Source organism: Amphiura filiformis, chromosome 16 (genome assembly GCF_039555335.1).
Source record: "Amphiura filiformis chromosome 16, Afil_fr2py, whole genome shotgun sequence".
NCBI lineage: Eukaryota > Metazoa > Echinodermata > Ophiuroidea > Amphilepidida > Amphiuridae > Amphiura > Amphiura filiformis.
Genome location: NC_092643.1, coordinates 50,657,762 through 50,801,940, shown reverse-complemented (window position 1 = coordinate 50,801,940; position 144,179 = coordinate 50,657,762). Strand labels below are relative to the sequence as shown.

Below are 144,179 nucleotides of genomic sequence, written 5' to 3'. Positions count from 1 at the left end.
GTTAATATTTGTTTTATATCACTCGTACATAAATTCTATTACTAAAATACTATTTAAGGTCGGAAATACATTTTTTCATCAACATAACACCATGTTTTGCCGTGATATACTTCACATTTTGGGGTCCACCCCATAACTAAATCGGCGAGTCTACGAGTCAGCGCACGGCTTGGCGCATGCGCACTACGGCGCAGCACGATGATGGTAAAAACTATCACACGGAGAGGCTGATGGTAAAAATGATAAATGGCAATCAACCAATGAACTGTCTAGAATTTATGTATGAGTGATATAATGACACTATGACAGATGTTAAACCCAGGGTGTTTTACATTGTGACGGATGTTGATCGCAAATTTATCAAAAAATGGGCATCAGGAAAACGTTGAGTAGGTAAATTATATTGGGCATAGATTACAAACTTGCCATTAATGTTTAGCAATTCATGTGTCTATTAAAAGTAGACCCTTGAAAGATATTTAAAACATTAAAATGTAGTAATATCGTACATCTCACGTATGTAATAGATTGCCAAAGTTATCCGTCACTATGTCTTGTGCAATTATTTTGAAATCTCAACATCCGTCACTATGGATTTTAACATAAAGTGCAGATCCGTCAGGCAAAAAAAAAAAAGTTGTTTGCTTGCCCTCGTCCGACCGACTGTCTCGGCAGTCCCGACCGTAGAACTTTTTTTTTTTGAAAAAAGGTTTTTTTTGCGATTTTCCCAAAATGGCATGTATTTTTCGCCTGAAAACCGATAATTTAAAAAAGCGTTGTAAAATACAATATCCTGCATGTTTACGTGTCCGGCTGTACCTGACTGTCGGGTTCCGCAATTTCAGTATACCACCTCAGCGTCTAAGCTCTAATACAATTTGCTATCCACCTGCACATTTCGGACGGCGCATCTAGGGATGAGTTTATTTACAGGCAAAATATAACCGTGCATATCGTGCAAGAATGGATACAATATAGCAGATGTTAAAATATGGTAAAAGTAGATAAAATTTGAAAACAGTTGTACCAGATATTCATTTCTTGTTTATAAATATTTAGATTCATGATATTTGTTCGTATCGACTAGGAAGTAACATTGCACTATTTTTTTCAACATGTTTGTTGAGGCTACTTTTATTGAGAGCACAAATCGCTCGGTATAAATATGATTTCACTTTAAACATGGCGGACACAACACGAGTAGCGCTAGCTGTACAGGTGAACCAAGGGACCGAACACGCTGATTAATATGATAGTTTTGAAAAGCAGAAAACACTACATGTAGGAGAATTGTACACTTCATTAAACGTAGGCCTACATGTAGAAGAGCTACAATTGTTTAAGGTGCAAGTGGCGAGCACAGATGCTGGACCATGGCGTGATGATGTTGCTGCTACGGAAATGCTTGAACCATTAATTGCATTCGCCGATTCGGTATTCGCCATGTCTGTTTCTGGGAAACGGGAAAAAAAAAAAAAAAAACTTTTCCCGACCGACCGACCCAATTTTTAAAATCCATTCGAGGGCAAGCAAACAATTTTTTTTTTGGCCTCATTATGTAATGCACCCGACTTTTTTTTTTGGCCTCATTATGTAATGCACCCGACGGTATGTACTGAAAAAAGTGGTAATTTTTGTGTGTGTAATTTTTCGTGCTTTGCTGATTTTGAAGTTCTTTGTTTATTAAATTTATTATTTGTACATAGTCCTATTCAAAAAAGAATATATTTGGCATGTTTATATTTTCTCGGGCGCTGTATTGGGCACGATTCAAATAAAAGTTCAGAGAAAATTTACACTCTTGCAGTACATTGTAGTTCTCCCTCTAACAAACAATCCCACTATTTTTATTCAATGAAAATATGGCTATAAAACAGAAATGTCCATGCCATATTATTATGTGAATAAGCTTCAACTGGACATCGAAATCATGAAATTGTATGAGTAACCTATTAAAAACCTCTGCTGCAGTCCAGTTTATTTCCAAATTATTGTATTGTTATTTATTGATGTGCATCAAGTGCACTTACATGTTAAATTTCCTTAGCGACTATATTGCCTATTATTACTACAGATAATTGCCATGCTGTTCACAGCGGCGGCCATTTTGAGGACTGATATTGAAGTTGATATTTTGCTCAGAATGTTATGGACTGGGCGTACTGTTAGTTGATATTTAGCATTAATTCATCGCAAGCAAGTTCTGTAACACAAATTGAACTCATCTGATACTGATCCTTTTGAAACATTTTTTCATTATTTTTACTATTATAGAGGATGGTAAAATCTTCAAAATGTACTTGCCCAGTCCGGATGATCCAGTCTTGATTGAAGAATTCAACTTGGAACTTGATAAATCAGTAAATGTAAGTAAAACCTTGTAATTCTGAAAAAGACAATTGGGGATTATGTGTACAAGATATTGACGTCGCCTGTCAATCAAACTCAGATGGGTTTTTTTTACGATTTGTCATGATTATTGAAATCTGTGAACACAGTGGAAAAACAGTGTGCCCTATGGTTAGTTTTTAACCTTCAAACATACAAACCATCTCAAAAGTTAGGTCGTAGTAATAGGAAACCTCTATAGCTGAAGGCACCATGTCAACAATGCCTAGAAAAGTTGCTTTTGTCTTCTGAAAGTACCGTCATTGTCCGCCATTTCCTGCGATTCCTTTTCTCCGATGAAGACACCAGATGATTCAACCTCCATTTTACGAGCTACTGACCAATCACAGGCCACAGAGAATTTGATTGACAAGATGGTCAGATGCGAACTAGTTTCCTTATATTTCTTATTTTTATTATAGGGACCTAGGTGACTATTTTGTCATGCCCGTTTCCTTTTATTTCTTATTCCTTATATTTCCTTATGTTTCCTTATATTTATTATTTTTATTGTAGGGACTCACTGTGACTATTTTGTAATGCCTGTTTAATGTTTAGTTAAAGCTACATTAAAGATGTGTGGTCCAATTGTAGCACATGGTGTTTTGTACCACACATTGAGGCCCATCACCCAAGCATGCTGAATCCAGGTTTTGAGTTAAAGGATAACTCCGGCAATCACAACATTATGCCTTATATGATAGAAAATTAATTATCAAGCATGAATCATGTGTACGAGTGGATATTCATGTCGATGAATCATGTGGTTTTATTTCAAACAAACCCATATTGACCATAAAAATGAATTATACAACCATCTCTCAACACGCGATATTCAAAATTCCCTGGCACCGAAATTGTCCAGTGCAATGATGTCCCAGTAATACAATGGAAGGCTGACAACAATTGAGCACAAGTAACCATGACGTCATTGCACTAGACAATTTCGGCGCTGGAGTTTTGAATATCGCGTATTTAGAGGCAGCTGTTTTTATAGTCAATATGGGTTTGTTTTAAATAAAACCATGTGATTCGTTCTTGATATTTATTTTTCTATCATATAAGGCATAATGTTGTCATTGCCTGAGACATCCTTTAAATTACTCCAGTGATTCTGACTCTAGAAGCAAAAATGAACATCCCAATGGCCTATAGAACAGTGTTTGACTTCTGGGATGGTGCACTACCAAACTGCCTTATTTTTGTTCATACTATCACTGATGCGAGTATAGTCCCACCTTCGAGTAAAGTCCCACCCCCAAATTTTCAAAAAATTTCAGAAATTGTAAAAAAAAAGGACACTCCAAAAACCGAAAAAATGAATTATTTAAAAAAAATGAAATTGAGGTGAGTATAGTCCTACCCCTCAATTTTGAAAAATGTTTACCTACAAATGGGGTGGACTATACTATAGTCAGTACGGTACCTAAACAAAACATATTTCAGGCTTAAAATTTCACTGTGATTATGAAAACAATAATTGTGAGCTTTCATCTGATACCGAAATCTGCATTTTGATGAAGGAAAGTGGGTGGGGTGAGTCATGTCCATCAGGTCACAAACCTTTTATTAACCATGTAATCGTTATTTTGTGTGCCTTGCGCAGGAGGAAGTGGTCACAATGAAACTAAAGGACAAGAAACTATACATCGGTACATCAGAACGTGTAGTAGCCATAGATGTACAGTACTGTAATACTAGTACCAAGTGCTACACGTGTGTGCAAGCACAAGATCCATATTGCAGTTATGATGGTTCTTGTTCCTCAGAAACTAGGTAAGTCAATCGTTTGTTTTTTTAACTTCTTAAATTAAGGATGCTAGTTCTAAAAGCAGGGTTTCCACGGTCCTTGTAAGGCCTTGAATTTGAAAACACCTTTTCAAGGTCTTGAAAGTCCTGGAAATTTGCACATGGTCCTTGAAAGTCCTTGAAAATTGGAATTTGATCTAAAGTATAATTTTGACATAATTTGGGGAGTGGAGAGGAGCTGTCACTTTCGTTAATATGTACCGCATGGAGAGCTGCATCATGGTTTTTGTGTTATGGTAAGTCCTTGAAAATCATGCTTTTGGACCTTGAAAGTCCTTGAAAAGTCCTTGAATTTTAAAGGCTTCAAGGTGCGGGAACCCTGTAAAAGGGGTGTATGTCTCATTGAGTGCATTTTGAGATGAATGGCAAAGAAGGTTGTTATGTCCATGTAGTTTCAATGCAAGAAAGTGGTTATATTCATGCAGTGTCAATTCTCTATCATATGTCACTATGAAACTTGCACAGAGGGTGTAGATAACCTCCGTGTAACAGAAACTGACATTAGCTCCATTTTCATATTTTGTGATTTAACCCCTTTGCGAACTATCATCCTTAATTTTGAATGGAAAATATTATAAATATAACTCTTGGTACAGAAAGAGGTAATTAAAACAATACAGTCCAACTTCATCTTATCCGGATTCATTTTTTACGGATCTCACTGTTATCTGGCTGGGTGTCCTTCACAGGAAAACATCATATTATTGTCAATTCTGCATTTTAATGGGATATTGAAATATTGTATTGTTTGTAATAAACGCCTCGGGGCGTTGCATTTTTTCAAAAGGGGATATTTATTGGAAGTTAATGGTCAATGAAAAAAACTTAAAAATCAGGTTCAATTTCCCGATGGTGCTCCTGTAGAAAGGAGGGATTTACGACTATAATACCTACTACCATGGTGCTGCCCACAGAAATCGGTAGAAAATGACATTTTCGTGGTAAATACAACAAAATTACACCCGTAATCTGGTGACATTCTACCATAATTGGGCAAAGAAATGGATGGAAGTTTGAGTCATAATAGGTTTTGTCTATGCAATTTAGCGATCGCCACTGACATGACTGATGCAAGTTTTAAGCTCACATATTATGGCATGGAAATGGTTTCACTTTTGTCTATTTTTCACAGAAAAATTGGAGGGGGTGCGTTTATTAGAGGGCGAGCGTTTATTACAAACAATACGGTATGCCAAATTTAGTGCTGGGCAGGAAGGCTTCACTCAGCAATTATATGAATGAGACTTGTGCCACTATGACACAAATCGCACATGTAATCACAATATTTTGTATTCTCACATACTAGACTCATATTTTATTATGGTATATGAAATTGACTTACTTTTTAGTGTAGCTATATGTTTGTGCACAGTATTGTACATTTTATTAAAATTGTCAAATTTTTCATAAAAGTAAATCACTTTCTCTTTTGATGCAGTGGTATGCAATGCCTACGTGAAACAAGAGACAAGAAACCATTTGAATGCCCAAATAATTGCAAGGATTGGCCACGTAAGTTTTGTCTTTATCATACCATTATGTAATGAAATGAATATGAAATCTGTTCATCTGGACTTTCTATTTTTTGATAGCGACAGTATCGTGTCTCATCCAAGACGCATCATCAGGCTGACTGATCAAGTGGTGAACTATTGACCTGTGACACACTTGATGGTATGATGTCACAGGAGAGTCGCCGGGGTAGTTTCCTGATTGCTGCATCGTAGGTCCTTGACAGGTTGTGGTGAAGTCCCCTACATTGTTGAGCCGAAGGTTCCTCCCGCCAGACATGTATCCTTGCATCCTCTTTCAAACCACTTATGTTCTCTGTCGAGCACTAGCATATTCTTATCCTCAAATGAATGATTGGCAAATTTGAGGTGTGTGTAAACTGCAGAATCGATAGTTCTCTACCTGATCAGTCAACCTGATGATGCGTCTTGGATGAGACGCGATACTATCGCTATCAAAAACAGTAAGTCAAGATGAACAGATTTAATATTCATTTTATTATGTTTGTCTACCTGGATAAATATAAGAGTATTCACAAATATACCATCATGTAGTTTCCTGTGGTTTTCATTGGATAAGCACTCCAATTTACTGAAATGATATATCTCGTATCATACCTGCTGAGCGCATCACATGCAAGTATCGACGCACTGTATCATGTAAGTAAGGACATACGCATGCACGACTCTGCATGACAACTGGCACAGCAACAATTGTTTCATAACAATCATGGCGCTTTAATAATAGGCTCCATGAGAACTACAGGCCAATTGGTCAAAAAGTAGTTTTCATTATCAATTGAATACCTGAGTGGAAGAAGGGCCCAACTCCATCAAAACTGTTTTTGAGATATTAAGAAAAAACTTAATATTTGGAAAAGTTTTATAGACAGAATGTTTTCGTCTTCAGGGACCTTTAATACATGAACATACAATATTACATACATTCGAAATTGTATATGATGTTTCCATGACAACGGTACAGGTCTTAATACGAGCTGGAGTTGGGCCCTTCTTCCACTAATATACTGGAAGTGCCAGTTCTGTGTTATAAATAGCTACAGAAAGAAGGTAATCACCATTATGCACAAGTAGAACTCATATAATATGTTAGCAAGAAAGTTTATTATAGTGATTGAAGCAGATTTCATGGATGAACAAAATTCCTGTTTAACCCTATATTTGTGGAAGAAAGGCCCAACTCCATGGAGTTGGGCCTTTCTTCCATGAAAACCATGATTAAGTGTACGTGGAAGACTATTTAGAGAGTGGATTTTGGCTCATCTTTCACACACAAGGAAGAACAGTCTGCTGGCAATAAAATGCTGGGTCTAACTCATTTTTGTAAAAAATTGGAGTTGGGCCCTTCTTCCACTCAGGTATTCAATTGGACCAATCAGCAACATTGTTAGAATAATTTCACCACACACAAAAATTGGGGTGAATTATTTGCAAAACTCCATTCTGATTGGTGATTTAAATGAAGATATCATGCAATTGACCAATCAGAGGCAATGTTAGATCGGCAGGTAGTGCTCAGGGTGTTAAAAGGTTTCAGCAAATCAATCCATAAGCTTAAAAAGTTCCCCTTTTCAGAGGCTGTATTGTGTAGTGATGTAGCTTGCGATACCATCGTGGCATCTTCATTCAGGGTAGTGTTTTAACTCCTCCAGGCACATGACCACCCAGTGGATGGTCAAGTGCGGGCAAATCGTCATAGATGGCGGGCTGGTCGTATTCGGCATCCCTGTTGAGGCATTGCAAGCTATGTCACTGCAATTTTTGCAGACTCTAAAAAGGTAATTTATGTTAATGAATCCAATATGAGTCTACATGCATGTTTGTGGAGTTGAAATTTCATATCTAATCACTCAAGTTTTAAGGAAATGCAATTTTTTTTCTCTTGTTTTAGAACCAATGATTGCATATGCCTCCGAAAATGTAACCTATGTTGCTAAGAAGGAGCTACCAGTCATTTTATATTTCACCATAACCGGACCTAAATATTCGGATCTATCATACAACTTTGAATGCACCTGTGTTGATCCTGATGATGCTGACTGCACAGATCTCTTCAACCAAAATGCAAGGTATCAGAGACTGGATAAAGTGGAGTGGGTTTCTGTTATGTTTACTGCCGAAAATTGGAACAGCTGCAATAAGGCAAGAATAACGTATACTGCAACTGCCAATGGGGTAAATCAAACGAAGACCAGTTTTGTTGGAAAGGATTCCAGCGGTAAGTTGTTTGTTATTATATTGATATATGATGTTTGTGATGTAGGCAAAGGAATAAGGTGGCCTTAAGGTGGTTATCAAGTCTCAAAATTATGTGAAGTAAAAGTGCCACAACATTTTTAGTTTTTAGTTTATAACGTTAATGTTTTTTTTATTCCATTTATGTGTCTAAATTTGATTTCAAAGCTAAATTTGGCCAACCACATTTTTCGACACAAGTTCGACTGATATTTTCATCGGAATAAAAAAACAACTGTTCTTGCGGTTTATTCAAAATCTTGGATTTTGATCAAACTACAGCAACTAAAGTCTTTTTTTGCAGGGTGTGTTTACTAAACTATGCTACAATCGTGTAAAAAAAAGAAATTTTGAAAAATATTGAGGGCGTCCTCATCAGCAAATGTTACAATATGGCTTTAATTGTCCATGGAAAATATACAAAAGTATACCTTTTTGGAAAGGCAAAGAATCTACATATTAACACAAATTTGGTATACAAACAACCATTTTGGAAAAAATCACAAAATGCATGTTTTCCTTACAAATAATTGTTCTTTGAAATTTAGCTTTTATGATTTATCATTATCATGAGACTCCATTCTAGGGATGTTTTTCATTTTCTTTTTATATCAGCCTTATTTTTTTTTTTTAAATTTTGACCATATAAGGCAACAAAATTAATTTTTTTAAATTCACATGCATAAATCTGCACAAAAAAAATAGGAAACCATCCATACAGAGAAAAAACGGGTGTCAACTTTTCGGAATAGCCTGACGTGAGATATTGATCGAACAGGTGCTTAGTGGGACAGTGGGGGAACATTTTTTTCTCACACTATATTTTGACAATGCATGAGATTTTACTACCTTGGCGTGAGAGCATGAGAAAGTGCCGAAATGTGTGAGACTCACACCAAATACGTGAGAGTTGCCAGCCCTGAAAAAAAGACTTGTTGAAGACCTGTTACAGGCCTTGCCGTTTGAGGCGAGCGATCACCACTGCTTGCCCAAACTCGATTTCTAGTGAACGATTTTCCACTGGCGTCATAGACACTAAATATCACTCGCTGCAAATCGCCCAAAATCAGCCATTTCAGCATTTAATCGATTCTGTGCCCCCTCCAAGCATAGAAAGTCAAAAATTTCAGTGCACTTCACACACATTTCAACATAAATACTTAAATACCATTTAAAGACCAAAGCTCTACTTGATTATACCCAAATAAGTGAAATTTTGAAAATTTGACCACTCGCCTAGAATCATGCTAGCGAGTGATTAACAACTCGCCTTAAAAATCTAGATGGCAAGGCCTGTGTTAGTGTGCAGTGGCGTAGCATGGGTCATCCGATTGGGAGGCACCGACCATGATTGGGAGGGCACCGGGTCTGATTGGGGGGGGGGCACTAGCCATTTTTTGGCAATTTTACTATGGGATTTTCTAAATTTTGCAATCGATTGGGGGGCACATGCCCCTATGACGCTATGCCACTGTTAGTTTTACATGTGTTTGATATTTCTCTTACCATTACAGAACTTATAGCTGACAGCGACTATGAAGATGAGATAACCAACTATGATGAGATGATGGCTGCATATAAATACGAGGTCAAAATGTGGGAGGAAGATGCAGTAAGTGAACCATCCACCTGTTACCCCTTAGGGAACAAACCAAAAGTTGGATGATGTCATCTAAACAAAAATCATTAAGAAGCACAGGGGGTTCACTCGCATAAATAAATGTTGGTATTTATACAGCACCTTTCACATGTTTTTACATGTATCAAAGCGATTCGCATTTATTCCGCTGTCGTTAGAATATGTCAGCTGTCATACAATGCCCAAGGCATGCTCATACCTTTGGGCGGCGCTCAATGGACAATATTCATAACAGCTCCCCATTTCACCCCTGGGTAGAGAGAGGCAAGTAGGGTCAAGTGTCTTGCCCAAGAACACAGCATGATGGCACTGCAGGGGTGAACCGATGGCCTCCAGCTGGAGTAACCAATGTTGCGGTCAGTACCGATGACCTTCAGCTGGAGTAACCAACGTTGCGGTCAGTACCGATGACCTTCAGCTCGAGTAACCAACGTTGCGGTCAGTACCGATGACCTTCAGCTGGATTGTGATATTACTCACCTTGATTCCCGGTAACTTCAGGTTGGTGTATGACGTTACCTTGTGATGTCATTTGGCAAGGTAAAGTTCTGATTGTTCTGTCCCACGCGTGTGAGAGATTTTTTTGAGCCGTCCACCACAAGTGAGGGGCGGTTGTTCTGCCCGAACCCAGGTTGCTTCTTGTACTCCACATTTGTATCACCGTACTTCACGGTCGAGGACTTTAACATAAGGTCCACATCACAACCCAGCTGTATGTGAACAAGGTGGTTGACAAGATTGAATTCATTCTCATGTTTACGATTCCCAGATGATTGAGAGTATTCACAAGCACATAAAAAGTTCTATATTCGCTGTTGAAGTGACTTGGCCCAAGCTTGTGCTATTTTTTACAGGCAAAGCTGACATTTTGCTGATTTATGGGGGACCCCTCCCAGGCTAAAGGCCTGTATATTTTATTTCCCACAAGTAACATTTGTTTACAATTATTCATTTTTGTTTTCCCTCTACAGATCAAACAATGCTATCCAGATGATGTCGCTACATGCTCACCTTCGCCTTAGATGACGATATGCCAATGTAGGTATACATGTGATGCATGGGAGGATTGTATAAGAGGCTTGTTGCCATGCATTCTATTGTACTTTTGTTACTCATTTAAAAATAATTATTAAATGTGAGTTATCTTTATTTGTTATGATGTTCCTGTAAACATCTTACCCAAGAACCCACGAAAACGGAGATAAAGTTGAAAACGATTTGCAATATTCCTTATTTAAATATGATATCAAATTCAAAATATCGTCAATGTAGAGCTATCCAGGAGCATAAAACATAATAATGTCCCAAGGTCACTTTTCCCCCTGCACACTATATACTGGTCATCTAACATCATTTCTGATTGGTTAATAACTTGAAATGCTCATTTCAATTGCCAATTATGACTAGGCTTTAAACTATTTATGGCCAAACTTGCATTTGCAGATGATCTTCTTAATACTCTCCTTGATTGGTTCAAAATTGGACACAGTATTCATTTTAGCCAATCGGCAGGTAGTTCTCATGAGGTTAAGTCTGATCATTTTGCCTGTAATGCTGTAGGAGTAAGCAGGATAACTCTAAGAGCAGGAGCACTGCCTTACGACCTAGGTGTAGCTCTCTTCAGTTGCAGCAGCAGGATTTCAAGGGGCAATGGGGAGGAGGGCAAAGTGAAATCAAGGGGGCAAATAACACTGTACGCATACACGGCTTGCGGGAGGTCATAAAAAGGACTAAATTCAGTCACCATAGGCAGAGTGGCAAGCGTTGGTGACATGCGCTGGTATTAAATAGCGATTTTCTTTGTTTTGACTAATTTGTTCGGGTCAAAAAAATTTTATGAAAATGTTACAACATGGCTTTATTGTGTGTGCTCCTGGAGGGCTTATTGACGATATCTCAAATTTGTTACCAATTGTGATTGACAAATAATGAAGCCATAATTCGTTGTTGGGCATGAAAAATCTCCTTTGTGTTTGTGGCCCCTGAACATGTTTAAAACAAAACTGCCAACCAGGTTTTGCTTTAAACATGTTCAGGGGCCAATGACACATTGCAAGAAGGTTGTACATGTGATCAGGCCTAGGGGGGAAATGGGCTGTTCCATTTGAAAACCACACCCCACTGTGGAAGATTTTGAATTCCAACCCAATTCAGTAGTGTAACCCATTCCAGATTCGACCATTTTTATCCAGAAAAAGTGGAAAAAGTGTGTAAGATTTTGGAATTCTAAACAAAATTGTGTAATTTTAGGAAAAATTGTGCAAAATTTCAGCCAAATTTGATAAATGTCAACAATTTTCTAAAATAAAACGTGCATATATTTCCAGCTGGATTAAACATACGGTACAACTGGAATTGAGATGACAGTGAAATCTTCCACAGGGGGTGTGTGGATTTTAAATGGAATAGTCCAATGTCTGGTGAAATAAGCCAAATTTCCCACAAAAATATGAAAACATTTCCCTCAATTTAATTTAGGAAAATAAAATTTCCTTTAAAATGCCAAAATGTCGCATGACGGATACAAAGTTATGAGTTGTTATAATGGGTTATTCAGTTGAAATCCATATTTCTATGGAAGACATGACATTAATCTCCTGAACAGGGAGTGGATTTCAAATTGGGTTGCCTGAATGAGTGACTCCATTTGAAATCTACACTCCCTGTGTGGGAGATGAAGGGCATGTCTTCCATATGGGGTGGATGGAATTTCAAGTGGTAGTAGCCCTATGCCAAGAAGTAAAAATAAAGATATATTTGTGTGTTTGCTTGTAAACAACCATATTTGCATATAAATGAGACCAGTTGCAACAAAATGAGAGGTTTATCATGATACGTAAGGAGATAATGAACATGGACAAACAAATTTGGAATATATGGAAAAATAAAATTTGAATAACACACTGTAATTGTTTTTTATGTTAATTATGTGTTAAATTATAAATTTAAGAATAACTCCAACATGTTTTGAAAAATTATAATAAAGATACTTAACAAGTGAAAGAGGAACAAAACTTGACTCTCATGTTGTGGTAACTGGTTTCATTTATGTGATGAACAGTTAATTGCAAAAAAGATGTAAGTGCATAGTAATACTAAAGCACTTGCAACCTTCTACTTTGCATTTAACCCCCTGAGCGCTACCTGCCAATCTAACATTGCCTCTGATTGGTCAATTACATTGTATTTTCACTTTAATCACCAATCAGAATGGAGCTTTGCAAATAATTCACCCCAATTTTTTTGTGTGGTGAAATTATTCTAACAATGTTGCTGATTGGGCCAATTGATAATGAAAACTTCTTTTTGGTCAATCGGCAGGTAGTTCTCATGGGGTTAAGTGTAGATTATGGTTATCACTCACCAGGGACCAGAGAATTGAAAGTTTTTTAATCCAGATTGTGAATGTAATTCACATATTGACTCTTTGCACGGTCATCTCAAAACAAGATTCGACTTACGTGTTGCCTTGCAGGCGCGTCGCAAGCGGGGCGCTCCACCTTTTTGCAATTTGTGCAATTCTTGCACTTTTTTGCACCATTTTGAACTATTTTGCAGCTTTGTGTAACTTTGGGTGCCCCATTTTTAGTCACCTTGCTACGCGCCTGTTAGTGTTACATTGCATACGCATGTTTTAATTACGGCATACACCACGTGAAAATGAGTTGCGTAAATATGTGGATGAAAAGTGAACAAGAATGCACTTTTGCGCATGCGTTTGATAGAACCTTGTTTTTTGGTAGCGGATCCATGCAAAGGGTTATACTCAGTAAGTGTAATATGTTGTGTTTTTTACTGGAAAAACTGTGATATGATCTGATCCAATCAAACCAAAGGTGGGAATTGTGAAATTGAGTCATTACCTTATCAGCATCCGCTTGCCTATAGTCTGTCCCGTCTCAAGTTGAGAGTAACGCCATGTTGGATTTCGCAGATCCGAATCAGTGCATTTATGCTGCTGTGTCGCCAGTGTATGGCCAAATCACCCTTCTACGTGTGTGTATACATCCTGTGGGATTAGGTTAGTGCATGTGATTCAAATTTGCCACTGTGAAATCCAACATGGCATTATTCTCAACTTGAGACAAGACCCACTATAGTAACCAAGTGTGCTATTGCTGGTACAACCGTAGCACACTTGATTACAAAGAGCCTTTTTTATGCAAAATTTCTTGTGTATTTTATTGCCTTTTTCGCTCCTTTATTGGTCTGTATTTATAAACAATTTCTGCCTGATTATTTGACTACCTGCCCCCACCCCCAATCCCCACCCACCAGTGTTGTAGGTCTCGAGACCAGGTCTCGGTCTCGAGACCATCTCGAGACCTGGTTTTACAGGTCTCGGTCTCGGATGTCAAGGTCTCGGTCTCGGACCTCAAAAGTCTCGGTCTCGGACCTCAAAAGTCTCGGTCTCTGACATTTTTTAGTTCGAGACCTGTCGAGACCTGAAAAAAAAGATTTGACTTTCTGATGTTGATCATTACTTTTTCCTTACCCTAAATTTCAATGAATGTTGAAGAAATTGTTAAGAATAAGATACAGAAATCATTTTTATGATACTGACATGTATGAGGTTAGGGATTTAACAATATGTGGAGTTATAAATGACTCAAAAGTGAGCATGTTCGGATGTGCTTTAAATTTTATTTCATAATCAAAAATGCTAATGCTTCCGCCGCCACTCTGATTAAGCTGGGGTGGGGTACTCAGTACAAATGGCCATATGGGGTACGTGCTGCAAACATGGGTAGCAATTTCAGCCTTTCGGTATATCAATGACCTCCTTTTTTCCAGACCAAATTTGGTATTTGGATGGGTCCTTTTTTTTCAAAATTTTAGCGGAAAATAGCTCAATTTTGCCTCCACTATTTATAATAGCCAACATTTTTGAAATTTTCACAAAATTTGGAGGAAAAGTTGCAAAAATTAAGACACATTTTGTTAAATTTGGGTCCATTTTCTTGAAAAATTGGTACATCGATGGGTCTCCTTTCAAATTCCCAGAGCTCTGCACACCCCTACCCAAACCAAACTTGAGTATCCCCCGGGATTAAACCAAGGTCTCGGTCTCGGTCTTGGTCTCGGAACTTAGAGGTCTCGGTCTCGGAAGGGGTGGTCTTGGTCTCGGAAGGCTTGGTCTCGGTCTCGGTCTCGATCTCGGACGGGCAGGTCTTGGTCTCGGTCTCGGACATAGAGGTCTTGACTACAACACTGCCACCCACCTCACCCTCTTCTGGCCTGATTGGATCAGATTGTGTGACATAATGTTAGTCTTTACAAAAGACATTGTTTAGTGTATTATAATAGTGCTGCCATAGCTGTGTTTATTTTCTGTTCCGGTCTTGTACTTATTATGTAAGTGTACTATGTATTTGGTAGTATGTATGTATTATTGATTTTATTTATATTTTTAATATAGTTCTATGTCTGAAATGATTTAGGTCAATTATATAGATTGCAGATATAATCATAGCATGCATTTCAGTGTTTTTAGCAGTATCACAATATTAAGAAACAGGTAAAACTATTAAGGAGTTTGGCACTACTGTCGAATTACTGGCCTCTAAGAACTATTTTGATTGGTTACAAAGAGGGCTATATTATGTATTGAGCCAATCAAAGATATGGTAAGAAAAGTCAGTAGGGCTGAAGGGGATTAAGCTTAAAATTGTTTGGAGATCTAAAAGCTCTATTTTGATTGGTTGTTCAGGTGATTATATCATGTAATTAACCAATCAGGGGTTCTATAAGAAAGGCAGTAGTGCACACTGGGTTAAAGAAAAAAATGTGGGAAGGTACAAGATGCTGCTTAATTCAAGAAATACATTGTATGAGGCCACCCTCTTTAATTAAAGTAAATTAAAGTGGTAGTGGTCGGTCCAATTTTCACTAAAATTTTGTACCATACATATATGTAGGGAAGCCCATCACCAAACTTTTTTTTAAAAACTTGTGAGTTATGGTACATCGCTCCAGTGGTTTGGATAATTGAAGCAAAAATGTGTGGTACACCCTGTTTCCACTATTATATTCATACCATCAAAACAACAAAACAATCCTGGTGTTAAGGGTACTACACCCCTGCCCAATTTTGTGCCTATTTTTGCATTTTTCTCAAAAATTATAGCGCACTGGTGACAAGTAAGATATATTATAGGGGCAAGGACTACAACTACTGCACTGGAAATTTTTATTTCAACACAGACAACAGTTGTGGAGTTACAGTCAAAAATGAGGAAAACCCAATATTTGATCAATAAATCAATAACTACTTGCCTTGAGTTGCTGAATTTTCAGTGCAGTATAGTTGTTGTCCTTGCCCCTATAATATACATATCTTACTTGTCACCAATGCGCTATAATTTTTGAGAAAAATACAAAAATAGGCAAAAAATTGGCCATGGGTGTAGTACCCCCTTAATAAGAAAAGGCCTAAACTCTTAATTTTGATGGGTATATGGAGTCAGGTGTTCAGATGAGGCTGTCAATCAGATCACCCTCCTCTAATTATATTACTGAATTGGTAGATTTGGGCTGGCTGGGCATTGTAAAAGGGAAAGAAACTATTGCTGTACATACATGTGTAATTTTGAGTTTCTTGCTTTCTTATGTTAAGAACCAATGTTCTGTCTATTTCTGTCCAAAAGTTTGTGTAGAAAAGTTGTAGGTATGATTTAATGGTGCTAAATTGGGACAAATTGAGTGGAGGCTGTTTTATGAAGTGAAAGGAAACTTTATGCTGATCTGACTTTGATCATATGTTTGGTGTATTTATTTGATCACCATGGTGACAAAGGCATGGGTGAAAAAGGCACATGCAGCATCCCAAGGACTCTATGCTGATCAGGCTTTGATCATATGTTGGTGTATTTATTTGGTTACCATGGTGACATTGGGTCTGTGTAAAAAGACACCTGATCTAGTGTCCCAAGGTGTTTTACCATTATCAAAATAAGATTATTCAAAAACAATAACTACATGTACCATAATATTATATGAGAGAATTACTTGTATTGTTATACTGTATAAGTTGAGAGAAAGTTATAAATTAGCTTGATGGAGCATGCTTAGATTTTGTGTGTGTTACCTCTGAAAAGGCGCAACAATTATGGAATAGATGCAAGAGGACACAGCCACTAGACTGAAACAGAAGTAATGACATTGAGGGCTCAGCGCAACATAGCCTCATCTCCATTTTTGGTGAAAATGAGATTTTTGTACCAAACTATTCAGAAAGAAATTCTCTTTCAATAGCACAAGGCCACATCTCCATAACATACCTGTTTAAAAGTTATAAGCCAGTATAACTAGGCCTCATTGTGTAAATCTTCAAGGGTTCATACCACTAAATCTGCCTGTGAAGCAGTTTCTGGCGAAAGTTTATCACACCTATAATAGACAGTGTCAAATTTGCATAAAAAACTGCAATATCAGTACAATATTAGCAATTTTAGTGTTAAAAATTGTGGTTTACTAGAACTTGTGAATGTGATCTCGACAAATTTGTGGAAAGAAAATGCAAAAATTTTGAGTGATGTTTGCGATTATGTGGGCATGAACAAACAAGGTCAAAACGTGGTTAGCAGTTGGATGTAATCATGCGAAATTTCAGCCTTTTTATATAGCGCTAATTTTCTCCAAAAGTCGATGTAAAATGTGGAGTCATTTTCGATGTTATGCAGAATTCTGTTCTGATTAAGATAATATCAAATGTATATTTTAAAGTTCAAGGTAACTCGACTTATGGCCAGAAATGTGACCTCCGTTTTGTACTTTTAACTATGGAAAGCTGTTTTGTGGTATGAACCCTCAACCATCTTTTTCTCAATTTATATGGATATGAAGCAGTGCTGTACTGAGCCCTCTGCATGATCTTTGCTACATTTTATATACAGGATTTGAAAGGTAAACTTGAATAATATGAGATGAATGTGGCGATATTTGTATGTTTCTCATTTTGTAAATAATCTATATACTCTTTTTATGTCTTATTTTGTGCTCGCTAGACCTGATCTGATATATGGTCAATTCCAAGCAATCTCGCCCAAATTGTCAAAATTTAAAAATCAAGTCAAGTATGTGATTTTGGTCTCATATTGTAGCTAAAAGCTATATTTTCTGAAAACGTATTTTTTTAAGAGGAAATGGTGTCCATTGTTAGAAAAACATCCTAATTTGCATAAATTTGCATATTCTTGACTGGTAAAAGCAGCAAAACTAAAAACACAGCAACTGCTCTGTACTGTAAAATTTTGGAAACAAATTATGCATGTGAATATAAAGTTTATAAGTAGCTCAAAATATAAACACCAGAAATTTTCAAATTTTATAACTTGTAGCTTCGTCAGCATTGTTTGAGTACCAATTTTACGATTAAAAGCATCATTCCGCAACGCAAAAGTATCATTTATTACCACTGCAATTTTAAAATAAGGTTGATTTTCATTGAAACTAGAATGCAAAGCAAATTTATTCATCCCTATCCAATGACCCAAAAATAATTTTCAAAAGTCTAATTTCTTGGCGGTAACAACCAATTAAAGTTGCATCATTCCAAGCGTTGGAATGATGCATAATTCATAATGTGCCCGTTTGAAAAAAATATTCACAATTTTGGGTTAGAACTTTCTAAAATGCATTGCACAGAATTATATTCACAGTAATTGATGTTTCAGCATTGCCTGAACCATTGTAAGTGACATAACGCCACAAAACCCCTTGCATCATTCCGCATCGCCATAAGGATTCATGGATTGCAAGGATTTTTTCTTTAAATTTACGATAATATAAAAACAGTGATGATTATTTCTTGATAGATGGTGATAGTTGTTATGTTACATCCTATGGCTAACACCCAGTGCTAAATTTCACTTCCAAGAATTTTAGACTAGCAACATGTTGACATAATTTTAGTTTCAAAATGTGACCATGCAACACAAGTTATCTGATTTAAAAAAATCGGTGATAAATATTTTTGGATAAATATTGATATTTGTCAGCTAACATAAGTAGCCAAGTATATAAAACACAATTTACTCAAATTTATTGATCTATTTATGTTTATTTTCAAACATGGACTGCTTTTCATTTTCTATGGGATTTTACACACAGCATCATTCCATCGCTCCTTGCATCATTCGGCAACGTGACCTAGTGTCGGAAAATTTGGCATAAAGAGACGATGCCCAATTTTTTTTAAATCGATACTGACAATTGTCAGTTTACATCCTAAGGTTTAGATTAAGTGGCAAATTTAATATCTCAGATTACTAAACTCACAGAGTTTGTCAAAAATGTTTTAGTGCAAAAAATACTGGTCCCGTGCGCATCATTCCGCAACGCGAACTTGCATATGCAAATTAGGAAATTAGGGTGGTTTGGAAAAGTTTCTCCTACCTTAATCATTCACTAACCAAAAATACTTTAACATTATGCTATTCACTTTGTGCTGTTAATACATATTTGGCTGCTGCATCAAAAAGAAATTCGTACAAAGGCAGTTTGCATCATTCCGCAACGCTTGGAATTGCCCATATGTATCTTCAAGGTTGGGACATGGTTTTACAATGATTTATTTTTAACTAAATGACTTGCTGATGATGCTAGTCGGCCATAAAAAACAAAGAAAACAAAAATTATTTTGTGCCAGGTTAATATGACTGAAGTTATCAGATTAGGTCGTGTGCTGCTTGTAAAGAGAGGGAAATCCTCAAATTTATATCATGCTGTATAAAGTGCTACAACTTGAAGTTGGGCTATTCCAGTTGAAATCCATATACCCCCTATGGAAGACATGACATTAATCTCCCACACCGGGAGTGTGAATTTCAAATGGGGTTACCTCAATGGGTGACTTCATTTGAAATCTACACCCCTTGTGTGGGGGATTAAGGTCATACCTTCCATAGGGGGTGTATGGATTTCAACTGGAATAGCCCGTTGTTACCATCTTATGCAATTTGTAAATATTCCAATAATTCATTACAATTTTGTATGTACCTTAAGATCATGAATAGCTTCAGGGGTGGGAAAAGAAATCTGTATGGTTGGGAAATATATTTTATGTAAGTTGGAACAAGAAGATTCAAAATTTATGTCAAATCAAGACCATTTTAGATTTGTTTTCCTCTCCAAACGGAAAAAAGTTCTCAACATCCGGAATTTTCCTGTCTCAGACCCACAAAGCTGGTTACGTGCTTGAACACCTTAACTATGCTCTGCACCGCAGTGTATTATTTTGTCAGATCAAACATGATATGAATTTTGAGATTTTGGTATATCAGGTAAAAATATAACTTATTCACCCAGGTTTGATTATTCTTACCAATAAGGATGTAGCAATGTAGGACTATATCTTGTTTCACCTCGTGTTTGGCCGTGACGTTTATGCTCATGTCAGTTGAATCGCACACGCTATAAACCTAATTCAGCAGAGGATATACACATTACTTGTACTATAAGGTAATTCTTTGGCAGGTTTGCTGTGCAACCGGGTAAAGACTCTGTTACTACTGAACTTGAGGTGAAATGAAATATAGGTCTGTTGTAGGTACTGTGATATAATGGGGGCATGTGTGGTCAAGCATAGGAACTCATAACATCATGGGTTTGGGCCACAGTGCAATGTTTCTTAACTTGGTGTGCCCCTCTCTACCCAGGTGTATTATGGGTATCAGCTTAAGTTGGGAAGTTGACAGACTGTTAGTGTGGAGTAGCAACTAACAACCCACCCACACAGCAATATTATGCTATTTTTTAGCTCATTGCGTAAGCGCAATGAACTCTAGGCATGATCCATTTTTCTGTATGTTTTTTTCTTTCTCTTGCTACATCTTTTGAGCAATGGATCTGGTAATTTGAGGCGGCGATCTTTGCATGATCGTTCATGATTGTTACTTATTTAGCTAAGAAAATTCGGACAGAAAGTATCATTTTTGGAGCATTTTCTTACGAAAATTTTTACCAAATTTCATGGAATAGTCTCCTATGCAGACTGTTTGTGGTGCTTTTCATATTACAAACACTGTACAAACTCCTTGATCGTATGCGAATTTGTAAAAGAGATGTTGAACTTTACTGTTTCAGTGCGGCTACAATGTTTGCTTTTCAGTGTTGCTTTGGCTTCAATAGATAAAGCACCAATTGGGCTCGTGCTGTCTATAGGCCCTTACTTCTGTGCACGAGCCATGAGCAACTAGTGTCTCAAATTCTCCCAATTTGTGCATATTCAGAACTACTGAGTAAATAAAATGAGAGCTATACACTTAATTAGGCCAGGCAAACATATGTTGCAAAACTTGTAATGATATCGAGAAGGCCATTATCTGCAATAGCTACCCTATAGACATTTGACAATTTCTGCATTCTACATTGTACATAATCTTAAAATAAAGCACCTGGCAGCTATTGCATTTAACCCTAGATCTGTATGTGTTTTTACAATTTTGGGTATAAGAGATTAAGTACACAGAGGTTTAAGGCAAGAAAACCCATAGGGATAGCAAGCATGCAGAGAAAATATCTTACCCTTCCCAGAATCCTTTGCAACATAATACATCCCCTCATTCCAATAAATGCTCCCACTACTTTGTACAGGTTTCATTTTTTTCATTTTTCATATTTTCATTTTGAGAATAGACTGGCTGAACAAGGGTCGCTAGTCAAGAATTAAACATATTTTGCAAGATCTGCATGTGCTCTGTTTACTGAGCTATATTTTATAGACCGTGGCACAACATAGCAAATCAGTACAGAATATTGAAATGGAAGAAATGCATTATGGGAAGTGTAAGATAATATAGCATAATATATCCACCACAAAATTCAATTAACACATTGAATGCTACAACATGTAATGGCTTAATTGGTCTTGCACAGATCATGTACACTGTAAATATAAACCAGAAATGCGAGGAAATTTAATCAATTGACTATTAGCATAGAAGAAATTAATGTCCAGACTCTGTGTCTTTTTAACATATTAACACCTACTTGTTAGGTCAAGTTGTTGTATCAATATCAATAAAATGACTGAGCAACACAGATAATGGAATTATGTGTGGAGCAAATACCCTAATTCCAAACAGTAGATGATCATACAATCTGATTTTTAAAAAAAATACACTCATGTTTAAAGGGCTGTAACTACAGATCTGTAAATGAAAATAGCATTAATAAAAATTCCTTTAAAAGGAATAGGGCGGGCAAATGAAAAAAAATTTTGTCAAGAGAAATGAAAAGAATGAGTATTAAAAACAGGGAAAATATGACACAACATCAATTTCCAATGGGGAAATAACACAAAATGTATAAACAAAGTAAAAGATGGAGAAAAGAGTTTTTAACTTTTATGACGTTTATGTTATTCCCCATTGGAGGTTGTGTCATATTTTCCTGATTTTTATAATCTTATCAATTGCTTATCCTTTGGTTCCCTGCTGGTCAGTTGGAACAGATTTTCCCTGTTTTCATATCAACCCTTCACATCATAACAGAAGACGTTTTATGTTAACATTTTATATAAGACATTGTTATAAAATTTGTGTAGATAATAGTTAAAACATTTTCGTAATCATACCCCGGGGGCACTCAACTTTGGAAGTGAACTTTGGAAGTGACGGTATGTGCCTGTCAATAGGCCCCCTCTTTTGAAGTTGACTATACCCGATGATGATCCCCCTTTTTTTTAGTGGCGGCTACCCAATGACCCCCTTTTTTTGGTTGCGGCTACCCAATGACCCCCCTTTTTTCTAGAATAGCATCATCAAAATGCAACAAAAAAATGCCGAAACTGTCAAATGTTGCTCCATTTTTTCAAAATTATGCCAAAATTTTCAAAATGTTGCTCCATTTTTAAGCAATGAACTATAGGCATGGTCCAGATTTCTGTATGTTTTTTTACTTTCTCTTGCTACATCGTTTGAGCAATGGATCTGGTAATTTGAGGGAGCGATCTTTGCATGATCGTTCAAGATCATATTGCTGATCATATTACAAACACTGTAGAAACTCCTTGATCTGGCGATGCTGTTTCATTTTGTAAAAGAGATGTTGAATTTTGTTCCTTCAATGTTTGCTTTTCAGGGTTGCTTTACCTTACATTGGCAAGTCCATAGATATTGCACCAAGGCCAACTAATAACTCAATGGTGCTACTATGTGCTAATAATGTGTATATTTCCAATTGGGAGGTTTTGGGGGGACCAGTAAACAACTATAAAGGCTTAGCAGTCATAAAATCTGAGTAAATAAACTGAGAGCTAATTAAATACACTTAATTAAGTCAGGCAAACATGTTGGGAAAGTTGTAATGATATCGAGAAGGTCGTATCTGCAATAGCTACCCTATAGACGTTTGACCATTTCTGCATTCTATATTGTACATAATCTTAAAAATAAAGCACTTGACAGCTATTGCATAAACCCTACCTATTTGTTTTTACAATTTTGTATATAAGAGATAAAGTACACATTAGGGGTTTAGGGCAAGAAAACCCTATCTGCAATAGCTGCAAGGTGTAAAATGTGTACAATATAGAATGCAGAAATTACCCAAATGTCCATGGAGCAGCTATCACTGCAAACCCAGAACGTCTAAATTCAGCAAAACTTCTAGTATTGGAGATTAGATATGAATAGAGTATTAGCCTTTGTTAAACTGATACTGGACAAAGTTACTTATGGAAACAATTATAGACACATTCATGGTCTGCTAGCTCCCTCCCAATTTACCAGCCCAAATGGTTTGTTTTACACTTTTTCTGAAGATCACTAACTATTATTCAATGTTGATTGTTGTACAACTATATGTAAAATTACTGTTAAAATTACTATTAATAACATCACCATTGAAATCCATGGAAATTGCTCCTTTGCAATGATTTATAAGAGCTCATAATGATACCCATGTTTGCTTCTTATTCCAGAACCACCCATGTGTAAAATGCACCCTATGCTGTTTGGGCTTATAGTGTCTAATTTTGAGTCTATTTATCAGACTACATTTGAAGTCTGATCTTCTGGATTGTATACTCCCCAAATAGTGGTCTAAATTTGTGCCTATATTTAGTAATTAATCCCTCATTGTTACTGCCAAACCAATTTTAGAGGATCTGCTGAAATATAGGCACTTTGGGTTTGCAGTGTATGGTCGTAAACCCTCAATATAATTGTTTCTTGTTTTCCTTCTCACCCAGTTGTTTGTCTCCAAGATAAGTACTTAGAGGTCCAATTAACATTATTGTTATCTTATTGACTATGCAGCTCAAAAATTTGGCCCTGCTTTATATTAAGGTCAGACAGGTGTAATCGGTTTTTGTGTGAAGATCATAGAAATTCAAAACTTGGTACAAAGTAACTGATATAAACAAAAAAATACTCAAATGTTAAGCATATTAATTAGCTAATTTGCATATTTAATTAGGAAAATGAGCTACAGCACCATTGGTGCTCTTGTTTGTCTTAGCGGTTCGGTGACGTCAGTGCGTTGAGGCAGCCGTTTCGTGTGCGTGAGCAAATGTTCGTGAGTTGAAGCTGCAGTCAATGATATGCCCACTGACATTGCCAACTTGCCACTGTGAAAAATAGTATACACAGATGAGTCTAACGCAGTTGTTGCCGAAAGAAATTTACTGAGAAGTGTTACCCCTAAATTAACATGCTTTTTTTTTGGGGGGGGGGGCATTTTACAGAATCTTAAAGATCTCATCTGTCATTTTGACCACTTTGGATCTTATAGTAACCATGGGTATAAACAAGTTGTAAAAATATATACATTTGTAGCAACATTAAGATGTACATGTTTATCAATGTAACTATATATCTATTCAGAATCAGATTTTATGGTGTAAGTTATTTCAAGAATCCTTGTGATTTCATCAAAAGGTCCCTATTGGTCTATTCCTGTTGAAATCCATACACCCCCTATGGGAGACATGACCATTATCTTCAACACAAGTAGTGTGAATTTCATATGGAGTTACCTGAATCTGTCCGTCTGACTCCAGGAGGAGTGTTGGCCAGTACAAGATCAAGAAGAATGGGCGACTCCATTTGAAATCTACACCTGTGTGGGAGATTCATATCATGTCTTCCATAGGGGGTGTATGGTTTTCAACTAGTATTGCCCATTGTTAGGTTTGAATAAATGTGCCAAATGAAACAAGAAATATAACTATATGAAAAACAAATTTGGAATTAATATTGAAAACCTTCGATTTCTAGACACTGGGCTTGTATACTATTTCATTAACCCTAGTATGGCAAAACATGGAAAGCTATGGAACTGGGCATCTTACTGGTTTTAAGTCATGGGGGAAATGTTCCTAACCTTGGGAGCACAATTATTTTGACAGAATGTATCACAAATTTTGGTAAATTTGTCAAATATATTTGTAATGTGCTAATATTTACAGGTCCACAATTATTAAATGTGACACCATAAAGAGGAATGAGTCTAAATTTATTGGGTTATTCCATTTGCCACGAGTGTGATTCTTCAGGATTTTTCCTGATTTCAGGATTTTTTTAGGCCAAAATTTACGCAATTTTATTATTCTATTTTCAGCCTGTTTAGGAGTATTTTAGCCCAATTTCACACTGTTTTTCAGGATTTTCTACTATCAGGATATTTCACAAGCTTCATATCACAACCCCTGATTTGAAATCTGCCATAGATTCATATGAAAAATTCTTCCACAGAGGGAGTATATTATTTTTTCAAATGGAATTTCCTAGAGTTAATTATTTTGAAACCCATACTCCCCTCTTCCAAAAGAGATTAATTCAAATGGAAGTTACCCAATTGTCTATTCTATTTGAAATCCATACTTCCTCTGTGGAAGACTTAAGCTATATCAGGGGGAGTGTGCATATCAAATAGAATAGATTAATGTTGACATTAGACTTGTTCCTCTTGATCGTGTCGCAGATTTCAACTTTATGATGTGGAGAACAGATTCAAAAGTTTTACCTTACCAAAATTGTATGGTTTTCACTACAAACTCGCTAAAAATAAAGTCAGTCATATCTAGGTTATTTTTATATTATTTATAATAATATATTCCATGTTTAATTACATAACATATTATTTATATGTACACAGTTGAATGCTCATAATACAACTTAGATAAAGAATATAATTGTGCAACTTCAATAAAGTTTTGTAAGGCACAGGTAAAAAGCAAAACTTGTTTTGTTCTTAATTTGTGTGTACTATCCTCATAATGCTAAATGCCTATGAAATTCAACTTTTCCTCAACTTGAGCTCGGTAGAGATGTAGGCCCTAAGTGTTATTTCGTTGGTTGCAGTATACTCTGTATTGAATCTGGCATGTGTTACATTATTCAAATAATGTTGCACAGGGTACATGCATACGTACACACTACTGTTACTAAAATTTCAACTTGCATGTGCAAGACACCCTCTTAAGTTTAAACAGTTCTTTCAGACTCCTCTTTTTAATTTTTTTTGTTTGATTCTTTGTTATATAAAACACAAGTATTGTGTTCCAATATCTGTGACAAAAGCTTCAGCCCTTATTATTCTAATTCTAACATTACCTATTGTTGATCTGAAATCTATTAACACTTCTAAGAGTTTGCGCTTACAAAAATTGAAATACAGTCGGAACTCTTGCCCCCACCCCCAGTAAGAACCGGAAATTACAAAGATTTCCACTTTGTGCTGCAATTTTGTGCAAAATTAGTTGAAATTCACACCTTACGGGCTTACCCTATGCCCCCCCAATTCCTGGTACCGCCACTGTCTTTCCGATAGAGTAACCTGATGCAAATTATGTCAACAAATATGATGTGCTCACTGCAACTGCTGTATATGATATGAGGAAATTATAAGTAAAAATAAAGGCATTTACAACATTCTTGCATTCTGCCGAAGAAGTTGTTCTTATAGGTCAAAATGCAAAGAGTCGGGTGGACCAAAGTCGAAACAGGCAGTAGCAGCACCAGGAATTGTTTTTTTTTTGGGGGGGGGGTAAATTGGGGGAAGTGAGTTTTTTTGGGGGAAAATTTTTCCTAAAATTTAATGGTCCAAAATTTTTGGTCCAAAATAGTGGATTTTCTGTGATTTTTTGTCCTTACCAGAAGCAAAGAAAAAACTTTGGGGAGGTATATTTTCCCTTGTCCCAGCCGCTGGATACAGGCATTAAGACGTTCTTTCGTTCTCTTGACCAAATGGCTCTTGGAAATTTTAGCACTGCCAATGCTATGCGATAGAACTTAATAAATACAATGGACTATTCCAGTTGAAATCAAGCCACGACCTCAGTCACCCATTCAGATAACCCCATTTGAAATTCACACTCCCTGTGTAGAAGATTTAGGTCATGCCTTCCATAGGGGTGTATATTATGGATCTCAACTGAAAAAGCCCAATTGGCATCCTTGTGAAGAAAACAATGTACTGACTAGTGACTTACATAAGTTCACTAATTATATAATGTTTGCGGAGTGCGGACGGAATTCAGGAACTTCTTATGTACACATAAAATAAAGTTATATATAGCTTTGGTAAATGTACAATTTTTGTTCTAATTTTGACAAAATACTGAAAATATCTTGCACCTTGATTAGAAAATTAATTTACGTTTGAGCAAACGTTTGGTTGCTTATGTTGTTCCATGCTCAGACAAGAAAGTTATAAATTACATCAAACACCATCAGGGGTCGAAATACAAAATAAAACTTACATGCACAACTCTGATTTTTTCCAAAAAATTGGCTGATTTTCACAAAATTTTACATGCACAGGCAAAATTCTACATTCAGAGGCAAAGTTACATGCATCTGTGCATGTATGCATGTGGTATTTCGAACACTGAACACCATATTTCACTCACAAAATATAGAAGATTGATTTTACAAACTCAGTTAAATTTGTGCTATCCCAAGGGTCATACATTCTTCAAGTATAAAGTGTTCAGAAATATTTTTGGAAGGCACTTTATGAATCTCTGTTCTTGTTATTAAAAAGTTTACTAATTTGAAGTCCATTCCCATAGGGAGTACTGTATTGTAGAATTATTCCATAAAAATATCTTTCAGATGCGTCATTCTCGTTTGAAGTAAAAAGCTTTGCCCTGAGCTTGTAATTCTTGTTCATAAATAGCATATTCTTTATCCATCTGCTGACGAAGAGCTGCCCTCCGCACCTGTGTGTTAAACAAAATTATAAGAAGAAAGATTAAAATATGTGTTAACCTAACACCAGTAAATACCGCAAGGATAACCACTGCGCATGCATGAATCCCACATGATGCCATGACGCAATCACTCCAAGTACTACGTAATTGCTAGCCGGGCCAGTAAAACCGGGAGCGAAACCCCTGTGGCTACCGGTTGATGATTGTGTGCTCTTCTCTCCTGTTTTGTTTCTTTAACTTGCGATAGCAAAAAGCAGTGTTCAGTGTAGGGTTAATAGGCATGAATTTGATTTTGAAATATTTTAATGTCATACGATCAGAGCTGGAGCTGTCTAATATGTTCACTCCATTTGAAATTCATACTCCCCCTGTAGAAGATATATCCAAAATCTTCCACAGCGGGAGGGTGGATTTCAAATGGAATAGCCCAATGTATACCAAGAAACTGGCCTCTAGGAATTTATATTTGAAGAGGGTTACATGTATTTGATCAATTTTCTTTAGAAAAATCACCCCAGTCCATTGTGTATATTGCTCATTTATATATACAGATGCAATGGGGGTGAATCGCCCCATATTCTCCAAAGTTCTGCCAATAAAGTTATTTTATTTCTCCACAACCGTGCTTAATCATACCTCTAAAAGAGTTTTGCCAGCCAACTTTGTTTCCCCAGTAATGATTTCATTCCTCTCCTTGACTCTTTTCTTCTCACTGGCCTCCTCTAGATTTTCTGACCATGCTGAGTATTGGTTGATTGTTAACTCACTGAAAAAGTAAAAATCACAATTTTAGGAACTTAATCAGCAGATTGTAGCATTATATCTGACAGGCATATCAACTTCAAGTCCAAGGAAATAACAATCTGCCTAGTGCCTATCTTGGATTTCCAGTTCAAAGTAAGGGACCCACACCAGAAGTATCTATTCAAGATCTCAGATTCTTGAGATGTCAGCTCTGACCTTTATACATGTGCTTTCTTCAGAACAACACCAGATTTTAATCAACTTTACAAGGATGCTCAAGCTCACACCTCGCATTTATAGTTTTGGTTGGTAAAATATACATTTCTTTGTGAGTGGGTCGCATCATATTATTGATGACAAAGATAATGTCTGTCTGGCTTAGATCATCTGTACACACATGTTGCAACAGATTGAGAAAATATTTGAGTTTGTTTTCATTAAAATGAAAAGAAATTATGCATTTTTTTGAAATCATCAGGTCCATGAGGGATTCATCCTCTACCCCTCACATCCGTCTTTTTCGCATTCGACCTGTGCTAGAAATCTTTCAGGTTTATAAATAGCGCCATGTGCGGTATACTTTGGTCACTTCTAGAGGGTTTCAATTCATACTTATAATTAAAAGCTTATGACGACTGGGAGGAGATGAGATTTCAACCTGGGCTAAACCCTTCTGTTACCGTTGGGGAGTGCAATACGTGATTGATTAAAAATCAATAACTCGCAGCTTGCCGATTGATTGTAGATCACTATAAATCGGAGGAGCCTTTTGTAAGCTATTTGACCCCGATCTTATTGTTAGAATACAATAGCTACCTTCTAATTACGTTTCCATATCAGGCCAAAAGGATGTATGCTTTGTGTCAGATGTATGTACTGTACTTCTTTTGTCGTGGTACGAAATTCGAGACCTAAAGTCCCTAAGCTTTATTATAAAAAGTACAGATAAAACACATTCTTCTTTTGGATTTTTGAGACAAGAACTATTTTGTGTGCAAAATAACACGGATAGATTTTCTTTTGAGACTTGAAATTCCTTGTAAATCGTCAGTTTTACCGAGGTTTCTTGTAAGTTTTTGTTTCCATGAAAGTGGTCAAGAAAAAGTTCAAAAATATCACATTTTTGGCCGGCAAATTTAAATTTTATTCAGGCTATCTTGCAGCTTCGACTTTAAAGTAAAGATATATATGGGACATTTCATATTTCCTTGAGGTGTTCTCTGAATGTTTATGTCAGAAAGATCATGGTTCAATACAAAATATTCACCAAAAATAGTAACTTGCCAACTTGATATAATTTATTTTAAAGACGGTCCCTGCATGCATGCATACATGGCAGGTATGGTACAATATAGGGACGCACCATTTGATATCAAGGTGGGGGGGGCTGAGTCGTGACAATTTTTAGTAGGCCTACCTCGGTGAAGCAATTTTTAACGTCTCGATGAAGCAAACAGTTTACATTTTGTAGCACCTAAATTTCGCGTAGCACGAAAAACGTTCTTCTTATGTTAAAATGAATTCATATCAGGAGCGTAGTCAGCTTTGTGGATAAGAAGAGAAAAAGAATTGTTTTAGAAAAAAAATACAAAAATAATCATCAATTTGAACCGGTATTATTAATGCGATATGTACATACACTAGCTGGGTTTTTTTTAGCGAGACTGTAGGGCCTACATATAAACTGTTAAGTTTTCGAGCCTCCAAAAACCGGGCCAAAATGTCTTTATTGAGACAATGCCAGCCAAGTATATCTAAAAATTTGGTATTTTACATTCATTTTGGTGCATGATCGGGGTAATTTTGGTGGGAAACAGGCTCCTTGCCCTTTCTTTTCCTATGCCTTCCCGATTTCTTTTTCATTTTTTGTTATGCGGGCACTCTTTTCAGGGAGCACTCTGCCCCCGCTGGTTAGTACCGGTACACGCTTCTGGTTCAAATGGTGAGTTTTAGCATGTTTTTTTCATGAATGTTTTCAAAGGAGATCCATGTCTTGTGATTATTTTCTTCAAAATATAGGTTCATGTGAGGATATCTCACCAAAACCATACTCTGATCCATCCACTGACCCCACATATGGCTCCCATCATCACGTGGCATGAACTCTGGGGAAAATCTTTGAAGTGGAGTGAATCAAGTGTATTCACTCACAGAATAACCTTTCACAAACAAATGCGAACAAAATACTTGCCAGTTTGAAGCTAAAATAAAATTAATATACTTGATGAAAACTGGAGCACCCTTGCCACCAAATTTTTTTTTTCAGGTCCGAGGTGGTGCAATGTTGTTGTTGTTTTTTTTTTGGGGGGGGGGGCTCTGAGGTGAAGCAAATTTTTTTTATCAGATGGCGTGACAACTTCTTTTCCAAAATACTACCAAGCCCCCCCCACCTTGATATCTAATGGTGCGTCCCTTATATAGGTTTATACATATACAATACAGTGTTGTATTTTGTTTATTCGACATCAAGTGATTACATAACTTGGGTCACGGCCGGTCGTTGCATCAATCAAAGAAGTTTAGTCAGACTGATTCGGGGACACTCCCCACTTTGGAGGTGACGCGCACTAGTATGTAGGGCTGTTAAGACCCCCTTTTCAGCGTCGCTGTCACCCACAGACCCTATATTTTTTACGAGCACATGCTCTGTCACCCGAAGACACCCTATTGTTCCATTCGATCTGTCACCAAAAGACCTGGGCTAAAGAGTGCGGCACCAAGATGAGGTGCAGGGGAGGGGTGATGTGATTCAATACTTATCCCAGGGTGTTGAATTATAGGGGAAGCTTTTTGGCGGGACAAGGGGGAGCCAATATTGGCACAGGTATTTGCACCGTTTCGATATTGCGAATGTGATGTAGAAACATGTCAGGATAGGCCTAAATTCAAATGGTAGGCCTATAAAAGGGAATATTTTTGGCATGTCAAAATATTTTGATGTATAGGCCTAGCCATGATAATCTTTACCTAGTATTAAAACCAAAAAGAAACTGTCTTTGGGTCACTATGTTTGAAAAAAATCGTTTTGATTAACAAAAGTTGTAGCCGAAATACTAAAAAATGCCATTTTGCGAATTTAATAAAAGTAAATGAGATATGTCATTTTTCTCTTGAAAACATTAGTCAAGTTACATAAAGTAGTGCAAAATATGGGTTCGAATTTGATTGCAAAGATGGTTTCTAGAAAAGGGGTAAATTAATTTTGTTGCAAAAGCCCTTACATCCACAAAAGGCACGATATAAACGAAATAATAAAATAAATAGGAAGGCTTGAAAATTGTACCAAACCTATTCTTTTAGTTTCTATTTATCAACACTTTATTCAAAACCAAAATGAATCAAATCGAACTAGTAATAATTGAACAATTTTTGAAAAAGCTGTTTTTCTCAAAAAGTCAAAAAGTAGATGTATAAAGGGCTTTTGCAACAAAACTCTTTATATATTAATATCATCTGTATTATTAATATTAGAAAGATTGACTATTATTTTTGTTGATATATTATAAGTACTGAATTTACTAGTATTACTATCACCAAATCAATAGTAGGCCTATATTGTTATAATTCAATGTTAATTAAAATGTCAGCAGTAGCCTAGGCACATCAACAATATTTGGTGGGTATGTTCCCCGGAATGTTTAGGTGGTGGTTCTTTGGGAGATGCGGGCGTAACAGTAAAAGGGGGTCTTTTGGAGCTGCGAACAAGGAAAATATGGGGACGTCAAAATCAAGGGTCTTTCTTGGCTTGTTGCTTGAAAATCCCAGAAATATGAGGAATGAACAATTTGGGGGTCTTTTAGAGCTAAATATTTATTTATCAAAATCAAGGGTCTTTCGGAGTTCTATTTTGGTCAAATATAGGGGTCTTTCGAGCTGCGAAATCCAAAAGGGGGTCTTTCCGGGGAGCATACCCGTATGGTCATTTGTGTTAAGTGCCCTTCCCCGTGAGTATAATGCATTTGCCACTTCGAAATTTTTTACTGATAAGCATAGGAACCGCATAGTCAGAGGCAAGGTTCATTATTGATTGGAGATTCAGTAGGCTATAAGAGACAAGTGCGGTAATAGCATTTCAAGTGTATCTGGCGCTTAATTTAAGTAATCAATAAGAGCTAATGAACAAAATCATTTCTGACAGAACTGCTAAGCGCAGTTGTGTAAGCGCTTCGACTGTGAAACCGGAGGTTGTGGGTTCGAACCCGTCAGAATTTTAATTCAGATAATTTTCTTTTCTTTCGTGAAGAAGAAATAATAATTGAATCCGTCTTATAAAATTTAACATAGTATAGTAGAATCATGTAGGCCTATGTGTTATCAGATAAGATCTTCTGTAGATTACCATATCAAAAGAATTTGAAGTTTTGTCAAGCAAGTTTCTAAGTGTGCCCCTAATCGTGGTTTGTATAGAATTGAGGTGATAGCTTTGTTTGATAATAACCAATGACAGAGCCGCTACAATTCTAAATTAAAAACAGGTCACCGCTTGAGGCGCTGCATTTAAGACGCAGCCTAAAAAGTTTATTACGGGACAAAATAGACGTGCCCTACGACTAAGACAAACTGTTGACATTATCAGCAAGGCATTTAACATTTTGTGAGTTACAATATTAATATTTCTCAAATTTTTCCTTCTCAATTATCAGAAAATTCTTTTTTATTAAAATAATGAAATTTATTTATTTTTTATTTTATTATTATTATTTTACCTCTTGACTACGCCTTCTCTTTCTGCCATTAGTTCATCATACTGAAAAGGAAAAAAAAACATTGTTTGAGGGAGAATTATATTACTCGTATCTTCATACATACCCGTTATTCAACGGCGTGCAAAATTGGTTGAGACAATGCATAAACAGGCATAAACAATGTTACTTACTGCCTGGCTGCTCTAGCCCGACACTTTTGGTATCGTATAAAAAAGGCAGGAAAATCACATTTTAAAAACTTCGTATCTTATTTGTTATTATTTGTGATGTGATAAAGCAAAATCAGTCTAAAGTCGGATCAAATCAAATTGCGATTTTCCTGCATTTTTCTATACCAAAAGTGTTGCACTAGTAGGAATTGTTAACCTGATTTTACTGAAAATCTATCATCTATTGTTTGAAAAATTTTAGTGTCTGACCGATCAGGTCCTTATCTGAATCAGCCGATTGGCCGATCAATTCCCTCTTTGATCTGCCGATTCGTTCACCGATCACCAATTCCCCAATTGTAAACAATGGCTGCCATCGCTGTGAGTAAGTTTCACCCGTATGTTGAAAGGGTACTTGTACGCAAAGTATTACCATAATTATAAAAAACACACTCCCGTATTCATTTACAATACTTAATTTGACCATGATTATTCCAAGTTCAATTTACCTTTTCCCCCTGATGTCCGAGTCCGTCAAATCATTCAATCGCCCCATTTTAATATTGTGTTTACGTTCAAGTTATATTATGAGTTTTGCACACAGCCTGTAGCTCTCTCCAATCTGACACCCACATGTTTAACCAGGAAGTAAGAACTACAATTGTACATGTTCATCTGTTGGCCATACGGCGTACGTACATGTAGATGTGGGGAATTTCCTGATTATCTCAGCTGCATACCTGAATCATGGTACTTATGATTATAGGTTTATCGCCTACAAAGCTTGTTCTTTTGCTAAATTTCGCTTGATTTAACTAGTCTAATTCGAAGAAATATACCAATAAATGAATACTTGTTAAGCTTCAACAATTGCTTTCATGATATTGGGTGATCGGTGCATTACATCGGCGGATGAAGGAAAAATCTGCCAATGCAGATCACTACCGATAAGCTAATAATCGGTCCGATTCGGAAGCTAGCGATCTGATCGGTCAGTCTCTAAAAATTGTTCAACATTTAGTCATCACAAAAACAAAGGAATCACATAAAAATTAATGATACACTTTCCCCATTTCTGTAAAGAAGAATAATTCTGACTTCTGACCAATTTTCTTTGATCACGTCATCACATTTGATGAAATACAATCACCAAATGCATGAGGCTCATTAATAGAATTGAGAGCACGATTGTTGTTATGCGGATATGCCCTTGGCTCTGTCTCGGGGAAATAAACAATCGACCATGCCTCAATTCTAAAATGAACCCCAAATTTATTGTTTCATAAAATCTGTTACCAGCTATGGCATGGTACAATTAAAGTTTATTCTAAAAAGGTCATTAGGATTGTAGAATTAGGGGTGTGATTTTCGGGTAATTTTGTGCCCGGGTACCGGCACATTTTTCGGGCGGGTAACCGGGTACCCGAAATTGCAACAAAAAAAAAAATTAAAAAAAAAAAATTCAATGCATTTTTATATCATTAATAGAGTATGACATGAAAACTAATTAAAAACACAAAACAATGTGCAAAATTCAATTTTTTTTTTTTTTTTTTTTAGGTCAAATCATGATCCTAGCATTTAGGTCTAGGTCCAGAGACATTACAAAACCGAAAAAAAAAACTTTGAAAAAAAAATTAAATTTTTTTTTTTTTAATTTTAGTACCCGGGCAGGAATTTCCTGCCCAGGTAATAGGATTATCGGGTGGGACTCAAATTCCCGGGACTCACTCACACCCTTATGTAGAATTGAATGATAAAACATTTCATCTGATTCTTGTCAAACTATAGTTTGTCTCATCTCATGTTGAGAGTAATGCCATGTTGGATTTCACAGTGGTAGATTTGAATCAGTGCATTTACGTGGTTGCGTCGCTGCGTACGGACAAATCACTCTTCTACGAATCTACGTATGTGTATAGTGTATACCACTTGCGGGATTAGGTTAGCATGGTTAGCACCCTACATGGATCGAATCCATGGGTTCCTACAGTCACCCATGGAAAACAGGGTACTGAAAAGTAGTACACCATGTCCATATGGGCCAAGGGATGGTTTGTTTACATGGCAATCATTCCTTCAGAATAGGCAATAGAGCCTAATACAGATTCCAAACATATAAAACTTACCTCATATCAGTTTTAGTTGCCCCTAATAACTCCAAATTGACATGACAATTAATTCTATTTGCTCAATTTCATACCAAAATCAAGGAAAACATGGTTTTGTTATTGCAAAATAACAAGAAAATCAGAAAAGGTTATATCTGGTCATTTGCAGTAGGCCACTTCAGGTAATCAATATTGGTACTTGAATTGCATGACTCGGTGACTTTTTCTGCTCATTGTAAGAGTGATAGTGTTGTAAACTTGATTGCATAACATTAAGATTGCCAACTGACATCCTTTGTATTTGAGTTGTCTGTTGATGGTATTAGAACTGTCATGGATGTAAACATTACACAAAATGTCAACAAAACATGCTACTGCAGAACTCTATGCCTGCATGTGTGTGTCTGAGGGCCGATCTGAGGGATGATGACACACATTCGATGGGTGTATTAGCACCCTTAGCACGCACGATTTGAATCTGATACTGTGAAATCCAACATGGCATTACTCTCAACTTAAGACAAAACAGACTATATATTTAGGTCAGTAAATAATGTTTGATTTTGACAAGATGAAATGTTTAAAAGGGCATTTCGTGATCTACAGCCTCATCCACCAAAATTACAAAAAAAAAGTTGAGATTTTTATATCACTGGAATACTCTGGCTACATAATGTTTATGTACAAAATATTTCTTGCAGATTAATTCGTTTAGCAAAGATATCATGAAATTTGAATTTCGTTCTGGTGCACCAGAACGAAATTACAACGTATTATCTATGGAGCAGTGTAATACACATAATCATGCATAACTTGCAGACACAAAATCGGAATAAACTGATATTTTGGGAATATGCTTTTTTTGTGGATATGTATTGAAAAATGTCATAAAAAGAGGATCCTAGGATCACGAAATACTCCTTTAAGTAAAACTTGAATATGCTGCCAAGGACTGCAGAGAGCTGGCCTCATTATTCCCCAAATCTTATTATTACAAGCTCAGTCCATCAGAAAACATGAAAATGAAATTAAGTTATTTTTCAATAGATTCGGTGCACATTAATACATCTAAAAGTAAAAACCAATCACGAGTGTGTTGCATGGTTGGCATGGTTGGATGCACTTCCGTGTTATGCACCCACAGTCGCACACGCTGGCGTGCATCATGCAGTGAACGCAAAAATCGTCACGCTATGTCAGGGGCGCCTCAGGCTATGCTTGTACATGATGTATGTTCATTCAATTGAAATTTTCACTATACTAGACGTATTAAACTAGTTAAAATAGAATTTTGAAAAGTAAAAAGACGTAAACAGAAGTTCTGTAGACAAGGGCAGGCATAATGAATTGTGTTATATCACCCCACCTAGTACAGGGATCTATATGGTGATTTTTTTTATTTTGGGTGGATCACCGTATCTAGGCATTTTACATTGAAAATACACGTAACCCATGCACCACGCAATTGAATAGCAGCCCGATACTGCACAGGTTCGCTAGATCGCTGGTTACCAGTTGCTCTTGTCTATATGTAATCGGCAGTCGCGGAACCTAAAAAACATGGCGCACATATCAGGATCGGGAATTGACGCAAATTTTACGGTAAGGGAGTGATCGTTATTTACCACGGGGGGGTAATGGGCGTTTTGAGAGGGGAATCCGAAAAATTTTTTGGGTCTTGAGGGGGGAACGCGAAATTTTTCGTTGAACCAAGAGGGGGGGAATGTTAAGTTTTAAATGGAGAAATTCGGGAAAACATGGGGGGAATCCGAAAATTTTGAGCGGACGCGAGGGGGGAACACAAAATTTTTTGTCGATATTTTTTCCAAAACGCCCATTACCCCCCCATGCCGTAAATAACGATCAGTCCCTAAACTAAAGCAGTCATACCTAGGATCAAATTCAAATTGAGAAAATATTCTAGGTATGACTTGTTGTACTATCACCCCCATGCCCCGCCCCCACCCCTAATAATATGTTAACAGTATGCACAATAAAAACGTGTAATATCGGACTTGAACAAACAAACAACTTGGACAAAACATTAAATACAAGGCCAAGGGTCCAGGCTGTTGAATTATGCACCCAACCCGAGTAAACTTCAGTAAGCTTACCACAAATTACCGCACATCATTCAAAACAATGTTTTTCGATATCTCACCTTTATTCTTTCTTTCTGTCGGTTCAACGCTCGCCTCAGACTTTTATTCTCTGTGTTGGCTTCAAAACGGTAAGACGTAGCTTCACTCATGGTGGATAAAAATAGGTATTATTTTATGAAGAAAAAGCCAAGTTTTCACTCAGCAGCAGCGTCGCTTGCATAGCAACAAAGTATAGGCTACATCTACATCACGAAAGTGTACGCAATGATACAGAATAAATCACGTACTTAGGCTATAAGTTACGGGCGCACACCACCAAATCACACCTGTGAGTTCCAGTAAAAACAAAATCTTTTTAGGGCCTTTCTGTGGACTTGTAATCAAATAGAGAGGTATACATAGCTTCAAAAAAGTTTGAGACTTATACATGAACTTGGATCCAAAAACAGGGTAAAATGGGGGGGCAAAGATTTTTTTGCCAGCTGAAGGAGGGGGGGAGGGGAACCATTTTGGCCCAAGCTATAAATATGGCACACATTTATGGGCAGTGATGGTGCCACGGGGGGCATGAGAGGGCAAATTTCCCCCAGTCAGAACTCTTTCCTCCGTTGCCCCCCAGTAAAAAATTACGAAAATTTCACCTTTTTGCGGTAATTTTTTGCAAAATTTGTTGATTTTGCCCCCTCTGAAATTCACTTTGCTCCCTCAATGTCCACCGGAAATGCCTCCTGGCGCCACCAGTTTATGGGGCACATTTTGAAAACAGTACAGAAATGTTCAAAATTTGAACATTTCTGTAGGCCCTACTATGCAAAATTTTCTGCTCAAAACCAATATTATCTAGTCCATTAAAGTTTGCAAATTGGGAACCCAAAAATTTGGCATGTGTAAAGTGAGGGGCACTGATTTTTTGACCGACCGAGAGAGGGGAGGCAAGTAATTGTTGGCAGGCCGAGAGGGGGGAGCAATTTTGCACATCATATGCAGTGGCGTAACTTTAGTTCAGGGTGCCCCTAACCAATGGTGGGCATGGTGCAAAGCCCCCCCACCCGGACAAAAAATCAAAGAGAAAAGTGCTCTTCCGACAAAAATTGAAAGAGAAAATCGGGAAGGCAAAGGAAAAGAAAAGGGACAAGAAGCCCGTTTTCCGCGCGAAATGTCAGGCTTAAATAACACTAATTTCGGTCTTTCAAATGACAACTTAAGGTGGCACGTGAAAATGAAGATTAATTCTCTCCATGGTGGGTAAAGGTGTCCACTTCTTTTTATAACAAAGTATTATCGTGTCAAAATGCATGTGTATTCAGGCCTGGCCAGGGTACCCCTTAGCCCGGGTGCCCGGGGGCGCGTCCCCCCAGAGCCCATAGGAGTTACGCCACTGATCATATGCACAGAGAATGGGTCGGAAATGGTGAAGGCCCTGTTAAGTTTTTGAGCCCGGGGTTTGAGCACCCGTATCTCAAAATTTAATCTGTACATTTTTATATTAAATTTTCATCGATTTGAAATTGATTAGTGGTATTTTACTATTTTATTGCGGAAAAGTCTAAAAAAGAATAGGAATCTATCCTCATGGCTCAAAATTCTTTTTGCACCAAAATTGGGCGATCAACAGTGGCGCAACCAGGGGCAAAGGAGGGTGGCTAATCTTGTCCCCTGAAGGATGCTGGCCGCCCTGATATTTAACATTTTAGGCCACTTTTTTGTACTTTTTAGCCCATTTTTGTCATTTTGAGGTTTTTTTGCAACATTTTAGACAAAGGTAAGAGCCATTATGTACCCAGCTGTTTTTGTAAAAAGTGACATGAGCTGAGATATTTGGATTAAAAAAAACAGTGCTTATGATTTGTTAACCTATTTTCTACAAAAAATGTAAATACTAAAATAGTTATCATAACTTTGAAAGTGAATAAACTATATGGTATATCTTGATGCAATTGTTTGTAAAAATTACCACGATTTACCATGATGTAATATTAACTTTTTTGGTCAAAGTTGAAAGTACAGCCATTTTAATATTGATATTTTTGGTAAAAAAAGGGTGAAAATCACAAAACTGTGTTTTCAACCCAAATATCTCTGCTCCTGTCAAAAATGAAAAGATCAGCGAGTAGATACATTTTAACATTGCTGTCACCTTTGTCTAAAAAATATTGCACAATTGCCTTAAAATGTTGCATGATATCTTAACTAAAACAGATACACAGATGTGACATCTCTATGTCAGGAAGGAGTTGCAATGCCCCCTTTAATCAGGGTTAAAAAATAAATGAGGCCTCTGATTGGAGACTGGCCCAATTGAACGGGGGAGGGGGGGCACTGACCCGATTTATGTATACTGATTTACATGATCTGTAACATTGCAACTGCTGATATCAGATTTACAGAAAACAAAATAGACTCAAACACAGGAAAATTAGTCAAGAAACAATTTTGTTTAATTTATACAATATTCACATTTAACAAAATCCAGCATTCACATTATTACTGTGAAATCAAATTTCAGCCTTTATTGTAGTTGACCTACTAATATACCGGTAATATCATTTCATTCAAATAATTTATTATAATTATACAAAAAATCAACTTCTTTAAAAAAAGTTCAATTTGGGCTTTAATTCTGCATGCATTCTTTCAGGTCCCTTTCAACTTGGATACAGGGAGAAATACTCTTGTGGAGGGGGGGGGGCTGACGATGTTTGGTTGTGACTCATTAACTTGAGTAAGTTGATAACTTCAGTAACAAACTTTGAGTTGTAAAAAGGGATCATAGTGAGAATTGATTAATTTTAATTGATTTTCCCATACAGTCCAACCTCTTTTATCCAGCCACGATGGGACCAACTGTCCAGATAAGTGAAAAATGCGGATAAGTGAATTACATACTGTCCCAAGTACTGACGACAAAAGATTGTTTTAAAATGGGTAATAACACTAAAAGATGGCTTTAGAGTGCTTTATGCAACATAGATATGTCATTCTAAGCATTCAGAGCATGGAATTAAGGTGTTAAATCATCAAAAAGATGTTTTCCTGTGAAAATTTCACAGCCAGATAACAAAGAGATCCATATAAAAGAGGTCCGGATAAGAGAGGTTGTACTGTACTTTCATGTTGTATGTTTCATACATCTAAGCACTCAGAATATCTCAGTGTGTAATATGCTACGGTGAAACCGCCATATTGGACTGTCATGCATTGCATGGGGACTAAGATAGAGTACTTCTGGTATTTATCGGCAAAAGCGTGAAATCGAATGGTAATTTTTGTGTCTGTAATTCTGGGCATTACAAAGGTTTGCATGCCAAGCATGGAATGCGATATAATGCATTATACACAGAACACTAACATGCACTACCAGGTTCAGAGCAAAATAATCCGGAGGTACTATTCTGCCCTTCGGGAAAGAAATGCAAAGAAGTCCTGATTCTTATTGGTCTAATCTCTTTGGTATACAATTAAAAATGGTGTAAAAATATGCGGATTCTGGGTTTCTCAACCTGAAGTCAGTTTGACCGAAAATTCCCTGTTGTTGAATATCCTGGAACAACCTGTAGTGTCAGCCTTACGTCGCATGGAAACGTGTATTGCTGATCGCGTATGTGTGGAGTGCTAATGGGAATGTTTCAATCTCTTCCAAAAATCAATGTGAATGGAATTCAGAATGCTGATTTCTTGCTCAATTTGTTGGCCTCATTTAAAAATAAACTTTGTTGGTCCCTGATATCAATTCATAATAAAGTCTTTTTGCTGACAGTTTGATTTTAGGATCCCTTGACATTGCGTATCATAGACTCCATCATGTCCCACTGCTCTTTGGTTACCTGTGAGGGAAAAAAACAATCAACAACAAAGTTCATTAAAATTTGTACCTAACAACATGTTTTTATCTGTTTCTATCTATTGAAGTCTGTGTGTTCACATTCACTTGAAAGTTTAACAATCAGGGGTGTAGGGGTGGGGGGTGTGTGCCGGGGTGTGTGCGTATCAAACGCAGCCATTTTTATGAAATTTTACTAATTACCTAACAAAATGTTTTTATCTGTTGCTATCTATCAAAGTCTGTGTGTTCACATTTGAGGATTACATTCGCTTGACAGTTTAACAATCAGGAGTGTGTGTGGGGGGGTGTGTGTAATCAGCACCCTCAAACGCTGCCATTTTTATAAAATTTTACTAATTACCTAACAACATGTTTTTATCTGTTGCTATCTATCAAAGTCTGTGTGTTTACATTTGAGGATCACATTCGCTTGAAAGTTGAACAATCAGGGGTGTGTGTGAGGGGAGTGTATGCAATCAGCACCCTCAAATGCACCCCAAGTCTTGCGGGAAAAGCAGTGGACCAAATCATCTGCGATAAAGCCATCCGCCAAGATGGCGAAAGCCCAGATTCGTGAGTAGTATTTCCTTGGATTTGGCTAACACAAGTATTAGTTTATGTGCTATTAACATGTACGACTGCAAAAATGATCTTACCTTTGATAGCATATTGAATTCACCAGACCTGTAGACAAATTCTCCACCATCTAAATCTATAACCGCTCCTGTCATCCAACTGGCGTAATCACTGACAAGGTACGTTGCTAGATTTGCCAACTCACTAGGATCTCCAAACCGCCCGGTTGGAAGCATTTTGAGCAGCTGCTTTTCAAATTGGCCAGTTGGGTCTAGTCTACTGAAAGCACCCTGTAAAAGTAAAAGGAAGAAATTAATCATCATGAGTTCTGTTGCTTTGCCTCTTTTTGTGTACTGTCCATTGCAGCAGTGTAGCCAATGACGGAAGGGGTGGGGGAACTGTCCAATGTGCCCTTGTGGAACATCTTGCCATCCTGTGTGGGATGCTGGCTGATAAGATATTTTATCCCCGAAAATCATCTTGCTCCCCCTGGTAGTGGCAGTGCCAGAATTTTTTTCGGGGAGGGGGAAGTGAATTTCAGAGGCGGGAAAAATAAACCAATTTTGAGCAAAATTGCTGCAAAAAGTGGAAACTTTCATAATTTTGGGTTTTAACTGGGGGTATGGGGGGGGGGGGCAACACCACTGCACTGGTTCAAATTTCAATCAACTCTTAGCTCACAATAAGCCCAGCCACTCAAACAGCTTGGTCAAACTGGTCAATCTTAATCAGAGTAAAGCATCCACCATCCAGACATGCAGATCAGGGGTGTAGCAAGAGCCTTTTAACATCTTTCTTTCTTTCTTTCTCTTTTCCCCCTTATTTCATTTTCGCTTTTTCCTCTGGGCCACAGGACTTCGCCCACCCTGTCCACCAGCTTGCTACACCTCTGATCCAGATTCAAATATTCTCCAGTACTAGAGCAGTGCATACAATGTTAGTGGATAAACTTTAGTTGAGGTGGTGCACTATCATGACTATGAAAGCTTCTTTGAGTAGATTGATTTTGGTATTGCATTCCAGTCTCTGGTCGTAAGAGACACGATATGAATGAGTTCTCATCAGACTTTGCTACCTTACTAACTAAACTAGTTTGTTTAAAAGTTTACACTTTCTCACTAACAGCATTATATATCATCTTTTTTTTTAAATTTACAACCAATCTGCCATGAAATTTATTATGAAACCTGTAGAATGGTTGAGTTCTGACAGCAGTTTTCACTAGCTTGTCAACAAAACTTGTTATAGCTTCATTTCCCCACTGGCAGCATTATAAATCACAGGTCTCATTTTCCAAATTTACTGCTATGAACGAAGTGGGGTGTGTTGGAGAAACGTCTTGTAAAATTTGTGGAATGATGGAGCTACTCACCTTTGTTGGAACTGGACCTGGTGCAATCACATTATATCTTATACCATATGGTCCCCATTCAGCAGCTAATGATCTGAAACCAAGAAATCACAGGTTTCTAAATTAAAAGCCCCATTCAGTTTCACCACAATTCCTTAATAGTTTACATGTAGGTATACACAGGCAAAGTTTGAAGAGCTTTATTGGCCACCATCTTGTTTTATCCACTTCCCTTTTGGGGATTTGACAATTGGCACTGTTATGTAATTTGGACTGTTTGGTTCTATCAATACAACCCCTCCCCACTTTTTTTCTTGGTACCAATACTGTAGGGTTAACACCGGGGAAGGGGGTACAAACAAATAAATACATAAAATTAAAAACCAGACATTTCAAAAAGAAAACTGTTCTTTTTCAAGAGTAGGTGTAGAGATCAGGCTAATTATAAATGAATGGACAGGCAACATTATAATGAAAGAAATCTGAATAACACAAAAAACTAGATCACATCAGCAGCGTGAAAAATACCAGCAAAAAAAAAAAAAAAGAATGGAAGGCCAACTGGGAAAAAAACTTCTCCAAAAAGAGGCAAATATATATAACTTACTTTGCCAAGGCTTCTACTCCTGATTTAGCTGCTGCACTTGGGCTTACAAATCCTGAACCACTCTTAGCATAGATTGTTGTTATAGCTAGGAAACTGGCTCCTGTAATACATGAATAGACACATAATAATAATTAATGGTCATCAAAAATAGATTCTAACAATTTTTTTAAGCTAACAGGTGGATAAGCTTTAGATTTACTAGGAGGAGATTTGGATTTTAAAGAATTAAAGAAATAAGATTCAAATGGAGATTAGGTGAAAATGATTCCCTCAAAATTAAAGGGTTAACAACACAATGATTTATTCATAAAGTGTTACACAAGCTCAACATTTTATGGCATACAAGTAACATAATCCATGATAATAAGTGTGCAACTCGCCAAAGTCCTGACCATCTAAAAGAACATTGTGGTATGTAAGGACAGGGTTACCTGCCTAAATCCTAGTATAAACATTTAGTAATCATTGGTATTTAGTTCCTGCACAAACCTGCCATGCCAGTTGACCAGGCCAATAATTTTGGACCTTTAACAACACATCTGGATTTGTTCATAAAGTGTTACACAAGCTTAACATTTAATGACAAAATACAACCCATGATAATAAAATTGTCAAACTCACAAAGGTCCTGACCAGTCTAAAAGAACATTGTAATATTATATAAGGACAAGGTTACCTACCCAAATACCAGCACAAACATTAGTAATTACTGGTATAAATCTGTCCAGTTGGCCTGGCTAATGATGTTAGACCTTAAATTTAAGATCCCGGCTTAAGATGCAGCGGTGTAAATAGCAGTTGAACTGAAGATATTTCTAATGCAACATGTCTGCAAGTCACTACTTTGGCCATGTCTGAATCATCTGTAGCATTTGCAATATGATTTGCCTCCGAAACCACAATGACTGTAAGCTGTAATCTATACTGAAACTTTCTACTCTCATTATTTCAATAATATCTACCTTGATTAGCTTCAATAAGCCTTTTCCCTATATCAAGTGTGACCAAGGCTGTGCCATTAAGGACAATGTCAACAACTGTTTTCCAAGCATTTGGTGAAAGCCTCTCTGTGGGGGAGATAAAATTGCCAGCAGCGTTGTTGATGACGACATGTGGTAACCCTCCTGCTTGTTCGATGGCTTGGTCCACAGCTGATTTGATGGAATCGGGATTACGGACATCTGCAGAAATGGGGAACACCTTATTGCCAGTTTGGCCACTGATTTCTTCAGCCGTTTTATCAAGTACATCTTGCTTTCTGTAGATAAAGAAAATGAGACGCAAATTGAGATATTCACATCTAAATTGGAATAAGTGTAGAATATTTCTCTAGCAAAATAAAAACTAAATAAAGACATTTAAATATTTGGTATTTGAATGTGCACTTTGCCCAAATATGATTATTTCTTTTGCTGCCACTAATCATTTCCCTGCAACAAGATGTGCACCCGATGCACAACTCCTCTCAGCACTTACATGTAGATTTTAATTATCCCTTAACAGCTCCCCAATACACCAGGGTGGGGTAGACAAGTGAGGCAAACCTTGTCATGTAAAGAACATCTTGAAGTTGCAGATGATTAGAACCCATGATCACAGATGACTCATGATTATATGAGTAAAAGCCTTTGTTATGCCACTTTGCCTACCTGCTTGAGATGACAACTTGTGCCCCTAGTGATGACAGCATTGTAGCCATGCCCTTCCCTAGACCTGTGCCACCTCCAGTAATGAATGCTATCTTCCCGTCAAATGACCCTGGTGGTAACATTGGAGTTAATACTGGGGCTAGGCTAGGGTGTGATTTAGGCTTGGTTTCATCTGGATGTTGTAAGGCTCGACTTGCATGCAGAAGTCGACGACATTGCTCCTAAAGTTGAAGACATAAATAAGACACTTATAAATATATTATAAAGCATAAATTACTTATTGTGCCCAAGAGGCCTGCAATTTTTCAAAAAGAGGCTTTTAGAAGCAAATAAGTTTAAAACTTGGGGCGAAAATCACAAAGACTTGTACCAGTATGAGAACCAGTACCAGTATGAGAAAAATGAAAATATATGAATGAACCCCTAAATCAGAATGGCGAATTTTGGAAGCTTGCACAGGTTTACCAATTTGTGACTACAGATATTCCAGAGCAAAAGACAAACAAATTTGATTTTTTTGCACTAAAAAATATGACACATTTTGGGTATGTCCTGCGAGGTCATGTCACACTTCCGGTGTTACATGTCCAGAAGTTAACCAGAATGTCAATATATTTTCGGAAGAGACGGATAAATTGCATGACAGCCTGCCAATTTAAGCTTCCTATAATATCTATGCACATAACATACTAAGTCACAAACTTCAATATGCACTTCAAATAAAGCAGACCAGCTGTTAATTATTAGGTTTTCAGTTTTGGCTTTCTTTACTCAAGGGCTTTAATTTGATATATAAAATGATGCAGTTTGGTGGCAAATTTGAATTCACCTTTCATACATGTAAATTTATTGTTTGTCAATATCAAAATTTTGCAGCATTTGAAATGAAAACATTTGGCACTCCCTATAACTTGAGAACAAGTCCTCAAATGTTCGAAATTTGTAGTTACTACAATTGGGGAGAACTAGCTGTACACTCAACATGATCAACACATGCACAGTACACTCACCACTGCTCACACTGTCACTGTGTGAGTCACACTATAACTGGGCCGATACATGGCTTATGTCCTTCAATGTTGGGAAATGTGCCATCATGTCAGTGACCCTGAAGAAAAAACCCAGCCTCTTCCGATATTCCATCAATGGAGATGAGCTGCCCTGTGTTATCGCCAGCCCAGTGCAACTATAGATGTCTACTAACTATTCATTCTTTCCAAAGACAATTCGTGTGTGGAACAATCTCCCCGAATCAGCTGTGTGTGCGCCCTCCATCTGTGGCTGTGCTTTCAACTTCAAGCCCATGAGTTCAATCAGTGCTATGTCGCCACCGCGCCGGCCAGCCTGAACTTCTGAAGACACTTTAAACCAGCCAGCCCACTTTTTACTCGCACCTTCTGATGTACAGCACCAAATTTATGTTTTTAGCACCGCACTGACTGTGAGGTCTAAACAACCCACTTCCAGTTTAGCTCAACGAACTGTTATAGGAAGCCACCCACTGAAGACTGAAGATAACTCATATCATAGAAGCTTACTTAGTTGATTTGACTAAATTGTATTAAATTATAATAAATATGGTGACTTTACAAGCTATATATAAATGATTTTGACTTACCGGGCGTGTTCTTTGAGTTACTATAAGACGACCAAAATGAGTAACTTTAGAATACATCATTATAGTAAGGAGAATTTTGCAGAAACTAACTAAAATGCAAAATTATATAACTTTTATTTTTGCTCCACGGAAAATTTGGGTGACGTGCTATGAATATCCGCAATCTATCAGTGTTTTTATTTTTATTTATCTAATTAAGTATACCAGATAATTATAATTTACGATTAAATTAATAAACCATCAACATAAATCGTCATTGAGGTTTTAATCCGGGGAAATTCGTATGTAATTTTACTCCGTAAAAAAACCAATTTAATTGAAAATACAAAATTGATCTAGTATACAAATAGAAACACCAGTTAAATGGCAACTTCCATTGGGATCACAAATGATTGATTTTCACTTGTTTGTTTCATGATTTGTGAAGTTTACACAACAAAATATTGAGGTTGTCTTCAGTTTTACCGTCCAGTAGATCATAATTCAAAATGTTGAGATCGTTTGGGAAAAGATTTGTAAGTTATTCTCATTAAATTTAAAAAATAAAGTTTAAGCTTTCACTCTCACTCTGGCATCTGCTGAGTCTGCATGCCAGTTTCATTCAAATCAACATGTTAATTTTGTTATGATGTTCAACATCATTTGATTTATTCTCATATCATATAAAATTCATATACTACTTACTACTAGCATGACGTTAAAGTATAATCATGATAATGATCTATTTAATCTATTCTATTTAGTTACCCTCACGATCCATTAAAGGAGTATTTCGTGATTCCTAGCATCCTCTTTTTATGTCATTTTTCAGTAGATATCCACGAAAAAAGCTTGTTCCCAAAATTTCAGTTGATTCCGATTTAGCGTTTGCGAGTTATGCATGATTATGTGCAGGGCTGTCAACTCCCCGGTCAACTCTCACGCATTGGGCGTGAATCTCACGCACGCACGCATTGGGTCACTTTCTCACGGTCTCACGCCAAGGTAGTATAATCTCATGCCTAGGTAATAAATCTCACGCAAAAAGCTGGAAAATGAGTAAAATGTCACACATCGTCATGAATAATTTGTTGCTCCTACCCCCCCCCCCCCCCCCACTTTAAAATTTCACGATATCTTTGCTAAACGAATTAATCTGCAAGAAATTTTTTGTACATAAACATTATGTAGCCAGAGGTTTCCAGTGATATAAAAATCTCAACTTTTTTTTGAGAAAAGTGGGGGGGATGAGGCTGTGGATCACGAAATGCCCTTTTAATCAAAATAATGGGTGGCAAAATGGGCTAAGACCAGTGCCGTACTATTACACTGACTTTCCTATTCGGCGAGGATGACAATTTTGACCTCCTCATCTGTTTACAAACAGAGAGGTAGACAAAAGGCCTGTCAAAACTGTTCCGCTTGACCAAACACTCAAGTATCTTCAGGATGGTCCCCCGGATGGTCCACAATAGAGTGATTCATACAGCATGAATAGGGGACTAAAAATTGTGAAGTAGGACCATGTGCTTCTCTTGTCCAATTTGCCGTAAAGATTTCGAATGGAAACAGTTCAGACCCAGAACACGATCATGTCAGAAATTAATATTTTGTTCTGGGACTGATTATTCGGATTATTATTTCTAGTGGTGGCAGCGGTCTCTAACGAGGCTGTTTTACCACCATTGTAAGGGTGGGTTGAATGCTGTTTCTATAGACCTCTCTGTATTCAGGAAATAAAAGTAATTATGCATATTTGAACGTTACCCTCCTTTTGACTTTCCAAAAAATGCTTAATATTGCACCCTTACTCATACATTTATAGGCCTACTTTTCTGATGGTACAATCATCAAAATTAATATCAATATACCTATTTTATTTCAGCTACCTGTGATGCTACGACCACGTTGGTTGTCGGCTGGTAATGAAGGAGAGAAGAAAATAGCCAGTATCCTGAGAGAAAAATTCCCTAAAGCAACCACAGTACATGTTGAAGATGTTTCAGGTTGGTACCCATAACTGCATAAGGCCATATTATAGTTTATATGGATCATGTAATCGAATCCATGGGTTCCTACAGTCATTGATCTGAGGACCGATGACACACATTTGATGGGTGTAATTATAGTTTTCATCCAAGCTTTCCAGGAGCATTACAAATATTGTTTTTCCCCTTTTAAAAATATTTTGGAGAAGAATGTCAAATTTAAAGCGGGTTTATTTTGCATTTTCTGATTTCCAGAAATGAGCTTGCATGATGAAAAAAACTTGTATGTGGTTCATTGATGTGGCTCATGAACACATAAAATAGTATCAACAACAAATGTCTTCATCAACCAAGAAGCGTGCTTTGGAGAATCTATTCTTAAAGAGATTTTAAAAGACTACTAAATTTAACATAAAGGGCCTAATTATTTGGGGTAATTTTTGACATTTTACATCTTTAGTAAAATAAGGGAGGAAAGTAAGTTTTTGTGAAACTGAATGGTATGAAAGTCGCATAGATGGTTTATTTTAGAGCTGATTATGTGAAAGATAACAGTCATATGTGCAAGTTTTTTGGGTTTTTTTAAGATAAATTTTATGGTCTGTGGTTATCAGTCTTAGTTTGTTCAATTTTCTCTTTTTTTAGGTGGATGTGGTGCTATGTATCAAATTCACATAGAAGCAGAGGATTTTGCAGGAAAAAGAATGGTAGCGCAACATAGGATGGTCAATGAGGTTAGTAATGAGGGTGCTTATTACTAATATTCACTTTGTTATGATTGTCAATTGTGAACATTTTTAATTGAGAAAAAAATATGAAGAAAATTTGACGAAAGGTGTGCCATTGGATGCTTGGAAATATTGTATGGAAAGAGGACCCTTTAGTAGCACAATTGGGGCACAATATTTTTAGTGAACGGAAGTCATTAGGGAAAGCTTCGGGGATATTGCCCGCTTGTCTTGAGTGAAATTCCAGTGCAGTAACTGGATTCCTTGCCCTATAATATACATAACTTTTGTTACCAGTGTGTTATTATTTTTGAGAAAAATGCAAAAATAGTCACAAATTTATCAAGGGGTGTAGTACCACCTTAAGTAAATCATTCTGCCAAGAAATCGCATAGCATATGGTGATTACCATAACTGTTGAATAGTATTGTTATGTTTTGTTTGATTCTTATTTTTGTTCCAGGCTCTGGCAGATGAGGTGAAGAAGATGCATGGTTTACGTATTTCAACAGCAGTCCCAGAAACAAACACACAAGGAAACTCTGATGGCAGATGACAAACAATAGATGTGTTATTCTAAATGAACTTGAATTGAATGACTTGTTTTAGAGTCAAGTCAGAATTATGATGCAATGGAATGAACAGTATTGGGCCATTCCATTTAAAATCCACACTACCCCTGTCCTGTGGAAGATTTTGGAAATATCTTTCACAGAGGGAGTATGAATTTCAAACGGAATGAACACATCAGGCAGCTCCATTTGAATTTCATACACCCTCTGAGAAAGATTCAACCTGAATCTTCCACTGAAGGAGGGTGTGTTTCAAATGGGGCTGCTAATGTGTTCATTCCATTTTCTGTGGAAGATATTTCCTAAATCTTCAACAGCGGTAGTGTGGACTTTATCATCAATAAGTGACCATAGAAGCACCTCAAATTTGGACATATGTGACCATCCACAACAAAGGGCTGTAATGTCACTATAGACCACAATAGCCTCATCCCAATTGCATAGTTCAATACCCTCAATTAAACAGTAATAATGCAAAATTTGACCTCAAGTTGCAGAGTATGAGTTTTTGTACCCAAATTTTCAATGGTCAGTCAAAGAATGTACAAATGTATTGGGGTTAAAGAACTGTGCCCTGATAGATGGGCATGTTGTGGATCCTACATGTAGTGTGTCCTTTGAACCTCTCAGAAAACAAAAGAAAACAAAGGATTCCCCAACTCTTTTCCTGATTTTTACTACCTTGCAAACAAGTAACAGGGACATGTTATATATCAATGTAAATCTTATTTTGAGGAAAAGTTGACTGTCCTGGCTGTCCAATATCTTTAAAAGTGAAAATGCCAACCTTACAACCCATTTGTGGTGGATGGTCACATATTTTAAAAAGCATTTGCAGGGAGTGAGTTTTAAAGCCTGTGACTGTGAGTGCAATCGTACAGCATTGCACACATTAAATCGTCTGTCCAAGTGCGATTTATAGCACACCTCAATTCCTAAACTTCTTACAGGGTGCAATTTAATAGCACACCTGACATCCCGCCAGAAGTGCGATTTGTAGCACGCCTGTTATTTTCAAAACTCAATCCCTGCATTCGTACATGAATATAAATGAATTTGAATAGTATATTCTTGCCTTTCAAGCAAGAAAATACCACAGTGCAGTAGTCAACAGAATAGATTTGGCTTGGCTCAAATCTTTTGTGTTGCATAACATTAGGTTTTGTAACATATTTTGAAGTGATATTGTTTTAAGTTCTGAAGTCTATTATTTTAAGTTCTAAGGGCTGTGCAATAATTATGAGTCCTGGGGAAGGGTAAAATGGGGGGTGGGGGCAAGAATTTTTTGGCAAGCCAAGATAGGCATGTTCATTGCACTTTGTCTTATCGCTATATCGCCAGCAACATTTATTGCACTAAACAGCTTCAAAACCCTTTATTTTTTTATGAATTGTTCTTTGTGTCAAGTTTTACCAAATGTATGTGTATTGGTATCCAGTTCAAAAGCCTCATTGCATTTACTCACATAATCTGTGGTTTAAAAAGCTGTAATGGCTGCTGATCTGCGATGTTGACAGGCAAATTTGGCTGGCCATTCACTTTTAAATGTGGCAAATTTCATATTTTTGAATACACATTTTTATCAAAATATTGCTAACTGTCATACCATTGTCATGATTGCGATAATGAAAACTTATCGCGATAAACAATATTAACATTACCATGAACATGCCTAAGCCAAGAGGGGGAAAGCAATTTTTGGCAGGTCAAATGGGGGGGCCCAAGTGATTTTTGGCACACCATTTGGGAATTTTACCCCCTTCGGTGGGGGGGGGGGAAGTGGCTCATAATTATTGCGCAATCTCTAATTTCGTCACCCTCATAACCAAAGGGCATACGTCCTTATTACATGTTTCTCATTTGGTAATTAATCAAATTTCCAGCCGCATTCTTCATGAACTTGTGGAATATATCTCTTTTGATGTATTTTTTACGAAGAATGCAGCTGTAAATTTGATTAATTATGGGTTTATTACTCATCAGAAAATCAAAATTCCAAATGAGAAACATGTAAAAATGACTTAGGCCCTTTGGTTATGAGGGTGACGATTTGCTAGATAGGTTCCATTGTAGAGATCGAAAGACCTTGACCGTACCAGTATATTTTTCCGGGGTGGGGGGCAATAGAAATGGGGAGGGGATGAAAAAAGTGAACTCTTGGAGGGACAAAGATCTGCAAATTAACCTCAATATTGGCAAAACAATGTGATTTTTAATGATATTCTGTTTTGACCCACCAGGTGGGAGGGGCAAGTCAAATTTTTATGGAAAGCGGCTTAGATTTGAAGACCTTTCAAGGAAAATTGTCTCCTTGACACTGCCACTACTTGTTTTTGAAGATTTTAATATACATGTAATTTTAGTACATGCTTAGATATTTGAAATTATTTTCTCAAGAGTATTTAACAAGCAAGCCTTTATGACAATGCTCATATTTGTGTGTGAGGGGGTTGAGTGTGGTGTTAATGTACATGTATCAAGAGTGAAAATAAGAGAGCTTGAACCAGGGGCCACTTCGGTATAAAAAGTGGCCCCTGGTTCAGCAAGATTTGTAGAAACCAAGGGCCACTTCCATTTACCAAGGGGCCAATAAAAATAAAGATATGCTGAATGGGTTAAATAAGCACTAGTTGCTTTGAATTTGATACTTTTTGGTTCACTATCCAGGGGACCAGTTCTGTGAGAAAAGTGTCCCCTGGTCAACTACAATTAACTTAATTTCACCTTGACATGTATACAAGGCAGATCCAGGGTGATGGGCATGTAAAATCCTTATAATCATGTATATAATTAGCATATTTTGGGATTGTTGATGTAGCCATTTTCCAATCCTGGATCAGCCTGTTTTGTATTAGAAGAGAAGATTGGGAAACCGTGTTGGAATCACAACAGTTTGTGTGTTTTCATAAACTGTCAAGCAAATAAAGTGATTTTATAAAGAGTATAATTTTTTCCTGGCTCATTTTGCCTCATTATTTTAAAAGTTGGATGATCTAATTTCACATAATATTTCCACCTAGGTGATCCCCACTGCAGTGGCCAAAGGGGCAGCTGTCCCTTATGATGATGCTTAAATGTCATGTAAAACAAGCACAAACTGATTTGCCACAGAAAAAAAAACAAATTTTACAAAACATACTAACAATGGATGTCATAAAGCTGCAACTTCTGCAGAAAATACATTATGAGAAAAACCAATTTACACAGTAGAACCTCTTTAGCACAAAGTTGTCAGAGCCTATGATTTTAATTCGAAAAAAATAATATGAGCTTTCTCAGATGCCAGAACCTCATGTTAATAGTGTACAGTGGCGCAGCGTTCGAAATAGGGCCGGTCAGCCGGCCATTGGCCTGTAACTTTTTGGCCTGGCCGGTAACTTTCCTGACTGGCATCTAGTTAACAACCCGGCTGGCCGGTAACTTTTTAAGGTCAAGGCCGGCTGACCTGTAACTTTTTGAGGCATATTTCGAACACTGCAGTGGCGGTTATGAGGCCATCAACTGGGTCCCCAGCAGAGTGCCTGACATAGTGAAACATCCCATTGAAAAGCTGCTGTTTCCTACGCGATCACGCTTGATGCCAATGCATTAGCGCCAAATTCAGCTTGAAATGGGGGGGGGGGGGCAATTGGCCTGAATTGTCAAAAAGTGGCAGAAAAGAACAAAAAATTGCCATTTTGCTGAAAGGTGGGGGGGCACAGTGTCATTGCCCCGATATCTTCATGGCAGAAATCGCCATGGTAGGTTGAATCCACTGCCACGCATGGCCATTTTGTTCTGACCTGTTTAATAGTTTTGCGACGCATAATGGGCCGAAGGACATCTGACTAAGGCTACTGACAATTGCCCAGTGACTGACCTCGCTGTGTGTGAGTCGAGCATGGTACGCCATAGGTCATATGCTTTTAGACTACCCACGATTGGCCTATACACTGCGTTATATAATTCGGCACATATAAAATCAGAATTATTGTCAGTTTTTGAGTTCAAGACGCAAGCTTCTTTCTCAAGACGCAAGCTAATGGCTATCATATCTGTTCAACACATATATTCAAGTGCAAGGAACCACATCTGGTTTCTTTTCTACCCCGGTATCCAAAGATTTTTGTCTGAATATCAAAATCGTGCACATTCATGTGTATCGATCCCGGGTATTGATTTTATTTAGTATCTCTGGTGTACCAAGTAATTATTAGCCAGGCGATATCAGTGTGGGGGGGACACATCCCCCTGTTCCCCCTGGGTTGACACCCATGCTCCCATGCAATCAAGTGATTCACACTATGCTTTTGTATGTCACACTTGAGTGTTTATTATGAATTCCTTTTTATCATTTAAAGTTTGGCTCCCAAAAATGATTTTATGACCCCCCAACATTTTCACTTTTTTGGCCCATCTATGATGCATTTTGGTGTTCAGCAACTGACCCAAAAAAGGAAAAGTACATTGCAATTTTAGTTGATTGATTTCTGCCTGGTAGAGCAAGCCGGCCCATACCCAATATATATACCCCATACCCCAATGCCCAAAAAGTCCCCTTTTTCATGCCTTTTTGGTCAAAAAAGTCCAAATTTTTGGGAAAAAGTCCACTTTTTTTTAATCCGCCCCCAGTCCAAAAAGGTCCAAAGTTTGAGAAAAAAAATGTCCACTTTTTCAAAATCCTGGTTGGTTACAGGCCTGGTAGCTAGAACTTTTTCAGAGGGGCAGGCGTGTCAAGGTGACTTTTTGGGAAAAGACAAAATTGTCCAAAATGGACATAAAAAGGGCCTTTAAAGGGCATTTTGTGATTCACAGAATCAATCCCCACTTTCCTCAAAAAAATGTGAGATTTTAGTTTTATACCACTCGAAACCTCTGGCTATATCGTCGTCCGGTCGCAACACATAGTGGGCACGTGCAGGACAAACGCATAAAATAAATTTCCGAGAAAAGCGTGTTTGAAGGATATGCTACTAATAACATAGTCAGTACTCCTCCAATATTATCTCTCAGTGGACCGATTACATTTGAAATTGAAGTTAAAGGATTAAACTATTATAAACTGTAACTTAAATAGTTAAAACGGAATAACTTTTACATGATATATCTAGCTCTAAACTTATACGCCACTATGTGAAACGGAAGATTTGGTGGTTTCGGCGGATTTTTTGAAGCGTAAGTCGTACGTCACGCCACTATGTGAAACGGAAGATTTGGAGGTTTCAGCAGGTTTTTGAAGCGTAAGTCATACGTGCGCCACTATGTGAAACGGAAGATTTGGGGTTTTGGCTGGTTTCTGAAGCGTACGCCACATTATTGACGGATGATGTGCCTAAATGTTATCAAATCCGATTTTCGCCGTTTCACATAATGGCGTATGATGATCGTACGTCAGTTTGTGAAACGGAAGATATTGGATTCATACGGGATTGTTAACATAAGTCAATTAATTAATTAACGTAATTTATTAATTAAGTATAGTTGAGCTTTCAAACTTGGTATACTTGAAGAACTTGATATATAAAACCGTTGGGCCAAATTTCATAAAATTGACCAAAATCACCGTACGCCACTATGTGTTGCGACCGACGATATGTTTGGATTTTTATACTTTTTATGACACCCCCCCCCCCTGTAAAATTAGCATTGTTAGTAGTTTTTGGTCTTTTCCAACAGACAGTGCTGGAGGAAAGGAGAAGGCCTTTTTTTTTTCTTTCTTTTTTTAAAATTTTAATGTGAGATTCTGATGGATAAACCCTGTTTATAAAAGTTCTTTGGATAAACCCCCTAGAGTACCACAAAAAGTCTTGGAAGTGATCCCTGTTCTCTAATAAACAATATTTATATGTATAAAGTTTTCTTAAAGTATTCCAAAGTTTAAAAAAAGTTTTTAAAATCTGACAAATCCCAGAAATTGAGGAGGAAGAGGACGAGAACCAAAACATTAATTTTATAAATCATGCATTAAACTTGAGGCGCAAAATGATTAAATCTGAAATTTTGGGAATACGCTTTTTTCGTGGATATCTGCTGAAAAAATGTCATAAAAGGAGGATGCTAGGATCACAAAATACTGCCTGCATCTCACAGAGGGCAAGATGTTTCTTGTTTCTCTGGGAGTTGCCCCCCCAGTTCACTAGTGGCTATATGCCACTGGTGTGGGGCAGCAGGGAATTTGCATTTGGGCCCCCGCCCCTCCATATGGCTATCACATTTAAATGGTACTCTACCAAAAGGAGAAAGCACAGATATTGGAACTGTATTCCAAGGCACCAACACACCCAATTCCAAACCATCGGCGCCAACGATTTTACCAATCACAAAAGCGACGCTATCGATTGCGGAAGCACAATGGAAGTGTACAATGGATGATCTGTGTAAGAGATTGCAGCCGATCGGTGACATTTCTTCCAGAGTCCGCAAGTGGCGCGAATTTTTGGTGGAGAGTTTTCGTTATTGGAAGCAATTTTGAAGCAAGAGACTTAGCAATTTTGATTTGATTATTGTCCTTTATAAATACGAATCGACCAAAATGGCGTCTATGAAACGAAAAGGATCTGGTAAGTTGTAAAATTGATATTTAATTTGTTTTGTTGATAATGGAACCTGTTGAATTCAACAGCCATGCATGACAGCTATGTCATGTCAGCTCAGGCTGCAAATTAGTTTACGAAAGTAAGCTTATTCAATATTCTTATTAACATGCAGGCCTGGAAATAAGTAGATTGGGACCAGGAGCCAAACATGATTTAGAAAAGCGGCTCCTGGTCACTGTTATTTTCTACTAGTCTAGTGAACCAGGAGCCATTTTTAAAGACTTTAATTAACATGTTAAAAAGGAGTATTTCGTGATCCTAGCATCCTCTTTTTATGACATTTTCAGTACATATCCACGAAAAAAGCCTATTCCCAAAATTTCAGTTGATTCCGATTTTGCGTTTGCGAGTTATGCATGATTATGTGTATTACACTGCTCCATAGACAATGCGTTGTAATTTCGTTCTGGTGCACCAGAGCGAAATTCTAATTCACGATATCTTTGCAAAAGCGAGTTAATCTGCAAGAAATATTTTGTACATAAACATTATGTAGCCAGAGGTATCCAGTGATATAAAAATTTCTTTTTTTGAGAAAAGTGGGGGGATGAGGCTGTAGATCACGAAATGCCCCTTTAAAGAGCCAGTTAGCCCTATAACTCTGGCCATAGTATCCGTTTTTACTTCCACTAGGGCCAGAGGCACTTACATTGAAAAATTTGTTGGAGATGCTTGGACGATCCAGTACAAAAAATCAATGCTTGATCGAACCAATACAAATGTGTGTCAGGTCACTAATTAACATGATAAAACCCACTTGAGAACACACAATCACCAGTCATTTCTAAAGACGCATTTATACTCAATCGCTTTTGCAGAAATCTGAATCATACGCATGATCAGTGTACTAAATCGCCGTCGTATTTGCCTGCTGAGCATGCGCATGAATCGCTGTTTTTCAAAAGCGACACGTAGGTCTATATTGACACCCTCTGTCGGTCAAGGATTCAGTCTGATGATGAGTAACCCATGGGTATAAACACAGCTTTACACAATGACTAATTTACATAGGCACAAAAGACCGTGTTCATGTACCGTTACTCAGCCAAACATGGCAGAGTAGGTCCCGGATGACGGTACATGTTCCTATCTCCTCAACGTTATACCTTTCCAACAAGGAAAGAGATACGAAAAGCGAACGTCTAGAGCCAGTCATTTTTCTGAAAAGTGGAAGTCATGCATCATGCATGCAACCAATGATTAGGTATCCCAGGCAAACCTTAGTTAACACATTTGCTAGTCAGCGAAATTCGCCTAGACCGGGGCCCAAACACAATGCATATTTACATCGAAATTTGAATTTTTTTAGAGAACAGGTCGGTGAAGGAAACCTACATAAACATGATAAATATGTTTTCTATACTTCACTTGACCCAAATATATGATTTTTTATGGTGATGACTGATGAGCCAGTCGCACATGGAATTTTAGAGGATTTTGATAGCAGTTCCATTAAAAAAAAGCTGCTATCGCCATGAGACTAAGATCTAGAAACACCCTAAATGCCGTTTTGGGGAATTTTGCTAGCAGAATCTTTTTGATGAAAGTCAAGATGTAACTTTGTTACGGAAAGTGCTATGACAAAAATGTTTTCAGTTTTGGCTTTCTTTACTCAAGGGCTTTAATTTGATATGTAAAATGATGCAGTTTGATGGCAAATTTGAATTCACCTAGCATAGGCCTACCTACAATGATGCAGTGCATGATTGAAACTGAAAGTCATGAAAATGAAAGTATCAAAATGCTCAGCCTCAGCCTGAAAGAACAACCTTTGATTTGGGCCTGGCCTCCGTGGTTTAATAAATAAAGACTTAACGTTGCATCTGAATCTGAAAAAAGCAAAGGTTTTTAAGACAAGCATGACAATGCATGACAAGTGCCTCAGGGCACAGTACTGGGGGCGTTAATGTTTTTACTCTTCATAAATGACATTGGTAACAACATAAGTTCTACCATCATTCCATCAAGTTGTTTGCTGACGACTGCCTGTTGTTTCGCACCATTACATCTCCCAGTGACGCCTCCAAACTTCAAAAAAGATCTAGACAACCCCAAGAAGTTTGGATTTGCAATTTACTCAGACCATTCCTTCAGGGGGAGAAAATTCGTGCATTTTGGGTAAAAAGCGCAAATTACGCATTTTCGAAAACTGGTGCGCATATTTTGCTCACAAAAACCGCACATTTTCCCTATGGGTGTGTTTTCAGTGGAGACCAATGCCTTGGGTGCTTTTTGTGAAATATTGTTACATTGTAAACAGCAAAGAGTACACTGCAAAATTCCTGGCGACAGAGTGACTACATCGCACTGGAACTCTGAAGTCACTACCGCCGTCACTCCAGAATAACCTACCCTATGGTGGCCGACAGAGTGACTACATCGGAAACAAGGCAGTAGGGTACTGTGCAGCAGTGTCATCACGCAGTGACTACAAATGCTAGCCTCCGATGTGCTACCTGCTCGATGCCGCATCGGCGACTCATGAGGTACACCACTGACTGGATTCCGACAGTGGTCCACATCTTGAAGTCACATCAAAGTGACTTCCGTAGCCAGTGCCCCATGCGTCACCTGCTCGGTGCACAGTCGGCGAACTTCAAGGTGACTACGCTGCCGAAAGGTCGTTGACCGAACCCTGTTATGAGTTCGAACACTCTGGGGACGCGGCGTATATCTACCAAATACGCTGATGATGACAGATACGCATCATGCTTGTTTACTGCTTGTATACGCTCATGAATGGAATGAGTTGGTTTTATAATTAATTGATTGATGCATGCTGTATAGTGGGTCTGTGGTTCTACTGCCGTTTTTTAAATTGTGCTTTTGCATTCTTTATCATTTATATTTCAACTGTGAGACTTCCGATTCATTTTGTTTAATTTATTTATTGTTCTCTTTTATAATATTTTAATTCTTTTCGTGCTGCCTGTTTAATAATCTCATCAACTGTGTGTGTTTTATTTGCAGTTCTTGTTCTTGGTTTATTTCTTTGTTTCATTTCAAACGTTTTTATTTTGTTTATTTGTTTTCCCACAAAACTTATAGTTATATCATTGATTTGTTTACTTCGGTGGTTAGATGGCATGTTTTGCAATCAAAGTAGGCCTATTTTGTCATATTTTGCATGGTAACGTTATATAGGCCTATTGAAACTTTTTTTATTTAAAACAAATTGTGTTTTTAAATGTTTTAAAAGAGATATTAATTTTCAGCCGAAGTTCGCAAAGTATGCCTATTATAGGCCTAGCATTTTCAATTTATACATTTTGATTTGCCAAACTTCACTTATTTTGAAGCAAGCATTTTTCTGTTATATTTAAAATTGATTTATAGGCCTAGCATGTATTTTGTTTTGCTTCTTGTCACTTTCCTGAAAGGCCTACTACAAATTTATACTTTTACTGCCGTAAGTTTATGCAAAACTTTGGCTTGTGCTATTTTCTTTTTCCGTTTTTCAAAATAGGCCTATTAGTTTGATTTGTTTTTCATGTTGATTTTTTTTACGTTATCAAATTATGCCTATATAAATCGGAATTTTTTTATTTATTCACATCAATATAGGCCTATTGCAGTGTTTGTTTGAAATTGTGTCTTATTTTTTATCACGCAAATATTAATGCTTGTTATGAATTATTATTGTTAGAATTATTTATTTATTTTACACATTTTAATATTTTAATTCATCAATTAGGCCTACATGCTTCTTATAATATTCCTACTTTTAACTTCTTTATTTGCAATTTTTCTCAAGTTGTTTTCTTTCGAAGTGTTTCTTTGTTTCTTCCATTAGCTTCGTTTATTGGTTTCTTCCTGTTATTTTATTTCTTAATTTTTTATTTATTAGTTATTCAAATAACCACCAATTAACAAAAATGTATTTTATTCATCATAATTAGTTTATTGAATTATACTTTGTTTACTGATCATGTTTATTTCTTTTACTAACAAATTTATTTTATTCATCTAATATTTCCCTTATTTTTAAAGTTCAGTTTGCAATTTCCCCCTCTCTAATCCCCTAAAAAAAGCAAGAAATAAAGAATATTATTTGAATAAATCAAGAGAATATAAAAAAATATGGCAATAAAAGCAAAACCGGCAACCCAAAAGCGCCGGTACTGAGCACCCAGGCCCAGTCGGCGTAGTCACACGGTGTGACTCTCCTTGAGTCACCGCACCTGTGAAGTCACTCTGTAGAAACCTAGGAGGCTGGCTACCCGGCTATTTCGGACCGGCGATGTGGAAAACCGAGGTGTGGTTTCCGATGGAGTGACATTGTGGTGACATCGGCGTCACACAGATGAGAATCTTGTAGTGTACATTGTAGGTATAGAGAAAGTCAGCATCCAAAAATCTGTGTGGCACATCGCTGTACAAATTTGTCAAAGAACCACCCCCCACAGATTTGTACATGTGCTCATGCCTCATAGACCATGATATAGTCTGCATAATATGGTCTATGATGTGGTGCATGACACTCTGGGACTAGAGAACAAGAAGAAGAATACTTTTAATATTTCCAGTGAACATAGAAGTGATATTAAAATGTTAAAACTTAAAAAAAGCATCAGAATTATTCAAAATTCATAATTAACCTATTTTACCACCGGTTAAATATGATCTACGCAGTTAATTAACCGGTTAATTAACCGGTAAGATTGAGGTTAATTTTAACCGACTAAGAACACTGAGCAGTCAGCATCATCACTTTACACAACTCGGCTCATCTTCAGATTAAGCTGTAAATTGTGTATTAAAGGCCTTGGAAAGTTAGGGGCTGTGCAATATGAGCCCCCCCCCCTCTTGGCTTGCCAAAAAATCTTTGCCCTCCCTTGCAGAAGTTGCACATGTATGCTAGTAGGGATTATACGTTTTCAATATTACATTCGCATGGACGGTAATTTTTTGTGAGCTCGCCACGATGCTAGCGAGTAGATTTCTTGCAATATTTGGCTTATTTACCATCCAATTTATATCCTTCAATAAACCTGTATATCGTTAGCATATCCAGCGCGGTCAAAAAAAAAGTTTTTTGAGGTTTCTGATCGTCACGATGAAACACTTTTTAAAGACACAATTGTCTCAGTTTTCCCAGCCATTTTGTTTACTCGTTGTTATCGACGTGACCCGGAAGTAACTGATTAGTCTCGACCTCAGAGTGCAACGTGGCTGTATCGCGAACATGACTTGACGACAGAAACCAGCTGTAAATGAGGTGGGTCATCTCGTCAGACTTGCATTGTTTCATCACCGAACACGCTCGTCGGACGTAGGGGGGTCGATGGCTTGGAAATTATCTTTTAAGTATCAGAACTTCCAAGTGTAATTTACTTGGATACATTGAATAAGATAACTATAATTTGGAGATCAGATACATGTATGTGAGTACCAATTTCATATCAATTGACTGAATTGCAAAAAAAATTGTTGAAATGTTTTAGCTGCGCAAAACATTCAGTGTATAAATCCCATTGACACACAAAATGGCATAAGCCAGTCTCTGTGTACAAACAGCGTACACGAGACTGGCAAGCGAGTCTAATGTATGCCAAATTTTTGGGATCCCAATTCGCAAACTTTATTTGGTCTATAGATATGTTGCGAGCGTATATTAAAGCGTTCCGTACTGTTTTCTGAAGCCTTTTTAGACTAGCATTTTATTTAAAACGCGCCCCATGAATGTATGCCAAAAATCTCTTGGGCCCCCCCCCCCTCTTGGCTAGCCAAAATTGCTTGCACCCCCCCTTCGGCTCGTAAAAATTCTTGCCCCCCCAATTTTACCCTCCACCCAGGGCTCATAATTATTGCACAGTCCCATACTAGTGAAAACCCCTTTAAAAGTAATCATGCAAGAGTTTGTGCATTATAGCATGTTTTAGGGGGAAAACCCATAGGTTGCAATAGTCAATTCAGTCTTGAAAGCTGAGTGAAGTCACTAGGATCCACAACATGCTCATCTATCAAAGCACAGTTCTTTAACCCCAATACATTCGTACATTCATTGAATGACCTTTGAAAATTTGAGCACAAAAACTCATACTCTGCAACTTGAGGCCAAATTTTGCACTATGGCCGGGGCACTATGATTGTTTAATTGAGGTTATTGAACCATGCCACTGGAATGATGCCATTGTGGTCCATAGTGAGTAATGAAAGAATTTATGTGTTACTGTTATGACATTTTTAGGGGGAAAACCCATAGGTTGCAATACCCAATTTAGTCAAAATCCCAAGATTCCAGCATGTTCATTGCATTGCACAAGATCAGCAATCCCAGAGTTATTAGTAGATTTTGGGTTTTGTGAGAAGGAAAGGAAAAAAGGAAATCATATTTTCGTCACAGGACAGATATTATTAATGTGATGAAGACGCAGAGACAGAGAGTGATTGGGGGCTCTAGATGTATTGGTCATCTATGTGCTTCAAAGAGAAGTATGTGAATCAGTCAGTCAATTGCATATCCAATAATGTGCTATTAAAACAGCGAAATGGAAGGAGATTTTGAGTACTCAAAGGTGCTTCTCCTCCCAAGGGATTATACTTCTGCCGACAACATATGTCATTACTTGCTGGAGTTTGGTAACAACATATGTCATTACTGTCAATAAAGTGGATCACTGCAGAGAAGGCCTGTTTCCTGGAGAAAGTGTGATTGTTGGAAGCAACATCATTTTGGAAGTTGTTATCTGTGCAAGGATTTTAATCATCATCATCGGTCAGCTGTGAAGCAGTGGGTCACAAGCTTCCTCCAATAAGGCCTAAAAAAAATGTTTGATTCGCGTAACGCGACCTACCCTAAAATTAGACCCTACCCTAACTTTTTTTTTTTTTTTTTTTCTGGCAAAAAAAAAAATTAAATTAAAATAAATAAATTAAAATAAATAAATTTAAAAAAAAAAAAAAAAAAAGAATCCCGACCTACCTACCCTAATTTTTTTTTATATGTTACGCCAATCAAACAATTTTTTTTTTTAGGCCTAAGATATGTCATGAGTTTGCGATGTACTGGTGGTAAAGTACTCTCTGTCTTCCCTGCCTCCTTATTTTGTCATGTTGCGGGTCTTATAGAGCATTGATATTTATTAGCTCATCTGATGGGTTTCTGGAGGGTGTGCCCGAGCCATTTCATCTGTTGTTTTTGATTGAGGTGTGATAGTGGCTTCCGATTGGTCATCTGGATTTTAAACACAAGGATACACCAACATGTTAACGATGGACTTCACTGAACTATCTGCGTGTTTACACTGAGCACTCTGTATTTTTACTCGGTATTACCCGGTAACCCACAATCCGATTCAGGCAACAACCACCACGTTTCTACAGGCGCTTAAAATAAGGGTTGCGGTGTGTACCGGAAGTACTAAAAGTATTTTCCTGACCCCAAGCTGCTTTTAAGGTCACGATGTGATACATGAAATCAACATAAAAGATGTTCAACACCCAGCAACTGTTAACTGTTGTGTTTCCACTGGCAGAAATAACGGGTGTCACACCACATCGTCTACCTCATCAGGTGGATCACGGTGTCCACACCGCATCACTCTGAACCGATCTGTTTCCACTGAGCACATTAACCGGTAACACTCTAAACTAAACTGCATTACCCGCCAACCGTTCCCCAGTAGAAACACGCAGATTGATGTTATGAATTTGTTTTGAAGAGAATACAATGTACAAATAAAATTTAACTTTTTATTTAGTTTGTTATTGACAAAACATTCACACATTTTTGTTGCATGATTTCAGCTTCAGGTTCTCCATCAAAGCGTACCAAGACGACAACAACAAAAAGCGCCCTCTCTTGGGAATGGGAAGGCGACAAGTCAAAATGGACAGCTTTTGCTGATGATCACAACCAGGAGATCAATGATGCGTATGAGAAGGGTGATAACTCGGTCAAGATGGAGATAGCGGATGCGAGATTGAGGTCAAGCTGGATAAAATGGTTCAAAAGAATTGCAAGACTGGGTGGGAACGGAGACTTCGTTGTTGCATAGAAGAGTCGGGTAGTTGTGAGTATTATATACTATCAATGGTGGCATCTGAAAATTTTTCAGGGGAGGATAGAGGACAAATTGAATTTCAGGAGGTCAAAATCATGAAATTGCTGCGAAAATTGTAAATTTTTGATATTGGGGCAAGATCTCTGACCCCATTTCCCCATCTCCTCGCCCTATGGTGCAAACACTGGACTCTGACCTCCCATTTGAAGATGTACAAGTATCTGCCAATTAAATACCCACTCACCCAGCAAACACAAATATGTGTCAAATGTAAGTTCATACATCATAGTGCTGGTGATAAACAATTTCAATAGTCAACCAAAAGTCGAGTACATCATCATAGGACCTCTTTAGATGAAGATCTCTGTCACACATCGAAAATTCAAACTTGGTTGAATTTGTTGTCCTGAAAGTCAGTTTAAACTTTTAGAAATTGTTTTTTAAATGTAAGGCATTTACATGTATTGGTTTTGTTCAAAACATTTTAATAACATTCAAATGTAGTTATTTCACATGTATCGGAACATGTGTGTCCAATATCTGTGGTTATATAAAGGTCACAATCACAAAAACATGTTTTAATGTTTCATGAAAAAACACCATATCCTCCCAAAATAAGATATAACTGGTAATTAAGGGGGTACTACACCCCTGCCCAATTTTGAGCCTATTTTTGCATTTTTCTCAAAAATTATAGTGCAATGGGGACAAGTAAAATATGTATATTATAGGGGCAAGGACTACAACTACTGCACTGGAAATTTTATTTCAGCACAGACAACAGTTGTGGAGTTACAGTCAAATATGAGGGAAAACCAAGATTTGATCAATAAATCAATAACTGTTTGTCTTAAGTTGCTGAATTTTCAGTGCAGTAGTTATAGTCTTTGCCCCTATAATATACATATCTTACTTGTCACCAATGCCCTGTAATTTATGAGAAAAATGCAAAAATAGGCACAAAATTTGCCAGGTGTAGTACCCCTTAACTTGAAACTTTTTATCTTGACAATACATTTTGCTAGACAAGGCCACAGAAGTAGTGTTCAAACTTTTTTATTTAATTTTAAATAGCTGTATTTTAACAGAGATTTGATACCTTATTATATGCAGACTTTGTTTGGCAGTGGCAGGATGAGAAGAAACGTTGGAATGCTTACCCACCTAAAGTGATGCGTGACTTAGAGGACGCCCTCAACGGCGGTCAGGACACTATTTCTGTTGTCGCATCTCACCGCGCATACACGGTAGACGTCAAAAAGATGGAGCAAGCTAATGATACGACATCGGTGATACGTAAAGTGCAGAGAAGTAAGAGTGGTAAGTAGACAAGCCTACTAGCAAGGTTTGAGCCAGCGACATGTCCAATCTGTCAAGCACGAACTTGCACGGCCAGAAAAATACCTCATGAGTAAATTAGCACTCCCCACAAAAACCTTTACAATATGAATTGAATATAATGATGTATATATTCATACATAGCGGTAACGTAAATAGAAAGCAAAATTATACTTCTTCGCTACTCAAATTCGGTACACTCACCGGAGCGCTTTCACCGCGTCAACCAAGCGTCTTCAGCGGATGTTATTGCTCTAAAGATTTGTCCTACAACATCACTAGCAACAACAAATCTTCAGAGCAATAACATCCGCCAAAGACGCTGGTTGACCCGGTGAAAGCACTCCGGTGAGTGTACATGTACCAAATTTGAGTAGCGTAGAAGTATAATTTTGCTTTCTATTATTAAACATGAATTGAATAATTCTAGTTTTGTGCACAAGGCTTAATTTTACTATCATTGACACCACCCCAGATCACAAGGCTCCACCTGCAGCACTTGCACCCAAGGTGAAACGTGGCAGCAGTGGCTCCCAGCCCAGCACATCTGGACAGGCATCTACATCTAAGACAGCTGCAGCAGGAGATGGCGCCAAGGCGAAGGTCAAGAAAGAACCAGTTGTGAAGAAAGAAGCAGCAGTAAATGGGAAATCTGGAAGGTCAGCAAAGTCAAAGAGCTCTGGCAATGAAGGTATGTGTGATGTCATTTCTTTAGATCATCTACCGCTCCCAATTCCAGGAAATCTAGGAAACAATTTCTTTGAATAATTGATTTATTGAGGGTGGAAATTATTTGAAATGGGGAGCAATTGAGAACGCAATTGTAACACCAATACATCGAATGGCTGCCTTGTGCAAATTTTTGTATTAATACTTTTATTTTATTTTATGTAAAGAGGGAACTCTGATAACTCTGTTCTGGCTAATTAGAGAGTCCACCAAGTACAATTAAATGTATTAAATTCTAATGTCCGTTCAAGGAAATTATTTGCGAAATTTCTAATTTCATGGTGTTATGTTTTCGCTTGTTTTCAGTTGTGAAGACGGTGAGATTGACAGGCAACTCAGCGCCAGTAGATTCAGAGTGTGCGGAGATGGTTGGTAAAGCACATGTATACAAGGAAGGCTCTACTATATATGATGCCATGTTGAATCAGGTATGGGTACTAGGGGAGGATATAGACAAATCCAACGAGCCAAGTAATGGTCAGAATTCAGTCGGCCATTACTGGGTCCCGTCTGCACAAAACTGGTGTTGTTATTACTGCCCAATTGGTTGTATTAAATCCGCTTAAAAATCGATGTTGAATTGTATTTTGTTGTAAACTTTCATGATTTCACATCACCAAATAATGTCTCTTGTGGGATTCCGTCCTGATCTGCGGTGTTTTTACATTTATACCTATAAATCAATATTAAAAACAAAAAAAATTTTGTAGATTTTGGGAAAAAATTGTGCCAGGTAATAAATGTAGGCTTGAATCTAAGCATCTGCCAAGATTGGAAAAGATTCTGGGCTTTTAATCAGATTTTTCATGTATTTCTCAAACCGGCTGCTTCTAGGTAAAATCACAAGTGCTTCTATTTTGAAAATTGGGTGAAAAAAGTGTATTGCATTCGTGGTCCGTAGCTCGAAAATTCAATGGTCACCAATATATTTAATTTAGTTTGTTTACTTGCTTGCTTGTTTGTCAGTCAGGAAAACATCACTTTGAAAAATTGAGTCGCTTCGTAAGGTAGGTAGAGCCATTTGAATAGAGGCCATTTTGTACACAAAGTATAGGGAAATTTATTACTATTGTGCACCCATCATCATTCTTTTGTCTATGTGTAACACGGGTGATGGAATGCAGCTTAATTTCCCTGCCAAGGCCACATCATTTCACGTTTTAGGTGGAATAGACCTAAGGGGGACCCAGCTATGGCAGCCATTGAGGTGTAGGAATGTGTGAAATTGGATTTGTCTATATCATTGTTGTCCTTTGATGTGATGTCTTGGGGGTTCTGAGACGAATATAACATATAATATAGAGATACGAAGCCCCATTCAGTCATACCTTTGATATTTTCTAAACACAAATCAAAATATGTTAAATTTAACTACCTTTTTATGAATTATGACACAAAAGTGTCAAGAGACAGTTCCATATTGAAGCTACCGTGGAAGATCTCAGAATACAATCGATACATGATAGGGCTGTGCATTGCTTTGTATCTCTTTAGTTATATTCATCTCAGGTACAGAGGTGATTGGTAAAGCACATGTACGTGTACAAGGAATGGTCTATATCATAGTTGTTCTCTTGTATGATGTCTTGGGGCTTCTGTGTACTGTATATAGAGTTGAGAATTTTAATACAATCATATAAAGATGACAAGGAAATGCTACTAGTTGAACACCTAGCATGGTAGCATGTTATTAATTCCAAGTCCTATACTTTGTCTACTTTCTTTAACACAAAATATGGACCAGACAGGCACTCTTAACATGGGTCTACTTTCCCGCCCATTACGAGCTGATCAAACTATATGCTAATGGATGTAATACTTATACCAATTAATGACACATGTACATTTTGACTTTATTAATTTTTTGTTGTCCTTGCAGACAAACTTGAAGAATAATAACAACAAATATTACATCTGCCAACTGCTTGAAGAAAACAGCAAACCAAGGTTTTATGTTTGGTTTAGGTGGGGAAGAGGTAAGGAAATATAATTGGTTGAATAAACAATGTTGTTAATAACTTTTGTCCTTTTTATCTACCACTGACGTCTCTCCTTGCGTCATTTGTTGCAAAAGCAAAAAAATTGTGTGTTTTTTTGGTGTGTGTGTTGTGCTAAAAAAGTTAAACCAGTTGTAACTTGTAACTTTAGTCCGGGTCTAACTATGGAGATTAGTCCTATGGAGAAGGAATTTTATGGTATTAACATACCCTATTCTATGTTATTATAGATCCTGTTAAGGGTGTGACTTCTCTCTAGTCTGAAGGGTTGCTAGTCCGAAGGTTCTCTAGTCCGAATATATAGAATTAGGGTTAGTGTTAGGGTTAGTCAGGGGTGTGATTTATCAGGATTTTTCCTGATTTCAGGATTTTTTGTGACCAAAATTTCCGCAATTTTATCAATTTTCAGCCCGATTTTGTGTGTTTTAGCCCAGTTTTACGCTATTTTCGGGATTTTTTATTTCTTTCAGGATTTTTCCTGAAAAGCTAATCACACCCCTGGTTAGTGTTAGGGTTAGTGTTTAGGGTTGGGGTTACGGTTAGCGAGCCTTATTCTATATTCGGACTAGAGAACCTTATTTATTATTTGGACTAGTGAACCTCGGACTAGAGAACCCGATATTCGGACTAGCGAACCTTTGTCAGAATTCGGCCTAGCGAATCGTAAATTGCGTGTTCGGACTGGTGAACTTTCGGACTAGAGAGTTGTCACCGTTAAGGACAACTTAATATAAGGTGGCTGCAGTTTAACTTTTATAATAGGAGTAAAGCAGGAAACTAAAATATTAAAGGGATCCCTTCCTAAGTCTAACCTCTATAGTTGGACCAGGTTAAAAGTTATACCTGGTCTAACTTATTTTGTACATAATGACTCCAAGTGAGCAAAATTCTTAGCTTGAGAAATTGTTTGACATTGTTCAATGTTTATAATTATGTTCCAGTGGGAATGAAGGGACAAAACACACTGGTACCATGTGGACCAGACCTTGCTGATGCTAAGAAAACCTTTGAGAAGAAATTCTACGATAAGACGCGGAATGAATGGTGGGAAAGGAACAGCTTTGAGAAAGTCGCTGGCAAATATGACATGCTTGAGATGGACTATTCAGCTAAGGTTAGTCAAAATGGGCTATTCCATTTAAAATCCACACTACCCCTGTGGAAGATTTTGGAAATATCTTCCACAGGTTAAATCTTTCTTATAGGGTGTATGAAATTCAAATGGAGCTGTTTAATGTGCTCATTCCATTTGAAATTCATACTCCTCCATGGAAGATATTTCCAAAAGGGCTAGTGTGGATTTTAAATGGAAAAGACCATTATATTACCTCTACTGGTTATTGTCTAGAGATTGGTAGTGACGTTACTGTGTGTTTTAGGGTGTGTAGACATGAAATGTGCAGTCCCTTTGGAATCGCAACATAATACACTTTCACATAAGGCAGTGTTTGGCCTCACTTCGTTTGAAAAAAGAAGATCGGTCGGTCAATCGATCACAATGAAATATGATCAATTGGCCAAATAGAGGTTAGAGCTAACTGTAGCCGATAACATGCTCTTTTTGACAGTACCAAAATCACAAAATCAAAATATTTTTCCATGATCAGGTCAGCAGGGACTGCCTTTTAAGGAGAACGAGAGCTATCGCTCTCTCCTTAAATCTGATACAGCAGAGTGATTTTTAGCTCTCCTTAGTTGACCATTCTATTGTAAATGCTCTAATCAGCTCCCCTTGAAGGTTCCAGAAGAGCTATTTAATGCTCTCCTACAAATTCCAAAAGACAGTCCCTGCCAGGGAGGTCACATGCCATGATGTATTGCTCAACCATTTCACATCATTTTCCAATAATACTTGTGATGGAAAAAGTGTTTATTTGTGTGACTAATCTAACACGGTTGCCATTTTCATTTTCTCATTAGGGTAAGGATGAACCAGACTCTGGATCAAAGGTAAAGAAGGAACCAGTTCCTGATTCTAAACTGGATCAAAGAATACAGGTTAGTACATTATAACAACTCCCTGCATGGCAGATTCTTGATTTGGGATTTTAAGAAATGATCCTGATAATGAACCCAAATTAGATGAAAATAAATAAATAAGACCCAAATATTAAAACCAATATTCAGGACAACTTTCGAATGAAGCAAACTTTGTCAAACTATTTGCTATTTGAGCACTCCATTTTGAAAAGTGCCCTTTTAATTAGTCCAGTTGATACTGTTTAAAGTTTCTAGGAAAAAAAATTTGGCGAAAAAAATAAAATAAAGACTCATAACAGCATGTTGATATAGATGATGTGCACGCAGTTGGGGTAGCACTTACGCTAAGTTGTGCATTGCGTAATGCAAAACTGCTGCACGTTAACGTGAATTTTGACATGTGCAATAACAAAAAACAAATAATTTTCGCCTATTATAATCCAAGCAAACTTTAGGGTGGTACACTCACTTGTTTGTACATACCATGTAAAGGAACTTTGATTGGGTCTAGGGTTATGAGAAAATATCAACTTTTGTCAAGATGCCAAAATCTCAATTCAGATGGACTTGTGGAGAGATGAGGCTGCCAATCAGTTCACCTGCCTTAAAACAACTTGTTTAAATTTTGATCTTTTATGAAATCATAATTAGGATGTGATCCAAATGATCTGCAACGTGAAAGCCATGGAGGACCTGATCGTCGAGATGAAATATGACGCGCAGAAAGCACCACTTGGAAAACTCACCACAGACCAAATCAAGGCTGGATACATAGCGCTGAAGAAGATAGAGACTTGTATCAATAATAACGTAGTAGGAGATAAACTGATTAAAGCTTGTGATGAGTTCTATACAAGGATACCCCACAACTTTGGGTAAGTATGAAAATGCTTAATTAAATAAATTGATGATTTAGGCAGAAGTTTGGCATGCCATAGAAATAGTTTTTACTTTCAGGGGAAATTTCAAATAATCTTCTGTGATCTTGAAACATGAATGTAACAATTTCACATTTTTACGTCGTAAAATTAAATTATAATGCTCTAATTTGAATTTTACTTAGAAATCATAATTCAATGATTTGTCCCCACTATGAAATCGCATCTTAATTTAATTTTAGTGCACTTTTTCAATATTTTTAGGCTCAGTTTCTCACATGTAGTCACTTGATAGGAAAGTTTAAGTTTTTTGACAGCATCGAATGGGCAGTTAATAATATAACATTTTGCTTGTTGTGAAGTTGCTCGGTGGGTGGTAGGGACATGGTCAGTTCATGGAACAAATCAAAGCCCTGAAAATGCAGAGGTTTAATTAAGCCTGGAATAAAACATTGAAAAAAAATGAAACCTCTCAAAAAGAAGAATGTTATTGTGAGTTTTCTTTTGTTTTCTACAGAATGCAAAGACCGCCAATCATTAGGACAAAAATGGATCTCAAAGCTAAATTAGCGCTATTAGAGGTAAGCCAATACCAGAAATTGAAGAGTTCTAATGCAACATCTTCCCTATAATGCTAGCTTTAAATTGACACCTTACTTTGAACATTACAATCGATTGATCAACAATTTGATTGATTTGATTATAAGTGCTTGATTTATTTGTACCCAGCCAGGCATTATTTGTACCCAGGCATTATTTGTACCCAGGCATTAGATGACATCCTGATAGCTATGACTGTATTGAAGCAGGAGCGTGGTAATTCAAGTGAAAACCCAATTGATTGATTGATTGATTATAAATGCTTGATTTATTTGTACCCAGGCATTAGATGACATCCAGATAGCCATGACTGTATTGAAGCAGGAGCGTGGCAATTCAAGTGAAAACCCAATTGATTGATTGATTGATTATAAATGCTTGATTTATTTCACCCAGGCATTAGATGACATCCAGATAGCCATGACTGTATTGAAGCAGGAACGTGGTAATACAAGTGAAAACCCAATAGATTCATTGATTGATTGATTATAAATGCTTGATTTATTTGTACCCAGGCATTGGATGACATCCAGATAGCCATGACTGTATTGAAGCAAGAACGTGGTAATACTAGTGAAAACCCAGTAGATTGATTGATTGATCAATTGATTGATTGATTATACATGCTTGATTTATTTGTACCCAGGCATTAGATGACATCCAGATAGCCATGACTGTATTGAAGCAGGAACGTGGTAATACAAGTGAAAACCCAGTAGACAGCCAATATCATTCACTGAAATGCGAGCTGAAACCACTACCAAAAACACACCCTGATGTCAAGGTAAGGCCAAGCTATTACCATGCTTGTATGATGCGATTCCTTTTAAGCTTGGTATATTGGTATACTATAAGCTTAATACCCTGGGGTTGGTATATTATATAAATAATAGTTGGATGTGGCATTGGGCTGTTTGAAATCTGTAGACCCCTTATGGAAGACATAACCTTAATCTCCCGCACAGTGGGTGTAGATTACAAATGGAACCACCCATTCAGGTAGCCCCATTTAAAATTCTCACTCATTGTGTAGGAGATTAAGGTAATGTCTTCCATAAGGGGTGTATGGATTTCAACTAGAGTAGCCAGCCCGTACCGTAAAACCTTGTCTACAAGCATATATAGTGATTTTGATTAAAGCTCAATTAATACGATACATGCGTAAATATGTCAATACAAAAGATTGGTCTGACAATAATACTTGTTTGTATATGCTTGGTTCTGTAATTTATATGCTCAAATTTCATAATGGTGCCTGGATTAATTGGGTTTCATCAGAAGTACTCTATATGCTTGTAGACGGGGTTTTACGGTATGTGTTGCCTGCCCCTGCCCCAGTCTAGTGCAGATGCCCAAGTTGTAAGTTTGTTTCCAGGAGGGTTAATGTTAGTGAACAGGGCAAGGGGTATATCTGTCATGCATTGGCAAAGATGGAGGGCTTCATCTTGCAAGCACTATAGAGTTGTAGTTGTAGTTATCTGTAAAGTTAAGATTACATGAAAAACTTGATTATATAATTTAATGAAATAGCCTGGTCCGAAGCCCAGCAATCTCTATAAGGAGTTACCTAGCACATGAACTATGTTGACATCCCTGTTGCCTTCCAAGTGAACCACACCAACAGTGCACATCCTAAGACAGGTGGCTGAGCACTGAAGGTTGGACCGACACTGGTGGTGGTCGCCAAGGATCTACATCTCTTAGCTTCCTTGTAAAAATAGAATGAAATAATGCTATAAAATCTAAAGTAGATAAAATCACATACTACTAGGTGTCCAGCACATAAACTGAGCTCAAAGAGAAACTTATAATTTGTCACAAGGTCATATCTTAAAATCCATTCCATCAAAATGAACCAAAATTACACACAGGATTACTTCAATACTCTGTTCAGACAGATACGTCCACCCCACCCCCGTGTGCCCCAACACTCTGTCATGAATACCTTCATTTGTTTTGACTACTTCACATGCTTTAAAAACTCAATGTTGCTGAAATATCCAGGCTGTGACATGTGATACAGCAAGTGGTTCCATTCCTATGCATTTTCAGTTGTGTCAGTAAGGTAACCGGTTGGATATTGACATGTCATTAGAGTAGAGTATTAGTATTGAAGTAATCATGTTTATAATTTTGGTTCATTTTTAATGGACAGATTTTCAACATATGACCATGTGAAAAATTATAAGTTTCTTTTTGAGACCAGTTTATTATTTTGAACAAGGTCAGATAGTATACCCTTCATATTAGTCTAGCTCAAACCTAGTGAATGTTTGCAATGTTTCAGACCATCAAGGAGTATGTACAGAACACTCATGCCAAGACACACACACAATACATGATGGAGGTAGAGGATGTGTTTGCTGTTGACAGACAAGGAGAGAAGAGGCAATTCAAGGATGTCGGTAACAGGTGGGTGCAATAGAGTAGATTTAGTGTATGTACAAAAACAGGCATGTGATTATCCCGATTTTTTTCCGTATTTCTGGATTTTTTTAATTTCCCCACACATTTTTTTAATGTTAAAAAAGAATAGTGCTTCAGGAAAGTGAGTTTTCCATGCAATGTGTAATAATGCTTTGAATTTTATATCATGAAATCCATGCCCAAAATAGCTCCCCTTGAACCTTCAAAAAGACTAAAACCTTCAGCAGGACACCCCGGCGTGAGTCACTATACTCTGGTCGATCCTCTTCCTATACTCGCAAATTTTCCGTATTGTTTTGATAGTAACCAAGTGGTTTCAGGATTTTTTTGAAGTCTTCAATCACATCCCTGAAAAAAGCATTTGAAGATGTATTATTGATGTTTGGATTATGTAGGAATGGCTGAAGTTCGTTTTTGCGAGGTCCTTCATTTGCAAAGAAATTAGGCATCAAGGCAATATCAGAAATCAAATTTGAAAGCCTTGAAATGAATGCTGACCCAAATCTCAAAAATTTCAGGATTTTTTTTCTTTTGTATTTCAAAATATTGCAAAATATTTACAGATTTCAGTGATTTTTAAGGTCATTAGCAAAAAGAAAGGCCTGACCGACCCTTTTTGAAATGTCCGTCTGCCCGTAGATCAGGATGGGGTTTTTTACCACCTTATCGACTTTTGCATCAAAACTGTTCATATGTTGCTTTACCTTTGTAGAATGCTGTTGTGGCATGGTTCCAGGAATACCAACATGGCTGGTATCCTTGGTCAGGGTCTACGCATTGCACCACCAGAGGCACCAGTCACTGGCTACATGGTGAGTAGGATACCAGATCACACTCCCATCTTCTTACTATCTAAATATCTTAAATGGAACTACATGTATATTAAAAGACCTACGGGTCTTTTGGGAAACTTTATGTGTATCTTCAATACGAAAGGTCAAATTTTCATATGATGGTCGGCTTTTCATCCCAGCTACATACACTTTAAGTACATATCATTAGATTTGTATAGTTTACTTCGGGACTGTTAAATGTCAAAAATGTTAATTTGTAATAATTTGGTATCAAATTTGTATTATATCGCAAATTTCAAAAACCCACAATGATTTGATATCAGAAGGACACTCCTCGTATTCAGAATGTAATTTGATGTGTCTGATGTGCTCTCAGGTTCCACAAAAAATACTGTGTAAAAGTGGGTGACAGAGCCCTTAATAACGCTGCTAAAAATATTCCGCTATAGTATGTCCACATAGAAGTACAAAGTAAATAGACCTCGGAAACTGGAGGTATGAGAATAATTATTTCAGTGCAATGCTTCTTTGGCGCGCCAACTGCTGCGCGATTTGTGCTCGCGTGTGACACAAAGCATCGACCCTCGATGCCACAGATTTGGTTTGTTCTTCTATATATATGTGGACAGACTGTATATACTTGAACCTGTTGTTTGTACTTGACAGTTTGGTAAGGGGGTCTACTTTGCTGACATGTCATCCAAGTCTGCCAACTATTGCTTTGCATCAAAGACCAAACCAGTTGGATTCCTACTGCTATGTGAGGTAAGATGATTAGAACTTCTAATGAAAACATGAAAAGATATTAAAGGAACATACTAGATGTTGGTCACTGCAGATCCTTTTAAAGGGACATTCACGGATTTTGTGGCCGTTTGTCATACTTATTTTGACTTAGCCCTAATCACCCTGAGTGCTACAAATGCTACAGCACAACATAATATACTACAGCACGAAGCCCCTGGCAGCCTAAGCATGCTGAGGGGTGTCATTGTGTAAGATTGTCTTAAAATCAACCTTGGACCTTGTAATTATAATTACTCTATGTGACATGTCAAAATAATTTTTGTCACTCAAAACTTTTAAAATATGTATATAGGGTCTCCTTAAAAATCTGTGTGAAAATTGTGCAACTCAAAATCTCTGAATGCCCTTCAGATATTAAAATCAACCTTCTTGAACCTTGGCTACATCGATATTTAGTAGTTCTTATATGTTTAGTAGTTCCTATATGTAGATGTTTAGTAGTTCCTTTTTGTAGATTATTTACTTGGAAATTATGTTCCTGATCAAATCTGGAAGAATCAGGGAATTATAGAAATCATAGAATTTTGAAGTTGTTAAAAAGAAACAAGGATGCAATGTTTGTGTAATTTTGAGTGATAAACAAAAGAGGCTGAAAACCAGGTGTTCTTGTAAGTGGGAAGCAAGTATATGTTATATGTGCTGAAAATTTGCATTTAGATCAATGGAAATTCATTGAATTTCATAATTGAATGTCTGTGGGAACATAATGTTAAAAAGTAAGATTTATAGAGAAATATAAACAGGATGCAGTCCACATAATATGCCTGAAGGTTATTCCTTATTTTGTGGATTTTTTTTCATTTGTTATTTCTTTACAGGTTGCAATAGGTGCAACAAATGACTTGCTAGCAGCAGACTACAAGGCGGATGTACTACCAAAAGGCAAACATAGTGTAAAGGGTCTAGGAAAAATTGCTCCTAACCCTAGTGCTGACTTCACAATGTAAGTTGTACATCTAACTGCAAAGCTTATTAATAGATGTTTTCAAATCAAATTTTTTTAAGATAGCTGCCATATGTTTATGATGACCCATTTATAATATTTGTTTATATTCCGGGTCATCGTGTAGCACTTATGCCAGTTTACACTTTATGTAATGCATGTCACTGGCAAGCACTAGTATTATGAATGTATGTGAACGTAAGGACCCTCACATACACTTTGTTATGCTGCGTACATACTTGGTGCATGTGACCTGGTTTTTGAATGTTTCGTTGATTTGAAAGTATCTACTGCCAAGCAACAATTTGAGGGTTGAGAGCCAGAAAGCCTCAAGTCACAAAGGATTTGTTTGTGAGGTAAGGCTTTCTGGTTCTCAACCTTTATTGTAATTTAAGGATATGATATATGATTTACTGACAAGTGACTCATTTCGAATGCGATCATGAATTTTGAAGAAAAAAAGTTTCCACAGGCTTCATTGGGACTCGAACCAGCGATTCTAAACTTCCTTAGATTACGCGTCTAGCGCTTTACCACTCGGCCACCGTGGCAGTTGAGCGGATGAGTGTAATGATAAAAGATAAATCTCATAATGCCATCTTTAGCCTTTTGTTTACTAAAAAATGATGCGTTTTGTAAAGATAGATTAGACGTTTTATGCATAAATAGCACGAACGTTTGGGAAAGGTTTCAAACAAATAATAAAGACACTGATGTGATGATGAAATTGCGTAAGTCGGGAGTTATCTGCGCCGCAATGTTTTGTTTTGGTTTTAGGAATTTGACCTTAAAATTTACGACTTCATGACATCATCATTCGAAATCAACAAAAGATATTTCAACACTATATGTCCTCATTCTTTCTCTAGAATGTTTTGTACATGTATGTGAAATAGCTTCAACAATGATTCGCTGCATAATGGTAAAAATAGCCTTGACTTAAAAAAGGGCGAGAGGTACCATATTTACGGATTCAGGCTAAATTTAAAATTGATCGATTACAAAAATTAATTTTGCCGTATAAAGAAATTGTATCTGGCGTGAATTACACTACAGTTTTTATTCCTAGGGCTCTTTGACTTCTTCAAATAATTTTTTAATGATAGAGTGAATCCCTGGCCCTCTATAATTACGCACAAAAGATCGACCCCCCTTAAGTTGACAGTACATATTTTGTAAGGCTTTCTGGTCCTCAACCCTCATATTGTATTGTAATGTAAGTTGACAATACATAATATCTTTCTGGACAAAATCCATCCCTAATAACATTACCTCTTCCTCACATTTGGTTTTGTAGGTCTGATGGAACCATCGTGCCTCTGGGAAAAAGTAGCAATACAGGTGTGACTAATCCCAAAGGATACACACTTAACTACAATGAGTATGTAGTGTACAATGTGAACCAAATCAAAATGAGATATCTCGTCAAGACCAAATTCAACTTCAAGTGATCTTTGCCCTGTTTAATTTGTTTTTTTGGAAAGGACAAGTGACCTTACACATCAGGTGTGTGAATCGGATATATGTTGGAGTACTAAAATACCTTGCAGTTGTGAATTTTACATGCATCGTCAATACCAAATTCAACTTCTTCACCCCGTGTGATTTGTGGTTTTGGAAAGGACAAGTGACCATCTGATGTGTGAATGGGATATATGTTGGAGTACTAAAATACCGTACATTTGTGGATTTTATACATCGGCAAGACAAAATTCAAACTTCACCCATGGTTTTGGAAAGGTCGAATAACCATATGCATCCGATATGTGAATTGGATGTACATTGCTGTAAACTGAAATATCATCGTTGGAGATTTTTTGTGAAATCCTTCGTGAAGACCAAATTCAACTTCCAATTTATTCACCCTGTGTAATGCATGGTTTTGGGAAGGATGAGGGACCATATATGCATCTGGTGTGTGCATTGAATATACATACATTGCTGTAAAATACAGTTGTAGATTTTATACTTACATTCTATTTAACTTATAACTAGAGAATAGGTATATAAAAAACCTGCTGCGATGATCATGGGTCACAGACTATGAAGACCAACATTCCAATCTTCCAAGATTATTAAAGTGACCCATATACCTCACTTGTGAAATACACAACAATGCATGAATGAATATCGTCGTTGGGCAGGAAAAACCTCCTATGTGTCTTTTGCCCCTGAATATATTTAAGGCAAAACCTCTTATGTAACCTGTTGTGTTGGCAGTTTTGCTTTAAACATGGATTTATGGAATCCTTTAAACAGGGCCCAACGACAATATGTGATGTACGATATCAACTAAATCAAAATGAGATACCTCATCAAGACAGCTTTGTAACTCTGTAATTTAGAAAAGACTATGGTGTACACAATAGGAGGGCAGTATTCAATCTGGGTAAAACCTGGCAAATTCAAGACTACCCCCTTCGTACAGCACCATCCAATTATGTTTGCTATACCTTAAAAAGGCTATTGTGAAAGGGTTGTGAAGTTCTGAGCAGGGGTCGATTTAGAGGGGTTTTACACGCACAGCTCAATGTAACATTGGTTCTGTCCGTGTAAAATTTTGCCTGTGCATGCAAAATTTTGTGATATTCAGCCCATATTCAAGGAAAAACTGCAGTGGTGCGTGTAACTTTTATTTTCTAAATCAACCCCTGATTCTGAGCTTTTTATTTATGTATTCTAACTATCTCAATTTGATAATTGGCCATTCCAGTTGAAATCCATATACCTCCTACCCCCCATGGAAGACACAACCTTAATCTCCCACTCCCACACAGGGGGTGTAGCTTTCAAATAGTTTAACCCATTCAGGTAACCCCATTTGAAATTCACACCCCTTGCATAGGAGATTAAGGTCATGTCTTCCATAGGGGGTGTATGGATTTCAAACAGAATAGCGCAATTTACAAGTTAATGTGGTATGGTACAAAACCGGTCTGCTAGAATTTCAACTTCTGGATATTGAATCTGTAATATTTTCATACAATCATTCATATTTTGTTTCATGACTGTTATGAAAATGAGATTTTTCAGAAGCATGAATTGACAACTTAATATGCTCTGTGTACTGGCCCTAAGTGTTCAACATAAAAGGTCAAGTTTATTTTCTCAAATATCAAGAGCTGTCTCAAGAACCTCTGAATCAATAGTGAGTTTATTTGTACTCATTTTGATGCATGGTCATGACATTGTCACATTGTTTGATTCTGAAATGTTTGAATTTTTTTTAATTGTTGTTTGGAGAGGGTTAAATCCTAGGTAAGTAACAGATAGATTTAACTCCTTAAGTGTCAAATTCTAGCTCTGTAACTGATGTAATGTCTTTGGCAATTAGAAAAATCTGTTGTGGTATAATACTTACATCAACGTCAAGGGCGTAGTCTTAGCTCTCAAATGCCGTTTGTTTTGTTCAATTTGCTTGTTTTAATCTTGAGATATGCTTACTTAACAACGAAAGGGTGAAATCACAATTGTGCCACTTTTACTAGGGAAGAGGGCTATACATGTAAATCAATGATAGCATCAAGTTTATCAAGAGTTCCTTCGTGAAATCAACAATATACAATTGTTTTTACTGTTTTTACTGTTTTATCATGGTACATGTATAATGATCCCCTTTTTCCACTTACGACAAATTAAAAGATAAATATTTCACATTCTGCTGTAAAATTAAACACACGTGCATGTCAATGATTTTATTATGGTAAATACTATTCTCTTTGTCACTCGAGACATGTTAAAAGACAAACAAATATTGCACACTTATAGGTTAATGAACTTCGACAAGTTCATGAAATTTGACAAATTAATGAAATTAGACAAAATAATGCACACGGGCTGATGTTGATGCGTCTAATGCACGAGCCCCGAAGGGGGGAAGTGCATTAGACGCATTAACATCAGCTATCATTGGTTTACATTTACAGCCCTATTCCCTGGTAAAAGTGGCACAATTGTGATTTTACCCTTTCGTTGTTAACTAAACATATCTCGAGATTCAAAAAAGCAAATTGAACAGAACAAACGGTATTTGAGAGCTAAGACTGTGCCCTTGACGTTGATGTAAGCATCATGTCATGTATTTTCTAATTGCCACAGAGGGCGCTTTTCACTTGCACAATTTTTTTTGAGACAGGCTGTATATATATTGAAAGCAGTTTCAAGGAGTTTAAACGTTAAAGTCTTAGTTTGATAGGACTGGTGTTTATCGTTCTTTGTAATAGATATTGTTCAGACACTTTTGGACTGGGCTCAACAGATAGAAGGTTGTGCACTGGTCAAGTTCAAATGTTGGATTCACAATTTGTAACTCATATCCATAAAAAGGTTGGTTTCTTTGGGTTGCCAACATATGATACCAAACACTATGATTTGCTGTTACAAAACCAAATAGAACTTTGGAACTGTTCCACTGTGTCCCATAAGGCTGCAATCACATAGAAGTATTCGCTATACGATATACGCTATTCGATCAGGTGAGTATAGGTCAGTTGACCAATTTTAAAACTGAACCTTCGTCTAATTAAATGCTTGTAACTTTAATTCTTGAGGTCACATTGCATTCAATGAGGTATCATAATGTGTAGAATTAGATAGCGCATCTATCAAAAAAATAAATTTACCCACATATGGTTTAGTTTTAAGATTAGGACGGTATACGCTGCACTAAAATCGAACACGGCGCGATTCCCACTATACTATACTATACGCAGGTATACGGCCTTTTCGAATAGTACCCTCTTATGTGACACGGTACTATGAAATTACCTTGCTCGATTTCAGCTATACGCGTGCTCCTGCAAAACGTGCACAGTATACCCAAATAGTGTACTTCTATGTGATCGCAGTTTTGTGGGCTTATCCAGTTGAAATCCATATCCCTATGGATGATAACCCATTTTAAATTATTATTTTGCACTCACTGTTTGGAAGATTAAGGTCATGTGATGTCTTTCATAGGGTGTATGAATTTCAACAGGAATAGCCTTATAAATCCTCAATGGAATCCATACTTGTTAATGATAGATGAGAATAAAGTCACATATTAAGCACATTTTAAGTTTTTTGTTCTAATTTATAGCATATTTATTAACAATGGTCACACAATCAAATAAATAAAAAACAAATATACGGTCAGTGGCAGCAATTTTGCCCCCCTCCCTGACATTCACTATGCCCCCGAAAAAAAAAAAAATTCCTGGTGTCGCCACTGTATACAGTTGTCCACTTTGAAGTATAAAGTAAAGTATGCAGTAAATTACAGTTTCAGCCCGCTGTAATGTCAAAAGGAATTAACACGCAGCTAGGCGCACACAAATGCATGAGCGTCTTAATACGCGACACACGATGCGCTTACGCCACGGAGCACTACTACGCAAAATGTGCGTACCTTACTTCGTACTTCAAAGTGGACAAACCACAGAATTTAAACCAGAGAACCAGGACTCGACCGCCATCTTGATACAGGCATGGAGCAAAAATTGAGGGTATTCGGTTTCCCTCGGAGTGCGCTCGAGGCAATCGTCATGCAAGAGTGACATGGATGATGGGCGCACTTGAGAGACGCACTTGATGCGACCTGCACGCGATACCAAGATGCTAAAGATGAGCGCAGAATTGTTTTCGATTCGTCTCCACACACCGTCGGCAAGGACCCGAATACCCCCAATTTTCTTCCCATAGTTGATGGCGCGATTGTATGTAGCAGTATTGGGTGTCCCGGTTCTCCTTCTCTAATTCTGTGGGACAAACGTATCTTTTTTTGTTTAGATAGGTTTATAAGCAGTGCATGTTTCCATGCGGACTTTGATAATCAAATCTAATGCCAGAATTTTTGAAGAAGGTGGTATTACTTTCATGTAAGCCTAGTATCATGTACGGTAGCCTAGTATCATGACATGGATTGTGGAATAAAGCCATATAATCCCTCAATGAAGTTTTGACAATAGGCTAATTTGATGTAGGCTTACATGAATGATAGACAAAGAAGGTTGTCATCTATGTATGTTAACTATGATGGTGCAAATACTGCATTTTCACCATACAAGCCTGGTGGCAGAGTCTTTGCTGTGGTGAAACTCGGCAGTGGCGTAGCCAGGGGGGCAGCTGCCCCCTGTGAAAAGTCTTGCCCCCCCTGTGGGATGGTGACCGCCCCGACATTTGTAACATTAACTGATTTTGTTGCCAAAAGGTGCCCCCCTTAAAATTTGTCTTGCCCCCCTTCCCCCCCCCCCTGAAAAACCACTGGAACTCGGCATGGTCATGAAGTGGGTGGACACTGTATTGGGCTGTTCCAGTTGAAATCCATATTCCCACTATGGAAAACATGATCTTAATGTCCCACACAGGGAGTGTAGATTTCGTATGGAGTTACCCATTCAGGTAACCCCATTTGAAATTCACACTCCCTGTAAGGTTATATCTTCCACAAGGGATGTATTGATTTCAACTAGAATCGCCCATTGTACAATGTATTGCTCATAAGCAAGTGGCATACCCAGCAAGCAATGCTTCCAAAAGGACACACTAAATTATCCAAAAAAAAAAAATTTTATTAAAAAAGTTCGGCCTAATATATATACTGTATTAAATAATATAAATTTCAGAGCATTTACAAAAGTTAAGGGATCTAAAATGAGCGTTTATTGCGTTTCGACAGTATTTTTTGAGGGACATGAGAGCACCTCAGACCTATCGAATTGCATTCTGAATACTGAAGCATGTCTTTCTGATATCAAATAATTTTCATTTTTGAAAATCACAATATAATACAAATTTTATGACAAATTATAAAATTTGATATTTTTCAAATTTTGATATATAACAGTCCTCGAAGTAAATTATATAAATCTAATGATATATTCTTAAAGTGTATGTAGCGGGAGGAAAAGCCGACGGTCAATTGAAAATTTTGACCTTTCATATTGAAGATATGGATTTTTTCCCCAAAAGACCTAATTTTTTTGGTGTTTTGGGAAAAAAATCCATATCTTCAATACGAGAGGTCAAAATTTTCAATTGATCGTCGGCTTTTCATTCCACCTACATACACTTTAAGTATAAATCATCCGATTTATAAAGTTTACTTCAAGTACTGTTAAATATCAAAAATATCAATTTTTAATGATTTGCCATAAAATGTGTATTAAATTGCGAATTTCAAAAAATCAAAATTATTTGATATCAGAATGACATTCGATATGTCTGATGTGCTCTAATGTCCCAAAATAAATACTGTCCAAACGTTCATACCCCAGCCCTTAACATCGTTACATAATGTTATGAGGGGCAGTCAATAAGTTCGTAGAACAAGGTACTTGAAAGAGTACTAGCCAAATTCTTTCTACACTCTTGAGTTTGGTAACTTTGGTTACTGCATGCCTTAATGCACCTGTCTTGATTTTTCTTGAAACCCTTAACCTATATGTCAACAAAATGGATGTCTTGCAATTGCACCATGAGCTATTCCTCAGTGAAGGCTTAACATTGTTAAATTTCATTGAGTTTTCACCTCCATCGGGAGCAAATTCCATGATGACCCTGTGTTCACTTCTGGTATAGTACCTGTGAATTCAAGGAGGTAAGCTTCCTCTACAACGTGTCCTACCCATATACAGTAATGCAAAAATCAAATATTTTTGCAGTGATGTTTTGAAGGAGGAACAAGCTTTCAAATGAGAACAAATTCATTACCGTGCGACCAAGTAGCGTACCTTGTTCTACAAACTTTTTGACCACCCCTCGTATTTAAGTGTTGAGAAGAGATGTACATAAAAAATCTATTACAATAACATTTTGACAACAAATATAAAACCTTGTTTGTTTTATACATAGTTATTTAAACGGTTTTCTTACCTTTTAATAACTTGATTAATTAAAACGTGAAAATTTGAGTTGTTTTAAAGCGTTTAGTGTTTCACTGGGAAGTTAATTAAACCCCTATATCAAAACTTTATCAAAAAATGTTACAAACAATAGTCTCTGAATTATTATATACTACAGTGAGCTACTACATTCCCCATGCATTGGCGGAATATGTTACCGTGCCCAGCAAAAGGAGTCCTGCGTTTTAGCCAACTACTTTGACAATCAACATGTATAATTATTACTATTAGTATTGTACATATGTTCACAGAATTTGACGGTAAAACGTTTTCACTTCCAAGTAACAAATAGGCCTACCTGATTTAGACACAAAAAAACTCAAGCAATTTAAAAACCAATAAACAGTCGACGACACACTAAAAGGCACTATGTTAAATCGAGGCACATTATTTTGACTTGTTACGTTACTTTCACAGCTTTTCACCATTGAACTACTTTTATAATCAACATTTTGTGTATTATGTTCAGGCCGAATTTCACATTAAAAAGTTATCATTTCAATATTTTTCAATAGTAGGCCTATTAATTTTTTTTTTCGCTGTGAGACCAAAGTAGGACTAGTGCTAAAGTTGCTCTGATACCTAGATCATGAGCATTGGTTTCGGATGGTACCCCCTTCAGTGGCGTACCGTGGCCGCCCGAACCCCGGGGGGCTGAAGAAGAAACAATTTTGCCGCCCCTTCCTTAACAGCCTAGCCTTTCAACAAGGCTCTGCCTAGACCACCACCGTAGTGGGAGCGCCACCTATAATGCATATTCTGGCTATTACATTTAAGCATAAAACTCTGATTTGTTTTAATTTGTGTGCAATTGATAGATTTTTACATCTGATCTATTCAGTCCATGGAATTTTTTACTTAGGCTTTCGCGATCAAAAAACTTGTATAGATTCCAAAATCAGAGTTGTTCAGTATTGAAGTGAGCCATTATAATTATGCAATATGTTGCATTCAATAACATAGGCATACGTATACTTTACTTCCACTGTCACTAATTATATAAACTCTTTATGATCATTTTACTATTGAACACTTTAATTTTAATAAACATCCGTAAAATTTTGAGTTCAACAGAAAGCCGCGTTCATGATGATTATAGCACATTTTTATTTATCAAAATTCGACTATGACATAGTCTAAGTTACATACCACGGTAGTTTTGACTATACTCCGACCAAGACTGAGGCAAGGAAAAGGTTTTATAGTTGTCTGATTGCCCCCCTCCCACACCTTTCCGGTTTGCTCATGCGTACCATGATGCCAGGCCCGTAACCAGGATTTATTTGGCGGGGGAGGGGCTGCTTTTGAGAAAGTGGACTTTTTTTTTCAAAATTTGGACCTTTTTGGACTAGGGGTGGATTTTGTAGTGGACTTTTTTTTCAAAATTTTGACCATTTTTGACCAAAAAAAAACCCTATTTTTTCGCTCGCTACGCTCGCAAAGGGGACCTTTTTGAGTCGAAAAAAAGTGGACATTTGGGGGTGGGGCATCCGCCCAAAGCCCCCCCCCCCCCCTGGTTAAGGGCCTGCATGATGCCACCCCTTACACGGTCTTGGACAAGACCTACATTTTCATTTCGTTAAACGCCTCATCCGTTGTAACAGAATTATACTTTGAAACCTGGGTGTGGAGACTAGACATTGGCGGCAACTCAAGAATAGGAGTTTCATCCAGTTCAAGTGGTGACAGACGAGGTTTATGCATCACGTCAACCAGTTTAAAAGAAAATAAACGCGGTTTATTCATGATGTTGTCAAATCGAGAAAAGAAAACACTAGATTTTTGTGTCGAAGCCTGTTTATGATATGGAGATGGTCCGGGAGTTGGTAGGATGGCGACTTTGGCTTTGTTACTTCTGCACTGGTAGAATATGCAGATGATAACGAAACAGATGATGATGAAAAGGAAGAAGAGAATGCAGAAGAACACGAGTACGTTAAAGTTGTTTGCATCAGTCTTCGTCGGTTCCTCTGTGGAAAATAGCACAAAATGAACATACATCATGTATATGAGTATAAAATCACAGAAACTATAAACTGCAGAAGCCATAAGTTCAAAACTCGGACTCTCTGTAACAATGAAATGCCGGTTTTGAACACGGAAATAAGATTTTTTTTCTGGAATATTCTTCAATAATTATGAGTTCTTTATCCGTCAAGGACAATCGAATATCAAATCATCGTCAAATGAAGTTTGATCTTGAGTATGGCTGGATTATTATAAAATATTCCACACTTTGGATAAGCGCCGTACAATTTCATAGAATGCCGTAGATATATATTTCTAAAAAGGTTCTAAAGTTGTCCTCTCAGGAGAACCATTAGGTTCTCTGAAGGACCAAAAATGGTTCCAAAACCATCGAAAATGGCCCCAAAAATGTGATACAGAACCATTTCTTTAGAGAACCAGAGAACCTTTAAAGGTTCTCCAAAATTAAAGAACCGTTGACGTCTGAGGTTCAAGAGGAAGGGTTCTCCTGAGAGGACAAAAAAGGTTCTATCTACAACTTTTATTTCTTAGAGTGATTATACATACCTGATTCATGTTTGCTTGGTCCTTTCCCGTGTGGTACTGACTTCAGGCAACTTGCTCTTGCTCCTACACCATGAAGCTGACAGCTCACCCCCGATGTTACTCCAAGTTTCTGATTCTTTGAGGAACCACTCAGTTTCAAACCAACATATGTCATATCTGGGTTTGGATCTAAACCACCAGGAGTCGCACCAATGGCGTTTTTGTATCCAAGCTGCTGACAAACAGCATTGGCCACGCCTATATTCCAGGTTTCATCACATACCATTTTCCATTGGTTCTGATGTAGTACCTCGACTAATCCTGCATGACACGGTTTTGGAGTAGGCCTACTATCATCTGAGACTTCGAGCATATCAATGGTGTCACAGGAAAGTCGTATATTGGTTTGTGCTTCTGTGGACGTGAAGAAAGTAACAAAAAAATGTGTTTAGGTGTTTAAATTATACGGATGTACAGGATACAAAGTTACACTGAAAAGCCACTCAACGTGCTCAAGCTAATGCAGCATGCCGTTTTTTGCATTATACTCTATAGTAAAAAACTAGATAGTAGCATAATGTGTTTACCATCGAGCGCTTTTAAAACATGCAAACATGATGAGCCCCATCCACAAAAGTGTAAAGGGTTTTGAGCAATCATCGATACACATAGTTATAACTTCTATACGAACAAGTAAACCTGTAAATGTGTGTCTTCCCCATTAGCCCAGTTGGTAAAGCGCCGGACTTTGGTACAATTTCATGTTTTCAAAAGCGGTCGATAGTAAGCACATATTATAATATGCTAACTATCGAGTTTGTACGGTAGTTCATGTGATGAAGCAGCCCAGCAAAATTATGAAAGCAACCCATGTTCCGTTTGAAATCTCCCGGGGATTCTCAACTTTGGTTTAAGTTAGACCCTCCCTCGGGTCCATGGAGAACGACTGGTAATGTAGATTAGCGGTCACTGAATTTTAGCGTTCAATATAGGAGGTGTGATCAGTGTAGTGGCATCAATTTGAGCTAATTTGTGTAGAGAGAGGAATTGGTTTTGGGCTGTGTATTTAGAATCGGGGGGGGTGGGGGTGGGGGGGGGGGGTGAAGGACTATGGCATATTTTGGTAGGCTATTATGTAATTATGTATCGTTCCATTATCCAGGCCGGACCGAGACTGTGGGACAGTCTAGTTTAAGTGGGCATTTGCGTCTGGACTCCGAAAAACTACCCAACTTTTAAACCTAATTTGACAAAAAAACAGACCCGAAATTATACCAATTTTTGGAAAATATTCGCAAATTTTGCTTAAAAAACAATGAAAAATTGGCACTCAATTTTTTTCTCCAATTTCTACTTTTTGCATGATTGTAATACCCAATGATGTACTTAAGACTAAGCCTAAAATGTTTTAATTATACAGTAAAATTAATCCCAGGGTTTTTTTTTCCGCCAACGTATATTGATACGCCTACACATAATCGACGATATCAGCGCTGGGAATGAAATAGCGATTTTACATTTTTACCTCGTTTAACCCGATATTAAAAGAGGACATATCCGATGTGTAGGCCTAAACCAACAATATGTGTGACAAAATGATCAAAATCTATTTTCATGACAAATCAAACATTATTGGTTTAACCAGCGTCTGCGGGCTGTTCTGTCCCTTTTTGCAATTTCACTATCAGTGTAGCGCTGATGTAGTACCTCGACTAATCCTGCATGACACGGTTTTGGAGTAGGCCTACTATCATCATCTGAGACTTCGAGCATATCAATGGTGTCACAGGAAAGTCGTATATTGGTTGAAATTAAAAGAGGACATATCTGATGTGTAGGCCTAAGCCAACAATATTTGTGACAAAATGATAAAAATCTATTTTCATGACAAATCACACATCATTGGTTTAACCAGCGTCTGCGGGCTGTTCTGTCCCCTTTTTGCAATTTCACTATCAGTGTAGCGCTTTCCGTTTCCCGGGGATCCAGGAATCATTAATTGCGTAAATTTTCGGCTTTCGTTATTGTCGATAGCTTCAGCTTCTGTACTTCATCGGGGAATCAGTATTAAAGAAAGCAGATAGATAGATTATTCGCGCATAAATCAGTGTCAGTAGTATTATGTAGAAAATTGTTACGGTAAATATTATAGCTACTTCATCAATGACACTGGTACTCAGAGTTAGATACCGGGGGTAGATATAGCTACGTTAAATATACCAAAATTAGTATCAAGTTATGGCCTTTAGAATACATCATCCGGACATCATCACCTATTTCGCCAATATTATTCCCAATCATCTTGTAGCATCTTGCTATTTAAATATTGCAAAAGCAAAACATAATCCTAGAAATAAGTAAAAACCAAATGAAATTGTAGTTCAATCACCGCGTCGCAAGCGATGATCTCGCTGGGTCTTGCCTTGAACAGTAAAAACAGGAAAACTATAAACCAGTTGTATGGCCTAAAAGCATAATTTCGCTCATTGCTAGCGATTGATATAAACTAATATCACAAGATGCAATCATCAGCAGGTGTCTGTCCTATACGGCCTTATCAATCATGTTATTTATCACTGGTTGTACCAATCTCTGACGTTGTTTTAGATTGATGTATTTGGTATGGTTACTACTAGAAATGGCCATGTTATTGCTCCGCTACTATGCAACAAGACAATGTTGTGTCTGTGTTTATGCAGATCCATTTATGCAGGTCAATTCCTGTTATGCACCTCATGTTCTATACTAGACTATAGGTTGTAGACTACTTTTAGTAATCTGGTTGGAATTATTTTTAAAGAATTATCCATTTTATTAGTACTGTGAGTGTGACATTTCTAATATAAAGACAATGTTCTACATTCATCCAGTCCTTGTATGATGCTTATGGAAGGTATCATTACTATACCTTCATCCAATCCATATGAGTATGGAAGGTACCCTTACTTTACCTTCATCCAATCCATATGAGTATGGAAGGTACCCTTACTTTACCTTCATCCAATCCATATGAGTATGGAAGGTACCCTTACTTTACCTTCATCCAATCCGTATGCTTATGGAAGGTACCCTTACTTCACCTTCATCCAATCCGTATGCTTATGGAATGTACCCTTACTTTACCTTCATCCAATCCGTATGCTTTATATGGAAGGTAGGCCTACCCTTACTTCACCTTCATCCAATCCGTATGCTTATGGTAGGTACCCTTACTTTACCTTCATCCAATCCGTATGAGTATGGAATGTACTCTTACTTTACCTTCATCCAATCCGTATGCTTATGAAAGATACCCATACTTTACCTTCATCCAATCCGTATGCTTATGGAAGGTACCCTTACTTCACCTTCATCCAATCCGTATGCTTATGGAAGGTACCCTTACTTTACCTTCATCCAATCCGTATGCTTATGGAAGGTACCCTTACTTTACCTTCATCCAATCCGTGTGAGTATGGAAGGTACCCTTACTTTACCTTCATCCAATCCGTATGAGTATGGAAGGTACACTTACTTTACCTTCACCCAATCAGTATGCTTATGGAAGGTACCCTTACTTAACATTCACCCAATCCGTATGCGTATGGAAGGTACCCATACTTTACCTTCATCCAATCCGTATGAGTATGGAAGGTACACTTACTTTACCTTCACCCAATCAGTATGCTTATGGAAGGTACCCTTACTTTACCTTCATCCAATCCGTATGCGTATGGAAGGTACCCTTACTTTACCTTCTTCCAATCTGTATGCTTAAAAAATCCGCATGCATGCTTGTGGAAGGTATCATTACTCTACCTTCATGTAATTCATTCATTCATTCAGTCAGTCAGTCATTCAGTCATTCATTCATTCACTTTCTTTCTTTATTCTGTAAGCTCTCTCACGGGGGCTATTTAAGATTAGAATATTTAAGAAGTGTAGGTTTCATTTAAAATAAAAATCCATCCAATTCGCTTGTCATTATTGATGAAAGTACACACCGGGTTCATTGATATGACGTTTCCGGTATTATGCTTTAGAAAATGTAAATCAGGAAAGAAATTGTTTGGAATTATTTAGAAGGGTAGGTTTCATTTGAAATATAAATCCTTTTAATAGTCATTACTTAACTACAGCTCGCTGAAAGTACGCACCTGGTTCATTAAAATGACGTTAACGGTATTATGTTTTAGAAAATGTTAATCAGAAAGAAAATCGTTTGGAGTTATTTAGAAGGGTTGGTTTCATTTAATTATAAATCCTTTTAATTGACTAGTCGTTATTTTTACTTAGCTACAGCTCGATTAAGTACACCTGGTAAATTCAATTGTGGTCAAAGATCTTGTGGCCTTTGGTCTTTGAGGTATATGCGTTATTAAGAATAAACTATTATTATTATTTATTATTATTATTAGTGTTATTGTTTATTATTATTATTATTAGTGTTATTATTATTATTATTATTGTTATTATTATTGTTATTAACGGTATTATGTTTTAAAGTGTTAATCAGAATGTAAAACGAAGAAAAAATGCAACATTGCATAAAATGTACACATGTGCCAACAATTTCATATAATTACCATCTTTGTAAAATGGATTTAGTTAGAACGGTAGGTTTTCATTTATAAGGTCAATCTATTTAAGCTGCAGCTCGATCAGCGACCGTGCTCATGACTGACTGTCAGCTGAATTCAAGTACGCTTAGAGGGCACAGGCATGGAACATTCCAATTATGTATTTATTAATGGTTAGCCAGCTGATTTGTTTCCATGAATTTTCTTCAACAAATTGCAACCATTTTAGGCCCAATGACACTAAAGGGTCGCTATTGCAACTATTTTAGGCCCAATGGCACCAAATGGTCGCTATTGTAATCATTTATAAGGCCCAATGTCACCCAAGAGTCGCTATTGCAACCATTTTAGGCCCAATGTCACCAAAGGGTCGCTATTGCAACCATTTTAGGCCCAATGCCAATGTCACCAAGGGGTCGCTACAGCAACCATTTTAGGCCCAATGTCACCAAAGGGTCGTTATTGCAATCATTTAAGGCCCAATGTCACCAAAGGGTCGCTATTGCAACCATTTTAGGCCCAATGTCACCAAAGGGTCGCTGTTGCAACCATTTTAGGCCCAATATCACCAAAGCGTCGCTATTGCAATTATTTAAGGCCCAATGTCACCAAAGGGTCGTCATACCACAGGCTACCGATGCACTTAATTAATGAAAAAAGAGTTATTCTTGCTTTTAAAATGTATTGATATAATGTAAAAAAGTTATAATAAGTGTTAAAGATGACGCGGTAAAGTAATGTATCATCCATACGCACGGATTGGACGACGCGTCGGTAAAGTAAAGGTATAGGCCTACCATATATACGCACAGATGTCGCGTCGGTAAAGTAAAAGTATACCATACATACGCACGGATTGGACGACGCATAAAGGTATACCTTGTATAATACGCACGGATTGGACGACGCGTCAGTAAAGTTAGAGTACCATCCATCCGCACGGATTGGACGACGCGTCGGTAAAGTAAGGGTACCATCCATAAGCATACGGAAGTAAGTATATATTCCATAAACATACGGGTCATCTGGACCTCTTGGTCGATCAGTACTTATAAAAGAGCAGGGGCTATTTTAACGTCCCTCCTAGTACGTTCGTGCAGTGAGAATAAAAATCCGTGCAGTGAGAATTTAAAATCCGTGCTTAAAATATGTCTACACTATTCAAGCTTTAATCCAACAAATGACCTGGAAATTACATAAGTTACTCCACAAAGTAAGCCTGATGGAGTCTGAAAATCCTATACAAAAAAGTATAGTTTGTGGTAATCAGTCAAAGATTCATTTTGCGGAAAAAATCAAGCAACACAACGCTATTGCAACCATTAATTTAGGCCCAATGACACAAATGGCATGAGGTATCAAAATTGCATACCACTACCTACCTTCCATTGTTCTAGCACACGTCAACTCGACACTATCCGTATACAAACAATCATGTTGATGAAATGGCCCGTGTTGACACTGATGAAGTCCTGTCTCTGTCCCTCTACATGACACATCGCTCAGGAGCACACGGCCTGCTGGTCTAGCGATCTTGCTGTGATCTGCATCACCTTTGGTATCAGTCATGATATTACTTGACTTAAATGCAACCGCTCCTAGATATCCTAATTGTCTACACGCTACGTATGAGGCTATATCATTCCAGCCATTGTCACATACGGAACCCCATTGGTTATCGTGGTAGACCTCTAGAAGACCGTGATGAGGACTCCCGATGAGTCTGATAGGGAATGGTGAAGATGATGTTGGCGGTGGAGCTGGTGCTGGAAGCAGATCTTCGCCATTGTTTGGATGTCGTGGGTTTTCTACAGGAGATTTACCAGGTGGCTCTGTGATTCAAATAAATAAATCCAATGTGTGAAATGTATTGGCATAATCTCGGGGACATAATGATGAGATAACATAATGAGACGTTGGCTGAGCACTGGGAAGAATTTAATCAAAATAACTGATGTTGAGGAATATCAAAATAATTTCTACGTTTGATGTATACATTATTCTTCCCTTTATGTATACTAGTCTCAGATCCACCCTTATGAGTATACCCAGTGGGCACAGGTTAGGATTGCGACGTTGTATCGACGTTGATACTTCGTCAGGTGTGCCCACTGTGTAGGCTATAGCCTAAGTTTAATTTAAAATTGACCAACCTTCCGCCATTGGAGCTTCACTTAGGGAAACAACCCAATGATCAGCACTTAAGGTTCCATAGAATGACGTCACAGGTCCATAAAACTCTTCCACAAGGTGAATCAAGCCTGGTGTATCGCCTGCTACGGTATCGTTACCATAGCCAAATGGTAGAGAAGCAATAAACTTAGGGAGAACTTGAACTTTATGTATCGCTGAGTCAGGCACTGAACGGACACCACAATCTTCAGTAGATAACTAGAATAATATTGGGTAAATAATTATGGTTAAAGTCAATTAGATACATAAAATGTTCAGAGGCATTGTGTCATCACTGAGTAGAGAATGTGTGGGGGAGTTTGGAATGATGAAAGGAATGAAATAAAGGGGGAAGAGTAATTTATGTATAGGGAAAAAGAAAAAGGGGGGAATGGAAAGAGAGAAATCAAACCAGAAAGCCACACTGACAGAGAGATGGTATAGGACTGGAATCTATATACATGCGAGGCATTCCCAGATCTGGTAAAAGTACGTTACAATCATGCAGCTCAGACAATGGCTACGCTATCATCGCGATTTCAAATACATTATGAACCCATTGTTTGCCCGATTGGTAATGTTGTTTTACCAGAATCAGAAGTACCGCGCAGAATCAATTTGATTTGTGACTGTGCATTTATATGTGTTTTTGATGTTGTTTGTGGGTGTGTATGGATGTAATGCAATTGTGTGTAATAGGGGTATTCATGGTATTGGTAATGCCACTGATGCGTGTAGGGTCTACATTAATCCCTATTCCATATGCAATGTGAGGTCAGCAAAAAATGTATAAAGGTCATTTCTCGTGTCAACACTTTTTTAATCAAGCGCGAGGAAGCGACAGCTTCTAAACCGGAAACTTCCATATTAAAGACTTGCTTGTGATGTGGGTCCAATTAAGAAGAGCCCCGCAGGGCTAGTAAGGTCAAATGAGCAGATGTGTATTTTGTACATATGCTTATCACTTTAACTTATCCAAATGATGTCTTCTACTTTCCTGAACATACAATGAAATATCTTCAAAACAAGACGCCATCACAAGCCGCCAATAATTTAGAAGAGCCCCGCAGGGCTAGTAAGATGAAATGCGCATGTGCTTATCAGTTTAACTTACCAAAATGACTCTATCAATTCGTCTTCCATTTTGCTGAACATACAACTCCCATAAAATATCTTCCAAACAAGCTAGCACCAACACAATCTCGCCAGAGAAAGACTCGTCAAAATTCAGACTGAGAGAAACTGTGAGGACAACCTCTTTGGAACCATCATCGCGTAGAGGCAGATTTCGTGTGCTGAGGATGTGCACGCTGTCCAATGTGGTAGCCGAGTAAGGAAGCTCGTCCGCTTGACAACTGTACACTTTTTGTCGTTTTCCTTGTATGTAAGATATGGCTAGAGTACTGTCTTCTTGAATGTTGCAGCCCGAAACAGTTGCTGCGTTAGAAATATCAAAAATGAAATATGATAAATGCAATTCAATTATGTCTGATGTCCTCTCAGGTCCCACACAAAAATACGTCCAAACGTTGCTATCTGAACCCTTAATCACACAGTGTGCCTTTACATTGAGCACACATTTTTATAGCGAACAACGTTTTATGAAAACGAAACCAAAATTATTGACAATATTAAATATTATGTTGATTATAATATTTGTTTATGTTCAAATAGTATTTTACATAGTATAAAAAGTACACATAGTACATTTTATGTTTATTATTATGCTAAAGAAATATGTTGCTGAAACAGTACATGTCGTTTTTTATCGATTTGTTTGTTCAATCAATATTATATTGGTAAAGGTTACTTAATTGCATGTCAAACACAACCTTACACTTGATATAATTTACAATTAAATCATGTAATGTGTTGATGTACGTGTCCATGTTTAGAGAGCGGAGGAATCTTAACTAGTTGTGGGAAGGAGGGTGGCGGGCTAGTGCGGCAAATTGGGGTAGGCCCCTATAGCATTTTCAGGCTTTTAGGTTTACCTATAATAATGAGTCGGTTTCAGAACACTAGTTCTAAAACAAGTTCTTTTTCAATTTCTTTCCAAAAAACTAGAAACCTGTTAGACTAACCTTCCATATTAAATTACAGTATTGGCATGCATCGGGAGCATACTGGTGCAAAATCACCTGTCCCCAAGAAAGAAGACAGCATCTATTTTGTAACATGTTTGTAGATATTTTTACTCGGAAAGGCAGATCTAGATCATGCACTTTTAATGTCATTTATGATGCATAACAAAATGAGAAACATGTATATACACCATGGTATTCATAAAATATTCATATCACTTCCGGCTTCTCAATCAAAATGAGACTATTTCCGTTAAAACTGGCCAGTTGTCATGGCAATAACAATACAAAGCAATTTCACATTCATTCATATTAATTATAAGTCTTCCCATCAGATCTCGTTGATGAGATGTGGGTTTAGATTAAAATATATTATGCGATGAATTCGATTCGGTTGATGCTAAAAATATTTCCCAATAGTCACACAATTTTATTTCATTTTTAGTTCCATTTTTTTTCATAATAGGCCTATAAATGTATGCTATAAATGCATTGGAATTAGTACGACTTGAGGATTACACTATACATGTACATGCTATATGGTCCACGAAGTTATAGTTCAATTTCAATCAAACCATGGAGGTAGAGAATTCTATACCTCCACGGTCAAACGTTACAAAATTGCATGGAAGCCAATCAATATTTTTTATTTACGAAGCAAGGATCCGCTTGTTTTGATTTTTGAGTAAAATAAGAACAAAAATTGCATTTTTGTTAATAAGGCTACCAATTATTTAATAACAATTTATTGACCAAACAGTTCTTGAAACAATTTTGTACCAATTAAAAATAATACTAGGGCGTTTTATGATGAAACATTGAATTTATGTCACCAATTGCTTGATAATTATGATATAGATAATTATGATGGATGACTCAGATGAATAAACAATAGGCCTTGAAAAGACACACCTGTTGTACGCCAATTATGCTATGATGAAGGGTGGAGACAAAATAGGATGCAACCCGGAATATTCATGATAATTAAAAACAAAATGTGAGAATCTTGCTCATCACATTATATCGTGCCATTGTAGGCCTAAATATTTTTTTTATAAAAACTTGATATAATTTTTTAAAGCATAAAAATATCTTATTACGTTTTTCACATTTATCAGTATTATTTGAAAGTCTCAAGACCTTCACGGATTAATGGAACGGGGATTTTTGTGTTGTCTAGATTCTTAAAATATCAATTAGCCTACATTTATTAAATATTTTGATTTTTAGTTCTTCAAAATCTGAGGATTTTTAAAATGTTTAATGCAGGTATTCTACAAAGTATTCAAAAGCAGTGGCGTAGATTTCTTTTATAGTAAATCCAGCACCTTTTGGCGACAGAATAAGTTTATGGTGCAAATAAATGCGCGCGGCGCGCGAAAAATTTTGCTATTTTGAAGCTAAACTGATGAATTTTTTTTTAATGGTGCAAAAGTGGAATAAATGCGCGTGAAGCGCGCGAAAATGTGCACTTTGAGGGCTAAAATGGGCAAATATGAGGTTAATTTGGTCAGAAACCCATATTCAGGCGTCAACATGGGGGAGTGATTGTATGGAGCATCCCCTCTGGCAATATATTAGGGGATTATCCCCCCCATATCCCCGGGATCTACGCCTATGTTCAAAAGTGCCTATCCAAATGCCCTAGCTTTCATAACCAAATTTATATTGAAAAAATGTTAATACAAAATGCAAGATTTTACAAATTATTAGAAAAATTTTCAAGTTTAATTTCAAGTATACAATTTGGTAACATTTACTTTATTAAAAACGACGAGAAGTACTTACAGACGATGAAGAAAAATGAATTATTTTACTTACCGGTACAAGCAAGACATATAAATGCAAATGTTAGTAATTCCATTTTGTAGAATCCGGAGACAAACGTCTCTCGAGCTCTCCTTAATGTAGGAATTCCAAGAACAAAATGATGGGGTATTTTGTTTGGATCAATGATATCTGGCTCAAGATATTTGATTCTTTGCTAAGAATTCCTGAAAGTAGCATCAATTAGCAAAAATTCTTTTGTTCTCTCTCTTAGAAATGTCACCATTCTCCCATCTCCATCATGAGACCAAAGATGCAAGAATACATAGAAATGTGAGGAGAGCATCGAGAAGCCCTATCGTAGATATAGTCATGGCGACAGGCTTCCCGTATCATTCATCTCATCCTATCCTTCTCCTGTCATCTCACAAATGAAATATAAAGATAGCATCAACCAAATGTGCCAATGTTGATCAGAAGGTTATTTATGCTGGTCTATGTAAATTTATAATGATGATGATGACGATGATGATAAATAAACGTAAAAACATGTAAAGAAAGCTTGTTTCTATAGATTATCCCTGCCTGAGGTTGTTGAATTAGTATGATATAATTAGTGTACACTTGTTCGTGGATATGATTAGACTAATGACTTATATAATAATAACACCTACACTTTATTAGCTTAGCAATTAGAGATATGATACACGGCTATTTTATGGTAACTATCGTAATGTCTCATCTCTCGGGTACACAGTTCATCGGACATTTGCACATCATGTGTCACTCAGTGCAACCATAGACCCTGGAAAAGTGTTGCAACACTGTCTCAATTCCACTGTGGTCATTTTGACATTTGACCTAATAAGGCTATGTTTCACTGGTATGTGGCTTTATCGAGTTCGAAATGGACATAAGACTTTGGTGGTGCGCATGTGCTGTATTAAACAGCAAATTTTCCGAGAGAACCCAGGATCGGGAAAACGAACGCTATCACCAAGTTTGTTGCACTAAGTTGAGACCTATCTGAGACCATAATACCTAAATGGTCTCAGATAGTTTACTAATAGTATGCCTATTATATTAGCCCAATAAAGACTATTATTTTGAGAAGTACTGTTCATGAGCTGAAGTTGGTGACTAGTCATTATCACTGTAATGATGTGTGTGGTGGTGGGGACAATAATGTCAGGCGGTTCGTCACTGTGGTTTGACATGGGCTTATTTGTGTGGGGGTGCGTGCGAGGTGTGATGTGCATGCATCCCGGGCATGCATGTTTGATATTATGTACGTTCATTCAACTTACCCAAAAACATCTTTTCCGCTTCTATATAGGCCCCTATCATTTTATTTTTTTTATTTATTTTTTGTTGTTGTTGGAATTTCTTTACATTCAAATGTGTTTACACGAAGAGCATCATTTTTTAATCACCGGGCGTACACCATTATACGCCTTTCGATCGCTATGACGACCCATTGAACATAATGATAAACAGCTTGTGGCCTGTGCTTAATTGTGATGCATACTGTGTTATAGGCCTTTTGTAAGCCATTAAAAAAACACAAATTAGTCAAATTTACCAGAATGTAATTATTTTTGTTGCTACAGCACAACTAAATTATTTAGACTTTCCTTTTAAAAACTACAATGGATTATAACATGTGGTAGGCCTATAATATAGGCCTACACAAAAATGTTGTGAAAATATTTTGCCTATTTGTAATTCGTACGGCACAACTCTGATAAAAAAAACAAGGCTATATAAGTAAGAAACCCTATAAATCATTGTTGAGTTTATATGCTTTTTTATGGGGTTGACCCATAATATTCATATCAAAAGAGGGGGGGGGGGGAAATTTTAGCGATCTCGAAAGGGGGGGGGGGCGAAAAAAGTTTGCGATGAAATTTTTTTGCTCCAGGCCCCCCTAACAAGTGTTTGTGAACGGTCCCTAAACAGAATGAAAAATAAATTAAATGGATTTGTGGATTGACTCTTACTCACACTATGGACCACAATGGCCTCATCCCAAATTGCATAGTTCAATAACCCCAATTAAATAATCATACTGCAAAATTTGACCCCAAGTTGCAGAGTATGAGTTTTTGTTCCAAATTTTCAAAGGTCATGCAATAAATGAACAAATGTATTGGGGTTAAAGAACTGTGCCCTGATAGATGAACATGTTGTGGATCCTAGTGTCATGTCACTCCTATTGTACTGCCAAATGGCATGTGTTGCAAATGGTTTTGAATGGAATTTCAAACTATTTTGGAGTGGATATTTTTTCTCTCAATTGCAACGGATTGTAAAAGATTAAAACACAATGAAAATCAATCATTTCTACTGAAAATTCAATCGAAAAGATTTGCCCCTAACTTGACTCGCTGAAAGTTTGAGAATCGCTCCTTTTGATTGATAAAAAAATTGAAAATTCAAAAATGATTTTCCCTAGAAAACTGCAAACGGCAACAGATTGGAAAATCAATCTTTTTGATTGAATATTCAATCGGAAAATTTAAGAGGACAGTTGATTTCATAGCCTATTTTATTATATTTAACAAATTCCAGTAAACCGACAACAAACTTGATGGTAACGTGTGTTTTCCTCATCCTGGTTCTTCTCCGGAAAAGCTCATTTTACTAGACTTACACACGCACCCCACCCCACCCCACCCCACCCCACCCCACACACCCAACACCTTTAGACCCTCACAAGAGTACATGCAACTACACGCACCCACTCCACATACCTCCACACCCCCTCCTATAAGCTGTATCAAAATGATTGGTACCCATCAATTTTCATCGATAATGGATGAACCTGGCACATCAAAATTCAACATAAGATCCAAATAATTAGTAAACTGATTGTAGAACAAGTCATTAACTATACATTCTAGACATTTCAAGAGTATCCAACGTTATATTTGGAAGAGGCAGGCTTTTCAAAAAACATCAAAATTGATGGGTACCAATCATTTTGATACACCCTGTAACTACGCACCCCGACATTTTCGCTCAAAATCCAGGTACGCGATGCTTTTTCCCTCCCTTATCTTTTTTTTTCTCCCAAAACCTCTGGGACCTTACACCGCGTAAATTTTAATAGGCTGCTATTATTTAATCAAGGCTTTCTTTTATTAACCATGGACTTTTGACATAACATTACGATATTTTGCTTTAGAGGCAAAAAAATCCCACAAAAAATATGAATGTAGGTTTAGCGCCGCCAATCATTGATAACGCAAAACACTTTTACTCACCATTTTAGAGGGCGTAACTCAAAGGCATAGACGTATCAGGCCTGAGACGTATCACTTCTAAACTTTTCTACCAACTGCCAAGAGAAACTGTAAACTAGTGGTAGGGAGGCTTATACACATGTAGATCGACTTGTTTCTTTTATCATAAAGCGACATTTTTTGGTTGATTAGCCTTTTTCTCAATAAGTCCCATTGCGAAATGATCTGCTTAACTCCCAAATGACCGTATTATTCCAATTTTGATAAGTAAATTCAATTTAGCAAATTCAGGAAAATAATTCATGCATGATGACAGGCCTAATATTACAATCCGATTATGTTACAACAAAATTACCACGTTGTTGTATAGGCATTATTAAAATCCCATAAAACAGCTTTAAAATTTAAAAGTTACAACATATTAAACACGATAAAAATATGTGTCATGCCATATAAGTTTCCCTCTCAATAAAAACAGTTTACGCACGACATAGGCAAAATTGGTCTCCAGAAATGTTCAGAAATTACCCTTCATCTTATTAAAATAAGAAGAGGACAATTTGAATTAAACTTCAACACTGGTAAAAATAGTAATATACTTGTTTATTTCACTACCGCGGGAGAGCTTTCGTGGAACTTCCTCGTCGTCAGACGATGTTGTTATTTGTGATTTCTCATCAATAGGCCTAAACCTGATTTTTTGGCGTAATGTTTACACATATCCCCCGGGACATATCCCAACATACACCATGTACACCTTCAGCTAAATTCGTTGTATTTTTAGGACAAACAGCGCAAGTTTGAATTAAAGTGATTTTATGACTTTGCATCATCACCAAAATAGAACACCACAATTAAGCGGCAAAGAAGTGAGTTTTCTTTTATCTTACCTCATTATTTTAGCTTTAAATGACCAGAAAATATAATTATGCCCTAAATGAAATCATGCATGGTTTAATAGGGCTACACCATTTTTGAACACATGTTTAACAAAATAGCCAATTTCAGGTATTTCTACATTTTGCTCAATTTCGCACCGTGATGTGAAACAAGTTATATGCAAGATGTTTATCTACTATTTACCTGGCCGCACAAGTTTGTTTTCAGTCGTGGACTTTAAAATTACCATAAATAAACTTTATCTGGAAAGATGCTTGCTATGTATGCACCAGGACACATGATAACATTTTTGTGTGAAATACTGTGATCTTTTTTTTTTTCTTCTTTTCTTTTTTTACGTTCTATTTTTTTAACTAAAATAACCGAAACCCGGCACCCGGGCTCGGGATTGACACGCACGTACGATTGATGTACAAAAGCATTACGTATTTTCGATAAAGGAATTTGGCGAGCACACATGATATCTTTTGAAGAGGTTGTGATATTTTTTTCAAATCACAGTTCCTATTGTATTATGTTTTCAAAAGTTGTCAGATTATGACGAAGATCTTCAAAAATATTATGACGCTTCACTCGTTTTTATCAACTGGTTTATTTTGGAATTTTAATAGCGTCCAAAAGGTACTTTTCCACACTCTGGTGTTTTCAAATAATTGTACAAAAATGATGAGTACCTCCTTAAGGCGGTAGGCCTACACCCTTGGCAATTTTGTGCCCTTTTTTGCATTTTTCTCAAAAATTATAGCGCATTGGTGACAAGTAAGATATGCATAATATAGGGGCAAGGACTATAACTACTGCACTGACAATTTAGCAACTCAAGGCAAGTAGTTATTGATTTATTGATCAAATATTGGTTTTCCCTCATTTTTGACTGTAACTCCACAACTGTTGTCTGTGTTGAAATCAAATTTCCAGTGCAGTAGTTGTAGTCCTTGCCAATATAATATACATATCTTACTTGTCCCCAATGCGCTATAATTTTTGAGAAAAATGCAAAAATAGGCACAACATTGGGCAGGGGTGTAGTACCCCCTTAGGGAGCACGTTGGCCTAGCGGAACGGGCATTGACTCATAATCGGAAGGTTGCGGGTTCGAGACCCGGCGACGCCATCGTGTTGTGCCCTTGAGTAAGGCACTTTATCTCGATTACTCCTCTCCACCCAGGTGTTTAAATGGGTACCGGCATTCTTAAATGCTGGGAAGGTAACAGACTCGCTGTAGAGAGGAGGTGTAGCGATCCCCTATAGCAACATTACATGGAGGAGTCTGGCCCAATCGCCAATGAAAGAGAGATGGGCACTCCTGATCACTGTTTATACAGGATCGTCTCCTTTACCTTTACTTTTTTTACATTTTGGGCACGTTAAAACGAAAAGGGATAATGGTGATTGCTTCAACAGTTTTCAACGTTGTAAATAATTGTATTCTCTAATGTGATGTCTGGAATGAACAGTTGATGAAAATGAAATGGTTATAAGTTTGTGAATTTATACAACATCAGTCTCCAATGGTTTTGCAGCTAATTTCTCTTCTTTAGCCTATGGGTAAGTGTCACTCATTTCATAATAATATAATCATACAGAAAATAATAAACTCTTGTATAATAAAAGTAAATGTTTTTGTGATGGTATAAGGATGCTGTATCTGAGCCAACTATATGTGAAGTATTAAAAATGTTTTGGATAATGTCGCTGATTTTTTGAACTCGTGTTATGTTCTCTATCTTTACATTGAGGTCTACCATTAACAAATCTGTCTCCAAAATTTGAGTTGTATTGCATGCTCCAGCGGTTTTGATATAAGAAGCTTCTGATACCAATCAAAATTGAGATTTTGGACCAAAATCTCAATTATGATGAAAAAAAATTAAGGATGAGGCTGTCAATCGGGTCAAGGACCTTTAAAAGAATCCCTTAATTTTAATTACCATCCTTTGTAATCAGTCAGGACACGCACGGATAGGCATCTCACATTTGACAATGGCAATAAAGAACTACACGAAAGCATTTTGATCTAACAAGATACGGACTATTGTCACTTTTTAAATCCCTATACGCCTGCCGTGTCGGTATTTTTACCATTTATAATGGGAAATGCTCATTTGCGTTACCATGGCAACGTTACCTGAGGCTATATACCTTTAATACCTGATCAAATTCGTCATGAACTTGAATCCATCATCATTAGCTTGTTTTTGAAATATTATCCATAAGTTGAAAGGCCTCCGGGTTCAAGTAGTTAACCAACTATAGTGAAACACATCGAATCAGTTCATATGAAGGTCTTTCTTTCCTAGAGTTGCACGAACTTGACAACATCTTCGTTCGAAGATATACATTTGTGACTAAGGAATTGTTATTTCGGGAATGATTTTGTCATGATGTCATGATGCGATCGACATTATCATGATTATATATCGTTTGGAACAAATAAGATATTTTGCAGCTTCGGTATTTTAAAGGTAGGATTTAATTTACATCCAATTGGTTTTTGTAGTTCTACGAGACAGAGCTGAAAAGGGAGAGCTATTTATACTAGGATCCACAACATGCTCATCTATCAGGGCACAGTTCTTTAACCCCAATACATTTGCACATTCATTGAATGACCTTTGAAGATTTGGGTACAAAAACTCATACTTTTCAACTTGTGGTCAAATTTTGCACTATGATTGTTTAATTGAGGTAATTGGACTATGCTATAGGGATGAGACCATAGTGGTCCATAGTGTTTAGAAGTAAAGGAGGAAGGAGATTCTTTGCATGACCTATTTAGGGTGGTGCAATGTTTATGTATCCCGGCCCGGGGTGGTGAAAGATTTGCCAACAAGGCAGGCCAAAAGAAGGGGAGGGCGGGGTGGGGGTGAAGCATATTTTGGGCAAGTCGAAGGGGAGGAAGGGGGAGAGCAAGCGATTTTGGCACAGATTGAGCACTTGCCAGATCATCGAGAATTCACCATTCCATTATAATCACATATAGAAATAGATTGTTTGGTGATGAGCTTAATTGTATGCGGGAGATGGGACTAAGAAGGGCTTTTGTGTGTGTTGGGGGAGGTGGCGGGGGTGACGTAGGGATCAGGGTGTGTGTGTGTGGGGGCCGTGTACCAGGAGGGGTGTGCTTACATACACTTACAATGAGAGAATCAGTACCGTACATGAGTAATTCAAGGAGCTCCTCTTTGAAAGTGGAGGACCCTATTTGAGTCCCCCTAGTTTCGGCACACCAAAAAATTGTCCCCGTACATTCCAACAAATCTTTGTCACCCCCTTTGCACATATACTCAATTTTGGAACCCTAAAACATGTTAAATGGTCTTGATACAGGGCTATGATGCGAGCAGGAAAATATGCATTATTTTAACGTGAAGGGCTCACTGTTTTTCTATTATTATTTTAATAAAGCCTTTCTCTGAGGGTAAAAGTTGCCCCTTAAATGTGTCCAAAAAAGCTCAAAAAGTTGACCCCCTCCCTCCATTAGACCTGTCAACTTCCTCCCACCCTTGATTCCCCCCTTGGCCTTGCCCTCCCCCTCACTTTTTCCCACTATGGTTCATAATTATTGCACAGCCCCTTTGAGACTTGTTCATGTTGTTGTTGGGGACTTGTTTTTTAATAAATCGACAAATGCATGCATGGTTTGGGCCTTCAGCAATTAACACAAAAGTCTAGTTTACATCCTAGGGTATGTTTGTGTCGTCTGCTCTCAATTCAACCACCCTCTATGAATGCATGCCGGGATCTGATGTCATCTGCAAGTTGTTATGTCTGATTTTCAGAAAGATCGTGCTTTATTAATTACAAGCTTCCTCCATGACTCTCCATTGGTTCTCCACTTATAAAACCCTCTAACTGCCCAAAACACATCCTGGCTAGCCGTCAAGCAAGGTTGCAATAAGGCTTGTGGGCTTTCTTTCATTCCGTTTCCTTTTGATATAACCAACCTTAATTAAGTCATCATGTTCATATAGCTTCATATTTTGCATTGGTCTATACATTTGGACAAAATGATATAAATCTGAAATTCAGGGCTATAAGCATTCGCCATATCCGAGATAGTCTCAATAATGCCGATTTTTATTACCCATTTGTGACAATCGACTAACTAAGGGCTAAGAGGGGGGCCTCCTGAGGAGAGCAAACAATTTTTGGCAGGTCGAATGGGGGAGGAGCAAGAGATTGACATTAGGCAAAAATCTGCCAAATTTTTAAGTGGGTCTAAATAAAAATTGTTGACAAACACATAACCAAACTTGGATAAAAATTTCCGGGATGATCAAACGTTGCCGAACAATTGAGAGTTTAGCCCGTTTGGGCAATTTTGGGAAAACTGGCCAATTTTGGGAATTCTGGTCCACAAGGCTATGTTGGCACAGGCTTTATTGGGGTTGGAAAATGGACTTTGTTGTGACTAGAAAGAGTTATAATCCACTATCAAAAGTCTTTATTTTGGGCAAAATTGAAGATGATGGACATGTACTCATGTAGGGCCATGATCACATGTATGTATACGTAATTTTGGCTCTTCATATCATTTTTTTCAAACATATAAATGATAAATCCAGAACAATTGAACAACATCTCGTTCGTCTCCTCCCATGATATAAACATGATAATCATGATGATTGATGAGCCTCATCCAGGGTATCATCATGATGAGCATAAAGAAAGGTCGTTAAAGTCATAATGTACGATCTTTTTTCAGAATTTACCTTTATTTTTTTCAAAACCGATTTTTTGGCATATTTGTAATACTTACACATGTTCTAACTTAAATCTACACTCTTAGAAAAAAAGGTTCCATTTAGAACCATAAAAGGTGCTAAAGCTTGTCCCGTGGGGAGCACCATGTAAGGTTCTACTTAAGAACCCTTTTGTGGAGGTTCTATAAAGAACCATGAAACAGGGTTCTATCTAGAACCCATTCAGGTTCTATTAAGCACCTTAATGGGTTCTTTCAAGAACCATTAATGGTTCTTGCAGTTTGTCCCACTGGGAGCACCCTACAGGTTCTTGATGGAACCTTTTTTTAATGGGTTCTAGAAAGAACTTTATGGTCAATTTGGTTGACTGTCCTTCCATTGGGAGAATTCCAAGTTAACTTATGGATTTTCTTCTGGGGGAAGAGTAACGATGAGATTGTGTTCTTTGTGATTGTGTAATTTTGATGGCAATCTTGGGTACATTTATTGGATATATAAATCAGCCTTCGATAAAGGCATGGCTTGAAGAATGGGGGAAATTATGGGGTAAAAGTTTAAAAAGCAGAATATATATTCTATGGTGTCAACGTGTGAACTTGCTAGATGGCCGCTTTACTGCACACTACATATCGTTACGCAGCAGGAATAATTAATTGAAATTCTCACCAGTGTATCATTGAAATAGGTATATCAAATAAATTAACTAGTAAGCTCACTTTTTATAGACAGTATTGTTCAAAAGGATAAAGTACAAAAACATTTAATTTAAAACTCATTTATCATGTGAAGGTATATTATTGCAACATAGGTGTGTGTTGACAGTCTGGAACCCGTTGTCCTTAAAATTATGGTTCTTGGAAGAACCCTATAGCCATATAGAACCCACATTTTGCTATTTAGAACCCTTTTCAAGAACATAAAGAACCTTAAAAGGTTCTTTGGAGATGTGATGTTCCAACAAGAACCATTTGTCATTTCAAGAACCCCCTCTGGAACCTTTTTTTCTAAGAGTGTATGAGCAAACTGTCAAATTCGTCCTATTTGTAGTAAAACGGGACGATTTTCTGTTGGTCCGACATAAAGTCATAATTTTTTAAGATTATGACTTTATGTCAGCCACGATCGCAAACCGTAGTCTCGCAAAACTAGTTTGTTACGCTCCCTCCACATGTGGAGGGAGCGTAACCAAACTGGCCGCGTAGGAGACTAACTCTGAGGCCGCACTCGCTATCCTAATCCAAATAGTGCGAGATGTTTCGAGCAGTGATAGAGGTGAAGTTTATGATGTTGTTTCTTTGCAAATTCCCAATGTTTTTCGCGTCCAAATATATTGGGAACTTTCATAATGATTGCATATTATCATTTTAGAAGAAAAAAAAGAAAAATTTAAAAATTTAAAAAGATCGTACATTAAGGTTGACCTGATAAGGTCATTTCTGATATGCTCTGTGGAGTGTGCTCTGTCTGTCATCTCACTTCCCTGGTCTTTCATATCCTACATACTGACACTGAACTTCCAAGATCAATGACATTCTTCAAGGTCCAATTCAAGGCGTATTGAATGACATTAGTCGGGGATACCACTTCCCTGGGGATACATACCAGTTCATAGTATGTGCATGTCTTGGTACGGAGCCCCCGGGGTTCGACTTAATAACTCCGAAGCCCCGAGATAACTCAGGGTCCGAGATAGTAACTCGGGGCCCCGAGTATATGTATAGCCATGAGGACCCCGAGTTACTAAGTCGGTCCCCCCGAGTTACTATCGCGGGACCCCGAGTTACTATCTCGGGGCCCCGAGTTAAAGAGTGCTACTAAATCGGACACCGAGATAGTTTTTTTTCTTCCACGTCACTTCGGGGGCTCCGTAATATTCGGCTTCAAAACGCGAGTAAGTTTTGTATGTGCAACATGAACATGAGCAGCACATCCCATGGAAAAACGCTGTATTTACTAGTAATATACCAACTTACCAAGACAGGTACAGTCATTTGCCTTGGGAGGTTAGATTACGATAGCCTGTAAACGTCATTTGCTATAGCGTTTAACCTCTTCAAGGGGAGGATGTCCTCCCGGGATTGGGATGTCCTATATCTATTCACTCCACACAGCGTGGTTATTGCATTTAATGGGGGAAGGAACATGGGGAGGGGGCAATCAAAACATTTGGGAATCCAAAACCTCCTTTCTGTAAGTAGGGGAAGCAGCTGATAGGGTCATGAAGAGGTTGCACTCAGTGGTGAAGTCAATTTCCTAATTTCTGGCTTTATAAACATGATAAATATTTTGTTGGGTTACATTTAGTTACGATTCCCGAAAACAAGTATTCTGTATCATGTTTATTTTGTCTCGTTCGTTTTGCATTAAATTACATTACATTACTTTATTATTTTACTTATTAGGCCTATAAAATTAATTAGTAGTTTTCGTTTTTTTTTACAGCGCTCGCAGAAAGGAGGAGGCCCTTTTTCTGATGTAGAAAAAAAGGGCCTCCTCCTTTCCTCGAGCACTGTTGGAAAAGACCTCAATTCTGAGGGATAAACCAGCTAGACTACCACAAAAAGACTTGAAAGTGATGTTTGTTCTCTTGTCTAATAAACTTATTTTAAATAACGATTTTTTTTCTAAAGTATTCTATTAAAGTCTGAAAATATTTGAAACGTCTGAAAAATATCCCAGAAAATGAAGAGGGAGGGATAAGAACCAAAAAAACAAAAAAACAAAAAATCGGCACTTTTTTTTGCAAAATATATTTTACAATAACATTTTGAAAACATTTGAAAAATGTCATCGTATATAGTGTGTTTTCATCTGAGACCATAATACCTAGGTTTTCATACAAAACATGACCTTTGACCTTTATAATGTTATTAAAACGTTTTTACCAAAAATAAAACCCAAAATTTAACCCGTTTAAAACGTTTTAAAAACGTTTTGTGTTTGCTGGGAATAAATCTGAACCACCAAATAATGTGTAAGGCTACTTTAGCCTTCTGGATATAGACATGTTTATTTTTTTTAAATACAAATCTTCAAATCGACTTTATTTCCCTTTTCTGTTTGAATATAATGCTTTTCAGCCTGGTTTGAGCAATTTATTTGTTCCAAGTCCCATCAGAACCCAAGCGTATCTCCGCACGGAGACACCGTATTACCAAACAAACAAAGGTGAAAGGTCTGTCATTCATCAGTCTTTTCATATAAATATAATAGACCTATCACTTTTCATCTGTATTATTAACTTCATGAACTTGATAACCAAATAAACGGACGGACAAGGCGTTTGGTGATTCAATGTTATTACAAACCCAAACAGCTCCAGGCTTCATTCGTGGCTTCCGATATATCCAGGTGTTTGGTTAATTTGTATGGTGAAGTCAAATTTGTGACTTTTGGCATAAATATTATTTTGGCATATAAGCATGAATTGGTATGGTGTGTCGATTGTGCCGGTTGATTGTATAACAAGCTGTTCCTATTGTTTTCTCAATTGGAAAATGGGAACGTTGTCAACAATAGATAGAAAACGGATCAAAACAGACAATTACTTCCGAAAATGGTCTCAATATTTTGTAACGACAATAAAAAGAATAGTTTGCAATATCTATGACATTAATTTTTGTTAGGAAACGCAGCAAAATAAGCAAAAATAGAACAGAGGACATGCAAAATCATGCCAAAATGTGTTTATTTCTTGACTATCGACCCATGTTTAAGCCAGTATATTCTCAAAATGAAACCAAAGGGAACCTGTACAATATAATGGGAGTCATTTGATGAAGTGAAGTGATATATTATATTGCAAAGGATTATGGGAAGGGCAAGATATCTCCTCTACTTGGATACAGACCTTATGTTTTAGAAATGTATTAAAAACCTTTTGTTAATTTTATTTTACTACAAATATTTTTCTTCATTGAAGACTTAAGTGTTAGCCTTCAAGTTGTTGACATTTAATTTAAAAAGTGATTTTTCGTCGAAGAAATCCACTTTAAATAAACACTACGTTTTCATTGACTGGATACACTCTGGAGGTCAAAACATAAATGAATGAAAAGATTCTCAAATCATGATAAAAATTCCCTTTAAAAGGGAAAGCCAGCCTCAATGTAGAAGAGGTCTTGTAATTAGTTTTGGTCAATGTGAAAGGCATTTTTAGGATCACGCTTACATCTACATGACAGTCCACCAAACCATCAACGATGAGAACATGCACACTGAAACAGCAGAAAACATTAATTCCTAATCTCATGTCAACTCTTTTAATTCATTACATGTACTCCAAATTGTTCTGGTCTGTTTGTTTTGTTGTTGTTGTTGTTGTTGTTGTCGTTGGTTTTTTTTTTGTCTTTTCAGCTTTTTACCCACGATATCTCAATTTCCAATTTTGTAATACCAGAACTTACGAACTCAATATCTTCGCTTAGGAATGTCCGATTTCACTGCTTTCGATATATACACTGCCGGTTTGAGTTAACTTACATGTACATTTTATTTTAAAATAACTTAATTAATTCGCAATGTATAGTTTAAGCCTACTATATTATAATAGATAGTGGCCAGCACATTTATAAAGGACTGGTTACTCACTACAATCTTCACTCTTAAACTGTGTTTTTCTGAATGTGCTGATCATGTTGATTGCTAGTCGGAAACTCCTGCGAAGCTATGGACATGGCATCTTACATACTCCATTCTATAACAGTCTGCCTAGTGCCTTGTGTGTTTTCTCTTCAATCATTTTGTTGAATGTAATTTTATGAATCAAATAGTTATGTGTCATTTTATTTATAATAAAGAAGTTATTAAATTAATAAAGTAAGACAATTTATTTATCTATAAGTAGGCATGTCACAGTGGCTGCACAATACTTCTGCAACACTGTGCATGCAAGCATAACAGTAAATTGAAAAGCGCGCGCATGAAAGTTGTTCAATTTTGGCAAACATCCATGCCGAAAAATTAATTTCCTCATATGTGCTATTTATCACAATTGTTTGAATTTTTGATATATGGTGTGTGAAACCTTTCTGTGACTACCATCGGGGTTTTTTAAATAAATATTGCTTCGTTTAAGAGCTACTACCTGTTTTTATGGATTTTTGAAGATCCCTCATAAATCAATAAATATAGGCCTTTTGAAAAATCAAGATCTACCACCATTTAGCTGAAATACTAATCTTTCTAAGCATGTAAATTATTTCCGTCGACAACGAATGGCACACTTGAGGAAAACGATTTGAGTTTAAAGGGAGTAATATTCCAAACCACAATAGCTCTAAGCCATTGTGTGTGTCCAAGGCCACACCATTTTTGTATACGCGCTATACTAGAGGGGCTGTTCCTTTTACCGTTTCTCTTCCCATGTTAATCCAGATAACAAAATGTTAATTTAAAGTCTCATTGCAAATAAATTTTTATTTTTACTTTTCGGATTTGGCTTTGAGCAATGGTGACACATACCATATTTACAGAAAAAATGAAAATATTATTCCAGACACCGTCAAAATGTCAAAGTTTGTATTTTTTGTATTATATTAAAGTAATTAGCTGCAGATTCTTTACTCAACATCATAACAGGTTCATACTTGACAAATTCATGATGAATGAAAAGACTTTCATTAAATATCGAAAAAACCCAAAATTACTCATGCCTAATTTACATAATAATATCATGAATACATAATTAGCTGTAATAAGCTAATTTGCATAATTGATTACTTTTTGTGTATTTTTTTATCAATTGAAAGAGCTTTGTATACATATGTTTGTGAAAAAAACCGCACTCTGATATCATGTACGGTTTTCTTTTGGCATCAATTTTGCATATTAATTAGCTGAACTTAGTCATTTTTTCAACTTTCATTTGTCTGCAGATTGGCCGGAATTGCTAAAATAGTAAATTTGATTAATTTATTATAATTATTCAATGATAGATTTTTTAATTTTGTTTTCTTTGACGAAGTTAAAAAAGATAGGCAATTAACCTGTGATACTTAAATTAACGTTGCTTTTTCAAGCAAGTGTCCAAATAAACCTTCAAAATCTCGAAATGTGCCAATTTTGTCATTATAGCAATTTGTGGCAGATTTGCATTCCATTTATGAGCATCTTAAAATTGACACTACGTCACAATGCATTGACCGATTTCAATTCGGTTTCTTGATTTTTGATGTTTTAATAAAGGTCATTCATGTAGAAACATTAAATAACGTGTTTCTGCTGCCCTTATTTTTGAGGTGATATACCTACTATAAGTGCATGTCAAATGGGGTACATTCTTCAATACTATATGCATAAATTATGCCCATATTATAGCTAGGCCCTAAAAACTTTATTTTGCATCGGATTTTTCCTGTTGAAAAGACAAAACTGATGTTAATGATAGCAACCATTTCATCAATAACATTTTGAGTCATTTTTATCCATAAAACGACACAGGATATGATAGATAACTACTTTCACATCAATATGGTCCATATGATCACAGATTGTTGAGAATCTGTGATATCATCCGGGGATATGATGAAGATTTTGATTCTATAGATCTGTTATCAACATGATATCACGCTGTGCAGTGGTCAAGGAGTAAGGACCCCCGGTCAAGGACACTGATATGACATCATAGGTGATGTCAGATTTTCTTCTGCTGACCATATGATGCTATATATATTAACTATTATTGTTACATTTAGGCCTTTAAACTTTTAAAGTCATAATTAATTAGTTCAAACATAACTTTGGTAATACTCACTCGTTTTCGTTCGTTGAAACGGCAAAACATACTTACTTTTCCTAACAAATCGAATTAAAATATTATAAAAAAAATTTAACCACAAAAAGTAAAAAAAAAAAATCATTCCAATACCACTAAAATATAATCTCTTGAGTAAACTGACCCCAAACCTGAAACAGGTACCAGCCCCGAATGGGCTGGCGAAAATCATGTATGTCCAAAAGGCCTCATATATTCTGCATAGTACATGATGCCCTAACAATAACAAGCATTAATTCACGATTTAATTTTGCTATCGTTGTCCTTTTATTTGATGAAGCAAGTTTGGAATTGCAGAAAAGATCATTTGTAAAGATGTCTTGCACAATTGGTTTGCTTACTTGTCTTGTTATTTCAAACCATGTTGTTCAAACTTCAAAGTTCGAAAAATAAATTCTCTGAATATGCCTGTTTACATCGTTCCACAAAATGTCACAAAGGTGATCAAAGCGTAAGAACAAATTCTGCTACAGAGTCTGTTCTATAATGCTGAACTTAATTTCACTACCAAAGTTTCTCTGTTTCATTTCCAGTCCAGTGCTGCAGCAGCGCAGAGGTAGACAGAAAAGTTGCGACAATTTTGTGAACGAGCAACAGCTGACCGAGCAGCTGCGAGTGTTTTCTCCTATTTTGAACTTGAACTTAAGAAAAGACACTTGCGTTTCCATGCGATACTTCCACAGGGTGGGGTGGATTGGATATTAGCAGTCTTCAGGAATTAATTTGTTCCAATTTTCCGCTTGGTCTGGAGGGTAATGTGTTTATGATCAGAGGCGGTTAAAGCTGCGGTACACCAGATTTGGCAAAGTATTCTGGCTTGGATATAGCATAGTATAGCAGGGACCAAACTAGCCACAAATGCCTCCTTAAATCTGAACTTTGAAAGGAAAGTCGTCAATGGCACAATGAAACATTCTGCTACATGTTCTGCTGCTGTAGCTGTAGGAATATGTCTTGAATACAAGAGTGAGAGAGTTATACTGGGGTAACTACCCCTGAAACTACCCTTCACCGTGTAACCATGGGTCTCCTACAACGTGTGTTTCGTCGAAGAAGATGGACTATGGTGGCATGGGTCTGTTTGGCAGTGGTTGGGTTCCAGGTTTTGCTATTCCATGCTGATAGAAGAAGAAATCGAGACCATGCTGGAAAAATTGCTGAAGAGGTTGATAGATTGCATTTGGCGGTAGAAAATGCTGCCAAAAGGTTGGTATTTATGTGTAATTGTATAAATGGGTCTGTGCTCTTGGGGCATTAACAAGTAATAGCTAGTAATGGCCTGAAACATGTGAAAGGAGATCACTCAGTCCTGGCACTCAATGTGATCAGGGATGGTGTTAACATGGTTAAAATGAACGTGGAAAAGATGCCTCCGAGGCTCTGACTTCTACATGTTCTAAGCTCAAACTCACTACTAAACTATCGTGACTATCACATATCACGAACAGAATACCTTTGTTTCTTAGTCAAAATAATTAATTTTCTGCTGAGAGGTATTCGTAAAGCAAGAAGTGAGATACTCAGAGACCGATGTTATGTAAGAGCTCAAAGGGTAGTTTGTTTTTATAGATCATTTGCCAAAATTTGGAACCCAGGAAGGGACACAGCATTAGGAATTATTCGGTCCCAAATTACCATCATATGGTTATGTGAAAGGTGAACACCTAAGGTGGTGGTTCTTCTTATCCTATTTGTAAATTTGTAAATTGGATAGTACATATCGCTGGATCATGGTGTGATACGATTATTTGATTAACACATGCTAATTATTAATTAACATAGTTTGGATAGCTTTGATTAAGCTGGTAACTATGGTAACATTATACTTCCCAGTAGTCCAAGCTAGTCCAATTGCCCATTTTGCATACTCTGGCCATATTCATAAAACTCTGATCATGTATACAATTGATAGGTTTTCACATGTTTCACTCGGAGTTTCGCTGTCAATATATTGGTCTATCCTAAAATAATAATTAAGTCAGTATAATTATGCCAATATATATGTTACATTACATAGTACTATTGTTGTGTGTCGGGTCTTCCAGATCTCGAAACAATCTTCTCTGTCTAGTTGCCCCGAATGTCCCGGTTTTTAACGGTTGTTGTTTCTCTAGTTTAAGAATAATAGGCCTAATTGCAAGACAATAGTTGTAAAGAATTCGTTAGAAAAATTTTGCTTTTGTGTTATGTCAATTTACATTAAAAACAGTAAAATCTAATAATCATAGTGATTATGTTCTTTCCGAGTTACGAATGACTCTGACACAAATTGCCGGGACAAATTGTTAGAATGTCAATTCGAAAACATTCAACTGACATGCCGGGCTGCATGGCATGTTCATTGACAGTTGTGGAAACAAATAACATATTTTTATTCATTCAATATGGAGCAACACATTAACCTATAGCACTGAATGCTGATAGAGAGGCGAGTGTTATTGCAGATATGTATGGAAGTACGAGAGAAGCATGCATGTGTAACATTACTACAGGGCAATTAATTATCTATTTATGTTCATGAGTTCATTAATTTCCTGGCGTTAATCCATTGGATTTCCATAACTTCCATTCATCAGGTTAATATATACGTATACATTGTACTTTCAAAGACATTTTACATGACATTTTCAATCAGTGGTACGGTTGTCCAAATCTAACCAAGAAGTCTCTGCTTCAAAGTTTAATAAACGTATCACTAGTGGACCCAAATAGCCTCATCCCAATGTCATAGTTCAATAACCTCAATTAAACAATCATAATAGTGCAAAATTGTATGAGTTTTTTGTACTCAAAATTTTAAAGGTCATGCAATAAATGTATTGGAGTTAAAGAACTGTGTCCTGATAGATGAGCATGTTGTATATCCTAGTGATGTTCCAAGATACTTAGTCCATTCTTTAAGGGGGAATTCACCAACAAGAATTGTCATAACTGTAACACAATTACGCAGATGTTATTTGTTATGATTATGAGGCATGTTTGTTTATGGCAAGATTGAATTATCAGTCTCGTTAGTTTCGATGTCTTTTCTGTATTGTCAATGCAAAATTATGAAACATGATCTTTATCCATGGCGTTGTCTTTTTTAAAGATAGTTCTTGTTTGTTTTCAAGCAAATGTGACGTAATCTTTAAATTTATTTTTCAATATGTAATGTTATCTACATCTTCATCTACCAAAATACTTTTGACACTGCACCGAACAAACAAGTTACATTAAAAATAAAAGTTTAAAGTTATCTCTAATGTCAGCATATTATCAGATGTCTTGTTGATGTGCAAGCCCTATGATCTGAATGATAGTAAGGCGGCATGTCAAACGGGGTCAAACGTTACTGGTATAAATTGCATCCATTTCAAAGGTTACATCAATAAGATACGTTGGCCAATTAGCCATTATTGTCGGATATCTCTAGACCAAATAGGGTCATTCAATCTATGTTGGAAAATGATTAGAGCGTAACTTAAGTTAAATCACGATACACTTTGTGGACTTTACAAGACAATTACTGGAAAAAGTCACGCCTGGTGCGACCCCATGCATATTTTTAAACCCAATTCACACGTAGTTCATTGCAGCATAGTCTATGTTTGCAGCCCGGGGTTTGCAGGCCCTTTTAATTTAGAATTACAAATATTTATAACTTTGTCCAATGTGTAGCACATACTTGTAGGATTTGACCAGGCTTATAATAAAAGCCATTTTTGATTTGAAACACTTAAATTTTAATGAAGACAGGGAGTAAAGAAAACTTGGTTAAAGCGGTATTCGAACTGGTGACCTCTTTAATTTAAGTTATGTATAGCTTAATTTAGTTTATGCATTTGACACGGGCTTCTCAGTTGATTGATCGTATGTTAGAAAACAGAGGGATAGCTGCATGAAAACCGAACACATATTTTAAAGATAGACCAGATAAAGACCATCATCGAATGATGATAAATTAACCAATTAGCTATAAATAAAGGTGATACATTCCCGAGTCCGACTTTTTCGCTATCATGATGCATGGGTCATAATAAGGTGATTAAGGTCATTGCACTATCTATGTAAACAGGCCTTTATGTTGTGTGATATTTAGGTACACGTGTAAGTTATTTTAAGGAATAGTGAGACATGAACTTGATGAAGCCAATTAAGGTCTCAAGGCGTCTTGTTGTTCTAATATCGCCCAACTCTACTAACTTCAACTGACAGGGGCTTGACAGGCCAGATATTGGTTAGCAACAAAAATGGGAACAAAGGAAAAATGGGACAAAGTACAATGGACTATTTGCTAAAGACAAGTACGGTCGACCAAGTGCAGCCTCCCCTCCGATGTAGCCACATAATTGCCCATTTAGCGTCGGATCATTGAATCTCAGTGCAACATTATTGTCTTTTGTAAATGACCCGAGGTATACCTGACATTATCCTGATGAGGTCAACGTGGTTAAGGGAAAATAACCTCCCTTAAAATGCGATACATTTCAAATTCACCACGTTCGTCCTTACACTTAAAAGACTTTGAAATATTGGGCACACAAGATCATCCTCTGCAAAAGCAGGTCAAAGTTTAAGCTGATAGTATTGAATGGAGGTAATAACTATGCCGATAGAAGTGAGGCTATTTTTCTCCTCTTCTGTAGTGAGAAAGAGCGGAATGATTGGATGGATGGATTGGATCCCGGGATGGATGGCTGGATGAATGGATTGTAATTTATGGTATAAATGTAAGATTGGGCATAGACCTCCAGGGTCTATGGATTGGGCAACCAGCAACCTTCAGAGACTCGTAAACTTTGAAAATTTGATTTGACAAACCCCTTTTCGTAAAATTCAATGTAGTCATTTAATTTCATGCATGGCACATTAGCTCACATTGCAACATTCTCTCTCATGGATGGGGTCCCGGAATGGCATGGGGTTATGATCTACTATATTAAACGAGGCGACTGTCAGTTTCAAGTAGAATACTTTAAGGTTCAATTACAATAAATAGACACACGGGTAGTCTATTATACCAATGAAATTGTACAAATGGCAGGGCTACAAATCATACATGTCATGCCATTTTAATACGTTATGATATTTGTTCTAAATTTATGCCTAATATTTCATAAAGACACACATCAATCATTAAGATGTCAAATGTCAATGACTTCAAAAGGCATCTCTCCTAAATGTCAAACGCCTTAATATAATCACTACCATGAGTGCTGATGAGCCAAAATGCCGGGCCCAAATAGTCTCATTACAATGACATAGTTCGCCTCCATTCAATAGGCCTACTCGTGGCTCAAAAGGTGATCTCTGGGTGTGAGTTTTTGTACCCCTGACATCCAAAAGACATTACAAACATAAATCTGTGTCCTGTCACCATGATTGGAAGTAAAATTACTCTTCGTTCAATTATTTAGGCCTACAAATATGTCAAACTATCAGTTATAAGGACGCAGTTCTTGAACCACCCAGTGTTTGTACACACATGACCTTTGTTTGAAATGTGTTGTGGGTACAAAAACTCATTCTCCCCAACTTTAGGTCAGCTTATAAACTATGAAGATTATTGAACTTTGTCATTGGAAATGTGATAATTTTTTGGTCGCAGAGCTCGATGAAATGAATCGTCTGCAATAAAATATGGTGGCAATAAAAAGATGATGAGCGCGTTGAAAGATGATGACCACCAGTGCTGAAAATTAATCGGTTTCCTTGACCTCAATTTCAGGTCACTAAAACTCGTCAGACCTCAATTTCAGGTCAAAGGCATACTTGTAGTATCACGATCATCATGGCATGGCTATCCGTCAAGTTCTTCGTGAACATTCTACTGACTGAATGTTATTATTTGCTGACAAGAATGGAACTTAGCCTCCAAATTAAGTGGTCCAAATTTGTAAATGTAGGGGTCCAGATATCTTTTTTCTACACATAAAGTGGAATTTTAAGGGGACCGCTGTAGCGTAAATGTTAAAACTAGGGGGTCCTGGATCCCTTTTAAAACGCTACCATTGGTTTGACCCGGGGTTCCCCATCAGCAATCAGCATGATCAGGGAATAAAACAATAATTTTGGTTGTTTGTAACAAAATAATTGAAAGTCATCTTGACAATTTTGTCAATGTTCATATTATATCATGATTCGTGACCATGGTACTGGTATTTAAAAGTAAACTTGCAGCATGTTCAGTACTAACAACTTGAAAAAGATCTTCACTTTCCGCAATAAAATTGTTGTGAATTTGCGGAGGAGACAACTGTGCATGGTCTTTGGTTAATTTTGTTTGAAATCATGCATGCATGCAGAACATGCAGAATGCACATAATTATTGCAGGATACTGTATGTGAAGGTCTAAAATTGCGAAAATGAGATGTTTATTGAATGAGCTATGGTAAACTAGAGCCTATAACTAGAAAATAGCCTGATACCCATTCCAGAATCCAGAATCCAGATGGGTTATAATTTGTGAAGCAAGGGTCTAATAAAAATGGGTCATCCACGTATCTCAGAAAGACCACATGGGTCTAACAAATTGAGAACACACCTGGAACGTGCCGTAAATACGTGTGGAATATCTCTTTTCATTTATCATGTCTAATACGTGCTTTTCGAAAAGTTTACATGATCAATGATCTCTTAACTGACAGCTATCGGCAATTATCATAACTATATGCATTATTGCAATGAAATTAATAAATTCTTACCCCGGATTCTTAAAATAAGTCGGTGATACATCATTAACCCATATTTTGCGGCAATTGCCGATTTTAAGGAAATAGGTTTAGTTAATATAGTATCTGGAACACCCAGGAGTCAGACACCCATTAGCAATGATTAGCAAATATTATAGCTCATTCATGTCATAAGGCCTAAAAAGGTTTGTTTGCCCTTCCAGGGTCAGTAAAAAAATTAGACATTGTATCAGACAAGTTGGTCATTGCGAAAACATCTACGTATACTGCTCACATGCATCATACATGAAGACTTAGGTTTATAATAAACCGGGATAATAAAATAAAGGTAAAAGTCATATCACAAATATAACGAGAAAAAAAAAAAAAAAAAACGGGTGATTTCTGGATTTTTTGGGCAAACAAAACAAGTTTTGTGTTTTTGTTTTGCCTCATCAGGATATACTACAATGGCTATACGGAGTCTGATTCCAATTCAGACACGAACTTTTTGATGCTCGGTCATAATTTGTTGCAAATTTACACGAAGTCGCAGCCTTGCAGGGACTTCCTTTTTAAGGTGTTTGCTTGTTTGACTGTCTGTTGACCGTTCCTTGTGGTAACACGCTTGTGTACTGATGGAAATGATACCATTTTGGCTTAGTGATTGGTTCAATTTCTTCACCTGTTTCTTCAACTGGGTTTTCACCACTTTGGCAATCCTTAGTCATACCGTAAAACCTCGTCTACAAGCATAGAGAGTGAAAAAGCTAAATTAATACGAAAGAGCCGTAAATGTGCCAAAACAATAGATATGTCTTATAATAATACTTGTTTGTGTACGTTTGTATCGCTCAAATGTATTGTATTGCTCAAATTCCATAATGTTACAATTTTGTTTATCATGTTTATGGAGGGTGCCTGGATTAATTTACTTTCACAAAAATACTCTAGATGCTTGTAGACGAGGTTTTACAGTATTAGTATATTTTGATTTCTACACTGACATACATATGCTAAATAGAAATTAGTTTTTATAATACTCAAAGAAAGTGCTTTATCATTTTTATATTCTAATTTATTTGAAGTGCCATATAATGTACTATTCTGAAATCCAAAAAAAATTGTTTAAAAATCCACAAACCTTTAAAAGGAGTCATGAATCCTGATATTACAAGTCGCCTTGCACAAGCAGTCAAGCACATAATCACGTTTCAAACTTGTCATAAATCTGTGTAAAATCTTTTGATCTGAGGATTTAAATTTAGCTTTTGATATTTTTCATAAAGAATATACAGGGTCAAATTCAAGAATAACAGTCAAATTTCAGTCTCTCACTTGATTTAATTTTGCCTTTAACCAATGTTAACCACGTCCATGCTTGAATACAAAGAACTTGTAGATGATAGTGATATGAACCTAATTAAATTACAAGCCTTGTTGGTAACTATTGTTTGCAAACTTGTAAATCTGAGGTCAAAATTTTACAGAATTAACTTTTTGGTATATATAGCTGTATAAATGTTGATAATATCATGAAGAAAAAAAAACATTTGCAAAAGTTAATTGGACTGGGCGCTGATTTATATCTTGTGTCATGGTTTTGTTACATTTATGATTACCATAAAATACAATATTCGATAGAGTAGAATATTCTGGAGTATGGTTCACCAAACATAATAGCATTTATACCAAATGTCATAAAGTCAACTATACTTGAATGCATTTTCTACTTATTTTCCCTATATTAAAATGGGCCATAAAAGTCTTCCACAGAGGGAGTATGAATTTGGAATAGAATAAACAATTGGGTAACTTCTATTTGAAATACTCACTCCAGTTGTGGAAGATATAAGTAAGGCCATAATACAGAGGGAGTATGGGTTTCAAAATGATCAACTGACCAGTTATTATTTGAAAAACATACTCCCCCTGTGGAAGATATTTCCAAAATCTTCCACAGGGGTAGTGTGGATTTCAACTGGAATAGCCCAATCACAGTTATAGGTGAATCAAAGTTTAACACAACACAATATTCAGTTTGTCCAATTCTACTACTGCTTCTCGGATTAGCGGCAGGATTGTACTAAACTTAGAAATGACTTTTTGGCAACCTTTTAAGGCGAGAATTCCATAAGCTTTCAAGTCCACTATGGCTTACGTTGGCTTAAGGGGTATCATGAACAAAACAAACTTTGTCACCCGATCATGCCGATAGTACATTCAAGTTGAAGTTCCATAGTTCTTGACGAAGCTGGTCACTTTGATTAGTTCTTATGGGACGTTCATTGTATCTTTTTTCATCCACAAATGTATTCAACTGCTTCAGGCAAATTATTCCTTTCATTTCAATTACATTAATGTTCTGCCGCCTTTGCTGAATGCAATTTGCAACCAACATCGAGGTTCAAAGTTCATGGTACGGAATTGAAAGAAGTTGACAAGTCTTGAGACCCGAAGACTTAAAAGTACAAATAAAGACTAAAAATCTTAAATATCGGGGCGGCCACCATCCCACAGGGAGATCAAGGGTGGGGGGGGGGCAATACTTTTTACAGGGGGACAGCTTCCCCCTTTGCCACCCCCTGGCTACGCCACTGATTCTCGCTGGCTAGACTTTACCTGTTTCAGTTCAATGATGAGTCAATGGAGTCAATGTTGTACCACAGGGCCATGAGAAAACTTTCTATATTTGAGTACAGGCGAGACGTCTAGTTTATTTTCAATTGACAAAATAATTGAATGCACAGACGGAAATAGAGACAATATTGGAACTTATAGTGTTACTCAATAGTTCAGTTATTAGTGATAATATGCCTTATTGTTATATCTATCATATCAACAAAACTGTGCTATAATTAATAGGCTTAACGTACGTCTTTGATTTCCTCCGTGCTATCCCATCGGATATCCATCAAGATTTCCAGTATTTAAATATTCAACACAAGCCAACTCTTTGTTTTTAGATCTTTTCGCTCTGTCATTGGTCCTAACCCTTAAAAACTGTTAGCAACTTTCTTAAACTGTTGCGATTTGGTAGTTCACAGCATCTTGCGAATGGTAGTGATCTTTGGCAAAAATTATCCAGAGCCAAATTATTTACACCAAAGTTAGAAAGTGTCCAATCCGTGATCATGCTAATTGTGATATTCACATCACTTGTATTTTCGATCTAAAATCTGTTTTAAGGAAAAGAATGGGGATTCTTACTTCATTTTTTCTAATTGTTTTAAACTGCAAACCATTTTACATTTTGGGATATATCACAAGCATAATTATATACAGCATGCACATTTTGTTTTTGGAAAAGTTAAATCCTATTAATATATGAGGCCTATAATATAATTGTAGCAATTTCCTTTTCCTCAGACTGTAGCGTATAAGTATAGTGATCTACCTTCATGCTCAGATGAGATCTTTAACTTTCTGCCCTGGCCTTATGCACTCAGCAACATAATTCGTATCTCTTATTGCCTACTCTTGTTATGTAACTCTTGGAAAACATCCTAATTATGGCACATAACATTTATCATCTGATAGATAATTTTCTTTGCGATTAACAACAAAAGGGCATAATTTATAACAATCATACCGTACGATTGTCCGCCGGAGGTCTTGTCTACAAACTTCACTGCAAAAACAAGTGTTTATATTTAAACACCATATTGTGTTTATCAGAGCAACACTTAATAAACACATTATTCATGTTAATGGTCTAACACTAATGTTCATAAATTAACACTTGGTGTTATATTACAAACACTAATGTTTGTAATATAACACCAAGTGTTAATTTATGAACATTAGTGTTAGAAAAATTAACATTAGTGTTAGACCATTAACATGAATTATGTGTTTAAAGTGTTGCTCTGATAAACACAATATGGTGTTTAAATATAAACACTTGTTTTTGCAGTGTTGCATGCTTGAAAAGAAAATGCACACATTTGTAGAACCTGTACCAGAAACAACTCCCGGAAACAAATATTAAAACTTTCAACTTTACACACACACCCTCACACACAAAACCTTGAAAAAAACCAAACCCTAAATGAACTTCGGGCGTTACAAGCAGCTACAAGCGACACGAAGAACTCCTCTTTCAAATGCAACCCGTGAAAAGCCCCTTCAATTCTGCAGGTTTAAAAAAAAGGCGCAATTATGATGAATATAAATAACATACAAAACTATTTTTACCGACGTGCAGACGACTGAACAGGACATTCATCCTCAACTTAATGACTCATGTCGACCGATTATATATCCCAATTATGTAGACGGATTTTTGATTTATAATATTTTAAAATAAAGTCAATTTGGTGTCTTTTATTTACGTACCCTTTAACATCACATCTTTGACCCATAAAATTCATGGCCTGTTGGCATGGCATGGTATGTATTATCAATCATAAATAATGTCAATGTAACTTCTTCCTTACATAGGCCTATACCATATCATACAGTAGGCCTATGTATACATGTTTAATTAGGACGGTTTACACTAGTTATTTTACCACACCAAACGTTTTCATCAACACATATGATACTTTGTTGTTTACAAGCATGATTATAACATTCTCCTTTCGTTTTTTGTCATTACATACAGAAAACGCCTTCAAGCACTTCCAGAGAGTGACATCAAAACTTCACCACATAAATACCGTAATTCTCTGCCGTTAAGCCGCTCTGATACCACACTTGATGAAAGCTTATCTGAAGACCACAAGAAATCATCTCATCGCAAATCAAAACCATCCTTCAAAATCTACGTCTATGATCTCCCAGAGAGATTCCATGGTAACCTCACTGACTGTGTCCAGCAAGCGGATCAGTGCTACAATCTTGAAGACTCTGGCATGGGTTCCGAACTTCGACAATCTGATCATATAAACTATCGGAACACACACCAACATTCTCTAGAAGTGATTCTACACCAAAAACTGCTGCAATCTGAATACAGAACGTTGAATCATGAAGAAGCTGATGTGTTTTACATACCGTTTTATCCTGCAATAGCTTGTGCGTGTAAAACGTATGAGGGAATAAACCTGAAGGAATTGCACACGGATCTGTGGAATCATTTAGCAATTATGCCGTATTTTTCAAAAGCAGGGCGCCCACTACGTCCTCATTTTATGTCTCTTGGTAGCATTGAGCGTGAACACTGGTCTAGTAATTGCCCATTACTCCGTGACGTGGATAGAACTAATGGCATCACTTTTATAGGTATTCAAAAAGAACCAAATAATGATATAAGAAAATATTTTCATCGGGAAAATAAACCGATCATTATTGCTCCTTATCCAAGTTTTGGACATTTTGATTCAAGTTATACAAAATCTTTATCCGAGGGCAATAAAAGACCTGCTTATCCCGATGATGTGAGTCAAACTACGAGAGATATTAGGATATTTATGGCTGCTAGTAGTAAAAAGGCTCATGACATCCGGGTTATTCTGAAACGTCAAATGAACGGTACATCTCAAAGATATTCTGCTTTTAGTTCTACGGCTTCTAAGCCACACAAAACTGCTGTGTGGTATAATACTCCTAAATGTAGTAAAAATATACAACTACCAATCATAGATTGGATGCGACATTCGATATTCTGTCTACAACCTCCAGGAGAATCTCCAACCAGAAAGTCGTTTTATGACGCCATCATGGCCGGTTGTATACCAGTAACGTTTAAACCAAGAAAAGGAATTGTTAAATATCCTTTCCAAGAGGAGATTGATTATGGGAGATTTACTGTTAATATCCCATTAGATGATGTACTTGCTGGTAGTGTAAGGGTTATTGATAAACTGAAAGATATACCAAATTATAGAATCAAAGAACTGCAAAAACGTTTGATTCAAGCAGTATATATATTGTTATTATTTTTTATTTATGCAACTCATTTGTTCCGCTTACGTTGTGCTTTCTTTTTGTAGTCAGTGATGTTTTCTTCGTTGCGTTTGTTTTATAACCGCAATAGCCGAAAATCGCGAAAGCCGAGATTAGGCTAATGTTCACACTTATTCGAAATTGATATGTCCATTGTTCAACTTAAACGTAGAAATTTCACTGGAGGGGCATGTGATTTTAGGGTGGTGGCACTGGCCATAATATTTTGGCCAGCCTACTGCAAAAACCAGTGTTATATTATAAACACTGCATGGTAACACTTAAACCACGATATATACCAATTTTAACACTAACGCACCCATATGAATACTTTTATTAACACTTTAACGTTAACTTATGTTTATGCAGAAGTGTTAATAAAAGTGTTGAAGTTTAACGGAGATGTTAATATATTTACACATAAACATGTTAGAAATTGTTAAAATCGACGTTGAAGTGCTATAAAGGTGAGATTGAGTTGGTGAGATAGTGTTACAATTGGCGTACATTAGTGTTTTTAAGTGTTACTCAAAAATGTTTATATATTTTAATATATAAAACAACTTTAAAACTGTTAAAGAGGAAGCCCTGCCAGAGCAGTTCTTCTGTGAACCAAACTTGCCTTGACATGTTTATTTCTGAATTTGACAGGTTCTAATTGATTTTTTAATGTTATTGCATCAATTAGCACCACCTGTCAAATTCAGAGATAACCTCGTCACTGATTAATTTGATAACCAGGCAGGTTTGGTTCACTGCTCTGGCGGAGCTTCCTCTTTAAAGGGGAGCAGGAGACTAAGCTGAGAGCAGATATTCAAGTGTTGGCACACACCAGTATTAGTATTATGGGTAACTATTATATTAACTAGCATACTAGTTAAAGTATACAAAATGTCCCATTAAAAAACCTAATCGAGCTTGCCAAACTGTTGTTTGGGGAAAGGAAGAGTGCACAGATTTTGGCACATCGAAAGAGAGTCAAGAATTTGCCATTTCGGCAGGCTATTCGGGAACTTCATTCTTTTACCAAATTTGATTGCAGAATCATTTTATTTGTAGGCTTTTACGACGGGAGTTCATAACAATTCGTAAGTTTTTAGCGGGTTCGCCGCGCCGTCGGACAAGTTAAGAGCTCTTTTCAGAGCCACCAACTCTTTTACATTAGCATTACTTGTTCTCAGTTGACAAGGGTCAGTCTTCAGTGAACGGCTCTTTTCAGAGCCACCAGTAGGCAAGGGGAGCTACTCCTCACGAAAAGAGCTTGACAGTTCTGAAACAGACTTGTCCGACGGCGAACTCGCTAAAAACTTACCAATTATCATTTTATTTAACAGTTATTTTTAATTTACAAAAGATCAGATACGAATGTAGATATTTCGAAAGGTGGTGTTACTTGTCCAGAAAGTCCAGCAAGAATTCATGTGTTGCCTCATACATAAATCATTGCACTCTTCCTAAACTTTTGATTTTTTAAATCACATTTATTTCTTGGCACATGCGGATATGCATCACCTGTTGCAAGATATTTTTATAAATCGGAAACAACGTTTCACCGAACCTGTTATAAGGTTAAACGGTAGTTCAAATCACATTCTCTGGAATGCCCCCTGCTTCTTGAAATTATTTGACTTCTCCTCCCACGCTTAATATTTTGATTACGATATAACCCCCGATATAAATAACGGCTTGCATAAAAAAATGTTGTGTTGCCCTCAAGTGGGAAATAAGGGAAGGTTGGGTCGGTCGGTCGGTCGGTCGATTTATTTATTTTTTTAAACTTCAGTTTTTAAAAAAACCCATTAAATAATGCTTCTTTCGTTAGGCGACGCAACAAACCCTGTTATACGGATGGACGGACCTTTCAAGTAGGATCGGTCAAAAATTTTCCCAAAATATGACAAATATGAAAATTTTTTGCAAACGTATTTTCTAAACATTTTCAGTCAAAATTGATAAATTTTGGCTCCAAAACGGCTGATTTTTGCATGATTTTAACCAAAATTAAAAATATCTCCAAAACACAAATTCTGGGTCGGTCGGTCGGGCCCGTAGAACAAGGTTTACTTTTTCGTCGCCTGGGACATTTTATTTATCAATTTTGACTACCGCACTGGATACTTGTTAGATAATCAATTTAATAAGTCTAGTCTTTCAATACAGTAAAGTGAAAAACATTGATTTAAACTGACAAAAACCAAAAATGGGCCCCTGATTTTCACAGGATTTAGGGTCGGCGAGGGCAACACAACATTTTTTTCAAGCATACCCTGTTTTCAAGTTTGGCCTAATATAATAGCGCAACTGTTCATATCTGTAATAACCAATGATAACAGCTGTAGTTGTTTTGGCTGGGTGAGAACGTGCGTGTTGTGGGTCACAGATGGAATTCATTATTTCTTTTAATAGGTTGCCCTCGATCTTGACACTCGGATACGAACTTTTGGGACACCCCGTACACGTGATATACGTGTATTTGTAGGCAATATTTCACAAATAGAATGGCCAAACTGAAGGTGGTCAACTCGAAGCCAATGGGGGGGGGGGGCCTCGAGAATTTTTGTACGGGGTGTGCCACGCAGATTTTCGGATGCTGACTTTCTCTATAGCTTCCTTTTGCTGTTTGTTTTGCTACCCATCAGTATTTAGGGTATTCCAATTTTCAACAAAACGCACCTAAAAACACTCAAATTTGCCATAATTGGGCGCTTAAATGGCACTTTTGCCAAAAATTTGCCTTTTGCCAATAGGGCGCATTTTTCTAATGGTCTCCCATGAAAAGCTACCCATCGATAAACCAAAATCGCTGAAAAGGTATACCCCAAAACCGGGGCACATCACCGTATACTTTTAACCAGGGTGACCCCCAGTGGCGTAACTAGGGTTGGTAGCGCCCGGGGCAAGAATCAAAATTGGCGCCCCTACCCCCCCCCCCCCAAGAATATCTTAGACGCGGGCAATTGTTGATACATTACGCGCGGAGCGAGCGACAATTTGGACAAATAAGGCAAATTAATTTTGGTTACTAGAAGTTGAATATCGGTCTTAAATCGCGCGAAAATTTTGACTTTCATAAGTTTCATCGCTGGGAGGGGCGCAGAATCGATGCTGAATTGGTCAATTTGCCCCCCGGAACTCGAATATATTTTGGGCAAAAGTTGCAACTATAAACATGATAAAAGGGTGGTACCACGAGAGTGAATTGATGGTGGTGGTGGTGTCGCCGCAGACTTTTTAGCAAGCTTTAGATGCATGGCAATCAATTGCTTAGCAGGTTGAAAGCAAGCGACTTTCAGAGCATCTTTTGAATGTTTTTGGCGCCCTCTACGGAGGCGCCAAAATATAGGCATGACTTTGTGATTCTTTGTGAAAAGCTTCTAATTTCACTCTTGCTAGATTGACTTCGCAATTGTTTTGCTAAAATTATGCCCAGGTCAGAAATAAAACCACAATTTGCTTGGATTTTATTTTATTATTGTTTTCTGATATGCACAGGATAAAATGGTGAGCGTATATTCTTTGTTTAAAATACAAAATTAGGATTTATTAAAATACCAAATAAATCCTGACCTTTGTATGGGTTCAACCAGTTTACCGTGTGCCTTAGAAACCCGATAGACGGTGACATTTGACCATACACTAGGATCCACAACATGCTCATCTATCATGGGAACAGTTCTTAAGCCCTAATACATTTGTAGGCCTACTTTCATCCTTTGAAAATTTGGGTACACAAACTCATACTCTGCAACTTGAGGTCAAATTTTGCACTATGATTATGTAATTGAGGTTATTGGACTATGCCCGGGGACTATGCCATTGGGATGAGACTATTGTGGTCCATAGTGATAACATCAATTAACGAGGACTCTACTGATGGCTTTTGTTTGCTAATTACCATAGAATCTATATAGCGGTTATTGCCAAAGTTGCAATATGGTGGCACAATTGGGCGGAAAACAGTATGCAAACAACAGGGCATATTAATTATACATGTTCTACATTGTTGTATTTTAAAACACTGAAGACCAAAATTGACGTTATTGCCATGATTGGATCATGGGGGTAGTAAGCCTACTACAACTCTGGCGGAAATTCGTTGCCACACCAGGGCCACACCAGCACCTGAGACTATTATACTCAGCCAGCACGTTCTGGTGTTAAAAGCACGCAATCGAAGCTAAATATCTGAGACTATTATTCAGGTATAATAGTCTCAGTAAATATGGGATAGTTCCGTACTATTTTGTATAATAGTTGCAAATGCACATTCAGATTACACTTGCCCTTCCCCCCCCACCCCCATTTTCCAATGTTGGGAGACTGTAATGTAGAAATGATGACGATTTTGACCAAATCAACATTGCAATAGGGGAGCGGGGAAGGATGTTGGCCAATTAACGCTCAGATGTGGCAACATTTTTCGCCAAGGTTGTAGCTATACTACCTCCATGATTGGATTAAGTAAATAACTAAATCCTGTTATCTACCCAGCAATGTTTGCTTATCATAATAATTGTAACAAACTGTAGACAGAAAAGGCAAACAGACAGAAATTTAGAGTTTTAAATTAGAGAGTTGACAGGAAGTTGTAAGAGTTAAATTGTTATGGATATGATTGGTGTAAGAACGAAAAAGTTGAATGTCAGATCAAAGTCATCCGAGGTGAATTAAGTAATGTCAATCACAAATTGTTACAGGTCATTTGAGGTGGACTAAGTTTATATTTGGATTGTCAGAACACCTTCCCCAATCAGACACATTTCTCTTGTTTGGCTTGACTTTGCAAAGAGCGTCTAATTTCGGTCTTGCTAGATTTACTTCGCAACTGTTTTGCTTAAAAGTATGCCCAGCTTAGAAATAAAACCACAATTTGCTTGGATTTTATTTTATTATTGTTTTCTGATATGTTCGGGATAAAATGTTGTGCGTATATTCTTTGTTTAAAATACAAAATTAATGGACTTCTTTCTATGCTAATATTACATTATTGTTTTAAAGAAAAAAAAGTATCCAAACAGTTGGGCGCCCATTCCTTTTTTAAAGGAATTTTTATTTAACAGTCTGTAGAAAAATGTTAATTAAAGCAACAATGTGCGATTTGCATAAAGAATAGATTCCTATTTAAATGTTTGTTTTCACTGATCACATTATCCTCTTTTAATTTCAAGCCAAACAAAATGAGGTATAACGAAGAAAATTGCAATTTCATTCCAGCGCCTACAATGCGTGTACCACTCGCCAATTACATGTAATACTGCACGGACGGTCGACGTGTGTACACATTAGATGACATCCACGGTATATGTTCGCAAGCAATCGATCGATGAACTCTGAATAAAACCGGGTCGACCCGGTTTTAATATAAAAAGTTAAATTTTACTGTTATTAAAGCACTTCAGGCTTAGTCTTTTTAGTGGTATTTTAGTACACCACTGGGCATTACAATTATGCAAAAAGTAGAAATCCGAGAAAAATTGAGGGCGTCGCAGTGAAGCAAATCACACATTATGGCTTTAATTTGGGTTCCCAAAAAACTGACATGTGTAAAACTGGGGTTGAAGGACTGAAGCACGGGGGACCGACAAAGTTAAAAACATCGACGTCGGAAAGTGGGAGATTTTGTTTGTGTTTTTTCGGGCACGTCGAGGGGGGGGGGGCGATTTTTGGCAGAGCAGTTTAAGAATTACCCCAACCAGGGGCGTAAATCCATTTTTGAAAGTGGGGGGGACACAATGAAAATTGTTAGTCATTGATACTTCGGCGCGACAGCGCTGCACGTCGCGCCCCGCGACGTAGGGGGTGTCTGTCAGAAGTAAGAAACTTTTGCAAAATGAAGACCTAATTGAAGCCATTTGGTGGACCATTTTTGCACTATTATTGTGTAAAATTTTAGCTTGAAACAGCTGAAAAATTGTGAACTAACGGCCTAATAAGCGATTCGTGGACAAGTCTTCACTAAAATAGAAGCGAAAGCGACCACTTGTTTATGTATACGCCGGGGGGTGTCTGAGGGGGGATGTTGCCCCCTCAGAAGTAAGAAACTTTTGCAAGATGAAGACCTAATTGAAGCCATTTGGTGGACCATTTTGGCACTATTATTGTGTAAAATTTTAGCTTGAAACAGCTGAAAAATTGTGAACTGACGGCCTACAAGGTCATTTTCACAGTAAAGGGTGTAACTTTTGATTTTTTGGGTCAAAATTTCAAACCACTTAAATATGTTTCTGTTTACTGAAATCATGCATAGAAGCAACTTAAATTCCAGTAAAATAATGTTTCAAGGCTTAAACCTTTTGATTTCTAATAAAACAATTGACATTTCCATAACATTTTGGTTAAAATCTAAGAAAAAATGTATTTTACATAACCTCAGAAAATTATGACTTGAAAGCTGGAATACATGTGAAATCCCATTCCAAAGTAAGTCAACAGATATAAGTTAAATTTTATACCATGTTTTGCTATGTTTGTAATTGCAGTTTTGAAAATTTTTAACATCAAGTGTCATTTACAATGGAAATTTCCAAACCTTAAACATATTTTTTAAGTTTTAATTGGGTTCCTAAAATAATTTGAATGTCTAACTTCATGTACAAATACTACTTGATGAAAGGAACCTCCCAGCCAAGTTTCACAGAAATTTGAGTTATTTTTTAGAATTGGCAATTCAAGCGATTTGTGTTTCGGAGGCTTCAGTTAACAACACAGGTGATCATAAAAGTAAAATATTTGGCTAACCACTACAAGTTGACATAAAAAATAGGTAAAAAATATCACAATTACCAATTTTCATGCTTTGCTTCTAAGTATTGAATTTCAGTTGTGACAAAAATTAAATTATCACAGCAAGTCATTTTTTTTGTTTCGGAGGCTTCATGTTAACAATTGTTAAACATTGCAGAAGTAGTTTTTTTGAAAACAACAGTGTTGTGATCATCTAAGCTGTTATTTTCTTGTGTATATTGAATCAATGATTCTATGCGGCAGATATTGTAGATTTATCACATGTTAATTTTTTCACCCATTTGTTAAGTATGGTGTTTTTTTGCATGTGAAGCCTCCGAAACAGGCTTTTTTGGATATCAGTATATTTTTCAAACATTAACCATAATGTCAAAATTTTTTTCATTTATGACATTCTGCACATATCAAGTAATAATTACAATGCAGATATCAGTATGAAACACACCAATTTAGATATGCATAGATGATAATTAATCTTATTGTTGTTTCGGAGGCTTCATTTGTTTCGGAGGCTTCAATTGTTAACGGAAAGTTTGTATTGGGTCCCATTTTCAAACGGTGATATATATCTCCACGATTTAAAAACATGTGACTTGAGGATCTACTTTGCTACATTTTGATAAATAGATTGGATGAGCTCTTTTATTTATATTTGCACAAGCTTGCTGAACAGTTTGTTTCGGAGGCTTCAAAAAGTTAACGGAAAAACGGCTTTTTGAAGTCAAGATTTTATAAAATTTTTAAAAGCTTGCAAATCGACTAATTTTTGTTACCCATTTCAAGTTAAGATAACAACTGTTATGAATCAAGAAGAAGTGAAGACATAACCAAGAATTATGAACCAAAGCTACACCCACAAAGTTTGTTAACAATTGTTAACGGAAAATGAAGCCTCCGAAACGACAAATATCGAAGTCCGGTTCTCAAAAATACAGGGCTGTTCACAATTAAATCTAATGTGGCAGTGTTTACTGAACATATGACTGTACTTTCAGGATAAGAAAAATTATCCATGAACTAACTGAAGAAAACACAGGGTTTTACAAAAATGTTACTGTTTTTTATAGTTTTCAAAATGGCAATATTAAGTACATTTAAGCCTGCTAAAACTGAACGCAGTAACTCCCAAAGCTGATTATGCTACCCAAGGTAGCTGCTAACTAGATGACTTATGTGGCCAAAAATCATGGAATTCTGTGGCTTTATTAGAACACTACGGATTAAAATGTTAAAAATCCAAAGTTACACCCTTTACCGTGAAAATGACCATAAGCGATTCGTGGACAAGTCTTCACTAAAATAGAAGCGAAAGAGACCACTTGTTTATGTATACGCCGGGGGGTGTCTGAGGGGGGATGTGCCCCCCTGAGAAGTAAGAAACTTTTGCAAAATGAAGACCTAATTGAAGCCATTTGGTGGACCATTTTGGCACTATTATTGTGTAAAATTTTAGCTTGAAACAGCTGAAAAATTATTGTGAAATGACGGCCTAATAAGCGATTCGTGGACAAGTCTTCACTAAAATAGAAGCTAAAGCGACCACTTGTTTATGTATACGCAGGGGGTGTCTGAGGGGGATGTTCCCCCTGAGAAGTAAAAACTTTTGCAAAATGAAGACCTAATTGAAGCCATTTGGTGGACCATTTTGGCACTATTATTGTGTAAAATTTTAGCTTGAAACAGCTGAAAAACTGTGAAATGACTGCCTAACTTGTGGACAAGTCTTCACTAAAACAGAAGCGAAAGCGACCACTTGTTTATGTATACGCAGACGTTGGAAAATAGTGCATATTTATCATAAAAACAAACAAAAAAGGGACCGAACTCAATTTGCAAAATTTTACTTGAGATTTGAGATTCGGAATTATTACTAAAGCATGCATGGATTGATGTTGAAGTCAGCAGTGTATGGGCAGTGATGGGCCTACTCAATTACGTGCAATTGAACATTTTTTCTTCTCTTTTTCTCCTTTTCTCTTCTCTTTTTCTCCTTTCTCCCTTTCTCTTCTCTCTTTTCCCTTTTCCCTTTTTTTTGGTGTGGGGACCAAAATTTGTGGGGGACATTTGATATTGTGTCCCCCACTTTGAAAAAGTGAGGGGACGTGTCCCCTGTCCCCACCGATTTACGCCCTTGACCCCAACACATATTAAATTATTGCACAACCGCTAAATATAAATGTAGATGAATGGCCACTTTATAGTAGGCTAAGTCCCGTGCAACTTGAGGTACAATATTTTGTTACGGTTGGAAGTCAGACACTTTGCCCATGCATACCAATCCATCTTTGAGGTCACTTCCCAGCAAACACAACACCTTTGAACGCTTGTTTGGTTTTAGCCAAAACGTTTCAATAGCATTTAAAATGTCCCAAAGCTGATTATGCTACCCAAGGTAGCTGCTAACTAGATGACTTATGTGGCCAAAAATCATGGAATTCTGTGGCTTTATTAGAACACTACGGATTAAAATGTTAAAAATCCAAAGTTACACCCTTTACCGTGAAAATGACCATAAGCGATTCGTGGACAAGTCTTCACTAAAATAGAAGCGAAAGAGACCACTTGTTTATGTATACGCCGGGGGGTGTCTGAGGGGGGATGTGCCCCCCTGAGAAGTAAGAAACTTTTGCAAAATGAAGACCTAATTGAAGCCATTTGGTGGACCATTTTGGCACTATTATTGTGTAAAATTTTAGCTTGAAACAGCTGAAAAATTATTGTGAAATGACGGCCTAATAAGCGATTCGTGGACAAGTCTTCACTAAAATAGAAGCTAAAGCGACCACTTGTTTATGTATACGCAGGGGGGTGTCTGAGGGGGGATGTTCCCCCTGAGAAGTAAGAAACTTTTGCAAAATGAAGACCTAATTGAAGCCATTTGGTGGACCATTTTGGCACTATTATTGTGTAAAATTTTAGCTTGAAACAGCTGAAAAACTGTGAAATGACTGCCTAACTTGTGGACAAGTCTTCACTAAAACAGAAGCGAAAGCGACCACTTGTTTATGTATACGCAGACGTTGGAAAATAGTGCATATTTATCATAAAAACAAACAAAAAGGGACCGAACTCAATTTGCAAAATTTTACTTGAGATTTGAGATTCGGAATTATTACTAAAGCATGCATGGATTGATGTTGAAGTCAGCAGTGTATGGGCAGTGATGGGCCTACTCAATTACGTGCAATTGAACATTTTTTCTTCTCTTTTTCTCCCTTTTCTCTTCTCTTTTTCTCCCTTTCTCTACTCTTTTTCTCCTTTTCTCCCTTTCTCTTCTCTCTTTTCCCTTTTCCCTTTTTTTGGGGTGGGGACCAAAATGTGGGGGGACATTTGATATTGTGTCCCCCCACTTTGAAAAGTGAGGGGACGTGTCCCCTGTCCCCCACCGATTTACGCCCTTGACCCCAACACATATTAAATTATTGCACAACCGCTAAATATAAATGTAGATGAATGGCCACTTTATAGTAGGCTAAGTCCCGTGCAACTTGAGGTACAATATTTTGTTACGGTTGGAAGTCAGACACTTTGCCCATGCATACCAATCCATCTTTGAGGTCACTTCCCAGCAAACACAACACCTTTGAACGCTTGTTTGGTTTTAGCCAAAACGTTTCAATAGCATTTAAAATGTCGGGTTATATAAAGGTCATGAAACGTTTTGAAAACTTTTGCTGAAAAAAAAACCTTTTGCATTGCAAATATTTTTTGTCAAGACTTTTAAGCCCGCTTTTAAGTCTATTTAAAAATAGCAGTTAATATTAGAATATTTTGCAGCAACTTTTCACACTTTTTAAAAATTTTATTAAAATGTTTTAACCCGACATTTAACCATGTTTAAACGTCTCTTTTTAATCTTCTGCGAAATTTTCCAAACGTTTTGTGCCCGGTTGGCGTCTATAGATCTGTAATTTTTGTACCTTCAAATTTTACTCTGTCTTAGTAAAGTTGATAAGGTACTAGCCTCTGCTTTTAGGGCAACGCCCCGTTGCTAACCTCAGGTCCGGTGTCACGGTTGTCTAAGGGGACCTGAGAGCAAACAGAAGGGCTGTGCAACCCCAAACTCGTTCAAAGCGCCAAATAAACTGATTTTTTCAACGGGCTTTTCGCACGCGTCTTGTATTTCCTCAAGAACTTTTTCAAATTTGGTATAATCGTCAAACCGGACCTGGACCTGACAGCTGTCGGCGAAGCTACAATCAACGAAATAAAGCACACTCTGGCACTAAATGTAAATCGCCACCCCTCTCCCCCAGTTCAATGTTGATGAAAGCACTTTTTCCATTGGGCTCTCGGATCTCTCCAACATTGATTGAGGGGGAATGGGGGAGGGAAGGGGAAAGGAGCAGGTACTTCTCATCAAACATAGTTATACTAATTTCACTGAATTATCAGAGCGGCAATGAAGAGTTGCAACATATTTTCAAGGTGTGCCAACTATTAATTTCGTTGATTGTAGACCTGATTAATTGAGCTAAAGCAATTAAACTTTAAATTATGATAGAAAACGTCAATGAAAAAGTTCGTGCTATACTGCTTGATGCATACAATTATATTCATCCCTGTATTTTGTTATTCTCTTTTGTCAAGTCTCATAAGCCTAGTGATTTTTCGTATCAGAGTACCAGAAATTTCTGCAGAAAAAGGACTGAGTTACGGGGCACTTAACACAAATGGCCACGGAAGACCCGTGTTTGGTCCACCGCAGCTCCAAAAAAAACCCAGCTGAATTGTCTCAAAACAGAGCGCTGAAAGACACCAAATTGCTCATTCCTCTCCTTTTCGGGATATTTCCAACCAGAAAGCCAAGAAATTAGACCCTTGATTCTGACAGTTCGCAGCTTCGGTAGAATCCCTCTTCCCCCGATTTGGTGGCTTGACCATGGTCAGAGAGACTTGAGGGATGATAAATTAAAATGGTCTACTAAAGTAGACTAGTCCATATATGGCAGAATAGCCGTTTTGCACTAGTAAAAGATGTCCTCTAAAACACTATGCAGTATAGTTTGAACTTATCGCTTGTTACGATATGCCCTGCTCATAGACCCTATGCACAGACCTAAAGTTCGTCGAAAGTCCGATGTTTGAAATAGTATGTAGGCCTACATACGTTGAATCTGCAGCTCATATCTTATTTCCTTTCAAGTTGTATTAAAAAGTAGACTGATCAGTACTTGATGATGATTACTTTTAATTATTATTATTCCCGGGAAGTGTTAGGATCCCAGATCCGTGTGGGGAAGCACCTAATATTTGACAGTAACAAATACCTATACCCGGTCAATGTCATGTCAGTGAATGCCTTTCCTACCCACCCAAGAATTGATCTTAATTATATCTGATCCAATCAGTGGTCAAATCTTGGCCCAAGATTTGACCACTGATCGGATCAGATATAATTAAGATCAGAATGACACTATCCTAATGTCGTACCAGGGGCGTAGCCAGCTTTCTTGGTCAGGGGGGGCAAAATAAAATTTTGGGGGCACAGACGAAAAAAATTGCAGTTGCATCATACAATACATAGAGACTGTATATCTTCGAGCTTCCCGAAAAGGGCCTTATTGGGATGATGTGCGCGCGTAGCGCGAAAAAAAAAAAAAAAGGTATTTTACACTATTTTCGCCCATTATCCGGCTAAAAAGGGCTTTATTGTTACAAAGTGCGCGCGTAGCACGGAAAAATTTTGTAATTTACACTATTTTGGCCCTGAATTTTGCTAGAAAAGGGCTCCTTGCCCTTTTCTTTTCCTTTGCCCTCCTGATTTTCTCTTTCATTTTTTTGTTAGAGGGGCACTTTTTTCTTTCATTTTTTTTGTCAGGGGGGCACTCTGCCCCCCTGCTGGCTACGCTACTGTGTCGTACGTATACCTTATTCCACACCTTCACGGAAGGTCCTTCAGGTCAATCTTTGAGCATAGATAGTGGACACAAATTTAATAATTAGAAATTAAGACCATTTTCCTAATGGAACGCTGAATTGAGTGATTCTGTGATATGATGAATGTTCAATATTCTTCTCATTGAGTCGACACAGGGCATCATGTCAACTTATCCTGGAACCTAGGATTGAGTTTATCAAAACAAGGGATGGTGCCCCTTCACATTTCGGATAGATCTGACATTTAATGTATATGGATGACTGTTCCTGTACAAGTTACCAACAGCATTTACGAGATTCCTGAACCATGTTGCAGAAAATATTATTACACTGTAAAGGGTGTCCCAATAAAAACACAACCCAACTTTTACCGTTTTTTTCCGCTCGTTTCTCTGTAGTCAATAGTGAATAATCAATTCTGAAACTGAATCTTTTATAATGTTTACCAATAATGAAATTAGCATCTTGTGTCGTTATTGTCTGTAATTTCGGCAAAATGAGTGAGTCCAATTAAAATAAACCTATTAACACAGATTTAATAATTCTACCACTAAAGTACATTTTTGTTTCTGCGATGTACATTATACAAAAATGTACTATGGATGGTTATTACTTATAACATATTAGTACAATCAGTCTCAGAGAAAATTATTTCTTATCTTCTAGACATTCACATTTGTTTTTACAGTTAGATCTTCTAGTAATTGAAGGTCTAGCAATCACAATATAGGCACAATGAAAACAAAAAAAACAGTACAATCAATACATTAGTTTTGTAAAACGCCATCTCATATGCTCAGTATTTCCATTTCATGGACAAACTTAATTTTGCCTAAATTGTCACCTCTCAACATTGAAGTAATATGCTAATTTTCCAATCCAATAGTGTCTGAATATATATAAATTCTGACTATTGACTCCCGAGACAACACGGGACAAAGGTTGGTTGCATTTTGAGTCACCCTGTATATTGAGCGGAGCGATTACTGAATTATAGGATGCAACTCTACTAGTCTTATTACAAGACAACCCTAAACTCAGTAAACAAGGACTGGGCCCAAGTCTAGCAAGTTGCACCCTATTACCGGTAATTGTACCTCCCCTTTCCCTCAAACAAGTCAAAAACAAGACACCATTTGACATTCACATTACCACCTTTTATTCCATTCATTCACAGTAATCAATACATTGAGTAACACCCCTTTTCTGTGAAACAATTTTGTATAAAATATTTTTTCTATAAAATATTTATAATCACAAAAATCAGTCAAATGACATGAATGGATTGATTTCCTAACAGAGTGATTGATAAATAGCATACAGATTTTCTCCTCTTTGAAAAGTGTGATGACCAAAGATAAAGAATAAATTAGGCCTCTAGATGCATTTGGAGTTGATTGAATAAAAAATACCAAATATTGGGTCTCCACAATTAAAAGCATGTAGTACCTCAATATAACTTATCTATATCATCTACATACTGCATTTTAATTTTAACACCATATATGTAATGCTACAAAAAAATGTATGGTAAATCTGCCATCTCTGGTCCCCGGGGATTTGTCGCTCATGGAGGCCACTTAATGTACCTATGGCATTTGTCGGCAAGAACCCGAAATCGAATAATAATTTGCACCTCTGCGATTGATCGTTTCATGCAGTGTTTAGCACGCTTTTTTGGCACAACGCATGAACATGGAGAACGCACACAACCACACACTTTGCTGGCCATAGAGCGAAAAATTCTGGAGGAACGCTAAGTGGCCTCCATGTGTGACACACAAACATGCAGAGTTGGCACTCTTTGATTCTAACTCATTGGTTTAAAAGCATCTGTCTTTGAGGAATTGTATCTGCTATACTTTACAAATACCATTAACACCATTTTTACTATAGAGTGCACTCAGTGCAGAATAAGCCAGTAATAGAATGTTTTAAAAACATGTTCAAAAGAAAAACTTTACCACAAAAAGTACTGTAAAATAATTGTAGAAACAAGTGATCCAACTTCCCTACACAAGTGCAGATTTTGTGTAGTTCCAAGTGATTGTAATCAAACTTTCATATTGGTGTTTTTTACATTTTAAACAATGAATCAAATGTTCCAAAAAGTGCCAATTTCACCAGATGCATGATTTTCTACAGGAACACAAATATTTTCTACATTTTGTCTCACCTCAAGTTTGGTAATGATGTGTGCTGTTACGAAGTTACACCTAAAGTGTGCCGGCAAACCGCTTTTCATATGCGTGTTTACCCTCTGCGAGATTACGTTAGCACAATTTCATACTGCCAGCAGTGAAATACGCACCTTAATAAAGTGGGGACGAAAATTAATTTGCCCCCCACCACCAAACTTGAGGTGAAACAAAGTAGTAAAGTACATCCAGAGGTCAAATCATTTAGCACAATACACAGTTCTGTGGCTGGCCTGTTTCACTTTATTATCATAGCTGCAAATGTTCCATTTCCCCCATAATGATTGCTGTCCATTTCATGACCATGGCATGTGAATTACGGTGTTTCAAACACACAAGCACCACCAAGTGCCACAGATTGGTTTTCCAACACTTACACGAAGTTAAATTACTTTTTTTTTTCTTGTTGTGTCTTTGGCAAATTTCAATACAATGCAAGTCTCCGAAAGGTTTCTCATATTTTCACAATTCTACTGGAAATTTCACTAGGATCCATAACATGCTCATCTATCAGGGGCACAATTCTTAAACCCCAATACATTTGTACATTTATTGAATGACCTTTGAACATTTGGGTATGAAAACTCATACTCTGCAACTTGAGGTCAAATTTTGCAGTATGATTGTTTAATTGAGGTTATTGAACTATGCAATTGGGATGAGGCCATTGTGGTCCATAGTGTTTGATTCCAATGAAGTGCTTGAAGCTATATCCTGTGTGTGGCTGGCAAGGTGACAGTGCTTGAAACAAAGATACCTGCACTAGGATCCACAACATGCTGCTCATCTATCAAGGGCACAGTTCTTTAACCCAATACATTTGTACATTCATTAAATGACCTTTGAAAATATGGGTACTAAAACTCATACTCTGCAACTTGAGGTCAAATTTTGCAGTATGATTGTTTAATTGAGGTTATTGAACTATGCCATTAGGATGAGGCCATTGTGGCCCTTAGTGCTGGTTCAATCCTCTTTGATGTCCAACTTGACTTTGCTGAAGCAGGTGAGTTTTTCCCAGATAAAATATGTACAAGAATCTTGATGAACTATAACCTGAAATAATAATGAAAAGATAATGGTACCATTAATATTGTTATCAATTATTTGAAAACAAATTGAATAAATAATAAAAGAATAACTGTAGGGTTGCACTCAAATTTGTTTGTTTGTTTGTTTACCTAGGTTGGGTCATAAGTGAGTAGTGACACACGCTTGGGTCCAAGGAAAATCAATTGTCCATGAATACAATCTTTTAATAAAATACAACTAAAAACGTTATAATTGATCAAATACTTTTATTTGGGCGCTTATATAAATAGTGCATTGGACCCTGTTCATTGCGTGACTGGGGAAATGAATTGGCATAATTAATATTTAGACAGACATTTTCTTCATATCTCAGTAACAGTGGCGTAACTAGGGTTGGTAGCGCCCGGGGCAAGAAACAAAATTGGCGCCCCTACCCCACCCGAGAATATCTTAGACGCGGTGTGTGGGAATGACATCAGCATTATGATTTGGCGATTTGACGCCCCCTAGTGGTTTGGCCCGGGGCACGTTGCCCCCCTAGTTAAACCACTGCTCAGTAAAATCTAGATGTTATATATTACTTACATACATTCATCCATACATTGCAAGCAAGAGCACAGATGGTACTGTAGCCTCATCTGAATTGAGGTTATACATCTGTAAATGGCCAATTATTTTAATCAGCGTGGCAAATGTGTTACATGCACATTTTAAACTAAGTCAAATCTGAGCAATTTACAATTGACCTTGGGAAACTCAACATCAATATTTTTGTCATTAGGCCGTATAAAATTAATGTTTTGGTTCTCGTCCAGAGGATTTTCATGAATGGATGAGGGAGGGAGGTTTTTTTTCCCCAATCCAATGTAAAATGAGCATTGTCAGTAGTTTTCGGTCTTTTCCAACAGTGCTCGAAGAAACGATGAGGCCCTTTTTTTTCCCAAATGTAAGATTCTGAGGGATAAACCCCCTAAAGTACCACAAAAAGACTTATCAGTGATCCTTGTCCTCTAACAAACTTATTTTTATGAACATTTCAGGAATTCGTCATTCCAAAGTCTAAAAAATTGAAAAATCTAAAAAAAATCAAATCTCACAAATCCCAGAAATTGAGGAGGGAGGGGACGAGAACCAAAACATTAATTTCATACGGCCTTAGCCTTAACACCAATTAATTTACCTTGCTATCCTATGAAGTTCATAACAACTAAATGAAGTATGATGCTGCCAAATATAAAATCTGCAAATGCTCTTTCTGGTGAAATTCCTTTAAAATCGGATCTGTTGGATGGATTTACTTGAAGTCTCAGGCAAACTGGAAATAAAATCAAAAGAAACATATTTCAAACAGTTAGAAATGTTTGCAACACACAATTGGGGTCTAGACACTTTTTAATTTAAACTGAAAGTTTAAAAAGTTGATCAATTATTGAATAAAATTCTAAAATATCGTACAGTGTCAGCAAGTTTGCATTCACATGATCTGTTGACAATATTTACATTTAAAATCTCATCAGGAAAATGGAGGTACCGTACTCGGGCCCCGGGGTAATTTAATAATTGAATATTTGCATCAAAATGCTCTAAAAAGTTGTTGTACCCCTCCCGCTCCTTTTTGAGGACTGACTTTCAGAGTG

At 37.1% G+C, this 144,179-nt stretch overlaps 7 protein-coding genes across 7 annotated transcripts in view; 4 read left to right on the top strand and 3 right to left on the bottom strand.

Moving 5' to 3' along the window:
* Window positions 1–11,172, top strand: part of LOC140136158 (semaphorin-2A-like) — a 34,873-nt gene extending 23,701 nt beyond the window's left edge. Inside the window, exons 5-10 of the mRNA XM_072157862.1 lie at window positions 2,275–2,366; window positions 3,995–4,164; window positions 5,636–5,709; window positions 7,621–7,947; window positions 9,479–9,576; window positions 10,575–11,172. Of these exons, the coding sequence (XP_072013963.1) occupies window positions 2,275–2,366; window positions 3,995–4,164; window positions 5,636–5,709; window positions 7,621–7,947; window positions 9,479–9,576; window positions 10,575–10,625 (812 nt within the window). The 3' untranslated portion in view covers window positions 10,626–11,172. The remainder of the gene's footprint in view (window positions 1–2,274; window positions 2,367–3,994; window positions 4,165–5,635; window positions 5,710–7,620; window positions 7,948–9,478; window positions 9,577–10,574) is intronic.
* Window positions 11,173–27,624: 16,452 nt separating this feature from the next.
* Window positions 27,625–37,807, bottom strand: LOC140136624 (cilia- and flagella-associated protein 141-like). The gene is made up of 4 exons (XM_072158311.1): window positions 37,635–37,807; window positions 33,214–33,254; window positions 28,400–28,529; window positions 27,625–27,772 (listed from the first exon to the last, which is right to left on the bottom strand). Exons 1-4 carry the CDS (start codon window positions 37,722–37,724, stop codon window positions 27,671–27,673), a joined length of 363 nt encoding a protein of 120 aa, XP_072014412.1. The 5' UTR covers window positions 37,725–37,807; the 3' UTR covers window positions 27,625–27,670.
* Window positions 37,808–41,331: 3,524 nt separating this feature from the next.
* Window positions 41,332–47,348, bottom strand: LOC140136157 (2,4-dienoyl-CoA reductase [(3E)-enoyl-CoA-producing], mitochondrial-like). Its single transcript, XM_072157861.1, has 7 exons — window positions 47,200–47,348; window positions 45,582–45,802; window positions 44,895–45,190; window positions 43,933–44,032; window positions 43,347–43,419; window positions 42,055–42,264; window positions 41,332–41,399 (listed from the first exon to the last, which is right to left on the bottom strand). Exons 1-7 carry the CDS (start codon window positions 47,257–47,259, stop codon window positions 41,340–41,342), a joined length of 1,020 nt encoding a protein of 339 aa, XP_072013962.1. The 5' UTR covers window positions 47,260–47,348; the 3' UTR covers window positions 41,332–41,339.
* A 227-nt stretch (window positions 47,349–47,575) lies between these two features.
* LOC140136623 (bolA-like protein 3) lies at window positions 47,576–51,324 on the top strand. Its single transcript, XM_072158310.1, has 4 exons — window positions 47,576–47,714; window positions 49,064–49,184; window positions 49,812–49,900; window positions 50,358–51,324. Exons 1-4 carry the CDS (start codon window positions 47,688–47,690, stop codon window positions 50,448–50,450), a joined length of 330 nt encoding a protein of 109 aa, XP_072014411.1. The 5' UTR covers window positions 47,576–47,687; the 3' UTR covers window positions 50,451–51,324.
* A 5,540-nt stretch (window positions 51,325–56,864) lies between these two features.
* On the top strand, window positions 56,865–80,281 carry LOC140136156 (poly [ADP-ribose] polymerase 2-like). The gene is given in 17 exon segments (XM_072157860.1): window positions 56,865–57,005; window positions 64,791–64,949; window positions 64,952–65,056; window positions 66,161–66,367; window positions 66,861–67,076; window positions 67,421–67,542; window positions 68,994–69,090; window positions 70,053–70,225; window positions 71,032–71,109; window positions 71,743–71,966; window positions 72,487–72,550; window positions 73,216–73,353; window positions 74,857–74,981; window positions 75,709–75,808; window positions 76,457–76,555; window positions 77,416–77,540; window positions 78,838–80,281. Coding segments are annotated over 17 exon segments (2,214 nt in total). The 5' UTR covers window positions 56,865–56,977; the 3' UTR covers window positions 78,992–80,281.
* Window positions 80,282–86,924: 6,643 nt separating this feature from the next.
* On the bottom strand, window positions 86,925–99,209 carry LOC140136155 (uncharacterized). Its single transcript, XM_072157859.1, has 6 exons — window positions 98,574–99,209; window positions 95,783–96,105; window positions 94,650–94,887; window positions 93,879–94,328; window positions 87,959–88,351; window positions 86,925–87,393 (listed from the first exon to the last, which is right to left on the bottom strand). The coding sequence occupies exons 1-6, from the start codon at window positions 98,614–98,616 to the stop codon at window positions 86,987–86,989; spliced, it is 1,854 nt and encodes a 617-aa protein (XP_072013960.1). The 5' UTR covers window positions 98,617–99,209; the 3' UTR covers window positions 86,925–86,986.
* Window positions 99,210–115,060: 15,851 nt separating this feature from the next.
* Window positions 115,061–143,605, top strand: LOC140172721 (uncharacterized). Its single transcript, XM_072195854.1, has 4 exons — window positions 115,061–115,351; window positions 125,406–126,663; window positions 142,447–142,516; window positions 143,583–143,605. Exons 1-4 carry the CDS (start codon window positions 115,167–115,169, stop codon window positions 143,603–143,605), a joined length of 1,536 nt encoding a protein of 511 aa, XP_072051955.1. The 5' UTR covers window positions 115,061–115,166.
* The last annotated feature ends 574 nt before the right edge of the window (window positions 143,606–144,179 follow it).

Coding starts and splice junctions, on each gene's coding strand:
- LOC140172721 (XM_072195854.1), top strand. CDS start 115,167: ATGGGTCTCCTACAACGTGTGTTTCGTCGAAGAAGATGGACTATGGTG. Junction 115,352..125,405: donor GTAGAAAATGCTGCCAAAAG/GTTGGTATTTAT, acceptor CATTACATACAG/AAAACGCCTTCAAGCACTTC. Junction 126,664..142,446: donor AAAAACGTTTGATTCAAGCA/GTATATATATTG, acceptor CTATGCCATTAG/GATGAGGCCATTGTGGCCCT.
- LOC140136155 (XM_072157859.1), bottom strand. CDS start 98,616: ATGGAATTACTAACATTTGCATTTATATGTCTTGCTTGTACCG. Junction 94,329..94,649: donor TGAAGCTCCAATGGCGGAAG/GTTGGTCAATTT, acceptor TTTGAATCACAG/AGCCACCTGGTAAATCTCCT. Junction 87,394..87,958: donor ACCAAGCAAACATGAATCAG/GTATGTATAATC, acceptor TATTTTCCACAG/AGGAACCGACGAAGACTGAT.
- LOC140136623 (XM_072158310.1), top strand. CDS start 47,688: ATGTTGAGATCGTTTGGGAAAAGATTT. Junction 47,715..49,063: donor GATCGTTTGGGAAAAGATTT/GTAAGTTATTCT, acceptor ATTTTATTTCAG/CTACCTGTGATGCTACGACC. Junction 49,901..50,357: donor AACATAGGATGGTCAATGAG/GTTAGTAATGAG, acceptor TTTTTGTTCCAG/GCTCTGGCAGATGAGGTGAA.
- LOC140136157 (XM_072157861.1), bottom strand. CDS start 47,259: ATGATGTATTCTAAAGTTACTCATTTTGGTCGTCTTATAGTAACTCAA. Junction 45,803..47,199: donor TAACTCAAAGAACACGCCCG/GTAAGTCAAAAT, acceptor CTTCAACTTTAG/GAGCAATGTCGTCGACTTCT. Junction 41,400..42,054: donor AATTCAATATGCTATCAAAG/GTAAGATCATTT, acceptor TTTCCCTCACAG/GTAACCAAAGAGCAGTGGGA.
- LOC140136624 (XM_072158311.1), bottom strand. CDS start 37,724: ATGAGTGAAGCTACGTCTTACCGTTTTGAAGCCAACACAGAGAATAAA. Junction 33,255..37,634: donor GACAGAAAGAAAGAATAAAG/GTGAGATATCGA, acceptor TTTCCTTTTCAG/TATGATGAACTAATGGCAGA. Junction 27,773..28,399: donor CTGGCAAAACTCTTTTAGAG/GTATGATTAAGC, acceptor TTTAACACACAG/GTGCGGAGGGCAGCTCTTCG.